The sequence below is a fragment of the Micromys minutus genome (assembly GCF_963924665.1).
Source record: "Micromys minutus genome assembly, chromosome: 1".
Lineage (NCBI taxonomy): Eukaryota > Metazoa > Chordata > Mammalia > Rodentia > Muridae > Micromys > Micromys minutus.
The window spans coordinates 8,890,632-9,025,169 of record NC_137969.1 but is presented as its reverse complement, the minus strand read 5'-3'; the positions used below and the strand labels follow the sequence as shown (position 1 = coordinate 9,025,169).

Below are 134,538 nucleotides of genomic sequence, written 5' to 3'. Positions count from 1 at the left end.
GAGTTAAAAGGTGTGACCTTGCTGGGGGAAGACCGTCAGTAAGGGAGGGTGGGCTTTGTGGTTTCAGAAGACTCATGTTGGGCTCAGTTTGCTCTTTCTGCTCCCCGAGTGAGGTTTGGGATTTAAGCCTTCACTGCTCAGGGGCTGTTCCAGCAGCCTGACACCTGCTGCCTCTCTACCGTCCTGGACTTTAATCTTCTGGAATCACAGACAAAGAAAAATAACTAACACAGACCTCAACATATCTTTTTTTTTTTTTTTTGAAACACAGTTTGACTCATAACATCTGGGCTTAGTGAGATGGGTCCCATTCAGATCTCTGAGGCAGCTGTTGTCAGATGCTGGCCTGGGCTGACGCTATCTCTTCTTTACTTGTATGTGATGCCGCTGTCAGATAGAATATTTCTTGAGTTCTCTTCACATGCCTGGGAATCTCAGAGCATCACTGTCAAAGAGAAGAAAACCAGACTCCATCTCTCGAGGACAGACTCATCAATGAATTTATAGATCATTTCAAAATCCCTCTTCTTCGTCCCCTAATCATTCGTACTGTTGTTAGCAAAGCCATTTTATAAAACTCTCACCATGATATTGTCCTGATTACAATTATTTTTGTGTGCATGTTATGTACATGCATGTTACCCATAAGTGCATTTGCATATATGTGCATGCATGTAAAAATCCTAGAGTTGACATAAGATGTCTTCCTCAATTGCTTTCTATATTATTTATTGAGGTAGGGTCTATCTGACAGCAGAGGTGTCCAGTACAGCCTAGATAGCCAACATTCTCTTGAAATTCCTTTTCTCGGTGGAGACAGACACCTGCCACATCTGCCTGGCTTTTTACGTGGGTTCTGAGCATCTGATTTTGCTCCTTACATTTGCACAGCAAAACTTTATCCACTCAGCACAATAGCATCTTTAATAGGATCTCACTGCTGGTGAGTGAGAAGCCAGACTGTTTCACTGTATAGATCAGGGTGGCTTTGAACTCACAGAAGTTCACCTGCCTCTGCCCCCAAAGTGCTGGGATTAAAGTGTGCCACCACATTTGTCTAGAAGGCAAACTCTTGAATGTGACCTCTGAAACTTGCATTTCTGCTGTCCCATCTACCCTAGACCATGTAGAATTCAGGGCTGTCAGTGTGACATCTCCTCAAAAGTAACAGAACTTGGCTTCCATTTTGAGGAACTTTCCAGAGCAACACAATGAAATCAAAGCAGCAGACCTACACAGACACCCAGAAGAGGACGACTCCCACCCAAAACACTTGGCTAGAAAGACAACAAAAGTCACTGCATCAGAGCTGACTCTGTGACTTGCGCTTGCCAAAAGCATGTGTGTATGGTGAACGAGGGAGGCCTTTCGCCACCAACCCCTCCAGGGGTATCAGGAAAGAGGAGATCTGGGCCAAGAGTCCATTCTGAAATTCCTACAGTGGCCATTTGGATCTGCTGATGGACTCCCAGGCTCTGTGTGGGAGAGGGACATACTCTAAGCACTGTTTTGTGAGGATTTGACCACGAACACACATCGATATCTCTCCACAGAGGGATAAACAGAATTTCTAGCATTGATCATCAGCCTCCTGGGGGTGGGGTAGATGAGAGCCAGTCTGCTTTTCGGTGTGCCTAAGGGGCAGATGCAGATTTCTGAGCCCAGGGCATCCGAGGGACTCCAAGGGAAAAACTGGAGAGAAGTTAGGGAGGCAACTTGGATGGCAGGTCTGAAGAAGTTCATCTCAGAACCTTGCAATCACTTCCTTTGGCTCTGAGCCCTTGATCAACTGCATCACCCTAATAATCTCAGCCTGGGACACTCATGAGGAGGTGCCATGATGTGGAGTCATCTTTACTCACAAACAGCCTTGCTTTATTGGGGAGGATAGCTTTGAGTTAAGATGAAGACCTACTCCAGTTGCCTCTAGTTGGAGAGGTCCTTTGAACAGAGAATCAGGATCCTGGTGTGACCAAAAAAAACCAAAAAAAACAGAAAAAAACAAAACAAACAAACAAAAAAAACAGGCAAACTTTCGTGTCTTTTAGATGCCCCATGCCTCCAAGGACAGAGCAAAGAGATCCAAAGGGTGACAAAGGTTTCCATTGTCTCAGCAAAAGAATGAGTATCAATGTTCTGAGTGCCCACACAATAGGACTCAGGGGTAGAAATCTGAGTCATTCAGGGGTAGAAATCTGCACCGAGTCCCATCAGGATGGCTAATAGGCATGTGTCCTCTAGTGTAAAAATAAACACAGGACCCTAGACCTTTTCTCACCTCCAGCTCAACCTCTGCTAGTAGAGAGTCTCTCCAGTTCAGTCATTGGTTAACCCTGTCCAAAAGTCACTATGAAGTGGTGTGGAATTTGGTGGAAGTCCTTTATGTTTTTCATGGCTTGATCAACCGTGGGTTGCTGATGACACAGAGAACTCTAGACACCACTGGGTAGGATCTCAGGGTTCTGGGGTGGATGGAGCTGTCATTCACAGAGGTAGGACAGGTGGACAACTCTGCTTGAACCCATTGCATCCAGTGTGAGCAAAACGATGGGTAAGGAGATGTAATTTGGAATGAGGTGAAGAGGGCAGTGGTGGTACAAGCACACTAAGTGCTATTAAACTTTCAGAATGAGTTCTGCAAGGGGCACAGGATAGGATAGAGAGATGGAAGTAGAGGACAGGGAGAGGTCTCAGACTTGCCACACATCTGTCCTGGCCAATGTCTTGGAACTCCTTTCAAATCAGTGAGGTAATGTGGCGAGGCAAGACCACACCAGGTTGTTCCCAGTTTGCTACTTGGGATTAATGTATCGTGAAAGGAACAAAGGGTGTAGATGGAACCAATTATAAAGTGAGCAGTGTTAGGAACACCAGCCAGCAGGCTCTTCCACCCTGGGGACTTGCCATTGGTCCCATGGTTTTTCTTTCTTTCTTCGCCTTTCATCGCAGCTCTATTCCAGTCAGCTTGCCCTAGAAAGAAAGCCATGGAGTGGAGCCTCTGGAGAAGAGACAGATGTGGCTTGTGAACAGAATTCTGGACTGCCACTGACCATAAGAGAGAGCGTGGGCAAGTTGTTTTATCCTCCTGAGTCTCTGTTTCTGCAGCTATGAAATGGAGGCTGAGCACCTGTCAAGAGGATGGAAGGTTCAATAGGCTTCTCTCTGAGATGTGTTTGGCAGGCAGCACATTCTCATTCCACGGGCGATAGTCACCTCCGAGTTTACTTAGTGTGTCTGGGTATTGTTTTTTCAAACGATGGTTGTTAGTTTCTATAATCTTGATAGGAATGGAGGAAGTGATTATCACACACCTTTTCTTGAGGAAGTTCTCCTTTCTCAAAACTTAGTGGTGATGATACTAGCTCTTTCCTATGTGTGGTGTCTTACGTGGTCTGCCTCGCAGGATCTAGGATCACCTTGGAGACACACTGGTGTGTCTGAGAGGAATCACCTTAACTGAGAGTGGCAATGTTTCCTGGGCTGGGGCCCCAAGCATGAGAGGAGGCAGCTCTTCAGTCACTCAGCATCTGACTCAGCACAGATCCCTGTGACCTGCAACCGCCTCCTGCTTCTGCTACCAAAGCTTCCCTGCCCCAAGGGACTGTGTCCCCTTCAGCTGTAAGTGGGAACCAAACTCTTCCTTCCTTTTGGTCAGGTATTTTTGTTACAGTTGTGAGAAAAGGGACCAATGGTCAGGGCATTTCTCACATCACAAGCCCGATTTGATACTTTGCACACACAACATACTGTTCCTCACCATCAGGGTCCATTGCAATTTGATTTTACACAAGAGGAGAAGCCCCCAATAACACTCAGAGAGCAGGCTTGAGTACACCAGGAGTGGTGGCTCACCCAAGAGTTTTACATGAGAAAACGTGATTAAATCTCTCCTGACTCAGACAGGGCACCTACAGCAAACCAAGGTACTGTTCCACCAAAGTCCTACTCGGGGCACCTGTGAATATATTAGGCTTATTTACAGAGTTTGTGTGACTCCCAACATAGCACCACTGAAAAGTACCCCAGCAGGGATGAGGGTAGCCCCATAGCTGTATAAAATCTCCTTTCGGTTAACTTTCTGTTTATGAACTCTAGCACTTCCCTAGACAATGAAGCCCAGACAATCAGGGCACAGTCAGAAGGCTGGCTGGGAGTCCACCCTGTCCTTCTGCACGAAGACCTGGGCAGTCAACATACATGAAGCACGTCACGCGGGGAATCACGGCTGCTCTCCTGAAGGGCAGTCGTTGTGCTTCTAGAATAGCACTTGGCGTGAGTGGTGCATGCCTCTGATCCAGCATAAGACGATCACGAGTTCAAGGTCAACCTTGGCTACTTAGTGAGTTTGAGGTAGTCTGGGCTCGAAAACAAACAAACAAGCAAACAAAACCCAATAAAATGAAACAAAAATAGAAAAGCAGGTTCAACTCTCAACTCTCTACCCCTGCTGGAACGTTTATTTGTTGGAGAACATCTTTGTCTCACTCATTTCCAAAAAAAAAAAAAAAAAAAAAAGTAGGTGTGTCTTAAATTTATTTTTAAAAATTTAAATTTAATCTTTAAATTGTTAATGGTACGAGTAAGGGTGGGGCACACATTGGATTTCTGGAAATGGAGTCACGGGCAGCTGTGAGTACCACATGGGTGCCAGGAATCAAACCTGGAGTCTCCTGGAAGAGCAGTCAGTGCTCTTAATTGATGTGTTTCCCACCCCAGCCCCCTGAGATGAAATCCTTCTACAATGAACTGCCATAAAGTGAAAATTCAACGTTTGCAGCATTTATTATAGTCACAGTGTTGAATAGCCACCCTTTTTGTCTAACTTACAAGCATTTACTTTACTCATTAAGTAGTTTCTTCCGTTCTAGACACTGTGACCCACAAATCTGTCTCTAGATTGATCTATTTAGGACACTGAATATAATGGATCATGTATGTAATTACCTATTACAGTTTCTTCCTATTAAAATCTACCCCAGACACTGGGAGCTACAGATCTGTGTTCTGTCTCTAGAGCTATCTGTTCAGGACATTGCATATAATATAATCTTATATGTCATTTCTTTTAGAGACATTTCTGTAGCTAAGCCTGGCTTAGAACCATTATGCAGTTCAATGTGGCCTCAGATTCATAGTAATTCCTCTCATTTTAACTTCCTGGATGCCAGGATTACAGGTAAGAGCCACCATGCCTAGCTCAGTGTGTTAATTTTCTGTTTGTTGTTTCCAGGTTGTTCTTTTTATTTCTTACTGTGGCGTTTTTCAGGTTTCTCCACATCATGAGTATTTTCATGCTGAAAGAGATCCTTTATTGTGTATGCAAAGCACAGCCTGTTTTGATGGACATTTGGGCCATTTCCACCTCTTATGTGTCACAGAGATGAGCATGCATGTACATGCACCTGTTTTCATTTCTGTTCTCAACTCTTTGTAGCTCACACCTAGGAAGAGGACTGTGGAGTTGTGTGTCAATTCTTCATAAAACATTTAAGAGGAATCACCGAACTGTTTTCCTCAGAAGTTGAGTCACCTTACAGTTCCACCAGTAGAGTTTCTCAACATGCTCAACAACATTTTTTTTTTCTGTGATGCTAGGGACTGACTCTACAGTCTTGTGCAGGTTAGGCGAATACTCAACTACCGAGCTACATCCCGAGTCCAAATACTTGCTTCTTCTTCTATTTCTTTTCCTTCTCCTTCTTCTCCCCACTTCTCCTTCTTTCTCCCCCTCCCCATCTCTCTTCCTCCTCCTCTTTCTTCTTCATGATCCAAATGGATTCAGAAAGTGCTATCTCACTGTGGTTAACTAATGATGTTGACATTTCCTGAATGTCCCTTTGTGTATTTTCTTTGGAGAAACATCTACTCAAGTGGCATATTTTTTTAATTGATCAATTTTGTTGCTACAACACAAAGCACAGACTGGGTAATTTATGAGTACATGTGGTTTATTTTGTTCATAGTTTTGAAAGCTAGGGGATCTAAAAGTTTAGCACCAGATCTTTGCTCTGTACATGACATGGTAGGAGGTGTCACAGAGAGGATGGAACTTCTCTTTAGCAGGAGCCTATTCCTGCAGTTACTAACCCACTCCACAACAGTAACACTAATTGGTTCATAAGAGTATGACAATGATATAATTACTTCTTAAGGGTGCCAACTTCTGATGTCTACAGTGCAATCCAATTTCAAAGTGAGTTTTGGTTCTTGTTGAGTTATGAGAGTCCTTTAGACAGAATTTCTGGACTTAGAATAAGGCTATGTCCCAATAAAGCCAACATAAATTGGAAATATCATAGATCAAAAATATACTGAAAACCCCCAATGTAGCAATAGCACAACAAAGCATTGGTTATCTTCTGAGTATTTATCTTCCTGCTTTGCTGGCAACTGGTCCCCAAACCTTAGCACAACTCACACCATGATGAAAATACTATTCAGGCCATAAAGCTCAACATGTTGACACCAGCCACACTGAAAATAAAGACCTAATCCATCAAAGTCTAAAGTTATGGAAAGTCTCTAACTGTACTGACCTTCCTGTTTGGCTTCTGTAATTCTGCTTCTTCCTGGTTTGTTAATATGTCTGTAGTATGTAGTTTCTACTACCCTGCTTTAAGCTCTGAGCAGACCACAGCTACCAGCCCCTGCCCAGCCAGGTTCCTGTGGGTCTGAGGGTGAAACACACACACACACACACACACACACACACACACACACTAGCTTATTTTTAATATACTTTAGCTCAATGGCTGGGCTCTTTTAAACCTCTCTCATCTAGTCGACCATTGCCTTCACTCCTAGCTCAACACCTCTGAATCTGCTATCAGCTCAGTTGTTCAGTTCCCTCTAGTCCTAGCTCAGCACCCTAACTCTGCCCTCAGCTTAGTTACATTGCTAATCTCCCTCCTGCTGCCCTAGGGGAAGTGACCAATGGCTACTCCACCTGAGATCTCACATGGCTGGTGGCTCTCTCCCCCTCTGAGGCATGGTGAATCCTCTTTACCCTCCTGCATCTCTTAGCCTGTCTGCAGGAACCTGGAAGTCCTGGCCCTTCTGCCCAGCATTGGCTGCTAGCATCTTTATCGGTCAATCAAGAACCAACTGAGAACAGGACCTTCAGTGTTCACAAGCAGACTCTTGATCCATCAGATCCACCCCTTACATATGTCAACCTGAGATATGGTTTTTGTGTTTAAAAACTCACCCTGAGAAAGGCTCAGGGATAAATTGGGATTCCTAACACTCAGCACGTAGTTACCAGCAGGATAATAAAGACTTTCTATTGGCATAAACCCAGTGGATACCCCACAGTACTGCTGGCATTGTGAGGATATAGTATATTATATTTAATGTTGCTTGCCCATAAAAAGATGACAATTCAAAACTTATGGTGCAATCCTTCTCAATATAAGCCCCAGTTCACCAGGTTTTGGGATACTAAACCCTGACTAGATATACAGATAGACAGTTACTTTTCTATTGCTATGATAAAACACAATGACCAAGGTGACTCACGGAAGAAAGAGTTCATTTGGGGCTTATGGTTCCCCTGGGATAATAGCCCATGGTGGTGGAGAAGCAATAGCAGGCAGCTGAAGCGGCAGCTGTAAGCCCACGTCTCCATCCACAAATATGAGAGAAGATAACTCAAAATGGTATGTCCTTTGAAACATTAAAACAGCCCCTTCCCCAAGTCATATGCTTCCTCCTACTCCTCCACCAACAGCCACCAAGTGGGCTCCAAAAATTCAAATGCCAGAGGCTCATTCAAACCACCACAGTTTGCAAACAGTTCCCCCATTTGTAGGTTGTTTTCTCACTTCATTAGTAATGCCTTTTTAGTTTTGTTTCAGTTTATTTTGAAAAAAGTTACTCAGAGAAGCCTGTCAGGGTGGGGTGGGGACATCCTCTTGAAGACAGGGGAGGAGGAATGAGATGATGAACTGTTGTAGGATGGACTGGGAGGGTGTAACAACAGTGAATAAAAAGTATTAAAGATAATAATAATAATAATAATAATAATAATAATAAAGAAAAGGTCTTGCTAGGTATCCCTAACTATTCTGGTACTTCCTGTGTTTTCTGTGATGACTTTGAACTCATGATAATCCTTCTGTCTCAGTCTTTCAAGTGCTGGGCTTATAGGTGCACACTACCACATCTAGTCTGATAGTGCCTTTTGATGCATAGAAGTTTTCATATCTGATCAAGTCCAGTTTAACCAATCTCTCTCTCTTTCCTGCACATGCTCTGATGTCACAGACCACAATCCATCCCCAGACCCAAAGTTGTAGCATTTTTATCCCAAGTTTTCATGAGATCTTCATGGCTTTAGCTGTGACATTCAGAATGTTGATCCACTTCGAGATCGTTTATTATAATTATTATTCTGTTATATGGAAAAACTCAGTTTCTCCAGCACCAATAATACAGAAACCCTCACTGAATGGAGTGGAGAAAAGCTCCCTCACTTGGTCTAGCCACAGGGAGATGCTGAGAAAGGCACCTCAGCTTGCCAGAGGACACTGGAGGGAGTTTCCAGAGTGGCGGGACTTACTGTAAGTGGGAAGGGCGTTTGCTGATGCCTTTATCAAAGTTCACTTGAGTGGCACACTTAGAATGATTTGAGCCATAAAATGAATAAGACAAATGATGCAAACCATTATGATAATATCTAAATTCAATAGTTGGAGCTCATGCATGTGACAGGAGAGGTGACATGATCTCCCATCACCTGGACAGTTTACTTCCTTTATTTGCTTTCCTAATACTTCTGAAGGCAAAACATTGTCCTAGCTGGTCATCACAGCTGGTATTTTATTGTATGCACCGTTCTGCCGTGGCCTGTGAGTATCCTTGTCTCTGCTTTACACAGGTAGAGACAGAGGCAAAGATAAGTGAATATTCTTGCGTGAGACAGATTTCTTTTGCTAATCTATGGAAACGGGTATATTCTAGGAAGCCTTGGTAGTAATATATTTACATACTTAAGGCAGATTTCTAAGAGGTAGACGATGCTGAGAGAGTGCTCCATGCCTGTGATCTAAAGTAGGTAGTGGAGCAAGATGGCCCAAAGTTTGAGGTCAGCCTGGGATACATAGTGAGTTCTGGGCTAACCTGGGCTATAGCAGGAAATCCTGTTTGAAAAAGTATTTAAACCTCAAGCAAAACAAACAAGCAAAATATAAGAACTGGGTCTGAGCTCTGAGTCCGCACGCCCTATTCTAGAGGGTGTCATCAGAAAGCCAAACAATTTTAATTAAAAAACAAAAATACAAACAAGACCCAAACAGACCCAACTAATTAAGTCTGGAGCCTCCCTTTCCTGTATATATTTCAGCCAATTAAACAGCAATAGTGTACAGGTCTCCAGTTAATTAGACCAGAGCCAATACAGATAAATCCTTTATCTATCTAGACTGGCTTAGGGCGCACGTGTGGGCATTTTTGTTAAGTTATGCTTATTTGCTTATTTTCATATTTTAAAGACTAAATCTAAACATGTAGTGTAGGCTGGCCTTGAACACTCTAGGCTGCTTTCAAAATTCGGATCCTGTGTCAGCCTCCTCAGAATTAGAGCTATAAGCCTGAGCCATTGTATACATATAATGCATTTGATACTTAAGTCCACATTGTAGTTATCACTATAGGTTAGCAAGTTAATGCATCTCTAATCTCCTATAATTACTTTGTATGGTGTGTGTGTGTGTGTGTGTGTGTGTGTGTGTGTGTGAGAGAGAGAGAGAGAGAGAGAGAGAGAGAGTGTGTGTGTGTGTGTATGTGTGTGAGAGAGTGTGTGTATGAGTGTATGTGTGTGTGTGTGAGAGAGTGTGTGTGTGAGAGAAAGAGTGTGTGTGTATGAGTGTGTGTGTGTGAGAGAGACAGAGAGAGTGTGTATGTGTGTATGTGTGTGAGTGTGTGTGTATGTGAGAGAGAGTGTGTGTGTGTGAGGGTGTGTGTGTATGAGTGTGTGTGTGTGAGAGAGGGGGGGAGAGGGGGGGAAGGAAGGAGAGGGAGGGAGGTAGGGAGAGGAGAGAGGGAAGAGAGGGAGAGAGAGAGAGAGAGAGAGAGAGAGAGAGAGAGAGAGAGAAAGAGAGAGAGAGAAAGAGAGAGAGAGTGTGTATGAGTGTGTGTGTGTGAGAGAGAGAGACAGAGAGAGTGTGTATGTGTGTATGTGTGTGAGTGTGTGTGTGTATGAGTGTGTGTGTGTGAGAGAGAGAGGGGGGATAGAGGGGGGAAGGAAGGAGAGGGAGGGAGGTAGGGAGAGAGAGAGGGAAGAGAGGGAGAGAGAGAGAGAGAGTGTGTGTGTGTGTATGTGTGTGAGAGAGTGTGTGTATGAGTGTATGTGTGTGTGAGAGAGAGTGTGTGTGTGTGTGAGAGAGAGAGGGGGGGAGAGAAGGGGAGAAGGAAGGAGAGGGAGGGAGGTAGAGAGAGAGAGAGAGAGAGAGAGAGAGAGAGAGAGAGAGAGAATACCCACAACCTGAACTCTTACCATATTTCAATGCACAACACCCCATGGATAATTCTTTGACTTCCATATTTAAGTCAGAGGGAGGTTTTGTTTTGTTTTGCTTCTTTCTCTTCTGACCCTGCCAAGCAGATGATCCTAAAAGCTTTTAAAAATTGGTCCTAATATGAAGCTGTCAGTTCTAGAGTTCAGAGATTCAGGGCAAGTCCTGCCCCTTCGCTCATGGCAGACTTAGTACAAGGGCATCAAACAGATGAGGAGCTGTCTGCTTGGGACGCTCTACGCCCAGTGGTCGGCAGAGACAAGTCAGGTGTCCTGTGTAGCATACTCCTTCACGGCTGGAGGCTGGGGTGGCTGCCAATCCAATAAGAAACATAAATGTCTTAAGCCAGAGGCCGCACCAGGCCCAGCTCGACCCAAGGCAGCAAACTGAGAAGACCATGGGCATTCTGTTTATCTGCCATCTCTAGTGCTGGAAATTTATTTCGTGGGAATTAATACGGAACATGCAAGTATTTTGGTACAAAGATTATTTTCACTTCATAATTAATTATATAATAATAACCAGATCTGAAGTGACACAAAATTCTTATGTAAAGGATTAAATAAATCAAATCAAATCAAATTTGAGCATTAAAAAGATGAAGTCATATTTTGAAATAGAAAGTTGTTCTGGGGCTGGAGAGATGACTTAGTGGTTAAGGGCACAAACTACTCTTGTAGAGGACGAGTTGGATTCCCCTCCTCTCCCACATTTGGTTGGGCAGATCACAACTACCTCTAACTCTGGCCCCAGGGGATCTGACCATCTTTTCTGCATTCTATAGGCACCTACAAACACACATATGTCCACATATGCATAGATTTAAAAATAAAATAAATATTAGAAAGAAAATTGTTGTAAGTGAAAAAGAAGAGTTAAATGAAAAGGTGTATAATATAGATTGCCTCTCCTTCCTCTTCTTTTTCCATCTATCACTGTGAAGACTAATCTTTACTTTTAACCTAATGGGATATTGAACTACCTAGGGGCACACTTCTGAGTGTATCTGTAGCCAGGGAGGTTAGCTAAGGTGGAAATACCTACCTTGACATTGTCCCAAGGGCTGTGGTCCTCGAATGAATTAAAGAAAAGTGAGCTAAGCACCAGCACTCTGTCTGTCTCCTTCTTCATAGGATGCGGTGTGACCTTATTCCCCTACCACCAAACCTTCCCATTACCACAGACTGCAGCCTCAACCTGTAAGCCAAAACAGACCCTTCCTCAGACTGCCCGTGCTGGATAGTTACATCATAGCAAAGAGAAAAGTAGCTGATGTAATCTCCAAAAGATGAAAACCATGGAGGGTCATGTAAAAGTTTGTGCTTTTCTAATCTTTGGGTTATCCTATAATTTGCATGTTATTTTTATATGACAAATTGTAAACATTTAATATATATGTTTATTTATGGGCAGATATAAATATACATGCACATGCAAAAAAAGATAAAGCCAGAGTTTCTTAACTGATTTTAGAAAAGAAAATTGGATCCTGGATCCTCAGTCAAGTGTACTTTCCTAAGAGGAAGCTTGTCATTTTAAACATAGGTGGAGGCCTGTGGGACCATGTTTAGTCCCACCACTGGAGTGTGGGCATGGCCCCTGGAAGGCAAACTGCAGGGAGATAGACTGAGCTTATCCCCTGCTGCTGTGCCTCTGGGAAGAGCCAGGCACTGCTCTGAGGGTGGGAAAATGTAGTCTAAGATGTGGGGTTCCCCGACTCCCAGGTGTCCAGCTGTCATTGTATGTCTAGTTGTACTTGTTTTTCCATACACTGAAGCTGTCTTCAGACACACCAGAAGAGGGCATCAGATCCCATTACAGATGGTTGTGAGCCACCATGTGGTTGATGGGATTTGAACTCAGGACCTCTGGAAGAGCCGTCAGTGCTCTTAACCGCTGAACCATCTCTCCCGCCCATCAAGTTGTATTTGTATGTCAAGTTGATCAGGGATCAATTTTGCTGGTTAACAAACTAGGGACATCTGAGAAGAGGGAATATCACCCGACACATTGTTTCCATCAGGGATATAAGCAAGCCTCTGGGGGCATTTTCTTTATTGATGATGAACGCGAAAACCACCCTTAGGCAGGTGGTCCTGGGCTGTATTAAATACCCTAGTAAGTCTTGAAGAACAAGCCAGTAAGCAGCCCTCCTCTGTGAGTCTGCCTTCGTTTCTGCCTTGAGTTCCTGCCCCGAATTTCCCTTTCGGGGATGGACTGGAAGTAGGCAGATAGAGTGTCACCTTTCCAAGTTGTGTTTTTTTTTTGTTTGTTTGTTTGTTTGTTTTGTTTTTGTTTTGTTTCTGTCAGTGTTTTTTTATTTTGATTTGCATCCGTAGAAAGAAAACTAGAATAAGGAGTGGTTTGAAAATCCCCTCGCCTTAATAGCCCGGCAATTGCATGCAGGAGACAAAGCAAATATCAGAGAACACGGAGGCCTGACTAAGGACAGAAGTATGTTCATACTCTTCTGTTATTCTGGGGATGTTTGCCAATTGAAGTAACAAGAGAACAACAGGCGGAAAGACAGTTTTCTTGACTATGTTGTATGAATAGGAACTTACCAAGAAAGAAGGGAGACCCAAGTAGCAGAAACAGAGTCCTGAGTATCATTGTAACCAAGGAAAGGGAGTTTATACCTCAGTGAAGGTCATGAGACGTACCTAGGAAACTGTGGGGCGTTAGTGAAGGATAAAGGTTTCAGAGAGTTTGTTTTGTTTTGTTTTTGCTGTGAATTAAACCCAAGGGCCTGGCTCAAGCCTTTGCTCTGGGCAGTGTCTCCAGGCCTTAAATGTGTTGAGCTGCCTTACGCAGGCTCAACTATGAACTGATTCTTACTGATCGAGAGTCTCTCTCCTCTGCTGATAGGAGAGGGTACCCTGAAAGGAAAGCATCTGCCTTGCTTTTAGGCAGAGAAACGGAAGGCAGAGATCTCTGCATCTACTGATTTGTACGGAAGTAGCATAGTTGGGTGCATATCCTGGTCTATTTAAGGGAAATAGGCTCCAGTTGCCCACTCGCCCCGAAGAAGGGGAGTCTGTAGAGCACACGTGGATCCCCACACGCACAGGCTGGAACCACATGTACAGAGTCCAGCCTGGATCTGTTGAACCACATGTGCCCCCAGGTGCCTGGCTTTGAGTCTAGAGTTTCTTTCTCAGAATTGCGGTGACGGTGACTGATTCATCTGCAAGGTGCAGGAAGTGTGTATCTTGATTTGCAATGGTATTATGGGAATCAGAGACATTTATCCAGAGTCTCAGATTTCGACACTCCGAGAATGCAGTGTGGTCACCTTTACACGGAAGGCTGGCTTACCATGGTTTCTCCACACCAGAGGAGAACACCATCCCAGAAGAGGGTCCTAAGGAGTGCTGCCTGAAATTCCCTCTGAGTTTGGTTCCGCTCTCTTGAATGGACCTTGGTGAAAATGCAGTAGAGTAAGCACGACTGACCAGAAGAGGGATTTAGTTTCACCATGCGGACAGCACGTCTGGCAGGCATTTGCAGAAAGTTACACACTGCACCCAATGCAGTGCCGTGCTGATGGCTTTAATATAGGAGACAAGGACAAAAATGCTGTCTGTTTCCTTTGTGCTCAGGAGTGAACTATGAAGTCTGCTCAGGCCTAGGGAGTCACGGTTTGGAGAAACAGCTCATTTGATTTTGAGAAGTTTCTAGATCCTCTGAGAGCAACAATAACACGCTCACCCCATCTCCTTCAGCCCTTAGGACTATGGCTGGGTCTGGGCCCCAGATCCCCAGTTCCTGCCCCACCCCTACTATTGGAGGCTTGGGACAGAAGAGCTAGACCAGCAAGTGGTCTGCATGCTGGCCCCTGGGTTGTGTGATGGAAAGGATGGGGTGGTCCTCAGATCTGTCGAGCCACTTGAGAGTATCTAGACTCTGGTCACCAGCAGAGGTCAGGCTGTTTTCCCACAGGACACTGTAGTCTCCAGGCTGCTCCGTCTGTATGTCCTTGTGGCATAACCAACCTCCTAATGCACTGGGTGTCACTGGGACCCCTGCTTACAGGTGTGACAAAGCAACTCGAGGGAAGGTGGACTTGTTTCATCTTACAGTACGAGAGGACACGGCTCATCGGGAAGGGGAGGGAGGCTGCAGGAGCTTGAGACCGCTGGGCAGATGGCGTCTGCAGTTGGGAGGCAAGGAGAGAGGGAATCAGGAGGTCCATCCAGAACCCCAGCCCGCGGGACGGTGCAGCTCATTTAGGATAGACCCTCTCACCTCGGTTGAACTAATCTAAAAACTGTGCAGAGGTTTTTCTTCTAGGTGATTCTAGACGGTGCCATTTTGACAGCGATAGGGAAAGCAGCTGGTTGGTGGGAGGGAGCATTCAAGCAAGGTCAGTGTCTCTGGCTCCCCGAGGAGAGGAAAGAGCTGCCCCCGGAGCATTTGGACTGGGTTTTGGAAGTGGCATCAGTGCTTCAAGGCTTGAGGGTCGCTTGGGGTCGAAGAGCTAGATAGACCCCAAGTGGCCTGGAAGTGATCTGGGTACCGGCCTCTGGGTTGTGTGGGAAGTAGGCTGGGTGCTGTCTTCTGCAGGGTGACTCAGCCTTCTTCTGGTGCTGAAATTCTGAGGCTTTCCAGAATCTCTTTAGACACCTCCTAAGTTCTAACGTGTACAATTTTTTTCTTACAACCACAGCTCTTTGTCTTCATCTGCAAAGCTGGCAATATCAAAGTGCCCAAGGCTGGGTGGCTTGAGCAACAGAAATTTATGGTTCCATGGAGCTGAAAACTCATCAAGGACTCGCTCCTCCAACCCCTTGATCTATTTCCCTCGAGGGTGGGACCCAGGCACCTCCCATTCTCCTTGGGGGGCCATGCAGAGAGCAGCCTTGGACATGGCTTCATACACCCTCCTTGCTTTAAAGGTCCACTGATTCAGTGAGTGGAGAGGGCCATGTGTGCGTGTGCGTGTGTGTGTGTGTCAGAGAAAGAAGGATAAGGGAGGAAAGGAAAGAGACAGGGAAGGACAGAAACAGAAAGGGGGTGTTGTCTGGTTTCAGAAAGGGGCTGTTGAGCAGAACCTAATGGAGCCTTGCGGGGTGGCTGCTCCCAGAGCTCAGCCTGCACCCCCCACACCATTCTCATCTGTGCTCTTCCAGAAAGACGCTCTGCCTGGCTGGGTGGCTCCGTCACCAGGGGTGATGTGGAACGTGAGTCCCGTTCTGGATAATCAATCTGACGCATCTTTGTGGAGTGAGGAGAAAGCAGAAAATACGAACTGTCGTGGCCGAGTCCGGGAGGGGAGTAATGTTCAGGGGTCTCTGTACCCCAGACCCGCCCCCGAGGCACAATCCTACTTTCTCTCAGTGACTCCTGGAAGCTGTCTGCCACTCTGAGAGATGTCAGAAGGACCACTCTCAGCTCCCTGAGCTGTGACGGGGACAGCTAACCCTGGGTAGCCACAAGTCCTGCAGCTTCCAAAAGGCAAGTCCGGGCCTATGGAGAGCCTGTCTGCTGAGCTCATGCATGACTGAGTTTCTGGGCCGTTCTGACCAACGGTAGTTGGCCTCCTAATCAATAGGAGCTTGACAATGTCCTCCCACCCCACCCCCAGTACTGTCTGCATGGTCCCAGCTCTAGGCCCATGGCCAGGTAATTCACCCCAGGTGACATCTCCTTCCACCTATCTTGTTGAAGTTCTGCCAACCTGCTAAGGCTCAGCCCCACCTCTCTAACAAATTTGCATTTAACGGCCACGGTCAGTGCAGAGTAACTTTGAAACATCTGTTGTGTTGTGATCATGGGGTTGAAATATATTTATATGCCTGCCGCTCAGATGTATGTGGAAACATCTTCTCTCTTACCTACAATCAAGCTTTCCTCCTGAGTCCCTGGACGTCGATAATGGTGGGTGGTTGCGTAGGTTGGAAACGCTATTTTGTCCGTGATGCAAACGAGCAGGTTCCTTTGGAAAATCCGTAGTCTCTTAAGGTCAAATGTCATCACTCTCAGAGTGTCACCGTTGCCCCCCACTCCTCTAGAAGCTGGTATAATGCTGGAGTGTGGTGGGAACGTAATAGAGACACTGCCCGGCCACTACAGCAGACCTGTCATGTCAAGCACCTTCTGTTAGACAATGTGAAATCTTGCTCGGGCCATTCTCAGGAGGTTCCTCTCACTGATGGTCCTGCTTCCAGCTTCCTGTGAACAGTTGAGAAAGCCAACACCTGTATCCATGCGCCCCACCCCCATGAGCATCTCCCTCCAGAGCACATGCGGATGCCCAGATACATTGAGACTGCAGAAGAGCTGAGCACATCTCAGAGAAGACAAACGTATGCTAGTTGGGATAGAAGCATGTTCTCTACGGACTCATGTATTCAAAGACTTGGTTCCCAGCTGGTGATGTCGTTTGGGAGAGTTGCGGAACCTTTAGAAGGCGGTGGTTCACTGGAGGAAGTATGTCATCAGAATGGGTTTTGAGAGTTTAAGTATGTCACTCAGGGTGGGTTTCAGGAGTTAATAATTGCCTTGACCCACTTCCGATTTATTCTGTTTCCTGTGTATGACTGGATGTGTTTCCTGTGTATGTTTCCCAGTTTTCTGCTCCTGCTACATGGTACGATACCCACCCTGCTGTTGTGGATTCTTACTCTAGAACCCCATAAGGCAAAGAACCATCTAGTCCAAACAGCAAAAGCCTCAGTGTGTTCCTAGACTTGGGTATTTTAATACTTAGTCTCCGGTTGGTGGCGCTGTTTGGTGATGTGGTACAGCATTGCTGAAGAAGGATGCCACTTCTGGCTCACTGTCCCTGGTTCATGTTTACACTGAAGCTGTGCTCTCCCTGCCTCCATCCCGATCACTTACTGTCTCACCTTTCTTCCATGACTGGGATTCTTAGCCCCTGGAGCTGTGAGCCCAAATTAACTCTTTCACGGTGCTCTAGCACAGAAACAGAAAAGTAACTAACTAATGAGGACAAGGCTGAGGAACTGCTGCTGTGCCCAAGAGCAAGGGGACATCGGCTATTCTTGCAAGGGTGTGACCCAATGGGTATTGTGAGTTGTCCACAGTCTCAGATGCCAGCACATAGGAGATGTCTGCCCTCGATGGATGTTCGAGGTAGAGCCCAGTGCTTTGTAGGGCTCCTCACATTTCTCATCCCAACAGCACTATAGACCTGAATTTCTTGTGGGACACACACACACACACACACACACACACACACACACATAATCTCACTTAAGCCTTGTGAGATGCCCAAGAAGAAGATTTTTATAAAAGATATATCCTCATTTTATAGCACAAGAATATGGAGCCCAAGGAGGGTTAATCCCGGCATTACTAAGTAAACTGCCGGACCAGGATCATTAGAGCCCGAAGTCTGGCTCTTGTACAAATGGCTCAGATAATTTTTGCTCAAATGAGAACAATACACATGGGAGAGAGAGGGAAAACTGGAAGGTTAATCTAAAATTCAAGGAAACACTGCAGCCCTGACAGAGTGTGAGGAAGGGAGCTTCCTGCCGCCCACACTCCCACACTTGTCAATGGTTAGCAGGACAATTGCTTTCCTGTAGGGTGCTGTTTTGTGTGTTGAGGGGTGGGGGCGGGGAGGGTCCTCGGGAGAACATTTGGACCTTAGCCCTTTGAATAATAACCCGCAGTGAGAGGACAAGGACAGAAGAGAAGAGAAGCCACTTCCTGGTAGTCAACTGTAGAAAAATAATTTTATTTACTACTGGAAATAAAGTAGTGCAAAGAGTGGTTTGAACCCACAGTATTGCGTCACTGATTTATTTACTACTGTAGCAGCATACAGCACACACTCTGTTCTTTTTTGCCCTCCTGCGCGCGCATACACACACACACACACACACACACACACACACACACACACACACACACACCTTTACAGACACTGGCAGACATAAGGAGCGGGAATGAACCTATGAGCTAAGGGCTTGCTTTTCCCTTGCTGCCAGTCTATGCTAATGGTGATTCCTGGGGGAGAGGGCTACACTTAAACTGAGAAGATTTCCTAGATGTTATTGCATGTATCGTGATAGAAACATAAACAATATTCAATAAAGCCATCAGATGATTTGGAAGCACTATGACCTCTAGAAAAACCCACGGGGGAAAATGTAAACCAATGTACAATGCCTTCCCTGTATATGGTGTTTCGTTTGTTTCAAGGCTCCTTCTAAATGCTGGGAATCAGAAAGCCATCTGCCAGTTGGGTTTTTGCGGAGCAGGATGTGGCAAACAGAGTTACTGAAGCATCATCCACATTGAAAAGAAGTCCCTGTGCCCTGGTAAAAGGGGATGAAGAAAGACTAAAACCTTTAAAAATGCCTCCCCGTGGGTGGGAATAGGTACTTTCCCCAAGGCAGACTGTGGGTCCCAAACAATCACCAGGAATGAAAGTCTGAGTCCTTAGCTCACCTCCTTCCATTCCTGTTTTTTAAGGTAACCCTTGAATTTGTTTGCTCTGGGTATGTTCTTGTTTAAACATAAACAAAAAGACACCAAGGGCAAAGCTGGCATCCAGTTCTCAAGACTTTTAAGGTATTTGTCAGTGTAACACCTGGCCCCAGCCTTCCCGAACCAACTGCTGGAAGATGGTCTCTCAGCCGGAAAGACCAGGGGTGCACAGTTCACCCACGAGGCTCGGGGTTGTTAGCCATCGTGGATGGGTCGTGGTCGGACGCATCTGCAGCTGGAGGCACAGCTGGACTGGCGGATGAGGCGGGGTCTGCCGAGACCCAGGCTGGTGCTGGAGAAGAACCACTGGCTGCAGACACACACAAACAGAGTTGGACATTTGCAAGAGGCCCATGCAGAATACCAAGCCCCACCCAGGATCCGGTCAGCAGAGGGGTGCTCCTTGGCGGGGTGCCCCAAGTCTAGGTAGAGAGATAACCTTGGACCCCTTATCTAGGTTCTTTGAACTTTGGTGTCCTCTTCTATAAAACACAAGGTTGGGATAGCGTTGTAAAGATGCCTGGTGGTTCTCATGGTCTACAGCATGTCCGAAAGGATTTTCGGGCAAAAAATTGCTGTAATCAGTTTCATGAGTTATGACCCTATCCTCCCCGTCCCCCATAATGCAACCATAAATGGTGTCAAACAGAGGACGGCTGGTGGCTAGTTTTATTTACATTCTTATTCCATTTAGATGGTGCGTCAAATTCAGCCCAAGTTATTTTATTTAAATAACTGCACAAAACAACTGAAAAAAAAAAAAAAAAAAAAAAAAAAAAAAAAAAAAAAAAAAACCACCACAGTTGCTGTATTCCCAAGAGCTTATTAGGTTTCAGTGGTTTTCAATATATCCTTAAAAAAGAGGATAATGACCCAGCGTTTAGAGTGGATCGAGTTTACGTCAGTAGCGGTGCTCTTTTCCCTCACTTGTATTCCATGAGTGTTTTGCCGCTGTGTGTGCTTTGCTTTGTCCGCCGGGGCCTAAAGAGGGCCCCGGATGATTCGCTGAGCCTGGAGTTACAGAGGGTTGTGGGTTTTAGGAACTGAACCCAGGTCTTCTGCAAGAGCAGCCAACGCTCTCAGAAACTAAGGCGACATGTCGGTAGTTCTCAAAGGTAGTGGTTTTTCCTTCCCAGGGACAGAGCCACTGTCTGGAGACCTTTCCATGTGTCACACCTGCCAAGGACTGGGGATAGGAAGTGAGGGACCAACACTGACCACCACCCATCCTGGAACCCACAAAGCCTGCTTTCTGACTGTGTGAGTTATCCGCACGCTCACACCTCCTAGAGACAGAGAAGACTGGGCGGCTCCGAGGCACCGGATCAGCCGCGGCTTGGATGAGAAAATGCACGAAAGAGGCTTAGAACGGTGTTTGGCAGGTGTAGGCGATTGGGAAGTGTTACTGGGGAAATGCGTTAGGATTTGTTCATTTCAGGTGTATGGTGTTGGGGGCTGATAGCAGCGTTAAAGCATTTGTTTTCTGGGTGCCTGCAGTCCCCTGTTTGAGGATCCAGGATACAAACAGATGAACTTCAAAGCCAGGGCAAGAGTTGAAGAGTGCTGGTGTTTACCAGCGGGGTAATCTCCAGCCGCCCTTCAACTACTCGGGGCCTTAGTTTCCTTAGCTATAAAAACGGGATAGCAACATCCAGGGCTGTGTGGTGAATGGTTAGCTCGGTGGCTAGGGCCTGCGCACGTACAGCTAGTTTACCTGTCAGGGGTGATCTTAACTAAACTCGGTGTTTAGCCTAACTTTGTAGAAGAGTGTGATGTCCATGTGTGTGTGTGTGTGTGTGTGTGTGTGTGTGTGTGTGTGTGTGTGTGTGCTTGAGTGAGTGCGCATGTGTGACTTTTATCTTACGTTTTATTCTTTTGCACTTATTCATTTATAATGCATGTGTGTAAGTGTGTGCATGTGGCAGACACACATGTGGAGGTCAGAAGACAGGTTGCAGGAACTGGTTCTCTTCTTCCGACACACAGGTCCAGGGATGGAATTCAGGCTGTTCAGGATTGACAGCGAGGATCTTTAGCCATCTTAATGGCTCAGCGGAGCCACTTTTAAAGACCATTCTGAAAGGTATGTGCTCTAGAAAGACGCCACCCTGCGCTGACAGCCCAACTCTTCTGTCTGTCTGTGTATGGCCTCCCCCAGGGGCCACTTTGGGAAATCGGGGCATGAGCTTCCTAGCGGGTCAGCTTTTCTGCGTATGGACAGGACGTCTCTTTAGGGCCTCTTTCAACACCCACAGGAGATGTGGAAACAGCGTAGATGAGAGGCCAGGTGTTGTGGGATGGTGGGACATTGCTAGAGCTATTAAAGGCTCAGAGGCAGGTGACCAGTGAGGAGGTTCAAAGACCACAGTGCCACAGTCAGGAGGCCAGTCTGGGTGTGTCTTCTTTACCGGCTGTTATCTGGGCTAGATACTGATTTGTGGATTCTTCCTTTCTAGCACTTTAGAATCCCTGGTTCCTCTGTTTCCTCTCCTGGGAATAGAAGGGCTTGGGGCAGCTGGTATCTGGACCCCCTTTTGCTGTAAGATTTGCCTTTCCGGTGACCTCTGTGGGAGTTAATACAACACTAAGGCATGGTCTTTCAAGCTTAGGGAATGTCTAAGTCACCATGGTAACAAGATAAATCAGCAATTGGTTTTCCGACTAAAACAAAAAGTGCCAATGTATAAATGTAGAAAGAATGGCTAATTAACACCCCTGCTACTTAACGCCCCTGGACAGGGACAAGGAGGAGTGCTGCTGTTTCCACAGCAAGCTTGTCATTATCTTTGTGAGGGTTCTCTCCCTTCTGTGGGGGCTGCAATCACTGCGTGAGCCCCCTCTGCCGCATGTCCTAATTTTAAAGTGGCCTCTTTGTCTCTGCTCACCTGGAATGCTTGCTAATGATGTTACTGGGCTAGAATCAAGGTAACCAGGAATATCATCCTGCTGCTTTAAAAAATTACCAAGTAATTCCAGAGCCAAAGAGGAATGATTTGTGGATTATTCGCTGGCCGGGGGATCATTTTCTGTACATTAGTGAGAACAACCAGGAGCCGGCACTCACAGGACCCCGGGGCCCATGGCAGCCCTTGCCTTTTCTTGGTACGGCTCATGATCTAAGAACATCTTTTTTTTTACACTTTTAAATGGGAGAACAAAAGAATCAAAACAAGAATAAGGTTTTGTGACGTGTGAAAGCGTTTGAAATTCATACATGTTTATAGTACGGTTTCATTAGAAGCCGAGCCACAGTAGAGTAGAAAAACCAAAGCCGTTGTTATCTGCCTCCTTAGACAGTGTGCGCTTGCCTAACGTGCTTGAAGCCCCTGATGCCATCTTTAGCACTAAACTGGACTGGACATGTTGGCCTATCAGCCCAGCATTTGGGAAGGAGAGGCAGGAGGCTAGCGGGGGCTATGTGAGACTTCGCCCACCCGGTGTAATCACTGCTTACATTCCGGCTGCTGGCTGTCAGCTGATCAGATGTGATTGATAGATATAGATATGGATAGATATAGATAGATAGATAGATAGATAGATAGATATAAATATAGATAAAAGGAGAGTGATTACTGAAATGGCAGGACGCTGGGAGGGACGAGGGACACAGAGGTAGCCCTGGAGATCTCACACCATGTGTGAGTTAGTCCTCAGGAGCCTGAGATTCCTATCCCTAGGTGGGTTCTAAGAGAAGGTACCTCAGGGGAATGGGGGGGGGGGGACTCCTTGCTGCAAAGCCTCTGACTTCAAGACCGTCCACTTTCTCCATGAGCACTCTGCGTGGGATTTCACTGTGCTTTTAGCGGAAACCTCATTAGAAATGTAGGGGCTAGGAACAGAGGAGAGAAAGGTTTAATTACTCTTCCTCCGATCATTTTACATCCTGTTAAAACAAAAATAAAAACAAAAACACCTAAGCTAACTACAGCCTGGAAGGATGAGTCGGCATGGGGGATACCTGGACAGACTGGCCCAGGCTCAGACCACACAGACATCCCTGGGAGCTGGAAACCCAATAGATCTCGTTTTACTCTGTTACGCGGTGTATTCTTTAGACATCAAGTTCAGAGTCACGCTGCAGATGGAGTTTGTTTGTTTGTTTGATTTTTGTCTGAGATGAACGAGACCGGCTGGGTTTCAGAGTTCAGATTTGGGGTTTAAGTTAATCTATAGCTAACGAAGGGTTTTATAACCTCAAGTCAAAAATGTTTCACAGATACTCTATGTGCATAGACTGAAAGGTAATGTCACATGATATTTTTAGTACCCCTGCTTTTTGACTGCAGCCTGTTACGTGAAGTCAGGCGTGGAATTTTCCTTTTGTGGCTTCATGCCGGCACTCAAGTTTTGGGTTTTTAAGAACTCGGGATTTAGTGTCTTTCTGATTCTGGGTTTTCAAATATCAATTTTTCAAAAGGAGGACTGTTTCTTCGAAGGGGCACCTTTGCTTCCTTCTCCTCCTTTCAGGCAGGCGGCCAGGCTCCAGGTTGCTTTTGTTTGAGGGATGTTTGCAAGCAGACTCTGTGGACCATGGCTCTGGACTTACTTTGCTTTGGGATATTTGGGGTTTCAAAATGGCTGCTGCTCCATTAAGGTAATTAGGCTTGGTGTCTTTGGTGCGGAGGGGGAGGTGACACTTTTGAAATACTCTCAAGCAATGAAATAAAAGCTCTTTCTGGAGTCTGAGAGGGGAAATGAACTGTCTGTGGATTGTTCTAGCAAAGTGACCCCCCCCCCTTCCCCAGAAGCAACCCACAACAAGGACGGCTCCAAGGAAAACGCTAATGGTTCTGTGGATAGATGAAGAGGCCCAGCAGGGTGACCTCTGTAGGCCTCCAACAGTGGGATTTCTGTTCTCAGACCTGTGGCAATCAAGTAACCCCAGAAACATTCTTCCTCTGAGAAGCATGAGTCTCCTAAAAGGTGTAGCTGCTCTGAGTAAGCAAGTAAGCACAAACAAGTTTCCTTAATGGTAGTAAGAGATGTACAGTGCTTGTCCCCTATCTTGCTACTTGTGATGGCTTGGTAACACATTTGTTTAAACCCTTATAAAGTAAAAGTCCCACAGCATAGCAAAAGGTTCTGGTTAACTCTTAACAGGCAAATCAGGCTTGTTATGTATGATCGCCTCCTGGTGGCAGAATACTCTAATTGCAGGCAAAATGCCCCACAGGACAGCTACCAGCTTATACACACCAAGACATCTCATTTGGTTCTCTCAGCTACAGAGAGAAGTGAGCCAAATAGTCTTTCTTCCATTTTATGGAACAGAGGTACATGCAAGTTTCTCCCTTGTTCAGCACTGTCTCACAAGTAGCAGCAGGGTCAGAATCTTAGCAGCTCTCTTCCCCACCACTGGTGCGGCTAACTCCTGTCCTGCACCACTGAACATGAGACCATTTCATGTGGCAAAGGCGGTGGCAGGTTGACTTTACATCAGAGATCATCATACAGACTTGGGAGGAAACTAAGGTCGGCTGGAGCTGAATACACAACAGATGTGAACTTGCTGATAAACCACTAAGACATAAAATCGACTGATTAAAATACAAGCAAACTCCTTAATCCTGAAATGAATAAGAACCCCAATTTCTTGGGACATTCCTCACCCCATGCTGTTTTGGGGAAGCTCCCAGCTTTCGGGTCCATGCCTTCTTTACTGACTACTAACCAGCACCCAGAGTGAATTACTATGTCCGTTTCATTCCCTCATCTGCCACAAGGATCAGTCATCCACACCTCCAATTCCTGTGATGCAAAGTGGGACACTCGGGCTCCATCAGATCCCCAAGGAAATGCCAGTGGCAGAAGCTTGAGCCTCCAGGAAGCTCTCTTCTGTACCCCTATCATCTGCCCACCACCTCTTTAGTCACCTGCTCTCTTGGGTTGACCAATCCTATTTCAAAATGGCTGGCATGCTTTTGACTCTGAACAAGGACTTTAGACATCAGTAAAAGGAGTGGAGGAGACGTGAGTTCATACAGGGCTGGCGGGCTGCTGTGGGCAGGAACATTCTGGAAGCATGTGGGCCTCTCCTTTTTATTCTTGCCATTCCTGGTCTAATCATATTATACAGAATGAGACAGTGTAGGCTTGACCCAGAGGCTTGCTGCAAATGCCTAACCTAGGCTCGCTCCATCAGAATCCTCATGGGGTCTGATTCCTGCACAATTCACGTGCCCAGTAAAACTAAGGCACAGTAGAACTCACATATAGAAACATGATATCGTAATAAGTTACTTTCTTTTAATTATCCATTATAGTGCGTTTAAGGAAATATGTGTGTGGGCAGGTTGATTATGAATTTTATTTCAAGATACTAAAACCAATTAGGAAAGATTCCTACTGTGAACGGGGTAATTAGTTTGTGGTAGTCAGTCTATAACATCTTAAAGTACTGGAGTTTTGAAAGCACGATTTTAGCTTACATCCCACATCCGTCTCAGCCTCACTTCCTCAGGTGAACAGGGTGTTTCACCCCCCTGCCCTCCGTTTCCTAGTCTGGATCACACTACAAGGAGAATTAAGTTCTTTGGAAAGACCTCATCCCAACTACAGCTTCAGGAAGAAAGGGGGAAGGCACTGGAGAAAGCAAAGGAAAAAGTTTGAAAAGTGAGGAAAAGAGAGGGGCAGAGCGGCCCGGGGAGACAGGACGGGGGAATATATGTGACCTATGCAGGGGCCGGAGGGACGGGGAGGCGGGGTGCAGAAGGTTGGCAGGGAAGAGGAAGGGAAGAAGCGGGGGTGTGGGAGAGGAGAGTTTTCATGGCCGCCAGCTGGTATACAGAACTGCATTCATAATAGTCACAGCAGCATTTGCACAGGGTAAAAATGACAATGAAAACTGGAAATGGGGAACACTGACAAGATGCGAGATAAATGTGCTCTACCTGGGATGAGACAGAATGCGCCCCGGGGAGATTTATGCCGGCGCAGAGGACAAGGCAACCAGAGGAAGACTTTGCATTGCAAGAGACAGAGGGGCCAGCCTGCTGCTCTCACTGATTATGTGTTGCACAAATACCGGCTTTGTGTTGCACAAATACCGGCTTTGCGGACAACTCCGCTGTCCCTCTGTAAGTGCTTCTCTTGTCTTCATGATCTATTTACTTTTCCTGTCGCCACAAAATCTGTCACTTTCCACCAAAGAGACATTTGTGGGTTCGAGGCTCTGCTAAGTGTGAGATACTGATGTGAATGGTAGGACCTGGGCTATCCTTTAACCCGAGAAAGGCAAAGTAAACAGCTCACATCCATGGAGAGGGGTTTATGTAAGTAAAAGCTCTCGGTTCACCACAGTCCCCATTAGGATAGGCATCTTATATGCATTTTTAAAAACATTCCCCCTCATTTTACATCCTTTGGAAGTTATGTTAGACTCTCTTTTGATGGATGACAAACTGGGAGATCAGAAAGGTTGAGTAACTGGCTCTAAGTCACACAGCTGCTGAGTAGCTAAGTCTGAACAGAAGTGATGAGAGTAACCATTCCGTTAACCATTTCCTACACCAATGAAGACGAACCATGTCGAGCAAGAACCAAAGCGGACTCTCTAAGTCTACCTAGCTGCTAGCACATTACAAGTATTAGATTATCCTCTCCTACTTCTGCCTGCAGGACTGGAATGATTGGGAATACTTCATACTGTAGCTGGGTTTAAAGTGAGGTTTGCAAACATATATAGGGAAAAAGAAAACACTTTCTTTTTTTCAAGCTCAAAAGATAAACCGATAAAACACCTTTTTTTTTTTTTTAAACTTTGAGATTTGTAATAATCTGAGGCTCCCTGACACTCGGGGAGTGGGAGACACTGTGAGGACCCCCGTCAGGTCCAAGAAGTGACATGTGACCAAGTGACACATGACTAAGATTATGAGGAGAGGGTGTGCCACTTGGGAGAGAAAAAGAAGTACCTCTCTCCTTCCCCCCTCCCCCTGCCTCCCCGCCGTGACTTTAATGGAAGCTTTACCTGAGACATACTGGAGATAGAGCACCATCCAGGCAATCAGCACAGACAGCAGGAAGGTTCCCAGGAAGTAGATCTGCAGACATTGTGCGCATGCGTCAGATGATATAGCTGAGCAGAGCCTCAGGCAGGGCTGGGGGGCGGATACTCACCAGGGTAGAGTGCAGAATGGTACCCCAGAGCAGCCGCAGGTGAAGATAAAGCCAGGCCAGGGAGCAGGGGCTAAGGGACTCCTCGTTACTGAGAGTCCAGCACCTGCAAAGCCCAGGGGGACCGTGGTAACACTAGCTTTGGTGGCGCCAGCTGTGGGGTCCCTCACACCTGCATGTATTTGCTTTGCAGACCCAGACTCCCTCAAGAGAACGAAGCTAACCAATTCCAAGCACTTTAGGCCTAACCTGGTGTTTGGAGATCCTAGCAGAAACTTCTGGAAAGGTCAGACCTCATTCTTAAGACCCTGAGCACAGGATTTACTGAAACAATATTTCATAGTGTTTATCCAAAGTCCAGGTGTAGGATGGCCTCTTTGCCTTCTAGAAAAGCTAATTAGGTGAGGATTTTTTTTTTTAATTTTTGTTTTAGTTTTTGTCCACTCTTATGGAAAATCTTGGTCAGCTCTTGAACTTCAGATCTAGAACACTCTATGACAAGCCTGAAACTCAATGGACAGAGAAGAGCAACTGGGCTCAGCCAAAAGCTATTTGAAGCAATTTGGGCAATATTTTCCACCATTTGACATCACAAAATTGGGGTGATGCTAGCTTGAACTAGAGCCAGAGCATCACCCAGTTGGGTCCTCCCCCCATTTCCACAGAACCAGAGCAGCTCAGAGCTCACCTTTCATATAGCTCCCGGAGAATGGAGTTGTTACTGGGATGGAGCGATGGGTCAATTTCCAAGAACTCCAGAATGTGGTGTGGGATGGCAGCACCTTCCTCTATCAGTGCAGCGAGGTTGAAAAATCCCTAAGGGGGGAAAATTGAGAAAGGCTGAACTCAGTAACTCCTGGAAAAAAAAAAAAAAAAAAAAAAAAAAAAAAACCAGATACACACCCTTCATCACAATATAAACTTTTACAACCTCTAATTTTTTTTCACAGACCCTAGAGCCAGATGGTTTTGTCATGTTCATTGACGAATTGTTCCCCTAAATATATGCATCTGAGGAATTTATTTGCATAAGAGTGGGGAGGTTTTCAAAGAATGCTGCAACCCATCTGCTCAAACGCCAGGGAAGCGAACCACCTTTCCCTTCTCCAGATCCCACGCAGAACTCGGGGAAATGAGCCCGTGCATCACCAACAAAGCGGTAATGCTGGTTAAGCCCATGGCTTAAGGACCATGCCTTTGACAACCATCAGCCTATGGGCACCTGATAAGACAGACAATATATGATTACATAGTTGCGGTGTTCTAGGTAAGTATGTGTTCTAGGTAAGTATGTGTTCTAGGTAAGTATGTGTTCTAGGTAAGTATGTGTTCTGGGTAAGTATGTGTTCTGGGTAAGTATGTGTTCTAGGTAAGTATGTGTTCTAGGTAAGTATGTGTTCTAGGTAAGTATGTGTTCTAGGTAAGTATGTGTTCTAGGTAAGTATGTGTTCTGGGTAAGTATGTGTTCTGGGTAAGTATGTGTTCTGGGTAAGTATGTGTTCTAGGTAAGTATGGAAGCACCCCCCCCCCATGATTCCTCTTGGTGCAAGTCTCAGCTACGGGAAATTTTCCCATCTCTTTCTTCTTTGTTTTGTCCTAACTCACGGAGCAGGACCTATCCTTTGGACTATGTAGTTCTAATAAAAGAGCCGGATGGTAGAGGTGTGTCTCAAACGTGGGTAGCAGAAAACTATCAGAAAGAAATAACCCCTTCTGTGTGGCCAGACTAGGATGTCCCCCAAAAGTAAAATGGCCTTTACTATTAGAGAGCCACAACGAAAAGCTGGTGTTGTCCTTCAAAGAAAGTCTGGCCACATTTTAATGGCCCCCCTTTGACACTGTATTTCAATGACCACTGGTAATAATTAATAGGCCATAAACATGCACCGTGTTGCACACCTCGGGACACACCGGCCCACACAGTCACGGCTGATACAATAGCAGCTAACTTGTGAGTACCTGCTGTGTGCGAGGTAGCTTTCTGCTTTATAAGCATTTGCTTAATCTCATAATGTGAACCAATACCATTCCCATCATCCTCCTTATTTTACAGATTAAGAAACTGCGGCACAGAGAAGTTAAAGGATGTGCTCAAGGCCACCCGGCTGGAAAATGGTAGATCTAGGATTCAAATGAGAGAGAACAGGCTTCAGAGACTCCACTCAACCTTCGGCCACACGGCCAAACAGCCTCTAAATAGAGTGTGATGTGTCTTTAAGATGCACTCACATAGTCAGCACAATGCACACCATTCTCCTTGCTTTGAAAGGAGCTCTTAAAACTTGAGGTATTAGAAGAAAAGAGAGAAAGCGGTTATAAAACTGTAAGGACTCTGATCAATGGGAAAATAAGATCAAAATAAGTGGCAAATGAGTACGCTAGGCGGAGGAGCGTTTGTATGCAGCGCGGTGGCTTAAGGTTCATTATCAAGTAGGCAAGTTTATAAAGAACTAATTATGACTTGAGTTTCTAAAAGTATCAAAGGACCAATAGATAAGGAACCAGGCAAAGAAGAAGAATAAAGAATTCACATGAAGAAGACATTTGGAGTGGTTCATCATCAGGAAGTGCAGATGAAACGACCCTTTTCAGTAATTATGTAAAAAGCAATTTGAGATGGGAGTCAAGTGTCAGCCTGTAGTTACTGGGTTAACAGAATTAAATTATCCATGTCAACAAGGTTTCTGACATTGTCCTCAGCTTATCTGCTCCTCCCTGAGATAAGGACTGGAAAATATGAACCAGCAATACCCTACCGTGCAGTCAGAAAGTGACACTCCATGACTCCATACCAGGGTTTCTCAGCACAGAACTGAAGTATTCAAATTCGGGGGAGAGGGGAGACTCTCCATCCCAAGAAAACAAGAGCAGTGCCCCTCACTCCCATCCTTTATCCTCCCCACTGACCTCTGTCTGTAACACAGAGGACTGGATACATACATGTTGAGTCAAGAAACAAGCTGCCACATGAAAGACTAAGCATTCTTGGTCAATGAGCACCAAAGAAAGAAACCATGTAATAAAAGGTTCGCATTGTATCAGCAGTAAGATTGCTTTGGAGCCACGTGCTAGAGATGATGTGACAGACACAGGAACTGGAGGTCGGACATGAAGATGGTGTGGAAAAGTGAAAAGCCATAGTCCAGAGAGATGACCCCGTGGGTAAAGGTTCTCACTACTAACCCTGATGGCCTGAGTTTGATCCCCAGGACCGACATGGGAAAGAAGAGGACCATGACCTGTGCACGCATGCTATGACATGCTGGCCCCTCTCCCTACAAATAAATAAGTGTTGAGAAATAAAAGGCCCTCTCAGGCAACTGCAGATACATTTCTTGTTCTCAGTTTGGGGTTTGTTTTCTTGTTTGTTTATTTTCTGCCTTTTGAGATTAAATTTTACTGGTTTTGAAACATGGTTTTTCTTAAAACAAATAAACAAACAAGAACAAGACTGAAAGTCGAGTTAGCGGCCTAATTTTAAACGATGGCTCATAGCCAAGGGAGATCGTTTCCTTAGCAGATCTGGGAGAAGTAATATTTGATAGATCATGCTCATTAAGCAGACTTGGCATCGGATCAGAGCTTTCTGACAAACATTCAGAACTCACTCCCTGTCGGGGAAGGGTGACAGCTAGTGACCGACCGCAGTTGGCAGATGTGAGAAGGGAGAGCTGAGGGTCTAGTGTCACGTAAGACTTTTAACCTGGGCCCCCAACTTCACTGATATAATGCCTCTACAAAACAACAACAATAATAATAATAGAGGCTGTGACAGAAATAAGCTGCCAACTTTGCTCTGCGACAACAAACCAGCCACCCACACAAGCAGGCAGCAACTTTCCATTCCTTCATTGTAGAAAAAGACCCGAGATCTTCCCAAAATTCCAATTAGGCAGCCAAAAGGGGGACGGGATGAGGGAGAGAAAGAAGTCTCATTAAGACACGGTGAGCAATGATGGCAGACAAAATCTAAAGTTCTCGGGCAAATTGGAGATATCAAGATCTTTGAATAGTTTTCAGCTATCTCTCCGAGATATTTATGAATTAGGAATATAATAATATTAACTTTAGAGAAATCGCCTGTTGTGGATTCAATGTGAAATGTCCCCCACAGGGTCACGTCCTTGAACACCATCTGGTAGAGCTGTTAGAGAAGGTTGTAGAACCTTTAGGGGTTGGAGCCTTACTGGAGGAAGTGGGCCAGGGGAACGGATCCTCATTCTCTACAGCGCAGTCTCCCTGTCTTCAGAGGTAATGAGCCAGACTCCTATTTCCCGACATGCCTTCCTTCCTTCTTGTCACATAGGACCAAAGCCAAAATCCTTTCTCCCTTAGATTGAATTTCATAAATTCAAGGTCATGAAGACACAGGACTGAGGAAGATAACCTCTCCATGTTATGTGGGATCTGGAACAGAGAAGGGACACAGTGGAAAACAGATGAAGACTTAGGTAGTGCCACCCCCTCTGCTCATGCCTTCATTCAGCAGGGGCTGTGTCTGTAAGACACAAACATTAAGGAAGCAGGACGCGTGGTGCCGGGAACTCTCTGGGCTCTCCGTATAAGCTTTCTTTACGTCTTGGCTCGGTGTATGTACAAGACACTTCCTCCTGTGAACTTCTGGGGTCCTGAGTTTCTACCCTATGAGTTAGGATTATGGAACATGGTAGAAATGCTTCAAGCTTCCAGCAGAGACTGGGCCTCGGCTATTGTACTTATGACCAGTTATTTGGCCTTGAGCAATGTATTACCTTGGTATAAGCCTGCGTGGAAAACAGTGTGAAAATTCCAGCCCTGCAGGACTGGAATGGGACTGGCATGGGGGAACACCGCCAATGCTGTCAAGAATCACCTCACAGAACTGTGGGAAGGGTGTGTGGCGAGGACGGATGGCATCTCGTCATGCTCCGGAGGCCACAGAGAAGGCTGGTAGGTCCAGGCCCCTGAGAGACAGTTACTGCTGCTTACCTGGGAGTCTCCATCTAGGGCTGCCTGGGCGTACATCTGCACGGACAGCTCCAGATCTTGGGACTGGTTCTGGTGGCCATAGTAGTAAAGGTCTCCCATTTTCAAATATGCTGCAAAACACAACCATGTATCTATCTGTCAGATGGCTTTATTTCCAGGGCTGTCTAATCTGTTCCTCTTAGGCTGGGAGAGCATATATGCCTATTTGGGGTGACATTGTGATATGGCATTATCATTTAAGATTTCAGAATCTAAAACCATGCAATCAAAATATTTTTAAAAATGCAAAAAACAAAATCCATGATTGATTGGTGTGGTGCTGCGCACCTTTAATTCCAGCACTTGGGAGGCAGAAGCAGGAAGATCTCCGGGAGTCTGAGGCCAGCCTGGTCTACACAGTGAATTCAAAAAATGGCCAGAATTACATAGTGAGACACTGTCACAAACAAACAAACAAAAACAAAACAAACAAACCCAAAAAGGTCATATAACTCTAAAAAAGTTTTTGATTATGATTTTTGGCTCTATACTATTTTGGGCCACATGTGGGACACCCCTATTTTAGACCCACGTATTAAATCACTGATATTTCTTGTTATAATATGTTTATACAGGCTTGTAAGACACTGTTCTAGCTTTACCTCTCAACCTCTAAGTGTAAATTTGACACAACCTAAAGTCATCTGAAAGGAAAATCTCAGCTGATAAACTGCCTAGGCCAGACGCCCATGGCGTGTCTGTGAAGAACTGTCTTAATCAATAATTATGTTAGGGAGTGTCTAGTCCACTGTGGGTGACGTCATCTGTAGGCAGGCGGTTCTGGGCTGTGTAAGAAAGTCAATAGAGGAAAGGTAAGCCTGCAAACCAGAGTACCAGAGAACAGGCCAGCACCTCATTGATACAATGTGACCCAGAAGTGTACGCCCAATAAATACTTCCTTCCCCAAGTTGCTTTCAACCAGGGTGTTTCTATCACAGCAATGAGGAAAGCAGAACAATTTTTTTTTTTTTTTTTAACGTTTTCCCTGGTGGAAGTCTTATGCCCAAATGCTTCCCTCTGAAGCATGTTGATTTTCCCTATTGCCTCCCGGAACAGATCTGCAGGGAGCATCTCCATCAGCAGACTCAAACCGTCCACTGAGGTTGTCTCTGACAGTGTCCCAGCTGCAGTGCTGTCCAGCGGCCTGTCCTTCCTGTGCTCTGCATCTCTGAAGGCTGCGCAGGGGACATTCACCGTGCGGAACCCCTGGGTGCCGGTGTCGGAAGAGCATAGGGGTGAATGGGAGATAGGAGAAGATTCAGCGGTGAGCATTTGGGAAGCAAATGTCATTTTTAGGGTACAAGAGGATGGTATCAGAAGATGGTTGTGATACTGTCAGGGCTTCACTGTTCTCTGTGAGCTGAGACCAAAGATAACAGAGATACACGGGGAGGGGGCAGAACACTGAAGGACTGTTGCCAGGAGCTAAGGGTAAAGGAAAAGATGGGGGTAAATCTGAGCTTCTCCCCTCCTCCCATGATGCAATCTTCCAACAGTGCCTCCGATTGGCAGTCGTTCACCAATAGAGTCTGGGCACAGTAGTTCCTGGGAGCTGCCCTCTACCCAGAGACCAGAGTGGAGGGTCCAGGAGCTCCTCTGTGGGCACAAAGACAGGCAGCTGGGGAACTGCATCAGAACAGCAGATGTCTTGGTTTGGAAGAAGTTGTCCTATGCAGGAAGTGCGCAGCAGGAGGCTGACGGCGGTTTAGCCGCGACGTTAATAGCAGACATTTTTCACTTTCTTCCCTAATTGTTTAGAAATATCACACTCCATATCAAATTGTTAGATGGCCCTTGTTACTCAAGCCTCCCCCAACACTCCAGTTTAGCACCTGTTTTTCTATACATACCAAATGAAGGAGCATCGATTTGAAAAACAGAGAAATTATAGTATCGCCAAACACAATTAATGCCCAAGTATCTCCCAGCCAGGTCCTGGGAGGAAAAGGGGAGAGGAAGTTAATTCACTAATACTTCGGCCCAAGTGACTAATTTTACCCCCTGTAAAAGTCAGTTCATATCTTTAACCTCGAAGCTTCTACCGAGAGAATACAATGTATTACTTACTGGCCGCTCCTCGCAGATGTGTGCTAAATTTGTCTGTGACACTTCAATTCCAGTTTCTGCTGCTAAAACATAATACAGCAAAGCCTCGTGCCTAAAAATAGATGATTAATAATAAATTTCATATAGTGGCTCTTACTAATACTCAAAGAGCTTTATATTCAAACATAAGAGGGCACAAAATAAGCAGTTTTTTAAAACCACAAAATCATGTGGTTTTTTTTTTTCCTTCTTCTTCCTTTAAATAAATACTGTTGTTAAAAAACGCTGCCTGCACTGATTTATTCCCTTAAAAGCAGAAGGGACAGATAAGGCCGGGAGCTGCTCGATGCAACAGCTACCTCTACTGGCTGAAAAGGCACGTGGCCATGCTGTCCTGGGACTCTCTTCAGGTCTTAGGTTCTTGAAGCCTTCATTTAGGATGAATGGTATTAAGGGAAATCCCAGTGTGTTATAGCTTTCTATTTCATGAAAGTCTTTCTAGGGCTTAGGGCTCTGAACAAGCTTAATTAAGCTGGGCTTTTGTCGTGCATTAGAAGTTTGACAAAAGTAGGGGGGTTTACAAGTACTTGATAGTAGTCAAAATACACAGGAAAATAAATGTTGAACACAGCAAGTAACGGTCTAGGATTTCTGCATGGAATTGTCACAAGGCCTGGGGTGACAGATCCTACATCCCACATCAATGGTCCTGTATCCACTGGGAGTGGGAGGCCCATGAACCCAATGGCTCTGGAGGATGAGGTAGTCATGCCAACCCAAAGAGCATCAGTAGTATGTGTCCTATACATCTCACATGTGGGATTTATTCTATAGGGAAAAAGCAGAGCTATGTACAGGGTTTCATAGTCAAGGAGTGCGTGGGAGGGCTGCTCATATAAACCATAAGAAAGAAAACAGGAAGAAAACATCTAACGTGTGTAGCTGCTTTCAGATGTGGCCATTCAGAATAATGTCACAAGATGGTGGCTGGTGCAGGCTCACGATCCCAGCACTTGCCTGGCAGGGGGTGGGGTGGAGGGGTTCAGAGTTCAAGGTCATTCTTGGCTACCTAGTGTATCGAAGGCCAGTCTGGGCTGTATGAGACCTTGCCTGAAAAACCAAACAAACCTGGGGTCTGGGCTTGAAGCTCAATTGTTAGAGTGCTTGACTACCAAACACAAAGGTCTGGGTTCCAAAGAGCAGCAATAACCAAAGAGCATGTGTATGCACACGTGCACACGTGCAGATGCACACACAGAAGACAAGACTCTTCTGCCCAACGCTAACTTATCTTTCCTTATCTAGCTCATTTGGCGAGAGTGCATGCAATTTTTACTTTTTTTTCCTCTTTAATTACCTGCTTCCTTAATTATGTATATGACCCAGTTTATGAGTTAAAAAATGAATCATAAGTAGTTGTTTCCAAAGCTTATTCTTCACCCAAAGCGGTTGGTATTGGTAATGCTCCCTTCATTTTAGTTCTACTGAAAAAGTGGCTGGGGAGGGGAGAGTGTGGGTGGGTGGGGGAGGAGAGAGAGAGGATGGGTGGTAGAGGGTTGAGAGTGGGTGGGGGAAGGGAGGGGAGGAAGAGAGGGGGAGGGGAGAGGGTGGGTGGTAGAGGGGAGAGGGCAGGTGGAGGAAGGGAGAGGGAGGGGGAAAGGGAGGGGGAGGGGAGGAGGGGAGAGGGTGGGAAGACAGCCAGGTAATCAGACTAAAGTCATCTCTTTATGAAGGCAGCTTTGAGTCACCATGTCCTGAGACAAAGAAGTATTAGGAGGTCAAACAAGGGTGGTTAGAACTTTAGTCAGACACGTGTGGGCCAGGGGACCTGTGGCTAAAGAAGGAGTTAATTCTTAGCCTCTAAGAGACCAAAAACAGCAGACCTACTAGCTGTGACTAATGGAGAGGCAAGGTCAGCTAAGCAGTGTCCCCTGCAAAGACAAGTAACAAGCCGGCAATTGGCTGGTAAATCCCACAAAGGCTGCGACACTGTTCTCTGGGATCAGATGCCTCGGAACAGAGCTGCCTCCAGAAAGCATGTCAGTGGAACTCAGCAGAAGTTACCTCCTTCTGTAAGACAGTTCTATTCAGACATATTGTCTGTCCAGTTGTCTATCTTCTTTTTAAGATAGGGTTTCATGTGTCTGTGCTCCAGGCTGGCCTGAACTTGTTCTGTAGCTGATGGTGACCTTGACTCTTTTTTAACTTCCCAAGTACTGAAGTTACCTGAGTATCACCAGCACCAGTGCTGGGGCTCAAGCCCAGGACTGTATGCCAGGCAAGTACTCTCCCGGCTGTTACAAACTTAGACCTCAATGTCTCAAACTGTTTCAGAGACACTTGGGTCATGCTCATGCCTTGGTTCCCACCCAAAAGGCACAAGAGCCTGGTGGGGTACCACACGCCTTTAGTCCCAGAATTCAGGAGGAGGCAGAGGCTGGAGGATCTCTGTGAGTTTGTAGTCAGTCTGGTCTACATGGGTAGCTCCAGGACAGCTAGGACTGCAGAATGAAGAGTAGGAGGAAGAGGAGGAGGAGGAAGAGGAAGAAGATAAAAAGCACAAGGAAAGAATATGATGTTGATTTTCAACTCAAGGTCAAGATCTAGGTCATGACTGATCAAGGTCAAGATCTAGGCCATGGCTGATCAAGGTCAAGATCTAGGCCATGGCTGATCAAGGTCAAGATCTAGGCCATGGCTGATCAAGGTCAAGATCTAGGCCATGGCTGATCAAGGTCAAGATCTAGGCTGCGAACTGTGGAGGGACAGGTGAGCATGAGACTGGTATTCTCCTTAAGAACAGTCACTAGGAGAAAGCTTATGACAGGGCCTCCTCTCCCAGGTTACCTTGGTGATAGGGGAGAAAGGACAGTGTTGTCCAATTATTATGCAAGCCAAGAGGAAAGTGTACAGGACTCTGAAACATCTACATCAAGGAAGAACTGGGATCCATCAAAATGAGATGTCTACAGGCAACCATGTGAGTAATCAAAAGAAATCCACCCCATCTCCCATCCGGCAGAACCAGTCACCTGATGCCTGTGTGGCTGATGTCATCACATCCCTACTGAATGTGTGACAGCATGTGTTTGTAACCCTGGAGCTGGAGAGGATTGGGGTAGGAAAGGACAGATACAGGCAGACCCCAGGAAAGACCTGCTGGAAGGTAGGAACAAGAGACCAACAGAGGAAGCAACCTCATGTCCACCTCTGGCCTCCATATAACATACACACACACACACACACACACATGCACACACACACCTGAGATGATACAGACCTTCCTACATGTAACCTCCCAGCACTCAACCGTAACCATGTGGGAGTATTAGTTACAGACATCTCTACTCTCGAGCTCTGGGACAAATGTTTGCTCAGTGTTTGCTCCTCTTTGAAAGCTGAAAGGCAGACTTCAAAGCTTTCCTGTTCTTCCATTGAAGTCCCTCAAGATTGAGAAGGGCAGCTAGAATACCCACGCATTGAAGCACAACTCTTCCAGGACAGTCGCCGTGACAGAGCGAGCGAGCGAGCACAGACAAGAAGGGAGGCACAGACAATGGACTGAGACAGTCCCTATCTTCTTGTCTCAGACTGGCATAAAATGTTCTTAGCATTTTCCCGATGATCCGTCTTCAAAACGGCTTGTTTGAATACCTGCTGCGAATGCATTTCTGAGTGGCTTCTCAAACAATTATACTATTTCCTCCCTTCCTCCCTGCTCTTTGGTGCTAATGCCTGAAGCAGCTCAGGCAAGATGGGGGGGTATAATAATAATAATAATAATAACAACAACAACAACAACAACAAGACAAAACCAAAAAAACCAACACTTAGAGTCTCCAGTGGAATTTATTACAAAAAGGTGCGTTTCTTTCATCTTCGGCTTGGCTTCTTTCCCTGGCTAACCTCTAGGGCTAAGTTTTTGGGGTACATTGATGACAAAGGGCAGTCAAACTCACAGATAAAACCACACAAATAGAGCGGACAGAGATGAAACATGACAGCTGGCCCTTCCTGGCTCACTCCCTCCAGTGTCCGAGGACGGCCTCGGGCATGACAACATTATCTTCCGAGTCACGCCAATTCAGCAGAGCCCCTTTCTCCATCACAGTCTTCTCCTAGAGAATCCCACATAAATCTTAGAACAACAGAAAAAGCCACCAGCACATCAGACTGACACAGGCAATTTGGAAATAACATCCAGAGGCTGGGGACAGTGATGGATGCCTTAGTTCCGTGACAGCAAAGTAGAAGGTACCTCACACCAGGGGTTGGGGGATGCACTGTCTAGTTCCTGTTTACCAGTGGGGGAGGGCTGGGAAGCTGGGAGAACAGGAACCTTAGAAGCACTTTGCTCCAAATATATTTTGACAGAGATTTTCCCACTGCGATAGAGATGGATGATATTTTTTCCTGTCAGGCCGAGGTCTCAAATTCAGACTGATTGCATCAGCCACACTTAGCATCAGTATTAAGACTGGCAAGGATGAGGAGAAGCAGAGACCATGTAGGTGACAGCAGGACAGCAAAGGGACACACCATTTGGGGAGATGACTATGTGAGGCTGATCAGGTAACAGATACGGCTGCAGAGATGCAGGGACGTGAGTTTAATTGTCAGCAGGCCCTCCAGCCCATCATGCCACACGGGGTTTCAAGACAACAGAGAGGAAACACAAACATGCGTTAACAAGAGAACCTTGGTGTGTGGGAGCTGTGGGCGCGCCATGGTGCTGTCTAGAGGCAGGAATCGAACTGTGGAGGCAGAAAGTAGCTTGAAGACTGAAGATATATAATGACCTTAATATGATTGAGGTCAGAAGTAAGCCAAAGTAAACCCCCTGCATGCAAACATCCATGGATAGAAGGATCTAAAATGCAAATTAAGAGGTGGGTGCATAAGATCCGGCTAATCTTACCAAAAGCAATCTACAGATTCAATGCAATCCCCATTGAAATTCCAACCCAGTTCTTCATTGAGTTGGATAGAGCAATGTGCAACTTCATCTGGAATAACAAAAGACCTAGAATAGCGAAATCCATTCTCAACAACAAGAAAACATGTGAAGAAATCACCATCCCTGACCTCAAGCTATATTACAAGGCAATTGTGCTGAAAACCGCATGGTACTGGTACAGAAATAGGCACCTGGATCAATGGAATAGAAGATCCAGAAATGAGCCCTCACACATATGGTCACTTGATTTTTGACAAAGGAGCTATAAACATTCAATGGAAAAAGGGCAGCCTCTTCAACAAATGGTGTTGGTTCAACTGGCACTCAGCCTGCAGAAGAATGAAAATAGACCCTTTCTTATCTCCTTGTACAAAGCTCAAGTGCAAGTGGATCAAAGATCTCCACGTTAAACCAGGTAAACTGAAATTATTAGAAGAGAAAGTAGGGAAAACCTTAGAAGACATAGGCACGAGGGAAATTTTTCCTGAACAGAGCACCAATGGCTCATGCTCTAAGGTCAAAGATTGACAAATGGGACTTAATGAGACTGCAAAGTTTCTGTAAGGCTAAGGACATTGTCAAGAAAACAAAACGGTAGCCAATAGATTAGGAAAAGATCTTTACCACTCCTACATCTGATAGAGGCCTAATATCCAAGGTATATAAAGAACTCAAGAAGTTAGACACCAGAGAATCAAACAATCCTATTAAAAAATGTGGTACAGAGCTAAACAAAAAGTTCTCAATTGAGGAATATCGAATGGCTGAGAAGCATCTGAGGAAGTGCTCGACATCATTAGCCATCAGGGAAATGCAAATCAAAACAACCCTGAGATTCCACCTCACACCAGTCAGAATAGTAAGATCAAAAATTCAGATGACAGCAGATGCTGGCGAGGATGCAGAGAAAGAGGAACACTTCTCCACTGTTGGTGGAGTTGTAAACTGGTACAACCACTCTGGAAATCAGTCTGGCAGTTCATCAGAAAATTGGACATAGTACTATCTGAAGATCCAGTTTTTCACTTCTAGGCATATACCCCAGAGACACTCCAATATACAAAAAAGATACATGCACCACAATGTTCATAGCAACCCTATTTATAATAGCCAGAAGCTTGAAAGAACTCAGATGTCCTTCAGTAGATAAATGGATACAAAAAATGTGGTATATTTACACAACGGAGTACTACTCAGCTATCAGAAACAATGAAATTCTTAAGAAAATGGATGCATCTAGAGAATATCATCCTGAGTGAGGTAACCAAGTCACAAAAGAACAGACATAATATGCAGTCACTGATAATTGGATACTAACCCCAGAAAGCTCTGAACACTCCAGAAACAAATCACAGGCTATATGTAGCTCAAGAAAAACAAAGGCCAAAAAAAAAAAAAAAAAAAAAAAAAAAAATGTATAGCACCCTCTCAGAGTATGGTACACCTGGACCTTAAATCATTAATTCAAGAGCTAAGAATGCAGCCTTGTGGCATTTTTTGTTATTTAAAAATCATGTTTAATCTTTACACACCAAGAAAACTTTGACTATTCCATGTTACATTTTGTTTTATATGTACTTTATGCTCATTGTAACTAGTATGATTTCAATGCATACTATCAAACCTTTAAGAAAATCAAGTACTGACAAAAATATATTCATATAGTTTATGCAACAATGCTTTTAAAATCTGTTTATTTGTTTTTTTTTAAACAAAGTTGTTAAATTTTAAAATGGAAAAAAAAAACTAAGAGGATCCGGCTAAGGAGTACTTCTGGGTGCTGGGGTGGTGCTGGTGCTATTCAGTCTGGGAGGGACTTGCATTGTAGGACCAGAGCACCGTTTACTGTCTCTGCTTCCTCACCTTCCCTTCCCATCCTGTCTTCCCTCCTTCTTTATGTAACCCTGGCTGGCCTGGCACTTACAGAGATCTGCCTGCCTCTACCTGCAGACCACTGGGATTACCATCACACTGAGCCGTCTCTCCCTTCCTCCCTCCTTCCTTTCTTTCCTTCCTTGATGAAAGAGTTCACTAAGTTGCCCAGGCTGTCCTTGAACTGACTACACAGCGTGGGCTGATCTCGAACCTGAGACCCTTCTGCCTCAGCCTCCTCGGTGCTGGGATCCTGGGCATGTACCCTGCCATGTTCACACACATTCTCTTAGATAGAGCAGACCTTGTTGATCTTTACTGTTAGCTTCTGGGCTCATGCCTGGTTTGTGTAGGTCTCCACTAAGTAGACAAAGGAGAACCAGTCAGTGAATTCAAGCCACATCTTCAGATCAAAAGCTTGGCTGCCTTGACTTGGATTCTGAAGCAGCCCCCTTTCCATTCTTGTCATCAATTAAGTACAAAGTGGACACGTTGTCACTGGTAATCCCATTAAACAGAGTGTCTCCGGCTTTACTATCTCTTAATCAAGAGTTGCTCTTGTTGCAAATGGAACGGCTTACATTTTCCAACCTTGCCCTTTTTTTCTTCTGCAGTTTTCTTTGCTAGAAAGTCTGCTCCATTCATAGCTAAAACGACCTTCTATCCATCCTTCAAGGCTCTGTTCTCCCTAACTCTGTCGTCAAGACTTCCCCAAGCCTTCCAATCAGGCAGCATCCAAATTTTCCTCCAAAATTTTCTCATCCGAATTTCCAGACGTGATGCCACAGTCCCTCATTCTCCATAGTTAACTCATCCAGCAGTTTCTGAACGCTTCCCAGGGCATTAGGGGACGGGCTGTGACAACTGAGAAGCTAGGGATGGGCGTGCCCCAGGAACAAGAGCAGAGAGGAGCTGGACAGGATTCCTGCCTGGGTAGAAGAAAGGGCAAGGGCAGAGGCTTGGAGTCAGATGAAGACAGGCCACGTGGGAAAACAGTGTGTAAAGAGGAAGGACGGTGAACAGTCCCCAAGATGACATTTGCCATCCTTGTGGCCATTGGCAAGGTGTCCTATATTTAGGTACTACGCTAAGCTTTTATTTATTTATTTTAAATAATGCCTTTTTATTCTTTGATTTTTTTATACAGTTGAGGTTTTAAATTTTTTATTTTTAATATTTTTGATTGTGTGTATATAGTAATGAATGTGCACAGGAGCGCAGGTGGCCGCCGGGGCCAGGGGCATGTATGATATTCCCCTGGAGTTGGTTGTGAGGTACTCGATGTGGGTGGCAGCAGGCAAGCCCAGGACCTCTGGAAGGGCAGTGTGTGCTCTTAAGCACTTAGCCAACCCTCTACCCCCTAGAGTGACTCTTAAGAGAATCAGAAATGTACTCAGGCAGTCGTCCGTCCCCTTCTCTTCCCCTGCCACCCATAGCGTGTAAAGACCCCGCACTATGGCTGGTTTTAAAGGAAGAAACCATGGACATCCCTATTCATCCAACCCTCTGCAGCAAGTTTTAAAATGTGTGAGCCGAAGTGTTCTGTGGAGTTTAATTCGAAAGCAGGGAAGAAACCCAAAGCCATCAGAATGGAAACACAGGCGTCAGCCATCTGCAGGTGCTGAAGACCTGGATGTGTTCACAGACACGTTCCTCTCTGAGGAAAACACCACAAAGGAACACTTCGATAACGGGGTGTCTCCTTCACCCTAAGAAGCTCGTGAGGAGAGCCGGGAAGGTTGGGAAAGAAGCTGACGTTAGATATGAGAGAAGCTTTGCTTGTTCGTTATGTAGTCAGAGTTTTGCCGTGTGGCCTCCACTGGTCTGGAACTCACTATATACATTCAGCTGGCTTTGAACTTGCCGTGATGTGTTTGCCTCGGCTCTCCAGAGCTCTGGGACTAAGGGTCTACACCACCACCCCCAGCCCCGGGGTTGAGATGCTTATGAGGTAAATTTCCCTCGGGGGGAACAAGATGTAACAAAACACAGACGTGGTGAGGCACGTTCACGGTTGGGGACAGTCCTTTCGTTTAAAGAAACTTCTTCCTGATGGAGAGAGGGGAAGCTATAGATAATAAACTGCTCCAAGACGACAAAACAAACATTTGTATTTGGTGCTTTTTTCCAGAGCCTCATTTCCCAGCATGCTTTGATTAAAGATCCTTGCTCACTGATCTGTCTGTTCAGCTATGGACCAAAAGGGAAAATGGCATCCTTTTGGGCCTATGCTTTTATTTTTAATTAAGGTTCGTATCGGAGTGTGATCTATTCTAGGTCTGGTCTAATGTCTTTGAGGCAGTGGACCGAGGGGATTTCTGATGATTTGCATATCTATTTTCGTTATTATGGAAATACCCAGATCATTTAGGCAATAAGCCAGCCAAGAAAATGTGGCCCGAGGGAGCCAAAATGGAGCGCTGGACTCCACAGAAGAAAGCAAACTGGGGGAGGGAGGCAGGTGGTTCCTCTCCAGTCACAGGTCTGCACAAGTCTTCAGGGCAGGATGGGCTGTCCATGCAAAGCTCAGAAAGGGGGCATCTGTTAGTGAGCGACATCCAACAATCCTGGGTTCCCAGGTACGGTCAACTGCTTGTGAAAGAGACACCCTGGTCTCTCTTCTTTCCACCAACCAAGTACAGGCTCCTAGGCTTTGAGTCACTTGGTAGGGGAAAGGGAGGTCTTACCAGGGACTGCCTGTGTAGTTTCTAACTCTACAGCCAAGCAAAAACAGGTTTGAGGGAAAGAGAAATTAGCGTCTGTGCGTCTCTCAACTTGATGAATGTGGACACTCCCCCCTAGAGAACTAATTTTTGTGTATAATTAAACATGGAAATGCAATGTTTTCCAATCAACAGCCAATCAGTCTGTGTGACTCTGAATGTCATTACTTGGGAGGCTGTGATTTCCCTGCAAGTTGCTTTTTGGGTTGCATTTTAAGGTTCCTTCTCCTAAAACTACGTTGACAGGTTGAACATGAAGGGGTGAGGAAGTTTACTCTGGTGTGGGTGTCCAGCTTACCACAGACCCTCCAGGTAGGCGTTGAGGCCTCTGCGAATGACATGTCCCAGGTATCCATTTTTCTCAGCCACGTGCTTTGCCCATCTGAGAAAGAAAAGAGAGAAGGTAAACCATGCAGATGGCAGCAGGTTAAATAATCGTCTTCCCTCATATGATCTTCGTAAATCCCACTTGGGGAATATTTTCTTGTTTGAATTTTTATCAAGCAACAAAGCAGAACAGAATATTAAGGAGGTAAAGAGAATACATTTTGAGAGCTCATTTATAAATGCTGAGGAGCAGTCTGCAATGGAAACAAAGACCTGCACCACACATATCACATCCCACTGACAGAGAGACATCTCCGACAAGGGTTCTACAACAACTCCTGTTGAAATAACTTTACTGGACCTACCAGTATAGCCCAGAGGTCCCACAGTGGCTTAGTGTGTGTCAGACCCTGGGTTCAATCCCTGGTACCACAAAAATAAAAAATAATAATAAAAAATTAATTTACTGATATATGGTACAGTGGTCAAGGTTCCTGTATTTTTTAATTTGCTCCCTAATGTAATATAGAAGGGTTACTAACACTTAATTACTACATTGTAATTTATAGACTTAAACTACTAAAAAAAAGTATAAAGTTTGTCCAGGTGTGGTGGTACACACCTTTAATGCCAGCACTTGGGAGGTAGAAGCATATTCACACATATGCACGCCTAGTACTCTCCAAAGGAGGTCGGGAGAAGGTGCTGGATTCTCTAAAACTGGAGTTATCGATGTCTATGAGTCCCCAGGAGTGTAGGCTGCAAGAGCAGTAAGTGCTCTTACCCACTATGCCCTCTCTCCAGCCCTAAAGTAGTAGATTTCAAAGCCAAGTATATTTACAATTGTATTAAATATAAATGGGCTAAATATGCCAGTTAAAAAGTAAAACATTAAAATACCTTTAAAGCTGTCAGATGGAATAATTTATATAAAACTCAGCTATAAGCTGCTTATAAGAATTATACATTAAAGAAAAAAGTGATATATCAAAGGACAGAGAAAGAATTAAAGGAAATGGAGAGACTAAGGCCATACCCACTAACAGATAAAAAAAACAAGGTAAAATTATATGAGAGTTCGGGCTGGAGAGGTGGCTCCGTGGTTAGAGCACTGACTGTTCTTCCAGAGGTCCTGAATTCAAATCCCAGCAACCACATGGTGGCTCACAACCACCTGTAATGGGATCTGATGCCCTCTTCTGGTGTGTCTGAGGACAGCTTCAGTATACTCTCCTACATGTACATAAAATAGGTAATTCTTTAAAAAAAAAAAAATACAAGAGTTCACCCCAAAAGCAAAAAAAGTCTATGTGATCCAATTATATAAATTCATGATATACAGTACAAAATTATCATAAATATAAGGAAACAAGTCAAGTCAAGCAGAGCAGGACAAACCAGAAGGAATACAGAAGTTCTGAACAATGAAATCAAATCTGACGTATGCAGACTTTGAACTCGGCGAGTTTTAAAGATAGTAGAAAGCATCTAACAAAGCTGTTCATATGCTGTTTGCTCACCAAGCTTCGTGAGGACAGAGGTCACTGGGATAGGCTCTCTGATCATTAGAGACAAAAGAGTACTAAGAAAATCTGCACAGCGTGAATGTCCACCCCAAACATCCTACATAACAATGAGAAAGGGCTTCAAATTAGCCGGAGTTTTATCACTAAGGCAAGGTCAGGATGGATTTGATCCCAGATGTCTTTAGGAAAACATCCATTTAGAGAGCCAGGCTACAGGTGAGATGTACCCAAAGGTATGTTTCCTTCTTCCAATAAAGGGTGAAGTGTAGGTCCCAGGTGGGCTTTCTTTGCTTTGTAGGCTGTTATAAATGCAAAAAGCTTGCTGCAGAGCAGGCACCAGCCGTACTCCATCCATGAACCACAGCAGGCCAGACTTTGAAAAGCATTGTGGGTGAGCTAGAGTTTAAAGTGGCCCTCCTTGGTGGTTGGAGGGAATGGGTCCGTCAAGAGCGCTTGTTGGTCTTGCGAAGGACCCTGACTGAGTGTGTCCTCACACAAAGCTCACAACTGTTTATAACTCTAGTTCCAGGGGATCTGATTGCCCTCTTTTAACCACCGTGGGCACTGCATTCACACGGCACACAGATATACATGCAGGCGAAATGCACATACACTCGAACTACAAATAAGTAAACCCCTTTTGAAAATGTGCCCTCGCCTATCTTCAGGAGATTATAGCAGGATATGTTCCAACAAAACACTGGGAGGAACAGGACTGAGTGGGCCCAGCCTGGGGAGCCAAAGCACTGACAAAAACAGATGTCCCACTATGGGACAACGTCAGTCGCAGGGTAACACCGTTCCCCAAAAGGACTCTAGGAAGGATAACACCAACGCAGATTGATAGAGCTCACTGTGTATCTGGGCCCACCTGCCGGGGATGTTGGTGACACAAGAATTTGATCAAGAATATGAAAAATGAGACTAGAAAGCTCGGCAGTGGAGAGCACAATTCTTCCAGGGGACCTGGGTTTGATTTCCAAACTCCACATCATGGCTTCCAACTTTCCGTAACTCCAGTTCCAGGGTGCTGACCCCTGTTCTGGTCTACTTGGGCACTAGGCATACTCTACAGAGACATATGTGCAGGAAAACATCCTTACACATAGAATAATAAAATGAGGTTAAAAACAAAGGCTCGTTTTTTAAAAAGTAATATAGAAAAGGATGCACACATACACATAGAGAGAGCAACAAGAGCACTTCCTCAAAAGACACTGACAAGAAAGGAAAGGCTAGGATCGTGGCTTTGTAATATTTCAACACTGATATCATTTTAACCAGGGCCAAAAGCAGGAAGGCAGCAGAGAAAGGAAACTGTCTCCATTCTCCCAGGAGGCACCCCCGGACACGGCCTGTGGTGAGGGTGTCCAGGAAGGAATTAGTAACAGTCGGACAGTGACTATGGACCAGGAACTGGAGTGGGGCGCAAGGTGGAGGCAGGGATTGCTTGCTTTCCTTGCTGAATTTTTTAAATTTAAAATACTTCCCCCGTCAATAACTTAGTGTTCTTTTACGCTCCAATCGTATGTTTTAATTTTATCGATGTTTCACCCGCACGTGTGTCTGTGTGACACACGTGTGCCTGGTGGCTGAGGATGACAAAGAGGGCTTACAAATGGTTATGAGCTGCTGTGTGGGTGTTAGGACTGCAAGGGCAGCCTGTGCTCTTACCCTCTGAGCCCTCTCTCCAGCCCGAGCTGGCGTTGCTTCTGTTAAATCTACACATGTGTAACTGCAAAAACTGAATTTTAAAAGATGCAAAGAGATAGGAAGAAATCAGCAGAAAGGGGAAGGAAGTGGGGCAAGGAGTGAAATGAGAAAGGGTGGGGGGATGGAGGGAGGAAGGGAGGGAGGGAAGGGAGAGGAAAAGGCAGACATCCCCTTTATTAGGCAAGGTGAACAGAGGACACAGTTTCTCAATGGAAGACAGAATCTTACACAACAGCTTTCTCCGGATCTCTAGGGAAGGTCTCCAGGTTGCCGGTGATATAGTAAAGAGAACACCACAGTGTCCCCTCCATGTGTCCGCCTTGTGCAGCTTTATGGAAGTATTCACCAGCCAGTGTCTGCAAAGAAAGGAAAACAAGAGCCCCTCGTCAGTGCAGAGTCCTGGCCACACTGGCTTCAGCAGAGCCAAGACCGGGAGGTACCCGAGGGCTAGCGCTATCCCAGGTTTGTGTCTTCTGATTCTTCAATGCAAATCAGGTCAAGAAATAGCTCCAAAAAGACAGCCCATGCCAGAGGCCCAGGATACATGACGTCTCTAAGAGCCATTCCGTTGATTAAGTTTACCCAATAAAGAAGACCCCATGTAACCAGGAGCGTGCTACGGCATTGTCAGGTCCTCACGAAAGTGCTGCACGCTCAATGGAGGGGTGATGAGGGGTGTGACAGGAGTCATACCTGGTGACAACTCAAGCATTTGCTTTTGTAACCTTGCTTAATACCTTTCTTTACACTCATGCACAAAAACTGTGCTTCTAGCGGCAAAGTGGGAATTAGAACATAATGGGGAATAAATCCACACTCACAGATGTGTAGGAGGGTTACGAGACATTGGCAATGCATAGAAATATCAGCTTTAGTGCAGTGGGGAGAGGTGGAGGGAAGAAAGACAACAAACCTTTGGAATGTGTGTGTGCACAGACGCATCTGTGTGTGTATATGTGTATGTGTTCATCTGTATATGCATGTGTGTATATCTGTGTATGTGTGTGTATGTCTGTATGCATCTGTGTGCATGTGTGTGCATCTGTGTGTATGTGTGTGCATCTGTGTGTGCATGTATATATGTTGTTATGTGTGTGCATCTGTGTGTGACTGTGCATGCATGTGTACATCTCTATGTGTGTATCCGTGTGTGCTTGTATAAGTGTGTGTCTGTATGTGCTTGTATATGTGTGTGTCTGCTTGTATATGTGGGAGTGTGTGTGTATCTGTGTGTGCATGTGTGTGCATCTCTAGGTGTGTCTGCATGTGCTTGTATGTGTATGAATGTGTGCATGTGTATATATATGTGTGTGTGTGTATGTGTGTGTGCATGTGTGCTGACTCCCACTGATCACCATTATTTTTCAGATGGTGGTGAACTATTGTTTTAAAAGCTCAGCTTTCCAGGCAGGAAGAACCTAGGATCAAATCCCAGCACACTTTCTGACAATCTCTGTGGCCTACTTCTCCCTGAACCTCTTTTGTTGCTTGTTTTCTACTGTAAAATGTGGCTTCTGAAGGCAAACATGGTGGTATATACTTGTAATCCTAGCCCTTGAGGGGCAGAGGAAGGAGGGTCAGGAAGTCTGATCAAGTAAGTTTGAAGTCAGCCTGGTTTACCTGAGAACTCCATTTTTTCCCCCATAGTATATCACTTCCCTTTCTGTCCTCCACAAGGTTTGTGGCTGCTCTGGTCTTCCACGGCTTTGTGCCTGGAAGTACTTAGATCATCTCCCACGTGGTAAACGCATGTTTCCTCAAGGCTCTGATGCCTTCCTCACTACGTGCCGGGACCCTTGAGGGCAGGCACACGCCACACGTCCTACTCTTACATCTCCAGCCCCATTCATGCCTAGTCCATTCTGCGCACTCAGCATACCGCCCGCAAGCATTCCCGACCAGCCAATTGGCCCACAAGAGTTCCCGACCAGCCATTGGCCAGCGAGCATTCCCGACCAGCCATTGGCCAGCGAGCATTCCCGACCAGCCATTGGCCAGCGAGCATTCCCAAACAGCCATTGGCCAGCGAGCACTCCCGACCAGCCATCGGCCAGCGAGCATTCCCGAACAGCCATCGGCCAGCAGTAGAGCTTTCTCGCTTCCACTCACCAGATTCCTTCCAGGAACTCCCGGGAATATGCCATCCAAGTACAGGACACCAAGATTGTAAGATGCATCTGGGTTCCCCATTTCTTCTGCTTTTAACCAGTACTTTGCTGCTTTGGCATAATTTTTCCGGAATTTGTGGTAATACCATCCCAGGCCATTGACAGCCTGATGCAATCCCTAAATTTTAGAATAAGAGGGGAATTATTATTATTATCATCGTCATCATCACCATCATTATTATTGTAACAAAATCTAAAGGCATCTGGAGGCGTTGCTGTGGCAGCATTCTTCCCAAACCTTCCCCTTTCTCTTTTTTTGAGGGGCAGATGGCACTAAAGAAAGCTAGCTGCTAGACAGCATGAGCCCGCCTAAGAGACTTCCCAGGTGGATTCTGCCCGGCTGCTGCTGGGTTGTCAGTAGTGATGCTGGTCCCCAAATCATCGCTCAGTGCCTATGGGCTCTTACGTAATATCCCTGCAGGTGCGACTCCTCACCCAGCAGGACCCGGCGTGCCCTTCACATTCATGAGAACTGGGTTGTAGCGGGATGTTTGATTTTGACTCCCAAGCTGGCTTGGGATGGTTTCTAGGTGATCCGCCTGCCCATCTGTTGATTTTTCTGCCCTGAACACCAAGTCTCCGAGGGCAGCAGCTGTGACAACCCACTTGTATCTCAGAGCAGCTTTGGTGTGAGATGAGTTGGCATCCCCAGCTCTGATGGGACTCAGGGTCTGATAGGGGCTGAAGCAGCAGGGAGGGATGAGAGGAAGGGTTTCAAAACCAAGCCGGTAATGTCGGCTCTAAGGAAGGAGCTGTTTGTGTCAGTCTGTGTTCTGACATCCTTGTTCTCACTGAGTGTGTTTAGATGCTTACATGTGAAAGCTTGGGTGTCTTACAGGACAAGAATAATCCAGAGAGAACCTCCTGCTCTGCCATAACATGTCTGGGTATATACTGAGCTCTTAGTTCTCCTTGCCTGACCAAAAGCGCAGGGGGTGGGGGGCGGGGGGGGGAGATTAACAGTGCCCTTGTGTCTGTGGACTTGAAAGGACGGAGTTTCACTGTGGATGCATATCAGTTTAGCCTCCCCTTTCATTAGAGAGGGACTGGCATCTTGGTTTTTATGCCCAGCACAGGGCAGACACTTAAGCAAGTGCCATGAATGGTATGAACGGAAGCTACACTGCATGCAGGAGCAAACCTGCACCCTTAAGGTGGAGGGTCATATCTGCAGGCTACCGAGTATCAGCTGTGCATAGTCAGCACCGTGACATCCACAGGAGCATCCTTTAAGCCTGGGACTGTGTAAACTCCCTGCGGTAAGCACTGCAGACTCTGTCTAAAGAAGGAATAGACAAAGCCATGCTACAGAAATGGTAGTAAACTTTGGGTGGGGGGTATGTGCACAGTAAGGAGGCATCTGAATGGCTTCTCAGGGCTTGCTTTGGAGAGGACACAGCCTGATTTCGATGTACCTGCCAAGAGCCAGCAGAAAGCTAGGTCTTCTCTGGGAATTGCACCGGGTTCTGTTCAGGAGCCTACGAGAAATCCTGTCATGTTGCTCAGTACTCAACCCTTGTTCTGAATTTTTCTGTCGCTGGATCAACAGATTTGCCTCCACTGTGTGCCTTGTAATTCCAAACGGTTGTAGGCAACCTTCACTCCCAGTTTCTGTGAAATGTTGGGCTCTTAGCGAATCCTTGCTGAATGGAAGGGAGAGAGCCACATGGCTCTTAGGGACACGGAGACTCTGTAGTCTGTTTGCAAGCTGAAGTAAAGGCGGGCTGAAGGGGAATTCACCACTGGGCGGGGGAGGGGGACTAAAGAGACACATTTCACATCGGCCCCAACAAGCCTCACACAACCTCACCTGAGGATGCCCTGGAAACATGCAGTGGCCACCACTGAACTGCTTATGTGTTCCCGTGTGCCCCGGGTTAGGTCAGTAGCAGGTACACATGTAACAAGCCGGACCATGTGCACTGCCAGCGCCTGGGCAGAAAAGCCTCCTGAATCACGTACTCCCTGCTTCAAGCTAGTGTGGTTAGTTTCAGAAGCCTTGAGAACAAAGGACTAGCCAGGGACCAAAGAGAGCCCCAGATTCCCCTTGACAAGTGCACTATCAGAGTGGCTTCTGTGGGTTTACTCACTTACATATTTGTACAGAGGTGCCTGTGTGTGCGGGCAAGCGTGCATGCACTTGGACTTGAAGCCTGTGCGTGTGCGCGCATGTACATGCATGTTCGAGTCTTTGATCCAGTGCTGTTATGTGTGACATCCCTCAGGGTTCTATTGAAACCAGTGGACTGAAAGAGAAGCCGTGACAAAGCACATAAACCTCTGACGTGGGTAAGCAGCCCATAGGAGCACAAGAAGCAAGTGGGAACTGTCAGCAGAGGGTTAACTTGCCAGGAGATCAGGCATCGCTTTTCCTAATTCAATGGCCTTTCTCCCTGTTCAGTTCCACGAAGCTGCACTGCTGGTGAGCCGGGCCGCCCGCGATTATAATTTTAGCCTTCCAACAAAATCAGCCCAGATTCTGTCGGTGGCAAGGTACATTCGGCCTTTGAATGATGCTGTCCACATTGTGGCAAGATTAAAGTGTGTGTTATAACTTAAAAATGACTAGTCGCTGCACTGGGGGGACCCCCTCCTCACCGTGCTTCCACCTCAGCTTTGTGGAAGAAAGCTGGCCATTTGCTCACACAGCTTTCTGAGAGCGTGGGTGTGTGAGGAGCTGTCTCCTCCTGACAATACGCATGGGTTACCTTGGAAGCAGCTTTCTTCATGAGCTCTAAGGCAAGCCGTCTGTTCTTTTTAACTCCTTGACCCTAAACATTGATAAACAGCAATGATTATGAGAAAAAAAAATAAGCCCCAAATCCTTGCAAGCATCAAACAGAGACCCCAGCATTCAATATACAACGCTTGCAGATAAACCCTGAACCTTAAAAAAAAAAGAAAAGAAAGAAAGAAAGAAACGAAACGAAACAAAAACAAAACCCACACAATCTTAAGTGGTTCTAGGCTCAGCAGTATTTCAAGATCCCATTGTTATCTTCATCATCAACAAGCCTCAGCTTCCTGCTTCATTGGCCGTCAATCACCTCCATTGATTGTGGTGAGAACTGTGTCCCCATTGCTCACATATGCCGAGGGAGAAGCTATGAAGCAGGCTGGATGGATTTGGTCATCATCCCGGGGGACTTTCCTCTGAGGTCATCTAATTTGACACCCAGATAAAACATGTTATCGGTGTTGAACAGTCAGGAGTTATTGGCTCCGGCTCTCCAGGGATGGCGCTGTGGCTTCTGACTCAGTTTGAGAGTGTGCTGAAAAAGAGCTAGGACCCTGGGACAGCAGGTGCCTGAATCTGAGTCTGTGAGGCAGACGCTAACAAGTTTCCTTCTAGCAAAAGTGAGGTTTCCAGAAGAGGTGGCTTGTCCTCCATGTATAGAAACGGGCTTTGGAGTTCTTGTTGCCAAAAGCACCTAGGTCGGGTGTCAAAAAAGGACTGTGCGAGGAAAATAGTGGGTCCATGAGTGGGGAGGGAGGGAAAGGGTCCCTGAGGGGAGCCAACTGAAGATTTCTGTTGCTCCAAATTTATCCATAAATATGGGTCCTTTCCACCCTCCCAATGCCCTATCAGATCCTCCTCAGCTTAGATAAGACTAATGGGTCACATGATGTGACCATGGAGAGGGCTTTCTTTGCATGAATATAAGAGCTGGAGGTGGTGGTCAGCACATTGTGACCATGGGCCAGCACCCACATCACCACACCCAACCCTACAGGAGAACCTCAGGCATTCCCAACCACATCAGACTTCCGAGAACTGTATGGTATGTGAGAATGGGAGGCAGGATTCGAACCCATGCAAGCGGACTGAGCCTCTGGGCACTGCATTATACTTTCTACTGTGTCTTTTGGTTCTATTCTGAGGAAGTCAAATGACTCCTAACTTCCTGCATGGTATGGGAGAGACACCGTGTTTGCTTGCCTCTATAGTTTTTAGGCTCTCCAACAAAAGTAGAAATCCAACTAAAAGCTGAATTCTACCCACGTTTCTACTGGACATTAATTTACTCACTTAATAAAACCAAAGCAAAAGGTAGGATGAAAATATTTTTCACAAGTATGCCTGTGCTGGATAGTTTATGTCAACTTGACACAAGCTGAAGTCATCTAAGAGGAAGGAACCTCAGCTAAGAAAATGCCTCTGGCCTGGTGGTGGTGGCACACACCTTTAATCCCAGCATTCAAGAGGCTGAGGCAGGTAGACTTGTGAGTTTGAGGTCAGCCTGGTCTACAAAGCCGGTTCTGGGAGAGTCAGGGCTACACAGGGAAACTCTGTCTCTACCCACTCCCCACAAAACAAAACCAACAAACGCAAAAGAAAACACCTTCATAAGATCCAGGCATGGGGCATTTTCTTAATTTGTGATCAATAGGGAAGGGCCCAGCCCATTTTGGGCAATTCCAACCCTGCGCTGGTGGTCTTGGGTTCTATAAGAAAGCAAGCTGAGCAAGCCATAAGGAACAAGTCAGTAAGCAGCACCCCTCCATGGCTTTTTCATCAGTTCCTGCCTACAGGTTCCTGCCCTGCTTGAGTTCCTGTCCTGCTTCTCTTGATGATGAACAGCAATATGGAAGTGTAAGTCAAATAAGCCTTTTCTCCCCAACTTGCTTTTAGCCATGGGGTCTCATCACAGCAATAGTGACCATAACTAAGACAATGCCATTACACCATTTAGTTGGTGAGGAAGAGTAAGGAGAACCCAGAAGGACACTTGGAAGGATTAGATCAGGAAGAATCAGAAACAGTGGGATAATGGAACCCAGGTTCACCTTCCTCAGCTCTTTGTTTTGAAGGAGTTAACCAGCCCCAGAGTTGATTTACACAAAGGCTCACTGAACTGCAGCACATTCCTGAACCCAGATATCCGAGTTTCCAGGATAGAAATGTTTCCAGTATCCCTGCTAGCTAATCCAGTGCTCTCGTCAGCTTCATAACACAACTTCTTGCACAAAGACTGCACCATATGCTAATCTGTGCAGTACCGAAAGTTCTTACATGAGACCAGTGCCACACAGTGGCAGAGTATGGTGACAGAGGGCAAACACCGAGTCCAAGTCAAGGCTTTCCCGTCAGAGAATGCCCGATGAGATGCATGTGGCCACCTCGGAGCCATAACCCTTGCTTGGGCACCATCTTTACACATGGTACGTTGGGTGCCCCACCCATCCAGTGCACATCATCACCTTTTTACCCAGAATGCTCATTTCCAGAGGTGACACTTTTCCCTGACATGGTGATAGAGGTTCCCTGCATAGTACCCAGAGATAGCTTAGCTAGAATTCAGCAACCCTGAGGAAAACAAAAGCAGCGTTGCCGATCTGGGAAACATGTCACCCACAGTCACAGATGCGCATGCGCACATGGGTGGAATGCATCCTGTTCCACCCTGCCAGCTCCTGGTGGGCAGAAACAATGCCTGACTCGCACCTCCTTCCCTCGACTTTACACAGGGTCCAGCCCCAGCTCTGGTGGACAGGCGTCTCTCCTCTACCCCATTTCTGTCCTCTGTCTTCTCCTCCAGTGTATGAGCCCTCTGAGGCCAGGATGTGACTCATGGTTCCATATGTCCCTTTACGGAGCACACAGGCTGGCATGGATATGTATTAGATAAACACACTGGCATATGGAGGAGATTCAAATAATTTCTGTTGGTTTGGTGCCTGGAAAGAGAAGGTCTAGGCCTCAATTTGGAAACCATAACAACCGAGAGACTTTCGGGCTCCGATTAGGCTAGAGGATAGGGTCGTGGTAGCATCGTGGTTGTCAGTGAGTCAGTGGCCACAGCTGTGGGTCTGGAGACAGGCCTGGCCAGGCGCACAGGTGACATTCGGTTATTTGCTGACATTCATTTGGGGCATAGGCATAAGTAAGGTCCGTGGATTTCCTTACTAAAGCCAAACCGTCTCCCTCTTCCAAGCTTAGGTCTGCGGCCCTGCCACCGCGTGCACCTGTTCTAGTCTGATCACAGACGCTGAGGGTCAGGTCTGCTGTATACTCGGACGGGAGATGTTTCTGTGCTTAGTGATTTTATACATCTGCATTTGGACATGCAGACCACAGATTTTAAAGCCAGCCTGCCTGGATCCCTGTGCAAAATGCACCAGCTGGGTGCTTGTGTTGCTTTATATGCATATGAGACACCAACAGGACATATGACATCTCCCAGGCCACGAGAACTCAATGTTCTAGTTTATGTGACACAGGGTCCTCCATCCATCAGTGGGAACAATGACTTTCTTGTGAAAGACATACTTGTGTTACAGCTTTCAAAGCCAGCTGGTCATATTGTTTCATTTAGTCTGTGATTCTGAGCATCACCCCAGAGTATATAAGGTTCTTCAGAGGTATCCACAAGGGTGTAGAGGTGGGACTCTAATACCTGTCCTCTGTCTCCTGAACTCTTCCCTGACCTTCCTTAGCTTGCAACCAGGATCCTTTCTTCCCCATCACTAGGACTGTTGAGATCTGTCCCAAACACGCTCTGTTGAACCGGTAACAAACGTGCAGCACCGTAGGGCTGGCAGCCAGGAACCAAACTATGAAATATGGGTGTCACCTTCAGAATGTCACAGAAGTATACAGAAGCCAGGTGTCAACTGTAAGATTGTCAATTAAAAATGCGCCCAGGGAAGTGTTTCCGACTTTTCCCTTTCAGCAGTCTCCTTCTCCATCACTGGTGACAGCCTCTTGTTCTAAGACTCTCTGTTTGCCTGCACGCCCACAGGAAATGTCTCAGGATATCTATTATGAGAATCGAACAATTTTAGTTCAAATTAAGTGATTCTTACCTTGAATAGAACAATGGCGTAGTCATATATCAGCGCAGGATCCTCAGTCTCCAGGGCCCCCTTAGCATACCACTCGATAGCAGCCTCAGGGTTCTTGGCTACCCCTTGCTGTCCCCAGAAGAGCATCTGAGCCAGTCGTTGCTTAAAGACAATAGCAACTTGGAACAGTGAGTTTCCTGGGTAATGTTTCCCACAACTCTTGAGGGAATGGGAGATGATGCCTAGCATAAACTGCTCTAGGCTGAATGACCAGCGGCAAATGGGACATCTGTACCAACCCCCAAAGGCTCAGGGAATGTCTTAGAAGTGGTGGTGGGGGCAGCGTTCCAGGCATGGCATGGGTGTCACACTCATGAGTGTGTGTGCGTTAGTGCGTGCGCGCATGCGTGCTAGTATACGTCTGAGAACAACTTCCGGGAGTTGGTTCTACCAGTGCGTCCCAGAGATCAAATTCAGATAACCTAGGTATCAAACTTGGTGGCAAGTAACCTTACCCACTGAGCCGTGTACACTTTTAAAAAGAGCTTATTCACTATCTTTATGGGTATGTGTGCGTGCCTAAGATAGTTTGGGTGCAGTACATGGATGCAGGAGCCCCCGGTGACCAGAAGAGGGCACCGGGTCCTCTGGAGTTGGAGTTACAGGCAGTTGTGAGGCACCACGTGGGTCTGGGAACTGAGCCTGGGCTCTGTGCAAGAACAGTAACTATTCTGAAGGGCCGAGCTGTTGCTCCAGTCCTTCCGCTGCACCCGTCACACTCTTGAATCCACTGCAGGTGTGATTACCTGCACGTGACATCTATTAAGAGACCTACAGTGGAAGGGGGCGGAGTTTACAGCCAATAAGGGTTAGGGAGACATCGTCTCCAATGTGCGCATGCTCCTGTAAACAACCCTAATGGAACTCAGTGGATTTGCCCCTTCCGCCTTCTCCCCTCTTTCTCTCTCCCTCTCCTTTCCCTCTCGCACGGAAGTAGAAGGTAGCTAGTAGGGAAGAGGAGAGGGAAGAGTGGGAAGAGTGAATGAAATAGAAATACATTACGTACATATATGAAAAAATCATAATGAAACCCATGTCACATAACAACTAGTATGTGCTAATGATGACATTTAACATATCTTAGGTAGAGAATAAAGACGAAGTTCGTGGAGAAGCCTCATCCACCTGGCTCTAAGGAGGCCAGACCTCCATGAGACATGGTTGATTGCAGGCAGAAGATAACAGCAGCCTCGCTGTAAGCCACTGGGCACGGGGAGGCTTTGTCACTGAAGCGGAACCTCATCTGAAGTGACTGACAGATGCTCCAAGACGGGCTTATGCGCACCTGTGCTGCTGCGTTACCCCGGGTGGCTTCGTGCTTCAGCCACATAAACACGTCGCCATCTTCTTTGGTTTGGACTTTGAGTATTTCATCATCTTTGAGTCTAATAGTTTCAACATATGCCTAAAAGGAAAGAGAAGGAAAAGGGGCAGAGGGAAAGGGAGGAAGTAAACACCCAAATGCCAGGAGCATCCACGGGACATAACATCTTCAAGCCAGCAATTGTTCGCGACAAACCCATATGAATAACTTAAATCTTAGGCGTGACGACACCGTCACGGGAATGAATTTCTTTTGAACGGCTGTACCACGTCCTGCATGTCTGCGCTAATGTTTGCGCCTATCAAAGTGTTTTGGGAACTCAGGATCTTTTTTCATTCCCACTTCATTATTCAAGCTTGTTCAAAAGTCGGCCCTGTCTCATGATTCTCAGAGCCAGCTCTCATTTCCAACAGCCCCCAAAAGGGTAAACTGATATTTTCCATGAACTTAATCTTTACTGAAACATCATTATCTGACATAACTGAACACGTTTATTTCACAGGCTCAGCCTCAGTTCTGTTATATCCCCCAACCTAGAAATGTACCTTGAAAGAGAAGCAAGCATGCTAAATTCTTAAGAGTTTGAGAGGGGGATGGTCCCTATGCTCTGGTGATGAACCCAAACGGATTGGAATTTGCACACAGCCCGTCAGATAGCTGACTTCTTTGAAGAAAATAAGACCCATCTCAGTGTCTACATTTGGGCTGGGTATGAGAAACCAGCTCCCACTGCATTGTTGGACTGTTCTTACACATGCCACAAGGGGACACCGGAGCAAGCCATCCACGCTCTGCCATGCCACGGGCAGGTGTGAGACAATGGGAAAGAAGCCTTACTTAGAGAAAGAGGAACTAGGCCTGATTTCCCTTCTGACTGCCTTTGTTCACTGAGAAAATTATTCAATCACAGATTCTGGTGTGTAGCTCCATTCCTTAGGAAGTCTCTCAGCTGCTTCCTGTGCTGGGACTGTGTGGGTCCCAGGTGCCCTTTCAGGATCGTTAAAGGGACTGGGACTGAGGAGTCCTGTAGGGCTCAGGACCCAGCGAAATTTTCCCTGCCGAGTTCAACTCTGTAGGTTGATGTCAAGGTGGTACATGTTTGGACAGTAGAGAGTAGGCGGAGACAGAGTTCTGGTAAGGAGGGAGGAAGTGGAAGAAAAGTGGGAGATTGAAGAGGAGGCAACACGGAGGCAGGTGTGAATGTTTCTCTTGGCACATCTCTACATAGATGAGGTTGTCATAATTATTTCTAAGGGTTTCTATGGGTCAATTTATCTTATCTAGGTGGGCAGTTTATATCTTTGTCAACTGGTTGTAAGCTTATTTCGTAGAGGGATTGTGGATTGAAAATTTAACATATAAGCCTGTTTGATAAGTTGATGATTGTAGAGTCATGTTTTTACCAGGTGGTGGAAGAAAGTGTGAAAACAACACACAGGGGTGGGTGGAGTGAACCACCCCTGAGTTTTCAGAGGCGGCATGGAGCCGCTAAGATAGAGATACCCCACAGTGCCACGTGGCCCTACAGGAGCTGGCACTAATTCAGGAAAAAAGATCCACCATCTACCTATATTTACTGATACAATCCTCAGTCTCAGCTGTGGGAGAGCAAATCTGCCCAAGGGATGGACTTCATGTGGCTAAGCTGGCACTCCAAGAACACTTTTGTTTTCTGTGAGGAACCTGGGTTGGGCAGAAGCTTGACCTGGCTTGGTAAAGAATTCTCTGTTTTGTTTGTTTTTTATTTCCTTCCTATCCTGAGAAAGAAAGAGTAGACACATAGAGGCATCTCTTTCTGGGAGCTTCATGCTCTTGGGTCTCTGGGACTCTGGCCCTGATGACCTACCAGTGACCCTCATGAGAAGTATGCCAGGCACTACCCCACTCCTTACCCCAGTGGACACCCACGCTAGGTAATCTGAAAAGACCGTCATGATCCACGCTCCCTCTAATTGCACACACGGGGATGACAAAGCCCACGGAGGATAACTAAACTGCCCGGACCATTTGCTATTTGAATGGCTTGGGAGTGAATGCTATTGTACGTTTAGGAGTGGGGTCCAGGCAGGCTCACACTCATACTTGGTCCTTAGTCTCCCTCGAAGGAGCAGTGCACCTGAAAAAGAGGCGTGGCGGACTGTTTGTGTTCCCTGACCTCCCAAACATGATGGACATTCTGTAGGCACTGTCAGCTAGGCCTTAGCTAAGTCCACATTTCTGGGGATGGGCCTGAGAAACCACACACAGCTGTAAGAAAATGACACATTTGTTTCCGACTCCATGGCCCTTACACTGCTGTGTGGGCTGCCACTGAGCTTTGAAGCAAGAGAAAACTGTCAGGACCATGTTCTTCCCTGTTTGACACGGGGGACTTCACTGAATGTGAGCTCTGGACCTTTACTTTATTTAGGTGGTACTGCGACCAGGTAAAGTAGCTTAGTATGTGGTACCTCCCACCTCCAAAACATGTGACCCATCATTTTGTGCTGAACAAAGATCCAGGCTGAAATCTAGACTCTGCTACTCATGTGTTGGGTGACTGTAAGTAACTAGTTCCTCAAACATATATATATATATAATGTGTGTGTGTGTACATATGCATATCTATAATCCCTGTGCTGGTGAGATAGGAGGAGAGGGAGGATCAGACATTCAAGGTCATCCTACATAGTGAGCTTCAGGCTAGCATGGGCTACAGGAAAAAGAAAAAAGAAGGAATAGAGTTTTGAGAGAATGTATTAAGGCCAGAGCGGTTCTTTTTGAGAGCTCATACCCTGTGCTGAGCTCTGTTCAGCACATAGATGAACCATTGTGTGCCCTAACAACTGTGTGAGAGGCAGACAGTCATGATGCCCAGGTAGGAGAGAGAAATGGAGACAAGAACAGCCCCAGGGCATCACCCTGAGTGTAGACAGACTGAGAGTGAGGCAGTCAAATCTGACCAACCACCCTGTGAGCTGCACCCGGGCAGGGAAGGGATCCCTAAGGTGGCACCACATCAGCTGCCGTGAAGAGATGGCCTGTGAAAAAACCCAGGGTCAGAATGACCTCAAGAGGCAGCTCAGTGTTGACCATCCATTCAAATAGCATGCTGTGGCGGGGGGTGGGGGGTGGGAGGGGGTGGCGGATAGAGAGAAGTAGCCATAGTTGGCAGGTATTCAGAGCCAGGATGTCATACAGGGCTGTTCTGAGAAATGCCAAGGTTTCTGGAACACTCTTTAGCTGCCTTTTTTTTCATAAATCAGTGTCAGCAGGATGAGCAGCCCTAAAGTTCATGTCTTATATCACAGGGCTAGAGCCTGGTGCCAAGTCCCAGGAGGACCAGTGTCTGGAAACTGCCAGTCTCAGACCCCTGGACCAAGCATCAGAGAGAGGCGCCACATTGTCCAGGAGAAGCTGTACTTCCTTCCCTCAGTCCAGCCTGCAGGCTGCCAAGGGTGCTGTTCCTGTTAAAAGCTGTTGTCACTGGTTTCAGGAAAGGCAGAGAGGGGAGGGCTAAGAAGTGGGGTGGGGGGTGGAGAGAGAGAGAGAGAGAGAGAGAGAGAGAGAGAGAGAGAGAGGCAGAATGAGGGGGAGGGGAGTAGAGAAAATGAAGCAGGGGTAGAAAGAACAGAAGAGATGGTAGGAGAGCGGAAAGGAAGGTGGATTATAGGGAGTGGGGAAGATAGAGGAAGAGTAAACAGAACAAGGGAGGAAAGCAGACAGAAGGGGAGAGACAGACCCCGGAATGGGACAGCTGGCTGAGTGGCTCCACATTCTCCACAAGCACAGGTTTCTGAGGACTTGTGGGCTGAAGCCCAGGCAGCCCCAGAGAGCCAAAGAGAAGCTGGCAAGAGGCAGGGCCAGTGTCCTGGCCAACGCTCACACCTGCTAACCATTGCCAGTTCTAGTCGGTTGAACTGCCGGCTCCCCGTGTAAAAAGGGGTCGGTTCTTAGGTGAAATTTAACGTGTTTTGTGAAGGCAGGGAAAGTATTGCCACCGCCGGTAGAGAGGGAAGCAAAAGTCCATAGATGCTCATGGCATAGATGCCAAGGCCCGCCGTCCGCCCTGGAAGCTGTGTGTTGAAGGACTGACTGTAAGCCCTAACTGCACATTGTAAGAGAAACTGTGAACTGGGAATAGACATGTTCTCTACAGGCATGGCTGAGCCATGACAGAGATGGGACCAGGCTGTCATGTGGGAGCTCCGGCCAGGCCGCAGAGGATGCTGTGACTGAGCATGACGTACAGTAGCAAGGTTCCAACAGAAATGGCAGGGGAGGAGAGAGAAAGCCAGGCAAGAAGACTAGACAGGGCCAGGACTGTGAATAGTGTGCTGTGGCCAAGGCTGGGTAGCCAGAGTGAGGACGGGTAGAGGGAGAACATGCCAGAAAGAAATGACTTACAGGCTGGTCTCGTACATTCCATCCCCACCACACTTCCCCTCCCCCTTCCCCCAGCCCCTCCCCCCAGCCCTTCCCCCCTTCCCCTCAGAAAGGAGCAGGGTTCCCAGGGACATCAACCAAAGATGTAACAAGCTATAATAAGTCGAGTCACACGTGTCCCATCAAGGCTGCATGTCCAGTAAGAGGAAAAGTGTCCCACAGTAGGTAAGAGGGTCGGAGACAGCTCCACTCCCACTTGCCATAGAGAAAATGAGGATCTAATGCTCTGTCATACTGTAGGTGAACAATGGCTGTCAATATTTAAGGAGGAGTAGCAGAGAGGATTTTAAACAACGTCAACGCCCAGCAGTGATAAGTCTTTGAGATGATGCTATGCCAGTTCCCCCGCTGTCACCATTACATCATATGTGTTGATGTATCACACCACGCCCAACAGATACATTCAATTATGTGTCTACATAAATAAAGAACTCACACACACACACAAATGCCTTACATGCTCTGTAGTAGATTGGGTACGATGGGGTCAGTTCTTAACCCCAACTACACATTATAAGCATAAGAGGAGTTTCTAATACGCAGATGCGTGCATGTGCACACACACACACATACACATATATGCATGCACACACATATGTGTGCATGCACACTCATGCATCCGTGCAGACATAAATGCACACATACCATATCACAAACACATATGTGCATTGTTCACAAATGAACACATACTTGCATACACACACACACACACACACACACACACACACACACACACTCTCTCGAACCTCAGTATCCCACAGGGAATAGTTCCAGAACCCCAACTAGCAACGAATCTTTGATTCTTGTTTCTTACCTAATGTGATATGGTAATTGTAAACCCAGAGCTTCAAGCTTACCTTAAATGTACTTGACCTCAGTCCCACAGCCCCACCCCCTCCTCCATGTTCTAAATCACTGCTAGATTACTTACAATACTTAACATACCGTGAATAAGATATAGATGGTTATTACGCTGTGTCTCCTGGGGAGCAGTGAAAAGAGACACAATCAATACATTCTGAGGGCCGACACCTTGTCCTTCTGGAATGTTTTCAATCTCTGCTTGGTTGCATCTGAGAGTGTGGCCTCTCAGAAAGAAAATAAACAGCACTATACATGCAAATATTATGTTTTATCTGTGTGCAATCATATTCAGGGACACTGGGGGGTTGGGACATCAACATGTGAATTAGGAGAAAATACTGCCCCTGAGATGTGTCATGGCAGCTCGGGGGATAGACAATGAAGGACGATGAAGGACTCGAGGCAGTGGTGGTAGAGGTAGAGATAGGGAAGAGAGAAAACTGGTGTGGTTATCAGGTGGGCTGAGGGGTCAAGGCCATCCCCAAGTCTTCCTGTGACCATTGGTGTCCTCTGGGGAGGTATCTGTAGTAAAGGAAGGAAGATGCTGATGGCAAGCTTCCTTTGAGATGTAAAGTTGTTAGGTGGAAATAAAGATGGTACTGTCAGTATGCAGACAGCTGTGGCTAGGGGTGTGACTGGGGCCCTTCACACCTCCCAAAAGCCCCCAGAGAGAAAGGGGGAGGGGAAAAGGGTGAGGGAGAAAGATGGGAAGGGGAGAGATCTAAGAACTGGGCTGAAGGAAAAGAGCTCACCTGGAATTTAAGCCACAGAATAAAAGGAGCCCTTCCAGTTTTACCTAAAGCCAAGTCTCGATGGGTCACAAGCAGGGATCAGAGTGAGAATCCCAATAAAGACGAAGCGACATGAACCACAGACACGGTGATGACAAGAATGAAGAAAGGCACTATTGATAGACCCTTTGTTTGTTAATTAGAGGTCTGGCTTTCGAGAGCCCCCTGTTTGCTACATTATGCCGGCGAATTAATAGATACCTCGACAAAAGGACATTTAAATAAGTGTGTGACACCTGCTTCAATCTTCAAGAAGCCATTAATTATGAATTCTTAAGAAAATGAGCAATGACACATCTCTAAGTGTATAATTCCTACCCACGGTGCCTAATCACACGGCCTTTCAGCGGCAAGACACATCTTTTCTGTTCATCTCCTCCGGTTCTGACCAATTAAACATTTTCGTTCATAATCATAACATTTCACATGCCAGATCTTCAAAAGAAAAGGAGCTCGTCAGCAACGCACTGCTTCCTGCTGCTAATTGATGCGAATTCAAATTCTTAAACGTTCAGGATCTATACGTGCTGGGTGTGATGAACACATTTGGGCTTTGTGGGAGCCTTTACCTTACAACCTGATTTCATTTAAAAAAAAAAAAAAAGGTTTTTTTGCAGGGCAATGTTTTTTGACAAAAAGATGTTAATTGATTAATTGTTGTCAGGTTGAGGTCAAAGTCTGCAAATTATTTATGTACAAGGAGAGAATAGCCAGCTTGTGTACAAGCTTATTTGATTTAAAAAAAAAACTGATATTATCTAAAGAAGTTAGACTATCTCACTAGAGACATATTTTTTTATGACTTCTGTTCTTTTTCTTACTCCTCCTCCACACTCCGCTCCTTCTTGGGACAGGGTCTCACAAATCCCAAGCTGGTGTTGAATTGGCTGTGTCTCCAAGAATGACTCTGAATTCCTGCTCCTCTGTCCCCTCCTCTGGGGTTCTGACTGTGCCTGGTTTCAGGTGGCACTGGGGCTGAACTGTGTCCATGTTAGAAAAGTGACGACCAGCTGAGCTCCAGCCTTAGCCCAGTCTGCCCCGGCTGACATTCCCTGAAAGGCTCATCTCTCTGAGTGGTTAATTTCACAACAGTCGAGTGACCACTGTAGATGGTTTTCTTGTTTGTTTGTTTCATTTTTTTTTTTAACCATCTATTTCCAAGTATCAAACAGCATTTTTCTGCACGGTGGGTTTCTGACTCAATCCTAGGGCGGTCTGGTTCCCAGTTCGTCACTAAGCTTGAGATTCAACAACTCTGACCTCATCAGCTCTGTCCGTCAGACAGGCCTGCCCAGCAGGCAGGGAAAGGCGAAGTTTGCGGAATAGATCACAGACAAATCCTGCCGCGGGGCTTCATCCTATCTGTGGCTACACAGACGCAGATGCTCCATTTGTTTCCACGTTTCTCTGGCAGAGATCAGCAGGTGCAAAAAACAAAACAAAAAAACCCCTCCACCATCCAGTCAAAGCTTGAGATACGCATCAGCTGGCCCTTTATAGAGGGGGAGATCCTCTCAACCTCCACAGCAAACTAGCTGCATTATCAACACGAATCATCTTACACACCTCTGCGTCCCTAAGGCGAGCAGCCCACTGTCCCCTCTCCCGGGCCTGTGGCATCCAGGGGGCTCCCTGCTATTCCTACACAGACCCCTTCGCTGGCGTCCCTTTATTCTCCATCCGGGAACAAGCCATAGTGAGTCTAACCTAACACATTATGCTTTGGGGGGCAGATGTGAGCCACTGATGTCTTTGTCCAGTGAGTCAGCCCCCTGGGGACAGTGAGTAGCAGGATTCACGTGGAGGAGCCCTTTTCCAGACACCCAGCACTGGGAACAGAGATGGGCATAACTACAGCTGGCTTCTGTGTGTGGCCACACCGTGCTTGTATGTCACCTACAGATTAGAGGTGCTGGGGGTGGGGGGGGTGCCAATGCCTCCTCTCAGTTTGATTCCTTCCCTCCTGACATCTCCAGACCTCAGCATCTTATATGGATAAAAATGCTCATGTTTCTGGTATGTTTTCTTTTTTTCCAAGATGAAAACCTGCCTCAGGAGCCCACCTCTACCTTCACACCCGAGCCTGCCCACCCATGGACGGCTGGCTCACAGACCGAGGCTCCTTGCCTGCTGTCAGCCTGCAAACCTGCACAGATGCAGGAAATGGGAGCAGCGGAAGACAAGGCACTAAAGCTTTTCTCTCCGTCAGACAGTGTACATCCTCAGAGAGCCAACCCATAAACCAGATGCAGGTGCAGACACTATCACGTTGCTCAGGGTTATAGCCCTGGTAACCAGGCTGTAAGGGCTCCCAAACATCCCTGTAGTACCTGGTCTCCCTGCAGTGTGTGCTGGTCAAGGGGCGTCTTCGTAGCAATGTTGCTATAGTAGGCATATGACAGTTCCCAGTCCAGTGGGTAGCTGTCAACACCCTGGTAGTGCTTGTATCCAAGATTCATTGATGACAGCCTGTCACTGCCCTGGCCTCCAACCAGACTGTATAGCATGCCCTGTTAGGAAGAAATCGATAACTGATAAAGTGTTCACAAGACTGTATAGATAACATTACAAAATCCCCTAAAGCCCCGCTCCATCTCTACAATCCCAGCCATCCTAGGTGGGATTGCAAGGTTAATGTACCTAAAAACAAAACAAAACAAAACACACACACACACACACACACACACACACAAAGACAAGCAACCATTCGCAGAGATCAGAAATTAAAAGAGATCAGAGAACATAGTGTTTTCCTCTGATAGTGTTATCTGTCAACGTGACTATGCTGGCGGGGGCCCAGAGACGTTTCTCAGGGAGTCTGGTAGGCTGTTTCCACTGAGGCTTGGAAATGGGCGTCTGAGTAAAGCAGATGGTCCTCCCCAGGGTTGGGGAGCAGCATCCCATTGAGAGCCTGAAAAGAACCAAAGGCAGAGGAAGGAGGAACTCATCCCTTTGGGCTTCCTGCCTGCCTTCCTGTGCTGGGACTCTGATCTTTTTCCTGCCTAAGAGATAGAATTTCCACTACCTGCTCCCCTGGTCAGCGGGCCCTTCTGGCTTTGACTGGAAACCCTAGAGCAACAGCTTTCCTGGCCTCCCACTTGCAGATGGCTGAGCAGAGAACTCAGACTCCATAATTACATGAGCTGATTCTTCAGAATAAATCTCTTCCTATGTGTATATATATAAAGTCATTGGCTCTTTTTTTTTTTTTCTGGAGAACCCTGACTAATATACTTAGAAAAATGTGACTCTAAATGTTAAGCACATTGTGTAATCAATTCGGATTCAAGACCCAAAGTAAAACTGTCTACTGTGGCGTTTATTTTGATAGTAGCCTTGGCGACAATGAGATCAAAAGACTTTTATTAGCTAAGAAGTAAACTGGGGTGGGGCCTCGACCTGAAGACCATTGCGTTTATCAGGGAAGGCGTTCCTGAGTTTGACGGACAGGATTCCAGCCCCCTTTGCTCAAACTGTCCCTTGGATGGTTGACCAAACCAGGAAAGCCATGTGCAGAAACCGAGAAGTGATATTTTCCCCTCTCTGAAAACAGGTTATTGTGTAGTTCTGCGGCCCAAGGACATTTTTTTCCCTGGGTGAAGAGATGTTTAGGGGACTCCAAGGAGCTACAACACATCGGTGCTAGCAGGGGCATCTCTCTGCACACATAACCCAGGTGACAGGTGCTCCCGGAGTCATGAAATACTCCACCTGCAGCTGGTCCCGAGGTCCATTTAATCCCGTTTCATAGAAGACGGTGAGGTAGTATGATGCTTTATGGTATCCGCAGCAGCTGGAATCCATCAGAAAGGGGATGGCGGAGCTAACTCGGTGAAGGCCATCAACACCGGAGAGCCTCTCTATAGCCTTCTCAAATATCCTCGCACCGATTTCTAACACGGAGTCATTTTGGTTCCACGGCACTGTAAATAATACAATTCGCAGCACACAGAATTAATTACCGAGGGGCCGATGTGGCCGGAGAGGAAGGAAGGATAGCCAATTAAATACCTTTGTTATTGACAAGGTGGGTCCTGCAGTATCTTGAAATATACCACCCTCTGGGGAAGTAAATTAAACCCTCTGGGGGAAGCTATGGTGTCACTCTGTAAAAAGCTTTCCCTCTGGCGCTAAATGACAGCCTAGTATCCCAGGGAAAAGGATGTGCCTCACATAGCTGAGAAGATGCCTCAAGAGAGTAATTCACTCAGTGTAATTCACCGCCCAATCAGGGCTGCTGAAACTTCCAGAGAGACTCTTCTCAGACTGGAAGAAGAATGTGTTTTATCCCTAAAATAGTTCCTTGGTACCGCTCCCGAAATCTGAGCAGGAGTGTTTTATTTTGAGATGCTTCCTCATCATCTTTCGATTCCAGTTTTGCTTGCGGGTCTCTCGATATAATGAAAAGAATGAGTCAACTCCTGTAGAAGGCTTACAAGCCGCCAAGCACGGGGTCAAGCCTCCCTCCCTACGCAAATGAGGCCATCGGATCGCACAAGCTTAGATGGTTGATGCTATTATTAACTTCCTCCTTCACCACAGGGGATTAAGGCCCTGAAGAAGCAAAATAACTTGTCTACAGTTACAAAGGCTGGCAAAGGGCCGCCCGACCTTTGACCCCTGCTAGGCAGGTCACCCAAGCCAGAGCTCACACTCAGCCCCTTGGGGACAGGAGAGCAGCTGATTTCACCAGACCTCCTGGCACGGAGGAAGATGTGTTAGGTCTGCCTGGTTGGTGCTTTCTTCTACGAAGCCTCTCATAAATCTTTGTGCTGATCAGTGTCCAAGCCCAGAGACAGTGAGACAGTGCCATGGTGTGACTCTCAGAATCCTCTAAATTTGTTAATTTATTAATTAATGCAGCCAAGAAATGCTTCTAGGACAGGCCAGGCACTTAGGCACCATGCTACAAAAGACCATACAGGATGGAAAGACGTTATTTACAGGAAACACAGGACTGAAATTACGTGTAAACAGCATCAGCTTGAATGTTAAGTTAAATGTCAACTTGGAGTAAAGTTTTACCTGCCTAGAAACTGGTACTTCCAACATTTTTATTTTCTTCATCCTACTAAAACAAAGTTATTTTTATTAAAAAAAAAAAAAAAAAGTGTTCAGGGAGCCGATGGATAAATCAAGTTTCTCAGCACACTGGTAAGGAATGGGCTGAGAAGTTTTGTGGAGAATGAGAGGTTAGGATTAACTTTACTGAAGATCCTCGCACCGATTTCTAACACAGAGTCATTTTGGTTCCACGGCAAAATGTGATCCATTTTAAAAACAGGGGTCAGAAGGGTTGGGGAGATGGCTTGGTTGGTAAAGTACCTGCCCAAAAAGTATGGATACCCGAGTTTGATCCCTAGCAGTCACATAGTGAGCCAGGAAGGTATGGAGGCATTTGTTCGTAACTCCAGTACGGGACAGGCAGAGCTGAGAGATGGTCAAGGCTTGCTGGGTAGACAGTCAAGTGGGATTGGTGACCCCAGGCCAACAAGAAAGCCTGTCTCAGCAAAAAGGGACATGATGTCTGAGCAACAATATTAGAGGTCCACACAGACAAATACATGGCACAGTACATCTGCACATAGAGGTGCAGAGAGAGAGAGAGAGAGAGAGAGAGAGAGAGAGAGAGAGAGAGAGAGACAGAGAGAGACAGAGAGAGAGACGGAGAGGGAGAGGGAGGGAGAGGGAGAGGGAGGGAGAGGAAGAGGGAGAGGGAGGAGAGGGAGAGAGAGAGGGAGGAGAGGGAGAGGGAGGGAGAGAAAGAGGGAGAGGGAGGAGAGGGAGAGGGAGGAGAGGGAGAGGGAGAGGGAGGAGAGGGAGAGGGAGGAGAGGGAGAGGGAGGAGATGGAGAGGGAGGAGAGGGAGAGGGAGGAGAGGGAGAGGGAGGAGAGGGAGAGGGAGGAGAGGGAGAGGGAGAGGGAGAGGGAGGAGAGGGAGAGGGAGGAGAGGGAGAGGGAGGAGAGGGAGAGGGAGGAGAGGGAGGGGGAGGAGAGGGAGAGGGAGGGGGAGGGGAAGAGGGAGGAGAGGGAGAGGGAGAGGGAGGGGGAGAGGGAGAGAGAGGAGAGGGAGGAGAGGGAGAGGGAGAGAGAGGAGAGGGAGAGGGAGAGAGAGGAGAGGGAGAGGGAGGAGAGGGAGAGGGAGAGAGAGGAGAGGGAGAGGGAGAGAGAGGAGAGGGAGGGGGAGAGGGATAGAGAGGAGAGGGAGAGAGAGGAGAGGGAGGGGGAGAGGGAGAGGGAGATATCAGAAAGACCCAGGGCTGGAATCACAAAAGCCGAGACACTCATTATGAGTTGCTTCTGGACACTGTGAGCCCCCGAAAGGCAGATAGGTCTGGACCCAAAGATCCCTGAAAGGTAGACATATCCCCAGCTCTAGCGGCATCTACTTTGGCTCTACAGATAGACCCCAAAAGCCCAGACCTACAGTGGCTGAAAAAGCCATCTTCTTGCCTGAACAGCAGCACCTTTTCCGTATCCTCTGCATTTGGGTATTTGCTTGTTTGCTTTACTCTCAGAAGATGTTAACTGTTTGCTATGTAAGAAACATAACTATTTGTTTTTGTAAGGCAAATCAAACAATGCAAATGGTATTAAATAAAACAGAAGTTTCTGCTCCCCCACTCTGTCTTTAGAAACAATAAAAGCTGGTAAAAAAATCTTGGTACCTATTTTGGGAGACTTTTCCATTGTATGCATAGTAATTCATGTATGCATGTATTCACAAGATATACGTTTTCTTTACCCCAGTGGCATATTATGCCACTATAAACTCTGACTTCATATGTTTTTATATGTTTTAAGTTTTGATCAAGATTTACATGTGTGTGTGTGTGTGTATGTATGTGTGTGTGTGTGTGTGTGTGTGTGTGAACGTGTATGTGTACTGCATGTATATGTGGAGGTCAGAGGACAACTTTCAGGAGTCAGTATGTCCCTTCCCCCATCTGGATCCCAGGGGTCAAACTCAGGTTTCAGGTTCTGTCTCTGATAAGCCTCTTATCCCGTTAACCCCTCTCACCGGCCCAAATTTCTCTTTTAAATTGGTTATGTATTATTAACATCTCTCCATGACAGTCACAAGTCCACTCTGTTTAGTGTGGCAGTGATGCTGAGGAGGAGTAAGGAGGTAGCAATGTGATCTGTGCGAGCTTGAGGTCTTGAACTCAGGTCCCCAGCACACACACAACAACCTGCACACTGTGATACAAGCCCGTAACCCAGCCTTAGGGCGGGTGAGACAGATCGATCCCGGAGCTCACTGGCCAGCTAGCATGAGCTAATCCAGAAGCTTTAGGGTCACTGAGAGACCTGCCTAAAAACAAATAAAGGTGGGACGTGATTGAGGAAAAACACCAACGATGAGCTCAGACCTTCACACACACTGGCACGTACAGGCGCACATCCTCCCAGTGTGTCTACATACATACATACATACATACACACACATATACATACATACATACATACATACACACACACATATATACATACATACATACATACACACACACATACATACATACATGGTAGTAATTGGGACGACACATCTAGGATTCCCTTCAGTTCCCTACATTCTCAGTAATCCAACTGGCATGTAAAACATGGCAGAGTATGTTCCAGTGTGCATACTCTATCATACATCTACCCATGCATACTCTATCATACATATATCCGTGCATACTCTATCATAGATCTTCCTGTGCATACTCTATCATACATCTTCCTGTTCATACTCTATCATACATTCTCCTGTGCATACTCTATCATCTATTCTCCTGTGCATACTCTATCATACATTCTCCTGTGCATACTCTATCATACATTCTCCTGTGCAGACTCTATCATACATCTTCCTGTTCATACTCTATCATACATTCTCCTGTGCATACTCTATCATACATTCTCCTGTGCAGACTCTATCATCTATTCTCCTGTGCATACTCTATCATACATTCTCCTGTGCATACTCTATCATCTATTCTCCTGTGCATACTCTATCATACATTCTCCTGTGCATACTCTATCATACATTCTCCTGTGCATACTCTATCATACATTCTCCTGTGCATACTCTATCATACATTCTCCTGTGCATACTCTATCATCTATTCTCCTGTGCATACTCTATCATACATTCTCCTGTGCATACTCTATCATCTATTCTCCTGTGCATACTCTATCATCTATTCTCCTGTGCATACTCTATCATACATCTTCCTGTTCATACTCTGTCATACATTCTCCTGTGCATACTCTATCATACATTCTCCTGTGCAGACTCTATAAGGTATGTCCCACCAGCAGCTTGTGGCCACAAGTGGACAAGAGCAGTGTGAACTCAGCCCAACACAAAATCTAAACTTACATTATGAGATATTTGTTCGTGATTATTATTATTAGTTTTCAACTCAATTGTGTGGTTCTCGAGCGTGAATGTTGTGAATGACAATGTCCTGTAACTGGTCACACCCTTGAACCTAAATCATTGTTAAGTTCCTTGTGTCCAATACACTGAAAATGCTAAGGAAATGGGTGTTACCCTGAACTCTGAGGATTAATAACGAGAAAAATATGTTTGTAACATGTTGTACCTGCTGGTTTTGTGTCAACTTGACACAAGCTGGAGTTATCACAGAGAAAGGCGCCTCTGTTGAGAAAATGCTTCCATGAGATCCAGCTGTAAGGCATTTTCTCAACTAGTGATCAAGGAGGGAGGGCCCAGCCCATTGTGGGTGGAGACATTCCTGGGCTGGTAGACCTGGGTTCTGTAAGAAAGCAGGCTGAGCAAGCCAGGGGAGGCAAGCCAGTAAGTGACATCCCTCCATGGCCTCTGCATCAGCTCCTGCTTCCTGACCTGCTTGGGTTCCAGTCCTGACTTCCTTTGGTGATAAACAGCGATGTGGAAGTGTAAGCTGAATAAACACTTTCCTCCCCAACTTGTTTCTTGATCATGATGTTTGTGCAGGAATAGAAACCCTGACTAAGACAAATTGGTACCAGCATGGTAGGGTATTCCTATGACAACCTGCCCATGTTTGGGGGAGAATTGTGAAAGGACTTTGGAACTTTGAGCTAGAAGAGCCATTGGCATATTAAGAGCTCTGTGGGATGTTCTCTATGAGCTTGGAAGACAATGAGAACAGTGCAGAAGATGGAGGCCTGGCTTGTGAAATTTCAGAGGGAAGATTAAAGACTCTTGTCAGAACTGTTGCTGTTTTGATCATGAAGATTCTGTGGTTTTGGTTAACTGGGGCTCATGAATCAGCTGTGATTAACAAGATACCAGAACTACTAAAGCAAAAACCTTTGTATTACTGTGACTATTGATGCTGGTCAGCTGGAGCTAAGGAATTAGTAATGATTAAGAAGAGACCAGCATCACTGAGGTGAAATCTTCTGGGAACTGTTTTCTGAGAGCACAAAGAGACTGTGTTCCAGAGATAGCCAAGGTTGTACCTTGTGCTGTGGCTGGACTTGGTGATGTGTAAGAGTCACCCAGGTGGTACTGGTTTGGAAGGAATGAAGGTGCCATGGATAGCAGCTGAGACTCCGCACTGTGTGAGGCCATGGAAGGCCATTGCAATTAATGCCCCAGGTCGTCAGTGTTTTGGAGATGCCAGTGCCATGAGATGACCCGAGGAAAAGCAGTGGCAGTAGAAAACAGGCAGCTGGAGCCTAGAAGACAAGGTGTGTGCTACAAAGGGCAGAGTTGGAGAAGTGACCCAAGCCCTCGGAGGAGCCCAGAAGTTCGTAAGTGGATTCCCAGATATTGGATGGTTAGAGATTGATTTTGTTTTTGATTGTGACTATGCCCTAATATTTTTCCCTCTTGAAGAAGTGGATACCACAGTTAAGACTTTGAATTGTAAAAATACCTTGATTTTTAAAAGAGACTGGATATTTTAAAGGTATTACAATTTTAATATTTAAGAATTTGTAAAGATGGTGGGACTCTTAAGGTTATTTAGATCTTGGTGATAAACAAGAAATTAAGGTTTGAGGCTTTATAGTGATGTGTTTGTGTGTCAAGTTGACAAGGGGTCAATTGTACTGGCTGGTTTTGTGTCAACTTGACACAGCTGGAGTTATCACAAAGAAAGAAGCCTCAGTTGAGGGAATGCCTCCATGAGATCCAGCTGTAAGGCATTTTCTCAACTAGATCAAGTGCAAGGGTCCAGCCCATTGTGGGTGGTGCCATCCCTGGGCTGGTAGACCTGGGTTCTGTAAGAAAGCAGGCTGAGCAAGCCAGCAGAAGCAAGTCAGTAAGTAACATTACTCCATAGCTTCTGCATCAGCTCCTGCTTCCTGACCTGCTAGGGTTTCAGTCCTGACTTCCTCTGGTGATGAACAGTAGTGTGGAAGTGTAAGCTGAATAAACCCTTTCCTCCCCAACTTGCTTCTTGGTCATGATGTTTGTGCAGGAATAGAAACCCTGACTAAGACACATGTCCACTACTGATTATTGTAGGATATTTTTCAGTGCTGCATATTGATCTGAAGACCCTCACACACACCAAGTGTTGGAGATTACAGCTCCATCCCCACACTGTTACTCTAACACCCTTGGTCCCTGGTCTGTAGTGTACTGACACTGAGTCCACAGGAACAGAGGGCCAGCCACACTGCTATCAAGGCTGAAGCAAGTTCTCTATTTTTAGACTCTTGGGTTGCTTCGTGTGATTTTGCTACAGCCAACCACACACTGATGGGCAGCCCTGGATACTTCTGTTTTTCTGTTGGGTTATGCCTGCATAATAACCAGGTTATTTCCACCAGGACTCTGGTCGTCTTATTTTGTTGGGTTCCCCCTTGTCTGCTGAGGGAAGCACTCCATTCTCCAGGACCATTCCCCTGGTAAGAATGTTTTCCATGGAACACAATAGTACAGACAGACCTGCCCACTCTTTATTTACATATTCAGTTTTAGATGTGTCCGTTTCAGATGCCCCTGTGTGCACATTCCTGGCAAAGTGGCACCCGGATTATCGTTAGCGATTCATCTTGGCCTCACCTCCCTGCCAAATTCCTACCTAGGATGATGAGTTTTGCCTGAGCCACGGGGATGCCAGCTTTGTGGGCTTAGAGGGGGGGGAACCTCCAGAAGAAATGAAACTCTAAATGAAACACCTGCCCCTCTGACCCCTGGCACAGAACCACAGAAATCATTATCAGGAGCACCCAGGTAGCTGAGACTGCTGGGAAAGTTGGAACAAACATGGAATTCTCCAGGCTCGATTCTGGGCTCAAAAACCTCTGCCTGCTGAAGAAGCTTGCTTGCTTCTTTCTTACATTAAAATTCTCAACTCCCTCCCAGAAAAAATATCACCAGTTGGTATTTTCTCTGCCCAAGATTTTAAACAAATTTCTGCACTGGTGAATTTAATAAAAAATAATAATGCTCAGGTAAAATTACCCTTTTCACACAATAGTTGAAGTTCGGATTGTAACTCTTGTCCAAAATCAAAGCCACGGTTCTGGTGATATTAAAGCTGGTTTAATGAAACTGTTAATTTCATCCATCTGCTTTAGCATATGCATTTTTTTTTCTAGCTGATCTGTAACTAAAAACATGTCTCGTTTGAGGAGATTAATGGTATAATGAAGATACTAACAAGCAGAATGGGAGATTCCCATTTCTCCATTTCCTTTTTCCTTCTGTACCAGGCGCTAAGGACTGAAGGCCATAGCTGCGGCAGCACAGGATGGCTTATTTTACTCTTCCTTCGTATCAGACCGTGTGTGCTGATTGTTAGAAGAGGCAAATGGGAGCCTCTGAGAAGATAACTGCCCACTTAAAGCCCGCGAGCTGGAGCTGGTTTCTGATTGAGAATTCAGAAGGAGAGGCAGCCTTGCTCCTTGGGCGAGGGATGGAGACATCAATAGGAAAGTCATTTTGAGCGTCTGGCTTCTGAATGGGCAACATGCATCCAGAGTAGAAGTTTGAAAGAAGAGAGCAGAATAAAGAACTATCACGCCACTGTCAGAGGAGCCCTCTTCATCAACTTTACTGACTTAAAAAACGCTCATCGAGCTCCTCATTTGCATTCTGCTCTGAGGTCCTGATGGGCTCCAAGAAGCTTCAAGAGTGGCTGATGTGGCGCTCAAGCACAGCGCTGTGCCTTTCGGCACCGTGAACACCAGTTCCACCTCCGTCTCCTGCCTTCTAATACACTGGAAATGCTCTGGAAATGGGTGTTACTCTGTGTTTCTAATACACTGGAAATGCTCTGGAAATGGGTGTTTCTCTGTGTTTCTTAGGAATAAATAAGAAGGAGAAAAATGTTTGGACATGTTCTTGACAGACGTGATTTCTTCCCTTGTTAGCTTTGTTTTTGGGTAATGCTGGAGACCAAAGGCCTCACATCTACCCCAGAGCTCGGTCCATCCTCGTTTTGGAAAAAAAAGCTTGGACAGAACTTCCTTCCTTCCTTCCTTCCTTCCTTCCTTCCTTCCTTCCTTTCTACCTTCCTTCCTTTCTCCTTCCATCCTTCCTTCTTTCCTCCTTCCTTCCTCCTTCCTTCCTTCCTCCTTCCTTCTTTCCCTCTCTCGCTTCTCTTCCCCCCTCCCTCATCTTCCTTCCTCCATCTCTCCTTTCAGGATTGTTTTTTTTTTTGGGGTGTGTGTAAGGAGTGAAAAACTGTAGCCCATTTCTCTGTTTTCTTCTCCATAACCTCTGTATAATGTATTTTAAAACCTAACAATACAAGCTTTCAACTCTCAATAATAAAGGCAATGTCTCTCCCACAGCCAAGCATAGATAGCTCTTAAGAGGAGGGATGCCCTGCTGTTACTGGGTCCCATAACTGAATTTCCATGGTGTTCATCCTCTGTATTGTAGTGTCTTCAAGCAAACAGTGGAACTGTTGGCAAAATCTAAGTCAATGTAGCATTCTGGGGCAGCTGCCTTCCCCTCGGCAGGTTGTATGGAGACACTTCCCTAAACTGTGCTCCAAAGCCTGGGGCAAGAGGCCCTATAGAAACCAGGCAGATGGTGTCAGCCCTGGGAGAGAAGCCCAGGCTTGGACCTGGCCTCATCCCGGAGCACCATTTACTGGCAGCTTCTAGACTTCCTCGAGGCACTGGCACCAGCAGTATGAACTTAGTGGCATCCCTGCTGAACAGAGGGAGAGAAGTCCATCATCGTTCTGGTCCGGGGTAGACACCCTCCGTGGATACATAGCCATCACACCAGCCCACTCACACATCCCTGACTTCTTGGCACCTGCTTGTAACCATGGCACCCTTGCCTAACTGGATGTGAGCCTTTGAGGTCTCCTTCACTGTCCCCAGCCCTCAAGCCTGTGTAGCCCAGCCCCCAGTGCCACCTGGCACCTCACAGTACTAAAGCATTCTTCAGAGGGCTTGTGATTTCAAACTACTCTGTTTTGACAAGGCCGGCGTGACAGGAGAATGCAAGAACGAAATGGACAGAACTCTTCAATAATGAAAACCACACAGGCTAAATTCTACTGTTGCAGCATCAGGAAAAAAAAAAAAAAAAAAAAAAAAAAAAAAAAAGCCCAAATGTTAACAGTGTTATCTCCATGCACCAGCAACTGCCGCCAATGCTCAGGAGACAGTGTTAAGGCCGACCTCTCCAAATGCCCCGCTGACATCTCAACAATGCAGAGGCTCTTGTATTCGATGCCACCCCAGCACCCTGCACAGTAGAAACTTAGGGACAGAGCAGAGATAGATTTCCCAGATCAAGCAACGGAATCAGGATGCCGAGCTCATCTCTGGGATGCTGGGGAAGGGGGGATCTTGAGAGCATCTATATGCACTGCAGGGTACCCCGGGAGTGCTGCCATCTTTAATTCAAAGGCTTGCAGCCTCTGTGAGGTGAAGAACAAGCCCTGTTACACATTGAGACTGAAGACACCACTGGGAGCAGCTGAGTTTTACAGCATGTTAGCACATCAGCTGTCAACGTTTAGCAAGCCTCCCCCACAGCGCCCCCAGGCACTTGGCCTAGAGCTGTGTGTGGGCTGGTCCCATTCTCCGTGTGGTTGCCCCAGGGCCTAGCACAGTGCCAGGAGGAACTCAGTCTATGGGTTCCAAACTGGCCGTGTGCAACGTACCTCAAGGATTATTTTACATCTGGATGACTGTACACCTCACCATCAGATTATAGCCAAAACGCCCTTTGAGGAGTGCTTTGGTACCAGGACCAGGATGAGAACCACATTTCCACAATTCACTGCTATTCGCAGACCCAGAAACGATTACAATCTACTTTCACGAACTTTAGAGAGGGTCCATAGCTCCATGGACCAGAGCAGTGTTTGGCAGTGGCAAGATGGTAGCTCCCAAGATGGAACAAAAGCTTCTCCACCCCTTCAAAGTTCCATCTCCCCTTTGAAGCACTGGCTTCAACAGGGAGCGGATGTACCATCTGAAAGCTCAAGTCTGAAAGGTGTATGTGCAGCACACTGTTGGCCACAAACATGAGGGGATGTTTCCGAGGAAAAAGGGTTCCTCACAAGGAACCCGAAGTGCCATTGTCTTGTCTCATCTTCTCTGTTTTAAAATAGTGGGTTGGAGAGATGGCTCAGTGGTTAGAGCACTTCCAGAGGACCTGGATTTGATTCCCAGCACCCACATGGTGGCTCACAGATGTCACAAATGTCTTCAGTTCCAGGGGATCCAATGCCCTCCTCTGACCCTCAGGGTACCAGGCATGACTGTGATACACACACACACACACACACACACACACACACACACACACACACGTATATATATGGCCAACACACACATATACACACACTCTAATACAATAAAAGCAGGAATACTAATTGCACAAATTAATTTTTCTGAGGACATTAAGGAACCTATGGTTTATCTTTTAGCCAGACTAACTCATGTCATAGCACAGTCTTGCTGGGAATGTGACTCAGTGGTGGCATGTTTGCTCAGCACACATGGGCCCTGGGGTCAATCACCAGTGTAAGAATATGAAAACATCTTGTCTAATCAAACCTTGGGCAGGCTAGATGGCTCAGAGGGTAAGGTGATCAGAGTCAGATCCCTGGAGTCCGTGTAAAGGTGGAAGGGAACAAATTAATAGTTTTCTCTTACTCTGTTCTGTTCTGGCTCATGGAGGGCATTCAGCCAATACCTGTTTCATGAATAAAGGGATAAATGATTGGAAATGAGTTTAGAATACACTCCGCAAAAACCTTATCTTTTGTGCCTATTCCAGTCCAAAAACAAGAGAGCCAAGCTTGGAGCATCTGTCACTCGAGGCCATTTTCATAGCTTATCTCAGATGTGGGAAATGGCAAAATATGCATGCATTCATGTGCTTTGTATTACTATGAGTGAAGTTCTTGGGGTGTGGTACTTTTTTTCTTTGGAAAAGAAGTTTGGTTCAAGGCACAGCTCTGGAAGTTCAAAGGGGTGTTGCTCTAGCACCAGCTTGGTCCTGGGGATCCCCTCACAGTGGGAGCTTGTGCAAATGAGAGGTGATTCCATGTGGTCAAACAGGAGTCTTGGGAGAGACTGACCTTACCCTTACAATAATTTGACCTCTTCAAAGGTCAGAGGTCCCACGATAACAGCCAAAATTCCCCTTGAGAGCCATGCCTGCTGTGTCTGAGAGACACAGCAACCCGTATTGTATTTCCTTCTTACATGTGTGCCACACATACCGGTTTGCACGTGGGTAGAAACCAAAGGCTCTTCAATCCCTCTCTGCCTCAAGTCTGAGAGTGTGACCTGGACCTCGCCAATTCAGCAAGAGTGCATGGCCAGCCAGCCTCCTAGATCCTCCTGTCTCTGCCTCTCCAGCACCTGGATGATAGCTGTGTGCGGCTGCATCTGGGAGCTAGGAATTTAAACTCAAGTGCTCATGACTCTACAACTTCTTCCCCAGGCCGACTCCCCACTCCTAAACCTTCCCCTTCCTCCCACAATGCCGCACCAGTGACATCCAAACCATGGTGAAGGGAGGTCTAATCTAGTCTACTGGTCATCACAGCAAGTCACGTCAGGACGACGGAACAGAGAAAACAGAGAGAGCTCATTTGTTCTACAAATGAGCTGTGAGGAGCCTGCTGGGGTCAGCCAGACACTAGCAGAAGGATGACCTTGTCAGAAACGGAATTCTAGAAACCAGGTACAGGGCATAGCAGCTTTACTGCTGTTCCTTGGGTAAGGGACCACAGCAGAGGTCCATTAAATATGTAAACTGATTTTCTACCTTCAATTTTCAAAAATCAAGTTTTCTGCACCTTCCTCAACCTTGGTTAGGAAGCTGAGTATGAGATTTGACACCAGTTTCTCTCTCTTGGGCTAGCCAGATGATGCTATTCCAGACCCAAGCGAGGGCACCGTACCAGCAGAGAAGAATTTGATGCTATGTGTATCCCGCCTCCGCTGGAGGCTTCTGGGCCCTTCTAACACAACCTAAAAAAGTAGATGCCCATGGAAGATAGAGAGGGAGAGAGAGAGAGAGAGAGAGAGGGAGAGAGAGAGAGAGAGAGAGAGAGAGAGAGAGAGAGAGAGAGAGAGACAGACAGACAGAGAGAGACAGACAGAGAGAGAGACAGAGAGAGACAGAGAGAGAGACAGAGACAGAGAGAGACACAGAGACACAGAGAGAGACGGGGGGGGCACAGAGCTTAGGGTCATTATTTCTTGGTGATCTCATTTAGCCTGAAATCTGCATTTGACTGGCAAGTTTAGCATGGGGGGGCAAGTGTGGAACATGTGGTTTTGGGGGTAGTGGGACTCTGATTTACTGCAGTCCCACTGTGGGGCTTGCTAGAGCTAGCTTGTCCTGCAAGCTCACAAGTTGAGTTTTTCATTTGATTCTATTTCCAGGCCTCCACAGAGAATAAAATAGTCCTAGATTCAAACAAACAAAACCTTGAGCTGTAAAAATAACATGAAAACATTTGTATTGAGAGTATTTTCTTTAAAAAGAATGTATTGTGAAAATGACTTGATCCTCCTCTCCAACCGTGAAACTATATTTAACTGTGATTAGAAATCACAGACACGAGTTTTGGTAGATGTGGTGGGAGTTCAGTTTAAACTCCTCAATGTTCTGCATACACTCCTTCTCTTCGGGTCTTCTGAGGTACAGCACAACCCCACCACCTCATCGGGCTGAGGGGAAACCTGGGCTACCTCTTCTCAGTCATTGTAGCAGTTGGGGTGACTGGGTTTCCTGGGGACACAGGGATTGGTCAGTGTCTGGTGGTGTCTTGGAGGAGAGGAGTGGGCATGGTTAGTATTAATGGATAGGAAAATACAGCAAATGTGTTCAGGAAAACCCTGGAACAAAGACTCTTCCAGCCAAAGAGTTCAGGAGTACAGCACTGAAGAGGAAAGATGTTTCTCCAAAGGGCTGAGTCCTGAGTAATTTTTTTTCAGTCTTCAGACAAAGCCATGCACACTCTAGGCAAGTGCTCCACCTCTTAGGTACATTCCCACCTACAGTGTCTCATATACATGTCAGCTCACTGAACCAGGAGGAAAGATTGCCACGGGAGTCTCCTGCTACTTCCTCTCCCTCCTCTCCCACCACCAACACCATCTCCACTGTCACTAACTACCACTGTCACCACCACCGTGACCACCATCACTGCCACCACCAACACTCCCAACAGTATCACCACCACCACCATCATCACCACCACCATCACCACCACCACCACCATCATCACCACCACCATCAACACCATCACCACCACCATCACCACCATCACCATCACTACCACCACCATTACCATCACCACCATCACTACTACCACCACCATCACCACCACCACCATCACTATCACCACCACCATCCCACTCAATTGTGCAGACGAGGAAGCCAGGGCTCGGTGAAAACAAGCACTTGGTTAAGCGCACACCGTGAATGAGTGTTACATGAAGTGGAAGCAGGTGACCCAGCTCCAGAGACCACGCTGTCATGGGACATGCTCTTCAGATCACAGCCGTGGGTGCTGCAATGCCACCTTTGTCATATATCTCTGTCTCCATCACCCTGTCATACTCAGACCTCCAGCCTTTCTTCCAGGACTTTGCAATTCCTTCCCAGCTCCACACTCTCCTAGCCCACCTCCCTGTCCCCAACTGCTGTTGGCGTAACATCAGAAAAACCCCTCTGGTTACATTCTGACTACAGCCTGCCTAGGGTTTCAAGCACCTAAAAAGGGAAGCCACACAGATTCCGGCTGGCCACTGAGCTTTGGCTGAGCCCCTTGGTCCTCTCTGGCTTCCCATCCCTACACACAGCGCTGTCCCTCCTCCTGCCTCTCTGATCTGGCAAATACCTCAAGAAGCAATCACAATGTCACCTCCTCCCAGAAGCCCTTCTGAGACACCTATTCTAGCAGCAGCTGGTCCTCTCCTTGAGCCTTCACTTCCGTGGCTTTTTATTAAAACGACTGAATGGTTCATCTTTGTCCCCAAGCCTGTCACTCCAGAGTAGGGAACATTCTACCATCTCCCTTAGCCAAGTGATGGAGCATTCCCTTAGCCAATATCAAAGAACAGAAGAGCAAATATCCTGGACAGCTTCCAGGATGGGCAGGGTCAGCCTCTAAAGAAAGCTCATGTCTTGAGACACTGCCATTTGCATAAGGTCTTCCTCCCATTCCCTTCACTAAAGGGCTGATTCCTGAACCAGGAGCCCATGGGTCTTCTTATCCCTTGGCACACGTCCCTGCTCGGTGTGCGTGTGACCGGGTCCTCTTTCTAACAGGCTTCAAGATCTCCTGGGGCCCTACAGTGTTTACATAACTAAGCGAATACAAGTTGCGGTGGGCCTGAGGGGAAGCCTTCAGCATCCGGGAAGAACCTTCAAATCCGAGATGACACGGAAATGTGCTTCAGATCAGGAAGCTCAAGTTTTAACGCCTAAGGGGTGGATGACATCTGACTGTCCACGGCAGTACATGATGGGAGGAGAAAACTCAGAAAGACTGTGTAGACAGAAAATGACCCGGGCCTTCCCTCTGGCGTCGCTGGCTATAGGAGCAGAGGGTTCAAAGCAGTTACATCTTTGATTCCCACCCGCCCCTGAGTAAAGCTAGAAATTTGCATCTTTCCGAAAGTTTTCAGAGACCGATAATGAGATTCTTTTCAAATACGCAGAAAGGTATTTTGCAAACTAACTCCATTTGGAGGCCAATTCTGGCGGCGGCCTGTCCGTCTCGGCAGCCCTTGGCTTTAGATAAAGCCTCGCTTGAGTGATCCCTAAATTTAAGTTTTTGGAAATGTGCGCAGATCTATTCAGCACTGTGGACACACACAAGGCCAGAATTTAAATCTGAAATTAAACTAGAACACTAGGGTTAAAAATAACATTAAGGCATAAATCACGGAGAGAGAGGGAGATGGAATAGACAGGAAAACAGAGCCTTTCTAGCTGGCTCCAAAGCCCAGGCAGAGGCTCGGTTACCGGTCAGCAGGTCCATTTGCAGCAGGGTCTGGAACAAGCTGGGGTGTCTGTGTCTCAGCTCTTCCCAGGGCAAGGTTCTGCACACCCCGGGTCTCCCAAACTTGTGCTTGAGGTCCAGGTAGGGGTTACGCAAGTCACCTACACAGAAGCAGAAGACATCACCCCTCAGGAGCGGCAATGACCTTACCCCTCTAAAAGCTGTTCTTCCTAAGGGGAGCTTGGGATGGGAGGGCAGGCTTTACATTTGATTTGGCTTGGGTCTTTCAGGGATTTGAAACTGGCCATGACACCTCTGCCTCGGGGGTCAGCATTTGGAACCAAGTCCAGGAGGGACGTGCCAAGGATGCTGATGGCTGTCGACTAATTCCGCAGAATGAGCAGCTGGTCTCTGACTTGTCCCCAGGAGGCCAATAATCTAGGCCATTTTGCTGGCATGTGTGTTGAAGAATGAGGCCCCAGGGCCCCCAGGGAAGTGAGGCAGTTGAAGACTTTAGGAGAATCTCCCTGATGCTATCAAACAGGTCAGCATATAGGGCTGGCTTTTCAACTCAAGGTCTCACTCCTGGTGCCTCGTAAATGATCCAAATGAGTTTCCCCTTTGGGACATTACTATTCCTGTGTGTCTGCCCTCTCTCTGGGCAGCGTCTTTGTTTCTGTATGACTCGCCAACTGATAATCGCAGCAGCTGGGGATTAGGACAGGGCATTCCTTTTAATTTTTTATACCTGCATGTATATGGCAAGGAGGCACAGGTGTGGGGGTACGCATGTATATGTATGTGCACATGCACATAGAGGCCAGGGGACAACCTTTAGTGTGTGTCCTTCCCAGAAACATCATTTAGCCTTTGGGATGTGGTTCTTCATTGTACCGAAGCTAGCCCGGCTAGCTGTCAGTTAGGCTAGCCTGGCTGGCCAGCAAGCCTGTCTCCGCCTCCCCAGCACTGGGATTCTAGGTGAGTGACATCATATCCAGCATTTTTATATGTGTTCTTGTCATGGAATTCAGGTTCTCATGATTGCGAATACTGCTGAGCCATCTCCTTAGCCCAAGATCGTCTATTTTTTAAAATCAGATCTTTGTTTAGGGTGTGTGTTCTACATGGCTCAAGTGGAGATCAAAGGCAACTCTGAGAAGTCAGCTCTTTTTTTCCACCATGTCGGTCCCAGGGATTGAATGCAGACTGTCAGCAGTGGTAGCCTTTACCTGGTTAGCCACCTCTCCGGCCTGATAGTCTGATTTTGAAAAGAACTGCAGGGGTGTTGACCCACTGGAATTTATCTTCCAGAAGGAACATGTGTGACTAAATGTAGTGTCACTGCATCGGACATGGAGAACTAAAGCACAGAAAAATTTACAAGTGCTAAATCCATGTAGGGACCCAAGGAGGCAAGACAGGACTAAACTCCGACCACACCCTGTGGGAAAGAACATCCTGGAAACTGTGAGCCCTGTGAAAGCGGGCTGTTTGAGGCCCAGTCCTTCTGCTGAGTTTGTTGGTGCCTTCCTGAGCTGATCTGAGGATTTCAGAATAAAACAGGGCCCCAGACAGCAAAGTCACTGTTCAGATAGTAATGGTCCAAGACAAAAAGTACATGAATTCCTGGTGATTAATTTATAGTTTCCAATGCATTTTCTTTCTTTCTTTCTTCCTTCCTTCCTTCCTTCCTTCCTTCCTTCCTTCCTTTCTTTTTCTTTCTTTTTTGAGATATGTCTTCTAGGCAGAAAGAATGCCAGACAAGGTTCATTTGTATTCTTAAACAAGATCAGGTATGGCAGGAGCTTCTAACAGCTTTCGTTCAAGGCAGTTGCTGGTGCTTTGGGGGTTGGGGTAAGGATTAAAGAAGAATTGCCCACTTTGGTTCCCATCTGTCTTTGGAAGCCTCAAGGTACACCTGATCCTGCGGCTGAGTGGTACATGGGGTACGTTTCTATTTTAGTTCACCCCAGAGCAAAGCTAAACACACCAGTGCAAATGCAGAGCTTAACATGCCCTCCAGAGCTCCGTACTTACATGTCTCTCGACTCTCATCGCCAGCCTGGACTGTTGCGGCATACAAGGATATTATGTCCTGGACCTCAGCACACCGCTCATAATATAACTTGATCTGTTCAGCCAGTTCCTTCTCAAGGAAGGGATTGAGAACCTGCAGGAGGTTAAGAAATTACATGAACTACAGTTGTCCTCGGACATCCTCTGCTGGTGCCTATGGGGGGTGCTTGGCTTGTCAGAGGTCTCTCTGACATCTGACATCTCTCCTGGATGAGCAAACCAGCACCATTGGGATCAATTTGAGGGACGACAGTCCAGCTTCTCCAGTGTGCCACCTTCTCATCTGCAAAGCTTCTTATACATCAGAAGAGACCCGCAACCCTCCACGTGGAGTCCCTAGAAAACTGCATTCATTTTCGTTTCCAAATGCTAATCCTACCCACGCTGCGCCGGCCACCCCAGGCCCTCCTCCTGCTTCTTCCTGCTTTGCCGCAGCCTTGGTCTGCAAGAGCCGAGGAAGGGCTGCTGCTCTAAAGCACAATTCCCTACAGCCTTAACATGTGGCCAGATGCACACATGCACCCCAGTGAGCCCAAGCACGTGGGAATTAACTCACATCATGTGACTTGTTAAGAGAAATGGGTCAAAGTCCCAAAGAGCAAGCCCAGGGGACTGGAGGACTTACTCTTAACTCTCTGTTTTCAAATGCCATGGCTAGACCAAAGAGAGCAATGGGCTCACTGGGTTGTAACCAGCAGTGGTTTCTTTTTTCTTTTTTTTTCTTTTTTTTGTTTAGTTTTGTTTTATACAGAAGGATCCCAAACTTTAGAGCACATTAAAGGAGATGAAGGAGGAGATATTCTTTGTAAAGTTATTTTTAGTTTCATATATGACTACATAAATATCTATGTGTGGTTCATTATATTAATTAATCAAAACGTCTTTTAAAGCTGGGTCTGTTGACACCCCTCTGTAATCACATCTAGTCAGTAGCATGAGGCAAGAGGATTAAAAGTTCAAAGCGTGCTTGAACTCCAGAGTGAGTTCAAGGCTAACCTGGACAACTTAGTGAAAACCGGTCTCAAAAATAAATAAATAAATAGATAAATAAATAAATAAATAAATAGATAAATAAATAAATATTTTTAAGAAAGGAAAGAGTCTAAAGCTACGAGAAAGCTCAGCGGTGTTCAAGCCTCAGGACCAAAAAAGATTCTTTTTGTTTTGTTTTGGTGAGACAGGGTCTTCTGTGTCCCAGGCTGGCATCGAACTTGATCTTGAGCTCTTGATCTGTTTGCCTCGACCTGCTAACCAGTGTGCACCACCATTACACGCCACAACAGCGAAATGCTTCAAGCTCAGCTCATCTCAGCCAGAGGTCTGACGTTTACTGCACAAGTGAATACACCATTTCCCTTTTCCTAGCTATCTCAGAGGGACGGAGGGAGTTAGGCTTCCTATTCGTTCTTGTGTCTTTTGCCTGGACTCCACAGGGTCAAGGAAAAGAGAGGACAACTCCCTCTCAGGCATCTGGTGGGGTCCTCTGTCTCCTTAGCAGGGATGAAAAGCCACTGTCCCCAGGCTGCATAGGAGGGAGCGTGAGTCCTCTACTAGGACAGAGATGTCTGGAGTAGTCCTCTGTGGGCGGGCATGTTAGGACGTGTGTCCTGGGTACAGTATATTACCTCGGGGTCCAAAGCTCTGAGTCTCTCTCTATGGTCCAGCCATCCCAGCATGAGGGAGTCAGGGCTTCTGCAAGGATGAGTGAAGGATTGGCTGGCACAGGGCTTTAACTGCTCAGGTAGAGCTTCTTCCGATACTTTAAATAATAGTGAGGCAAAGAGGCTCTACCGAATAACTAAGATTCTCTCCTCTCATTAGCTTAATCACTGGATAGGCAAAGCCTGATAAAAATCTACTCTATAATTAAGCTAGTAGTTATTAAAACGGAGGAAGTAAATGCCTCCCATTCTATGAGCACTAAATGAACCGCACGGTAACAGAAATCTATTATTGGGCTGGCTCAGGGGAAGCCTCAATATTAATTATGTTTGGTGGCTGAGCCCACGCATGGTTCAGTCCGCTTGGGTAAATCTTTTGTTTACACTGTGTTTCCTGCTCTCAGTGGCCCACTGTCACACACACTCCTTGCAAACTTCTCCATCCCCCAAGGCTCACCTGTGCGGGGTGCAGGCTGCGGAGACGATAGTACTTCACTGGTCCAAAAAACCCTTCGATGCCTGCCACGTACCTGCTCCCTCCGATAATGAAGTAGCCATCTGTGTCGTTGTAATAGAAATCTTCATGGAAGCTAGACAGAAGCACAGGGGGTTGAGGCAGCCTGGGGACCGGGACCTGGTTATCTTAGAAGAGACTCTGCCATAGACATCCCCAAACTCCTTGATCTAACTCGAGTTGCCATAGGTCTCTCAGTCTCCTTTGCAGATGAACCCACTGCAGGGTCAGGTGGACCTGGGCTAGATCCTGGCTCTGCTGGTCAGCAGCTGTGTGAACTTGTCCCAACCATCTACGCCCTAAAGACTATTGTCCCTTGTAAAATGGTAGTTCCTACTTAATGGACTGTTAGGGTTTGATACACAGTGGTCCTGCGTAAACACCTAGTACCCTATTACCGTCTGTGATACTGGTTAGAATCGGAAGAAATGTTGGGAATTATCTTCCCTTTAATATTTTGTTCTAAAAGGAAAAAAATTTATTGAAAACAGATTAAGGAGAAACTTAAAATTTAGACTGTTAGATGAGGATGAGAAATTAAATTCGTGGAGGAGGCAAGGCCAAAGGTCATGGCCAGATACAAGAGGCTAGCAACAGCTACGTGCCACCTGTCCAGATTGCTGGGAAGGGCTGCAAGCGTCGGGAAGGAGACAGGGACAAAACAGGTGGCAGGTGCTGTACATAAGGCTACAAAGGTGCTTTCACGGTGTTCACAGGGGTCAACCCATGATGGCCAGCCAGGCTCAGGCCCAACCTTATCTACTGTGTAAACTGAAAGGGGGGCAAACCTGGAGAAAAAATGTGCTGCTGAACTTAAAAATGAAGATATGGAGGCTAGGGAGGTGGCTCAGTTGGTACATACACAAAGCCCTGGATTTTCACCCCAGCACCACATAAACTAGTTATCGTCTATAATCCCATCACTCAAGAGGAGGAGGAAGAGGAAGGAGGGTGAGAAACTCAAGGTCACCCTCAGCTACAGTGAGTCTAAGGCCAGTGTAAGCCACATGAAACATTGTGTGTGTGTGTGTGTGTGTGTGTGTGAGAGAGAGAGAGAGAGAGAGAGAGAGAGAGAGAGAGAGAGAGAGAGAGGCAGACAGACAGACAAACAGAGAGACAGACAGATGGACAGATAGACACATAGATACATACACACATACACACACAGAGAGAGAAACACAAAGAGAGAGAGAGTGAGAGAGACAGAGGATAGTTTCTATTTCTGTAGAGACAGTAAGCAGACATTTTTGTATTTGCACAAACTCTGAAATATATTCAATAAACTAATGAAACTATTTCCCCTTAGGGTGTGAGGAAGAGGCAGGAAGCAAGGCTTGACTGTATCTTTGTTTTTATTGTCTTCTCTTCCTTGGTGTTGACTTGACAAACCACGAGCACTCATTACCTATTTAGAAGCCAAACTAGGACTAGGTGACTGTGTGACCAGAGCATGTGTGAACAGCAGGGTAGGTAAGACTTGAGAGAAGTCAAGTGAGAAGCCAGGCAAAGAGAGGGAGCCATGGGCAGAGAGGGCAGATGGAAAGCCAAGAAGAGAGAACAAAACGACAGGTAAGTTGCCAGAAGCCAGGGGACAGCAAGCTCCTGACAGGTGGCTCAGGGAAGCCAGGCAGCCCGGGGTTATCCCAGGACAGAGATGGACTGACAGCCTCTGAGCAAGACAGTGTTCCCCAGCAGGTATACCTGGTCTGGTCGAGGAGGAGGCTAGAGAGGGTAGGAATTGGATGTGTGTGTGTGTGTGTGTGTGTGTGTGTGTGTGTGTGTGTGTGTGTGTGTGTGTCTGTATGTCTGTGTGTCTGTGTGTGTGTATGTCTGTGTGTCTGTGTGTCTCTGTGTGTGTCTGTGTGTGTGTGTCTGTGTGTGTGTGTCTGTGTGTCTGTGTGTGTGTGTGTCTGTGTGTGTGTCTGTGTGTGTCTGTGTGTCTGTGTGTGTGTCTGTGTGTGTGTCTGTGTGTGTGTGTGTGTCTGTGTGTGTCTGTGTGTGTGTCTGTGTGTGTGTCTGTGTGTGTGTGTGTGTGTGTCTGTGTGTATCTGTGTGTGTGTCTGTGTGTGTCTGTGTGTGTCTGTGTGTCTGTGTGTGTGTCTGTGTGTGTGTGTGTGTATCTGTGTGTGTGTCTGTGTGTGTCTGTGTGTGTCTGTGTGTGTTTGTGTGTGTGTGTCTGTGTGTGTGTGTCTGTGTGTATCTGTGTGTGTGTCTGTGTGTGTCTGTGTGTGTGTGTGTGTGTGTCTGTGTGTGTCTGTGTTGCATGTACCTAAGCAAATTCATTCTCAAGAAATGAATTCGCTTAGGTACACGCAATACAACACTGTCGGAAGAGAAGGTCTTCCTTCCACTCCTGTGTTTATCTTTTCAGAATCTCAGCCTCGGTAAGCTAGGGAAAGTAATGTACACTCTCTCTCCCTCCCTGTCTCTCCACCTCTCTGTGTCTGTCTATCTCTCTCCATCCTTCTCTTCTTCCATCCACCTTTCCTCCCACCCCACTCCCCTTCTCTCCTACCTTTTGATCAAGACAGACCACAAAGCTAGTAACTCTGGCTACAGAACAGACCCTGTTTTAAAGGTCCTTAAAGACTGGAGTGTTCTAACTCTCATGAATTGAGAAGCTTTACTCTGAATCCGCTCGCTCGGGGTCCTCAGTCATCTGCAGCTCTATTGGTGCTCACAGTACGCTGGGGGTGCTCCCTAGTAGAGGCTCTCTGGAACCCTCATCCCTCCCCCCTCCTTTTAAACATGAGAATAACTGTGTCTGATTATAGCGTTGTTGTGAGGGTTGACTGGACTACTGATTGAATGGCCAAAATGCATCAAAATATTGCAGATCTCGGAGGGCTTGGAACAAGTCCAGTGTCGGCACAGACAGAATTGTTTGAACACCTGGAATCAGTAAACTTAGAACTCCCCAGTTCTCTGACGTCAGAAATGTCTTGCCCATCTAAAAGACTCTAAAATCTGGTGTGACACACAGACATTGCCAGATTTGGGGCATTTAGGTTTTAGATTTGTGGATCCTCAACAGTTAATAGTGAAGTACCTAGGACAGTCAAGCACATAGCTGGTGTCTACAGGTGTGAATACTCGTCCCGATGTGGGTCTCTGCTCCCAGCATCTGAGGCACACACTTACTACAATGTATTCATTTCGCAGACAAAACACTGCCAATCCTACGTTCATTGTGATCCTAGCCTGGACCTCCATATGCAATCTATTAAAATAGAGCTGGGGCGGGGGGCTGGGGGGGGCAGCTCCTTCTAGTACAGAGCAAGTTAGGCTGGGTCTGTCATTCCAGCTTCTCAGAGAGTCAGAAGGACCAAAGTTCAAAGTTGTCCTAGACAACATTGTGAGACTCTGCCTCAAAATAGAACAACAAAGTGGTAGATATTCAATCTCTAGTAACACACACACACACACACCAAACAAACAAATAAAAAACCCCAAACCCACACTCATATGCAAGTTCATTACTACTTTGAGTGGATTCAATAAAAGAAAGTTATTTTAGTGGTGGAATTATAGGAAACAACTATGAAAGACTGAAAGAAATCTAGAGGAGCTTAGGGCTCAAACTGTTTCCCAAATATCTTCTTTCTTTCCTCCCATTTGGGAAGGCAGAAAACAAGTTGTGTATGTTTTCTGAAAAAAAAAGAAAGGAAGAAAGAAAGAAAGAAAGAAAGAAAGAAAGAAAACAGCAAATTCCAATTTTCAGAGCAAAGGGAAGATCCTGTCTTAAAAACTTGGTGCAAATGTATACAGCAGTCTCGACTCGATGTCCTCAATCACTCGGGGGTCCAGCCCCCAAGCCCCCATGGATGACTGGTACCTTGTATTGCTCCAATGTCTACCTATGCTGGCTTCCTGCCCCTGTACCTTCACACCTATCGTAAGCTTTTGTCAGTAACAGTCGACAAAGCAGAGCATCATGGGCCGCATCACCATGAGGAGCACGTGCAAATGTGGTCTCCCCTTGAAGTATCTTTCAGTGCTGTGCTCCCTTTCTGTGTGAGCGAGATGATACGTCGGAGAAGCATCTAAGAGCTCCTCCGGGAGTCTAAATTTCCAGCATCACTACTATTGGGCACTGGGAAACGTTTAAGTGGAGAGAGCACGGCATGAATGCTGAAGACCCAGCTACGTAACGGGCAGGTAACACCCAAGGACATACACAACCAAGGACAAGGCACAGGTCAAAAGATGCCATCCTGCTACTCAGAACAACACGTGCTTTAAAACGGACATGGCATTTACTTCGGCAAATTTCTATTTAATAGTTTTGGGCCTCTACTGATTGTGCACAAGAAAAAACCATGGAAAGTGAACTGGATAACATGGAACTATGGTATCTTTTTTTAGTTAGCATATGGTGCTTAAGGTAAGGATCCTTGCTTTGCCTGGTTCTTTTTCTTTCCCCTCCTAATGACAAATTACTTGGTCTCTATGTCACGGCCCAGTAATTTTTTAACTGTCATCATTACCAGCCTTCAGTAGATATATCTATCTTGGTCTCCATCTGCATCTCTGCGCATGTTTCCACATTTGTCTCCTCTGAAATCCTCAGCGTTTGCACAAGATTGTAAGACAACCCTTGTGCTGTGCAGGGTGTGACGGTCATCAATTTCCCTGACATGAAAGCTGAGATAGATCCTTCCAGAGCTCCAACTAGTCTCTTTGGAAAACCTCAGACACTCTGGCAAACCGTCTTTCCTCTTATCTGGACACAAAAGGCCCTGGTTTATTGCCAAGAGCACCGGAGCCCAGAAGATTGACGGACGCTGTGAAACGGGCCCACTGAGACCCAGGAGATAACCAGACTCGCAGTTTTCCCTAGAAGTCACTCGAGGACCCTTCACCTCTGGCCATAGATTTTTCTGGGGTCAATTCCTCAGGACCTAATCTAACTTGAGTCCCTCAAGCCACGTTTTTTATTTCTTCCTAGCATTTCTGATAGCCTGTAACTTTAAATTTATTTGTAAATTTAGTCTCCTTTATCATTTTCCCCCAGCTTCCTAGAAGTAGAGACTGCATTCCCTCTTTTTATCTTGTCCCACCCCCAGAATCAAACCCGGTGTCTGCCACGTGAAACATGCTCAATAAATTTGAGATGGACAGACACACGGATGCATGGACAGATAGATGGATATAACTTAAAGGTATTGCTGTCTCCAGAAGTCACTCATAGGTACTTTGCCAGCACAAGTTGCTTAACACTTACTTTCTGTTCCTGTGGCACTGTCCTCACGCCCATAAGATAAAACCGGTACTACATTTACATTTCAAGAACAGACAATAGAGCCAGCAGGGAGTCCTTACAATATTCACAACCAAGAAGCCCGCAACAGGATGCTGTTCACTTCCCTGGTTCGAATCACTGGAAAAGTTGGGCTCTGGTTTAGATTCCAGAGGTGGCAATGAAGAATACTGGCTGGGGCTAATATGACTAGGCATGACTCGTTGGATGCTCTACCAGGGATGCTGAACTGGTCCAAACCTCCAGATCAGTCCTGGTCCATGTTCATATTGGTTCTGTCTTTATAAAAGTCTGGGACATTGTATAGAGGCAGCCACACAGGGACCTAGAGGGATGTCCTGGCCACGTCTCCTAGCATGTGGCCTTGCTATCACAGCAGATGCTGGAGGATGGAGAAGATGAAATTCTGTTGTCACAGCCACTCTTGCTTTGGGTACTGGGCTTTGGCCACCCCAACATTGAGCTGCTGTCACTCCTATGATGTCACATTTTTGAAATGCCACCCCTCATTCCCTCACACTGTGACCTGTCTACATTCACTTGTGTTGGCCTCTGGGATTTGGGGTTTTGTAGAAAAGGAAGCCCTCCCGTGAGAAATAGAAGGGCACCTCTGAGATCCAATCAGTTGTTAAAAGTGCCCTGGGTCTGGGAACGGGTGAGGACAAGAGAGGGGGAGTACTACTTTTAACTTCCATCTTGAGACAGCCCTTAATATGTACGCCTTACTGCATAAGAACGGGTTTCCAAAGGAGCCTCAGATGCCGTCGGGCTTCTCTGTCCCTTGATTTAGTCACAGTAGCAACGTCCATAAAGAAAACCTGCCTGTGTTGGATGCTACCAGTCTGGGCACACTTTAAGACTTCCGCTTCATTCTCTACGCTCCCATACAGCTATGGACCCACTCTTGACCTTGTGGCAGCTAAGTGACAATACATCCCTAAGAATGTATTATAGAAAACCATAAACCTTTAGTACACACATACATACATACACACACACACACACATACACACACACACAAAACAAACAAAAACCAAGAATTGCTCTAAACTCCTGGAGCCTGTGGAGACCCTTGGGATTCACATGTGAATAAGAGGGTGGAAAAACTGTGTGACTTCTCTTCCCACCACACTCCCTCTCTGTTCTGGTTTCCTCTGTAGCGTTTCTGATGGGAGCCAATTAGAAATCAACAAAGCACAAGGCAAGGGCCCCGGTTCTCAGCTTCTGCAAAAGCTACGGTGTCGGCTGCACAGGGATGAAGAACTGGTATCAATAGCTGTGCACATTTCAAATCTAGATTATGAACATAAATATGGAGACTGTCTCCCTTTATGCTCTACACTACACCAATGTTTCCAGCCATTCTCAACGAGCAGCATTAATACTTTGATTTATTTTCTTTAGAATCCTTCATAGAAGATAATTCCCGGAGAAAATGAATTACGAAGTGCCACGAAGGAAGAATGTATGGTGAGATTCGGAAAAAGGATTGACTACTTTCCCTTGCTTAGTACCAAACATGTATACATACATATTTGCAGGGAAGATGGATGCTTGTTAAAAGATAAGAAATCAAAGCCTAGCTTGGGCCCAGAGATTGTTCGGTGGGTTCTGGCACTGGCTACCAAGCTTGACAACATGAGTTTGATCCCTGGAACCTACATGGTGGAAGGGGAGAACCAACTCCTGCAGGTTAACCTCTGACCTCCACGTGTATTTGGTGGCTGACCTCTGCATGTACAACATGGCCGACCTTGACATATACACCATGGCATCTGTGCACATGCATGTGCGGTGCACACACACACACACACACACACACACACACACACACACACACACACACACGTGAGGGGGTAGGTAGGAAAGAAAATGTAAAACCAAGAACAAAATAAATAAAACAACAAAGTCTGGCTTGGAAAAGCTGAATGCAGTGTGCAGAATAAATCTTAGGGTTGAAAGCTACGGCATGAAGACACCTTAGCCCTACAACAGGCTACTTGTGGATGAAAATAACACTTACCTAATGCTCTGATTATGGTAGCTTTTCAAGTCCCATCCAATGCTGGCAGTGACCACTATCTACATTGGGAGAGAAATATAAAGGTCAGGTGAGGCCGCACACCCCACGCTACAAATGCTTACGATCCCTGGTATAAATTACTCATGAAACACGCTTGTCCTTCTGATTAATTTCTACAAAAATAAAATTAACAGTTTACTAGCCTTGTGTATATTTTGAGCCTTAATAAATTTAGCTCTCCCCAAATGACTGGATGCTGTGCCTAAAAATATCTACAATGCAGTTTCTGCCAGTGGGTTTTATGCTTCCAGACTTCAAGCCGGAGGGTGACTGGATGTGTCTGTCTGCTCCCATGGCGGGGTGGGGGAGGGGGAGGACTGGCGCTCTGCCTTCTTCAGTCCTTGTCCATCCCACCGCCCTTCTTAGATCTAGGACTACTGTGTGAGTCCCTGGGACCAATGGGGACGGTTTTCCCCAGACATTTCCACAGGAAGTGTTCATCAAATGTATCCTGACCTTTCTAGAATCTCAAAGACGTAGAAATCATCCTTCAAATAAAACCACTAGAAACCAACCCTACCGGTCACAGGGCATGTGAGAAGAGTTCCCAGTTGTCCTTCTTAGCAACTACTTTAAGTGACTGACCTACCCGGGCAGAGCTGTAAGTACGGCAATCCCACCAGAGGTTCACACCTATTCTCGTGAAGGAGTCCAGAGGAGGCGGCGAGAAAGACAAGTCTGGAAGTATCTGAAACCCACTGGCAAAAGAGTACACACACACACACACACACACACACACACACACACACACACACCACACATGCTCTCGAATGCTGTGCGCGCACACACACACATACTCAGAGGCCTGATTTTTTGTTTTCTCACCTTTTGCTCTTCTTACTTCTCTGTGGCTTCACCGCACCACACATTACACCAGGCAGCTCTTCTGTCTACCTAAGGGACTGACTGTATCCTTTGGTTGTTCGAAACTATGGTTCTCTACTGCCTTGCAAGCTAAAGTCCAGATTGAAGCGGCTGCCCGTTCTAACTCCAAAGACGTAACTTTATTTTTATTAGTTCTCTATGCTTCTCGAGTTTCATATGTTAGAAAATTAATTCCTAAACGTCATGTTTATGGGAATTAGGGGTGAAATCTCTGGGATTCATATATAGCCACGAGATGGGAGTCTTTGATGGGATTAGCTGCTACCTAAGACGAGAAGACCCAAAAGCTGGCCCAGTGGGTAAGGGTGGATCTACCAAGGCTGAAGACCTGAGCTTTATTGCCCTTGGCAGAGGGAAGACTTGACTCCCGTAGGTCGCCTTCTGACCCCCATAGAAGTGCCATAAGAACTCCTGCACTTACATATACATCTCATACATCACACTAAGCCAAGCATATGTGTATCGATGTCATAAAAAATTAAGAAGAGAAAAAGAGAGATCTCGGGTGGAATATTCTCTCTGGCTGTCATCAGTGATGCCCACACCAGGCTTTACACAGCAAGTGGGGCTCCCACTAGGTGCCGGCAAGAGCTTTCAAAACCATGAGGAATTAACTTTTTTTTTTTTTCTGTGTCTGGATGGTCTATAGCAACAGACTAACACCAGTCAACTTGGCTTATTGGTGAACTTCCCAATCATAGCAGAAATCCCTGCTCCTTTCTTTTCCACTTAAATTCTGCCCAAACATAAAAGCCTTGGATGTGAATGCTTCCTAGAGCTTCCCAGCATGGAACGCTGTCTTCCTGCTAGAAATCAATATGAATCATTTGGCAATTAAGCTTGCCTTATGACTTCTCTTCACGTGCTTAATGTTACTTCCACAAATAGTCTATAAGTAACTGGAGCCTGGTGCTGGAGCTTTGCATGCAGCAGGTGCAGAATCAGACCTATGCATTTGCTCTGATGATTTGATGCCTGTCTTGGTGGCACGGGGTATGCTTCATACACACAGGGACATGAGTGACACGGGCCTCAGCTATGTCACTAAGGAAAAGGTAACATACAAAAACTTCTCAGCTAGCATCTTATGCGAGTCCTCTCAGGAAGGTGGCAAGAGCTGGCCTGATTAATTCTTTTTCTTCTCTTCAGAACACAGAATGGTGGAACCTTAAGGGAAGACCGTGTGTTATCTGATACACAAGACAAACAAAACGCCTCCTCCAGTTTTGTTCCAGGAAAAAAAAAAATCACAAATCAATAAGAAAAGCTGATGAGAAAATAAAGTAACCAGAAAAAGCTAGCATACTGGCACTGCATCGATGGAGAAATGGAATCGTCTTCAATTACAACAACACATTTCCCACAATCCATAAAATCCTCTGTTATGGAGGGTTTGAAAGAGTTATGAGCAATGTTTTATGTACAAAATAGAATAAGACCCTCCCTCTTACCACCATCACCACTTAGAGGCACTGGTTTATTATGAGTGTATTTAGTGCCAAACATAAGCAATTGTTTCAACTGCCAAAAGCAGTCTAATCATATCTAAGCTGAACTAACCGATAAATTCCCTTTAAAAAAAAAAGAGTTTTAGATATAGTAAGGCCATGTAAACATGGCCGATGTGATTTTGACACTTAAAAGCATGAAGCCTGCCTCCCCAGGGAAGGGGGACTAAATAACCCAGATAATTGTGGCTACAGAGCAGGCTATATTATTTACTCATTCACCACAGAGAGGGAAGAAGCACTTTAAAAGTTAATTAAATGGGATGAGAGTCTTATGATTTAAACTTCCATCTACAAAGTGCAGTTTAGCAACTGTGTAATTATAGAGGGCACACTGGCTGCCAAATTCCCTCCCAGGTTTTGTGGCTCTTTGCCTTTGAAACAGTGTTTAGCTCAGAAGAGATGCCCCCAGGACTCCAGGCAGAGTAAATGCAGGTACCTGGGCTCCGTGGAAAGAGATATCCAGTCTGCACCACTCTTTCAGAGGGAGGGTGAATTTTGTTTTTACAGCCAGATCTTCTCCTCTGATGAGATGCATTTGAATATGCAAACTGCCTACAATGGGGGAAAAAAGAGGGGTCATGAAATTAAGGAACGCTCATGATGTATGAAGAGGCAATCCTTTCTCAATAACCCTAAGAACACTAAACCACACCCCTTTTTCCTTTAAACAGAAGCCAAGCCAAGTCAGGTGCCCTGGGGTAAACACTTGTAATCCCAGCACCAAAGATGGAGGCAAGAGGATTGAGAGTTCCAGTCCAGGCCAGTCTGCCTTACACAGTAAATTCCCCTCTTCCTACACAGGGAGTCCTTTGTTGAGAGAGACAGAGACAGAGAGAGAGAGAGAGAGAGACAGAGACAGAGACAGAGACAGAGACAGAGACAGAGAGAGACAGAGAGAGACAGAGAGACAGAGAGAGGGGGATGGATGGATGGAGGGAGGGAGAGAGAGAGAGAGAGAGAGAGAGAGAGAGAGAGAGAGAGAGAGCAGGGAAAAATAAAACAAAACAAAATGGGCAACACCCAAAAATGCATTTGTACATACATTCTTTTGTAAATGTGGTATTTATTCTGAGCCCTTAAGGGGGGAAAAGACTGCATAAACAACACCCAGTTCCTAGTTTCAATTTCCATTTCCAAATGGAAAGAAAACAAAGATACCTTTGTCTAACAACCTGAACCCAAAATTCATCTGTATCTCTCCAATTTATTTTTTCCAACTTTGTACAGTTGTCATAATTCCAGAATCATTTTTAGTAAGGTTGCTTGATGAGTCTACCCAAAAATAATCAACTGCATATGTGTGTGTGTGTGTGTGTGCATGAGTGTGTGTGTGTGTGTGTGTGTGAAACTGTGTTTGAGTGTGAAAGAGAGTGTGTGTGACTGTGTCTGTGTGTGTGTTTCTGTGTGTCTGTGTGTGTGAGTATGTTCAAGAGAGAGAATGTGTGTGTGAAAGTGTGTGGGTGTGTGTGTGTGTGTGTGAAAGTGTGCGTGTGAGAGTGTGTGTGTGAAAGAGAGTATGTGAATGTGTGTGTCTGAAAGAGAGTGTGTATGTGTGTGTGTGTGTGAGTATGTGTGTTTAATGGAAGGAACAAGCCTCTCTTTCCCACTCCTATTTTATTGGATTACACATTTAAGTGGCATAATTACAATACCCATACAATCACATAGGCTGCTTGCAAAATAAAGCACATTTAACCTAGAGCCGTGGCACTGGCAGTAGCTTCCTTATCCCGCACAGATGCTTCTGCCAGGAGAAAGAGGGAGAAACCCATAAGATCCTTCCCCGGCTCTGTTTCTACTCACCGTCTTCCGTAAGAAACACAGAAGGCGTGCCGTACATCTCATTAGAATCAACAAAGTACAGAATTCCACAGAGGCTGGCCTCGCAGTGATGGAGTAAATAAAGCCACAGTGAAACAGTGACCCTGAAGGAGGGAGGCAGAAGAAAGTTCTGCAGATTGATATCATCCAAGAACAGGTAATTACAGTTAACAATGACCAAGTAAATTGCTTTCTTTCTAACGAACGGGTGGATTTGCCTTAGTGTTCATCATGGGAGATCAGCTTGCAAAGCCTGCGATTTTGAGACAAAAGAGGTAGTTACAGGAGCTGCAGAGATAGGACTTTAGCTGCACATGCAGCTCGCTGACATTCTACCTGCCGAAACGTTTGGAGGACTCTCTGAGATGCTCACATACCAGCAACCCGAATTCCTGATTGAGGCTGATAAAGCAAGACAGGGAATAAAAATATGGATTTTTAATAAGAGGTGATGTGATAAGGAGCTATTCTAAAATCTGTGATTAGAAGGGGGAAAACATAATTAGGGCTTTTTGAGCAATTTGGTTTCTTTCAAAGATAAAAGCCCCAAATGCAGTGCTTTGCAAATGGCTTCCCTACATAACACGTGGACACAAAGGCACTATGCTAACTCTCATGTTTGGGTGCTTCAGTAGCCCAGTTCTAGCCAACTAAGATGATACAATTCGTCTAAGCATCCCATTCCTGCACAGGGCTATTTCAGTTGGGGGAGGGAGAAAAGAAGACACTATGGAAGAGTAGATGGCTCAGTGGGTAAGGTGCTTGCCTAAAACTGTGGCGGCTTGATAACCCAACAACCCAAGAGTAGCAGAGCTTGCTTGTAATCCCAGCACTGGGGAAGCAGAGACAGGAGGCTCACTGGCCAGCCTAGCCTGGTTGGCAAGTTCCAGGCAAGTGAGAAACCCTGTCTCAAAAGCAAGTTGGGTGACTCAACTTGGGCAGCTGAAGGTTGACCTCTGGCCTCCAGATGCATGCACACTTATGTGTGCCTGCACACAAACAAAATGCACACACACACACACACACACACACACACACACACACACATACACACAGGAAAATTTGTACATCTGTGACTTAAGGAACGAGGATAAAATAACAGCAGCCAACTCAGCTGGGACTGTTTTAGATGCATCGGTAACTCAGGAGTACTTGCTGAACACTAGTAGGCTACAGGCTGTGTTAGAGAGCAGTCGTTCAGAGAGAAGGAGCAGGGAATCAGTGTTTGGTGTCTGACACATGCCTCGACATTCAACAAATGCATCCTGCTTTTCCCGTTTAACCCGGGAGCTAATCTGAAGCCTCGGTTAAAGGTGGCAATGGAGGATACAGCCAGAGAACTCTTTCAGAATATTCTAGGCTTTCTAAGCTGGCCTTCAAGTCAGTGTCACATTATGCAAACAGATGGTGTCACAGACTTCCCTCCTGACCCACCCAGCTGAGCAAGCTCATGAAGATAAGTTATTACAAGGAAGCTTAGCGAGAACATACGCTCAGCGAGTGAGTCAAGATCTTTCTACCGCCAGCAGCACAGGAAGAATTAAATCACTCGGCTAAATCCATCTGATCTGAAGTGAGCAAGAAGCCATTTCCAGCGTCTTCGGCTCAGAGGAAGGAAAAATAGATGTGGATTCTGCTGAAATCAATGGAGATCAGAGGCCCCGAGTGTCTTAGCAGCTCATCCAAGCTTCCAGGACTGAACGGGCCAAGGCCATGACTACAATCTATGCTGGCTGTGGATGACTGCACTTGAAGCCTCAGCAGACCTAGGCTTCAATACCTTATTGCCCATAAAGACAGAGGGAAATAGAAGACTCCTATGTGTAGAAATAATTTCCACCTAACATTAAAGTTTCCTGGCTCTCCGATTCTCTTTAAGCCCGTGTGCAAAGAATTTCGGAAGGGATTCTTCCACTAGCCTGCCCATCCCACTTGAGCAGCCCACCCTTACATGGGGTAGTCCACACGCTGGCTTCGGGTGGCCTCTAGTTCTCGGTTCTGGAACTTTGGGAGCTTCTTCACGATGCCGGTGTTTTCTCCGCTGGAAGCATAGAGGAAGCTGAGGAGGGTAACCACATCTGCAAACATCACAGAAGTCACCTTGAGTTCTCTCCAGAGAAGCGCCCCTTACCAACTCACACCCTCCTTGGTGCCCTCAGTTCCAGCCAAATGGTTAAAGCAACAGCCTAAAATTATGAACAAGCATTTGTGGGATACAGAATCTGATCCAGGAACCACAAGGCTATGCTCATCAGCAAGACTACCCCGTTTGTTCTCATTACAGTCTTAGAAGAAAGTGGTTTTGTTATCAGTCTCATTCTGTGGAGGGGAAGTCCAAAGTTAAGTTCACAAAGTTCAGAAGCTATAAGGATAGATGTTTAGGTTTAAATTCTGTCATTCATTCACCCATCCATGCATCCATCCATCCTCCCACCCATCCATTCACCCATCCATCCATCCATTCATCCATCCACCTTCCCATCTATTCATCCATCCATCCACCCATCCATCCATCCATCCATCCATCCACCTTCCCATCTATCCATTCATCCATCCATCCATCCATTCATCCATCCATCCATCCTCCCACCCACCCACCCATCTATCTATCCATCCATCCATCCATTTACCCATTTTCCAGATGGCCTCAGGCCTTGCACAAGGTGGTCAAACACACTGTGCCATTAGTTTCATCTCCATCTCTTGTGTTCTTAACCACATTGCATGCAGCTCTCTAATGCTAGAGAAAGTATTTTCAATTTGTGCTACAAGGATGTTATCACTTAGACAGAACTCCTGATAGTACAGTCACTGCTGTAAGTGTCACACATGTGTTACCTTGTTGAATCCTCATTATTATGAGTGTACAGACTGGGAAACAGAGGCACCCGCTTTGCCAACATGGTCTCTAACATTCGGTGTATGTCAGGCAGCGTGATATGCATATTTCAAAGGTCGTATCAGTAATCTTTATGACAAATGATCAAGTCGGACATCAGCACTTTCACCTCTACATTTGTTCACAGACATGGGACTCTAGAGCACCGACATGTCCTTGACAAATCATACATGGAAATCAGACTCTCAGTTCTTTATCTGACAACCACTGCTTTAATGAAGGCTAAGTGTACATTTCTACCCTCCATAGTCACTTGGCCTAGGAATAGCCGCCATGCCTTTCTCGTTCCTAAAATTCTCCTGGATTTGGATATCCATAATTCAATGATAGAAACAGCCTACTCTTCCAGGGACTCTCGGGGAGAAGAGTTGGTTTCTGTAAGAGTCATCAGATGCAGAGTATCGGTACATGTTACGGACATTCTCAGCCTGGGATGCTAATCAGCTCAGCTCACTTCCAAGGAGAAACAGGAAACTGTAGTAAGCGTAGAAGTACCTTGAGTTTAATATGATCTGAAAATCCCAAAAGCAGTTTTTAGAATCTCTAGCTCTTGTGTGTCTGTGTACATATACATACACATACATCACATACATATATTAATGGGATTAAGCAAACCAGCTCCTTCAAAGCATCTGAGTTATGAAATGAATTTCAGCTCCACCTGGGAACAGAGGACTTGCTGGTGTGTGGTACATGTGGAGATGGAAATTGTCGATGAAAATACTACAAAGAGGTCATTAGAATCTGGATAGCTCATCTGAAACGATTGATTCGAGCTCAACTTTTGCTTGGCTTCTACGTGCTGAGAGGCAGAAAAGGCCAGACAGCCACATTTGTGCCAGGAAGCCTGAAACACATAAGGAAGCAAGACACCAGGAAAACAGCTTCAAGAAAGAGGTTTGCTCACCCTAGAGTCAAAGTGCCCCACAGCCAAGGACTGTGGAGAGAGAACTCTCAACAAAACATCTAAAATAACTTTGCAAATGCACATGGTTTTGGTGTCCAACAAAATCAAAGGCACGGATATGTTCTTATCAACTCTAGCTTTAATGGTTCTGTTGTGTCTTTCCCTCTGTATCATCTTTACAGGTAAAACTAATTAGCAAGAGTGACCATTTAGAATCCATCTAACAGGAGAGCACATAGGCTTGTCCATTAGCTGACAGTGGCTGTTGAAAATATTAGACCAATGTCCCTTGACTTATGATGGGATTATATCCCAAACAATTTCAACAGCAAAAAAATTAAATACAAAAAAGGAACATAATACCCTAATCTACAGATCATTATTGCTTAGCCTATCTACCTTAAATGTGCTTAAATATGCAAATTAGCCTAACATTGAAAAAAATATCATTCACAAAACGTACTTTACAATGAAGTGTTGGCTCATACCAATACTGTACTAAAAAGGTGGGGAATTACAACAGTTGTGTAGGTAGGATTCTGCACTGTCAAAAGTTTAAAACTCCCAAGGCTGGAGGGATAGTTTAGTGGTTAGGAGTCTATGCTAGCCCACCAGGAGGACCTAGAGTCACATTGAGGTAACCGTGTAACATGCCAGCCATGATCTTGTGCATGCCTATAAATCCCAGCATTGATTTGCATTGGACCTTTTGGCCACCAGCCTAACCCCAAAATTCAAACTCTGGGTTCAGAGAGAGACCCAATCTCAGAGGAATAGGGAAGAAAGCAATAAAAGAGGATACTCTGTACCCTCTTTGGCTTCCATGTACACACACATGACTGTACCTGCATCCACAGGTACACACACACCACACACATACAGAGAGAAGCTGAAAACTCCTAAATCAATTCGTCATGTGTCAAGGATGGTTTGTCACTGATGAATGATGTCTACCACAGGACTAGACTAGAAAGTGATAGTGTCCTCTGCCATCAAAACCTTTGCAGGTCAGTTAGATCCCAAGACACATTTAGTGACATATCCAATGGTCTCTGTCTGCATGGTCCATGAAAGTAGGGACCTACCTTCCTTCCTTCCTTCCTTCCTTCCTTCCTTCCTTCCTTCCTTCCTTCCCTCCTTCCTTCCTTCCTTCCCTCCTTCCTTCCTTCCTTTTAATTCTCAGAGCCTAGACAAGTGTCCACTGCTTAATAGGAGCACCATATATAAAAGTGAATAAATGAGCACATATACCTATATCCAAGGTAGAAATCAAGTCCTTCCTTCTGCTTCCCAACACTCTTTTATAATTCTAGAATGTGAGCCAAACTACCTAAGACAAATAATCCTTTCAAATCCTTTCCTTAATTCTAATCTTTGCTTCTTCTTGTATGAGATGGGGTTGAAGAATGAGGGAGCAACATTTATATGCATGTGCACACACACACACACACACACACACACACACTGCTATAAAGGCAATGCTTAAATTTTTGTTTTGTTTTGTTTGTTCAAATTTTAGAGGAGCAAGAGGCCCTGGATATTAAATGGTGCAAATCCCTTCATTTAGAGAGAAGAAAAATGTCAGTGTCCTGATAAAAATTGTGTAGCTAATAAGAGGCCCAGCTCTGACTCAGACTGGAGCTCCCCACAACACGCCAGTGGGGTTTTCACTAATCAAACTACATCTTACAAGCACTCTGAGAGAACAGTGGCTGCTGTTCAGCTGCCATGCCTACTGGCTGCCGAGACACTGACACATTTCCGTACTGAGTAGTTCATTAATGCTGCCTTGAACCCCCTCTGCCTCACTCTCTGCCGAGAGCCTGGCTCAGCACAGCTGGGATGAGTGGAAGGAGTCACCCAACAGCACCCTGCTCCAGCAGGAAGCTAACATCCTACCCATGAGGTAGACCTGGACCCCTACCCCTCCTGGTGTGTGTGTGTGTGTGTGTGTGTGTGTGTGTGTGTGTGTGTGTGTGAGTATGCATGGTGTGTGAGTGTGTATGTGTGTGTGTGTGAGTGTGCATGGTGTGTGTGTGTGAGTGTGTGTGAGTGTGTGTGTGTGAGTGTGCATGGTGTGTGAGTGTGTGTGTGTGAGTGTGCATGGTGTGTGTGTGTGTGTGTGTGTGTGAGTGTGCATGGTGTGTCAGTGTGTGTGTAGATCAGTATCAGTAGTCTTCCTTTATTCCTTTCTATTGTTTTGTTTTGAAGACAGTTTCTCTGTGTAGCCCTGGCTGTCCTGGAACTCACTCTGTAGACCAGGCCGGCCTTAAACTTACAGAGATCTGCCTGCCTCTGCTTGGTATGTAAGGTATGCACCACCATGCCTGGCTCCTCTCCCTGCCCCCACAACCCCCCCTTTTTTCTTTTGAGACAGGGTCTCTCACTGAGCTCACCAATTCAACCAGACTGACTAGCCAGTAATATCAGGGGTCCTACACACACACACTCACACACACTCACACACACACACACACACACACACACACACACTTCCCTGGTTACAGGTGTGGTGCCACAATACCCAGCATTTTACATGGGTTCTGAGGATTAAACCCAGGTCATCATGCCCTAGTGACACCTTCTTCCCAGTCCCTGTTGCATATCTTAGTCTTATCTGTGGATGGGTAGGGGCTAGAGGAATCTAGTCCTGGGATCCTAACTCTAGGGAGGGTCCTGTCACCAAGCATCGAGGTCCTTCTCAGGATGAGCCTCAGACACAGCAGAACACACCACTGAGAAAGCTCCCCAGCACGTACATGGAACAATTGGGTGTCTCCCTGCCAGGAATCTCCATGGCTAGCAGAAGCTAGGGAGGAAGAATGTTTCAATCCTGAGAAGAAATACTTTCCACACAGAGGTCCCTAAAAGGCAGGGGATATTGGGTGCACTGTTCCCAAGAGTGAAAATGAAATCAGTATGTTCTAATAGGGATGGTTTAAGTCATAAATGCCTTCGAAGGTGTCTGTCTGGGTGGTGAAGCAGGTTCCTTTGGACATCTGTGGAATCTCCATTCTCAGGAGTCCTGAGAGTGTAGCCCTGGTCCTTGGAATTCATCCTTCCAAACACACAAAGATTCCCTGAGGATGTTCAGAGAAAGAACATTGTTAGAAGCAAAAGAAAGAAAAGCCCTTCGTGGAGACCAGGGATGCTCGGTGTGCAAGCTGCTTCCTACAGCAGCATGAGTTCAGATCCCCAGCACCTGTGCCAGAAAAGCTAGACGACCATTGTTCACCATAGTCCCAGGGCAGGCAGATGAAGACAGAAGGAATCGGGAGATTGCTGGGCCAGCATATCTAGTCAAATCAATAAGCTCGTGAGAGGAATGGGAACCTGCCTCTGACCTCTGACCTCCGACCTCTGGACACCACATGTGCACACTGGTATATGCACCGCCACATACATGAGCACAGGCACACTCCCTTGACCTGCCTCCCGTCCAAGAAGACAGGTTAAATAGCCGATAGACCACCAGGCAATGGGCTGCTAAGGATCTGTCAAAAAGAATGAGGCCGATGATCTGATAGAGAAAACTCCACTGTGTCACTAGTTAGCGTGAGGAAGAGTTGCTCCTAGGCTAGCATCTGTGTGTGGAAGACGAGGAGCTAAACTTAATGCTTCTATGTGCAGAGGATTATTCTGGAAGGAGAAACAAGAAATGCTTTTACCTCGTTTGCTTCTGGGAAAAGGACCAGAAGACTGGGCTGGATGGAACTTCTCCTTCCCGCTAAACCTCTTTACACGGTTTGAATTTTTCACCAGGTACGTGCATTACCTTTTCAGCTGAGGAAGGCAGGAACAAAGGCTCTGCATATTTCTACACAGGCAGAGAGAAGCCAGCTGCCTTCCGCTGGCCTCCCTACCCCGGGCTTCTGAGGCTGCTCAGCTCAGCCCAATCGCTTCAAAGAGACAAAGTCCAGTGGGTGAAGAAAACATGATTCACATCGATAAAAATTCAACTTTAAAAAAAGTCTTCCTTCTAATTTAGGACCTGGGTTAGGGCTGCATTAGCATATCTCAGAGAGGCGGCATAGCAAAGCCGAAAGAAGGAAGGTTTGGACTCCAGTTAAATAATCTCCCTGAGCCTCCGTTTTCTCCTTCATTAGGAAGAGGATGAGGGTAATGCTGTCTTTCCCTTGAGATTGTTGTAAGGATTAAATGAGACAATATGCCTGGAAAAAGTGTTTTGTTCATTGTAAAGGGCAATGCAGATTGGAGCCACACTAATTAGTGTTATTACTGGAAGCCTCAGACTACTGTGATTAACTGGGGATAGGGGGACTGAGTCGGTGGGTTTTTTTTTTAAGTCCAAATATATAGCTTATAATTAGAAATGGATCATCACGTCATTGGCCTGAATAATCCTGAGACACACACATGCAGTTTGCTTAGGAGTTGGTTTTATTTTTTTTTCCATGAAGCCAAGCCAAGCCTGGATCCAAACTCTGACTTAAATCTCAGTTATTTTATCGGGATGGAATTTTGTTATTAAGAAACCATACTTCGAAGTGGTAAGATGGCTCAGGAAGTAAAGGCGCTTGCAGCCAAGAGTTTGAACCCTGGAACCCATGTGGTAAAAGAGGGGGTGGATCTCCACTTCAGGTTTTTCTCTGACCTCCAGACACACACAACTTGGCATGTACATGTCCCCCACCCCCCACACCAGATAAATAAATAAATAACCACCTACGACGCCCCAGAGCTTCTTAGCAGGTATGCAGACCAGGCACTACTGTTAGTGTGGTCCTTGAAAATCTTCGAGGCGTGATCCTGAATAACCTTGCTCACACCTGACCTTCAGCCTTCAAGTGCAAGCAAGAACTTCAAACACATACCAACCATGCCGCTGGTCTGCGTCTTCATCCCATGGTGGAAGCCGGCAGTCAGTTAACATGCCTCTTCTCATCAGCGCAGACTGGGCCTTGGAAGCCTCTTAACTTCCTGCTGCAGGAAGGTGGCACGCAGCCTGCCAGCCATCCTGCACACGGAGGGATGCCAGAGTGTCGCACAACCCTCCTCCCCCACCCAGCGCTATAGCTCCCTCTGTCCTTTCTGATATCTTGATCTCCATTCTTCTGACTGTGAAAGCCTTGCTTAGCCATCAAGTCTCTGTCCAAATGTCACCTCCTCTGTGACAAACCCCAGTGAGGCGCCTGATATACACATAGTAGCTTAGTCCTAGGTAAATGGCATGGAATAAATAAATAATAAACAGTCACCTTTATAACCCCAGGCAACTGTCTAACCCAATAGTTAACTATGATGTTGAGGAGGCAAACGACTCAGCCCTAAATACCAGTTCCGTGGTTAGTAGTTGTGTGACCTGAGATGGATCATTCTACTTCCCCAAGTCTACTTCCCCATCGGCAAGTTTAGAAGGCACAGTTGAGTAGAGCAGCTAGATTCTTCCCACAGTGTCTGGCACATGACTTGAAAATAGAGGGTGACTGTGACTGTTTGTCTCCCACACAACCACCTTCAAGAGAGGGACTAGGTCTCCAACCGTGAGTTGCCAGATTTGGGGAAGAAACCGGTCAGCACAGGCTCGGTTAATCTTGGCTTCGTTTAGCTGAGCACAATACGCATCCCAGGAGAGGGACTCGTGGAAGGCTTAGGAAGCTAGAGGTGAGACAGGCAACTTCCGATTGTGGAAATAAAACACGCTCATGGACACACACGTCTTTGTGGTTGGGACAGGAGAGGATGGCCATCTGGACTGACAAAGTGTAGGGAGGACTTCAGCAGGGACCCAAGAAAGGTGGCAGGAGGTAAGGCAGCCCCTACTGACAGAAGCTGGTGGCACTGGCTGAGACAGTGTAGGACAATAAGCATTCTAGGTCAAAGAACCTAAACCAGGAAGACCTGAGGTGGGAGGGTCAGACTCGACCTACTAAGGCAGAGCTGAGTAAGCTGTGCTTGCAAGAGAAGTCACTGGGACTCTGAAGCCCCAGACCAAATGACAGGCCATCTGGGAAGCTATGGCCAGTGGGCCACTGTGCAGAGGGCCAAGGGCATACTCCGGGCCAGCTCTACACTTCCCTGTCCTCCACCCCATGTGGCAGCAGGGGTGAGGGCACAGTGTGTTGTTATAGCAGGATCACCACCGGAGCACAGGTCTACAGGGAATCAGAAAATAGAGCTATGTAATTACAGCATCCAGTGGTTACAGCCTATGGAGGAGACCAAAAAGATAATGCCAGGCAAGGTCACGATCTCAGCCCCGGCGGTCATGGAAGCAGGCATTTGAGCAAGGGGATGGAGGAGGTAGAGATGAAAACCAAACAGAGATGGGGGGGTGAACATTTTAGGTGGCAACTGTTACTCAAATGTCCAAAGTGGGGCTGAATACGGTCTGTTCAGGTAGGAGCAAGCAAAGTCATGTGACTAGGAGATCGAGCCAGCAAGAGCTACATGACAGCGTGGCTTGATCCCAGGCAGCAGAAGGAGGGGGTTCAAAGGGGAATGAGGTCACCAGCCTGCACCACACAGGCTTCCAGGAGAGAGAAAGAGGAGGCAAGGGTGAAGCTGAAAAGCCACTACCAAGCTGTAGTCAAAGTCCAGGAGGGTGGTCACTTAGACAAGCGTGCCCGCAGTACACGTGGCGAGGAGAGATTGAACACATGACATTTACAGCTTCAGCTGTAGCCAACAGCTCTGGCAGGCTCTCTCCTGAGGGTGTGACAAGGAAGAGGTTCTGAGGGTGGCCCAGGTTGAATGTTAACTTCAGCCCCGCCCACTCCGGGTTTTTAGTGAGTTCAGGAATGAGTCAGACACATTCTAGACTTAAGGGATAAGGCCCATCCCCTCCCCCAAGGAAACAGATGATTGGTGGAGCCACAGGCATTACTTTCCCAATGATCTATGGCCCCAGCCAGAACACAACAGAGAATGTGTCAGAGTCTTGGTACAATGTATCTGAAAGCTGTTGACTTTGGATATGGATTGGGCTTGCTAAGCAGGGATAGATGAAAATTTGCCAGTTGTCCTCCAAAAGTCAGACCACCAGTGGTCAAGCCTGGGCCTTTCTTAAGGTACTCAGCCCTACATGAGCTAAGCTGGTGGCAGAGAGGATGTCGACCATTCTCCTGGAAAACCCAGGCACAGGGGGGTTTGAGCCTTTTCATAAACAACAAAAAAGATGAAGCCAGATAAGGGTAGGAGGCAGGACCATATAGGATGTGAGTGAGATGCTTGACTCAAAAAAGCATTTCCCAAGCCCTCCCTGTCTCAATGTGGTTGCAATTTATAAAGGGGTGCAGACCTAACTGGAACCCCTGAAGCTCAGGTGGGATCGTGTGATACCCTCAACTGGCTGCTGCCTGGAGGCAGTCGTAAGAAGGGCTCTGTTAAGAACCAGGCTTCCCTCAAAGAGAAGGAAGGCCAGAAGGTGGATGCCTCAGTCCTTTTTAGAAGGGAGAACAAAATGCTCATGGGAGGAAATAAAGGGACAAATAAAGGAGCAGGGATTGGAGAAATGATCATCCAGAGACTATCTCACCTGGGAACCATCCCATATGCAGCCACTAAACCCACACACTATTGCTGATGCCAAGTGGTCCTTACTGGCAGGAATCTGATATGGATGCCTCCTCAGAGGCTCTGCCAGAGCCACATTGATACAGAGGAGGATGCTTGTAGCTAACCATCACACTAAACATGGGGACCCCAGTGAAGGAGCTAGAGAACGGACTGAAGGAGGTGAAAGGGTCTGCAATCCCATGGGAAAAACAAAATTATCAACTAACCAAACCACCACAGCTCCCAGAGACTAAAACACCCATGACTGAGCACACATGGAGAGACCCACAGCCCCAGGTGCACATGCAACAGGGGATACCATTGTCTGCATCAATGGGAGGAGAGGCCTTTGGTCCAGTGAAGGTTCCTTTCCCAGTGTACAGGAATGCCAAGGTGCTGAAGTGGGAGAGGGTGGTTGGGAGAGGGAGCACCTTCATGGAGGCAATGGGAGAGGAAGGGGGAATGGGATTAGGGGAAGGGGAATAACATCTGAAATGTAAATACAGAGAATATCCAAAAATAAATAAAAAATAAAGAACCAGGCTTCCATGTAGCCCCTGCCAGCCCACAGCCCCATCCAGAACAGAAGTCCCAGCATGCCCCACGGCTGGCTACCCTCACTCAGGTGACTTCTTCTTTAAAGGGTGAGGGGGAAATGGTCTCATTTCGATAAACAAATCATAGTTACAGGTGCAGGGCCGGTTTGTGAGTGCCAAAAGCTCCCACCTCCATTTTTGGTGATTTTTAAGTCCTAAGAAAGGGTTTCCTGTGTGCTACGATTTGATTAGATGGGTTCTCACACCAAAAGCAATGTTCTCAAGAAGGCAGGTAGAAAATTCCCACTGTGCCATTCCTGGGCCTTGCAAAACAGGGCAAGGAACAGCAGGAGAAAGAGAAGACAGCTCCTACTCTCAGGACAAGAGAATGAGCCAGTTTACAAATGATTTCATTCCCAGACATCCCTCCTGCAATCTGGTCACTGTTTCAATGAGAAAGATATACGTTTTTCCGAACATGAAATGAAATCATTAAGCCTGATGAAGTCAGAGGCGAAATAAAACTGTGGCTGTGCCCGGCCTGCACTGTGCCCCTCTGCTGGTCAGTCAGGGATCCCTGAGGAAGCACTCAGAGAGGAGTCGGCATGGCCACTCTGCCTGAGGAGGGTGGTACGCCTGTGAGTGCACAGTTGCCGTACTCCAGACAGCTAGGTACCCAGCTCTTCCAACAATCCGAGAGCACACACACACACACACACACACCCACACCCACACACCCCACAATCACATGCAAATCCCATGAAACCCGAATCTAGTCTACACATGACAGTATGCAGTGGCATTGCTTCCCTGGATTTAATTCTGTGCTGTGATTACACAATGCAGGACCAGTGGGGAAAGCTGGGCCACGGCACACAGGGCTTTCTCTACCATTTTTATAATTTCTAGTGGCTCTGCAATTAGAGTCAAATAAAGAGCTTTCAAAATGCCAGCTGTTTAATGTATGTAGTAAGAACTATGGACCTATATGGCTACACACACACACACATACACACACACACACACGCACATATACAACGCACACATATACACATACATACACACACATACACACATATACAACACACACATACATACACACACATATACATATGCACACACATACACATACATACAGACAAACGCACATACATACATACATACACATATGCACACACTACATATACACACACACACACAAAGCCACTTACTAAGAAATTACCACACCCATTGTTTCCCTAGAAATTCTATCCCAGTGGTGAGAAAAAGCATGTCACTAGAGGCAGAGCATGAGACCATGTCCTTAAGTCACCTCCCAAACAGGATCTGGAAGGACTAGGTCTGAGAAACTGCCTGTGGAAAGGTCCATTGTCACGGGCTGTGGAATTCCTGCACCTGCCAAGCCAGCCTGGGATGTGGGCCCTAGTCAAAACAAGATCAAAGTCCCATCCACTGTCCCTCCCCCTAGCCCAGGGACTGAAATTTTTGGGTGCATCAGAATCCATTTCAAACGCTGAGTCCATTCCATCTCCAATCCTAGGTAGATGATGAATATAATGTTTAAAGCAGAAACACTAGGTAATTTTGTTGCAAGTGTTCGTGGGTGAAAATAATACTTGAGGGGGGGGGGCGTCCGAGAACAGACCATGTCGACTCCCCATGCCAGGTGAGTAGAACTGGCCGGTTCTCGGCAGCCCCAGAGCTGGTGCCTCCTCCCATGGGAGAACTTCGGACCCACTTCACAGGTCTCCAGCACTGAAGTGAGGGGAGGCTGTGGAACGGCCCAGGAGCCTTGGTATGGATCTTCTGAGGCCATTACCACATTTGGGAGAAAATGCAGAATTTAGACTCTCCCGTGTGGCAGCTTGGTGCTGAGGGCTGGTGGCCGGTGAAGCAACTGCAGCTCCTTTGGTGCTCATCACTTGGTTCTGAGACAAGGATCCGTTTGCCTGCTTTATGGATTAGGGAGACAGAGGCTAGGCAAGTTCTGGCTCCACACTCAAAAGTGACCAGGCGGGTGTGGCCCAGCCACAAGTTACTACCACAACCTCCCTTTCCGACACAAAGATGGCTTTGGGGTCTCTCTCATCTCCTCCGGATAAAACGTTCTCCTTCTAAATAACAGATGCCTTGGCTGGCTGGGGAGCCAGTCCCCCTTTCAGAGACTTTTTTGTTTCTAGGTTGCTCAAGCTCTCGCAGGTTCCCTCCACGGCCCCTTGATTCCTTTCTGCCTTTCATCTCTCTCGCTATTCTCCCTTAATCTTCCTCTTTTCTTTCTTTTATTTCTCTCCTTTTTGTTTCCAAATCTAAAGTGAGAGCCACAATAGACCTCTCCATTTCCCTTGTCTGATGCTAACTTAAGAATTTGCTCCTGGGCCCAGCATGGCAGCTCGGTGGGTAAAGGTGCTGGCTGTGAAGCCTAATGAGTTCTGTTCCTCAGACTGACACAGAAGGAAGAGAGAAATGATTCATTCAAATTGTGCTCTGATGTCAGTGGGACACACCACACACACACACACACACACACACACACACACACACACACAATTTACACAATTTGCACCTGCCATCAATCAATGATGCTGGCAATCTCAAAATGCAAAAATGCTCTGCCGAGAGGCAAGCAACCTACCACTTTCCAGGGGACACTGTGGGATCCTGTTGGCCCAGAGACTCCAGAGGTAGTCCATGTTCCACTCCAGGCACACCTGATGATCTTTGAAAGGCCGTTTGAAAGGCGGGACCGTCTGCAGCAGGGTGTAATTCTTTGCTACTGCATGTAGCAGATTCTCCTCCCCTCGGACATTCAAGCCACCACCGCTATGCCAGTGAGTGATCCAGGCTCGGAGAATCACCGGGGACACCGAGATGGGGTGTCTGATCAAGTAGTCATCCCTATAAACCATGATGCTTGGGAACTTGACGTGTACTATCTGTGTCCTGCTAGTGTGAAGATGCTTCTCATTCCTCCACCTCTTTTTGTACACGGGGATGCTACTTCTGAACTCGGATGAGACAACCGCTTCCAAATTGACAACACAAGGCTGGGAGCATAAATACTCCACGGAGACTTCAGAGACATTGCGCACGCTCCCTTCAAAGGCAGTAAAATAAATGAAGTCCGTGTACTTTGTGCTCTGTTCTGTTCTGGGCAGCACCGATGTCGTCAGGGAAGTCTGCCTGCCCAAAGATGGCACAAAATTCTGCAAAGGAGTGAAAGGGTAATACAGAATGTTTTAAAACATCATCCTATTAACACATGCATAAATTGATATTTTTCTTGGCATCCGAAACTACAGATCTATGTAAAAGCAATGAATGCAGACGGTAAGAGAGATGTCAGAAGCACGACCATTAGACTGGAGAAAAACCAACACACACAACTGAAGATTGGGGCCATGCTGAAGTCTCTCCCTAGGCTCAGGAACATCTGCTGATCAAAATGTGGCGTTCAAAGCTATGTGCCAATCATTCCTGAGCTGGCTTCCAAAAGATGAGGCTGGTCCCTGGCAAAAATAACAAGGAAAGAAACCTGCCTTAAAATGAAAGAGGCAAGCCAGCTTCAGACATGTACAAACTACTTCAAATGGTGGCCAGACACTGCCAATCAAAGGGCTGGAGAGAAGTTGAAAGGGTATCACCGGGGAACATAAAAAGAAGGCCAGCCTGGCATATTTATCTCCCGTAAGTGTGGAGCCAGGGCAAGCCTGCAAGCTCAATGACCCAGCAGGAGGTCTCTTCTGCTCCACACAGGCAAGCTTGGACCAGAGCTGCAGGGGCTTGTTCTTTCACCATATATGATGTGAACCATGCCAAGAAAGATTTTAGCAGTGTGTCCCGTTGGTTGTTTCTTCAAGTCCTCTCACTGCGTGCATTTCTTCCAGACACCTGAGGGGCTAGATAACAAAATTTAGGCAATGTTGTTAGCCCGGGGTAGTGAACTATGACTAGCTGAGCCCTTCTTGACATGACTTTGTGATTCAGGTGACCAAAGCAAACAAGATCACTGTGACCACTTCACACCCATTTTGATGGCTATGAGCAAAAGAAATGAAAGGTTAAAAAATAAAAATCTGGAAGGCGAGCATGGGTGAGCATGCTGAGAAATTGTAACCCCTGTGCACTGAAGGTGGCTGGGTAAAAATGATACAGTCTTTATGGTAAAGACTAAAGCCTTTTTTCTGTTTTTAAAATTTAAATGTAAGGGCCATGCGTTCTGATCCCATGACTCCTCTTCCAATCATACAACAAAAGGTTGAAAGTCAGAACGCGAGGATATAGTTATATGCTGATATTTAGCCACACTCTCCAAAAAAGCTCTAAGTAGCTCTTGAGTTCATCAGTGAGGAGAAGAACAGTGGTCTATGCACAGCGGCATGGGATTCTGCTCTCCTGTAAAGCAGATGGACCTTAAAGATGTGCTAAATGAAAGAAGCCAAGCACAAAGCAGGAAGTGCTGTATGAGAAGGTAGAGGAGCCAGACTTGTGGAGACAAAACAGAGGAGGAACTGCCAAAGCGTGTGTGTAGAGGCGGGGTGGGGGATGAGTAGCTGACTTTAGAGTTTCATCTAAGAGATGAAAAGTAGCAGTTGTGCACAAAGTGAGTTTATGTAACCACTGAACCCCACCCTTCAAAACAGTCATCTGTATGAATACTGTATCACACTCTTATAGGAGAGGTCTTTTCACCTGCCAGCTTTCGTTACAAATATCTCTAATCCCACCACTTGGGAGGCAGAAACAGAAAGATCCTGCAAACTTCAAGACCTGCTTGGTCTACATAATGAACTCTGTACTGGATACAGAGTGAGACCTTGTTTTCAAAGTGATGGGAGGGGTGGCAAGATTGCTCACTGGGTAGAGGCAATTTCTGCCAAGCCTGATGACTGGAGTTTGATCCTAGAACCCACCTGCACACACACAAGCAAAACAAATAAACATTTTCTTAAAAATTTAAAGCTACTCTAGTCTTACAAAGAAAGAGAAGGGGCCTCATTTTTTTGTTCTTCATTGTAGTTTAGAATCAGGGAGGAGCAAAAGTGGATGAGAATTCAAGTCTTGTTATCAGGGAAACAAACCTGTCAATAGTTGTTTTCAAGAGAAGAAGAAGAAGAAAAAGAAGAAGAAGAAGAAGAAGAAGAAGAAGAAGAAGAAGAAGGAGGAGGAGGAGGAGGAGGAGGAGGAGGAGGAGGAGGAGGAGGAGGAGGAGGAAAGAAAGAAAGAAAGAAAGAAAGAAAGAAAGAAAGAAAGAAAGAAAGAAAGCAAACATGTCTAGTGTGCCAATCAAATGGTAATCAAGCCCAATCCAGATCACCAACAGAAGCGAAGTGGGTCATCTAGATCAGGCTTAAGGGAGAAATGGGATTCCATTTGGGCTTGTAGGATGAAAGAAATTCCTCAGGAGACAATGCAAGGAAGAGGCTGAAAGTAGCAGGAACAGCAAAATCAAATCTGGGCAAGAAGCAAAGAACCCAAACGTTCAGGAGAAAGCATGATGGCTTGGCCAGAAACCAGAACAAAGGCAGATGCAAGCAGGCATGAGAACCTGGGACGATGAGAAAGAGAGCATCTGGCTCTGGGAAACAGTGAGTGCCAGTCCAGAGCAGAAGCTCTCCCCTATGCATGCCAGTTTCCGTCCGTGAAAAGGGAGGTGTTTTCTTTTGGACTCAGTGCCCCAGGGTTAGGGTAACTGTTCAGCAGAAACATGAGCTACTCATAACTCAGTCATGAGGATGGCTCCTCATGGGAAGAGAAAAGCAAACTAAAGCCATATAGAGATGGCATTTTTAACTTACTAGACTCTCAAGATGAAGGTTAGATTTCAAGTTCTGCTGACTGCAGTGTGGGGAGGCACATGTGTGGCTGCTGGTGGTTGTTTCTACAGGGCAATCAGGCAACACCTATCCAAAGTGTAAATGCAGTCATCTTCTGGCCCAACAATCCCACTTGTAGGTCCTTATCCTACAAACACATGAAATCTGTGGGAAAGGGTCTAAGTACAGGCTTTTCATGTCGGCACTGTCTGTCACTGTGGAAGACAATATGTGTACATGTCCACAAGTACTTCCAGTCCTAGAGTACTCCACAGCCACAAAAAGACTCCACATCTTTATATACAGATAATGGGACCATCTTTGAAGGGATTTGTAATTTTTGTTACTCTTGCCATTTTTAATTGGGTTCATAAATACCACACTGGGTTGCAAAGTGTGCATGCACACACACACACACACACACACACACACACATGCACTAATGCATGCATGCACATGCATGCACAAATATACACATGCATGCACATACACTCAAACACTCAACAGTTTAAAACAAAATCACATGAATACACGAAAAATCAGTTGCCATGGAACATGGAAAGATGAAGTGGCCAGAAGGCAGAGGAAGGGGGCAGGCATGTGGCTACATCATTACATTTTGCATTCTAGACCACATGAATATTCAGAGTGAAGAGTAACCATCTTAAGAGAGGAAAGTGTCAGTTTTCAGCAATGTCAGAAAGGGAATGGAAGGGTGAGCTGTTCCTTTACATGTATCATGAGCAACCAGGGGGATGAAATCTGTAAGAAGTGAGAACAGCTTCAACTGTCCACCCCTCTGGAAGAGGATTAATTTCTGCTCTCATTCACACACTAAATCACAGGGAGAAAACACACATTAAAAATAATGTTATAGTTGGAAGTGGAGCAGAAGCCATTGGTGATGGCTGGCCCTCTTCTTCTCTTTGCACCCATCAGCACCTGTCACGTCTCCCCACTGGCGGGCTAGCAGAGCTGATCCAGGAACCCTTTTCTTTCACCTTCACACACCTACCACCACACAATGCCCACCCCAAGGCACATCACGGCAAGACAGACTCGTGGCTGGGAAATGCTGGGCTGCATTCTCCTTTTGCACAGATAGATGAACCCAGTGTTGGTCCATAGGAAGAATGCATTCACTTAGCAGTCTCTGGTGAACAGCAGACAGGTGGCCAGCGCATCTTACGCTTGGGTGATGCCCAGATGCCTTTCTGTAGAAATCCATGCAAGGAACCTCTCACTTCTTGAGGTCAGACAAAGCCCAGAGTCCAGAGCCTTCTTTGGCACAGTGCACACCACAGCACGTTCTCTTCCGAAGAATGGCTCTGGATCACATTCTTTCCACACCTTCCGAAAAACTCACCCTGTTCCCTCCATTTTTTTTCCCTCTAGCACATTTTCAATGCTAAAAGGAGAGAGCTCCCTTTTGAACAGAAATGCAGGGGGAAAGCCATTTGATTCCCCTGCGAAGTGTGGTTCCTAATAAGCCTGTTCATTATTTTACATCTGATTGCTTGAAAATGCGCCCCGTCACACTTTTCTACATTAATAAGGGCAGAGTGCCACAGTTTGCCCAGCGCGTTACACTCCTCACACTGTGGCTGACGGAGGTGGAGTCACACCTCACCCCGCACCTCTCCAGTGCCTTTCTTCCAAATTCTGTTTCAAAGAAAATGTCTGGATACTCGCAGGAAGATCATTGTCTGTTTTTGCTGAAGCAAAAGGGAATGAAAAGAATGCAGATCCAACACATATGTCCTCCAGTGTGACCATCAGGAGGCAGAGCACACACTTATGACATGCTGGAAGTATAAAATACACCCCGAATTTCAAAGCCTTGGTATTTAGCAAAGGGTTGCAAAGTGCCTTATTAATGGTTTGTACGTTGACTGCATGTTGAAATGATGATATTCGAATCCGTCAAATTAAATAAGATGTATTAAAATGAATCATACCTCTTCTTGTTTTACTTTTTCAATGTGGAAACTACCAACTATAAAATTACAGATGTGGCTTGAGCTGTGTCTGGATCGTGCTGTTGGAGATTTGAGGCCATTGATTTTTTTTAAAAGGCTAAATGGTAAAGAAGCAGTCATCCCACAGTCCCTGAAAGGCATTAGTTCCCAGACCCCAAACAACACCAATGTCTGTGGATGCTCAGGTGCCTTACATAGTACAGGGTAACTGTGTGGAACAGGTTCCCCTTTGTGTGTAACGTGAGCACATGTGTGTGCCCGCAGATGTGATGGTTAAAGTGGTGGTTAAAGGATGTTTCACAGGTACCATCCACCTCAAGCTTCTTTGTTTAGGTGTTTTGTTGTTGTTTTGGGACCGGGTCTTTCACTCGTTTGAAACATGTCAAATACGTTCAAGTAACTAGTCAGTCAGTCCCAGGGATTCCCCTGCCTCCACTTCCCCAGGACTGGAGATAAAAAATAAACACCACCACATTCATTTGGTTTTATTTGGTTATTTGTTTCTTGAAATAAGGTCTAACTACATCGCTCTGGCTAGCTTCAAATGCGAGATGTAGACCAGGCTGGTCTTGAACTCACAGAGGCCTACCTACCTCTGCCTCCTGAGTGCTGGGATTAAAGGTGTGTGCCACTGTGCCTGATCAGTGCTCGACTTTTCTATTCATGTGTTCTGGAGGTTGAACTCAGGTCCTTACGTTTACAAGGCAAACATTTTAATTGTCAAGTCATCTTCCTGTACACCGCCAATGATTTCTAGGTGACTTATATCACGTAAATGGTTTGTGTATGGTTGTTACATGAGGCTGTCTTGGAAAAATAATGAAGAAGCACCTAAACATGTCCAGTACAGATGCAATCATTTCTTCAGTATTTTTGATCCTTGATTGGTTGAACTACAGGAATTTGGAAGCCATGGGATGTAAAGACTGACTCATCTTGGGAATCTCTGGCCACTTGCACTCCATGGTGGTGGGAAAACAGCCGACAGGTTTGCATATGACCGAAGGAGGTTGTCCCACACAACTTCTGTTCACACACGGGCACACTGGCTGGGCTGGCCCATAGTTTGCCAACCACTGTTCAACAACATCAACCTCCCCCTCCCCGCCCCCTGCCCCAGGTGGAGTTCTGAAATGCAGAGTGATAGAAGCTAAGCCCATGAAGTTGCTATGGGAGAGAAGGGACAGAAGACTCAGGGACAGTGACCTGATGAGGCTCAGCTGTGCTCTTCCTCTAATGCTCCCGGGTGGTAGGTGTCGACATTGTGCTATTGTTTCTTCTTTCAGTAAAGATTCAAACTGGATGAGAACCTAATGTGAGGCTGGACAGCAAGGCAGCTCATTTGAGAAGTAGAATACTGTAGTTGGAGCGTAAACTGCAGGGAGAAGGCAGCATTTCCGTACTACAACAGGGATAGGCTGGTCCTACCCCGCTCCATGTGTCATGGGAAGAACATTGGCCTAAGGCCTTTGAGCAGCCCTTAGGATCTCTAGTCTTTGGAACACCCACACAATGAAGCAAGCTGGCTTCTCCCAGGCTGGAGCAGGCCCAGAGGGCAGCTGCTACGCCATGAGCCGCGGCTACCTCTGCTATGTACAAAACCAACACCGATTAGTAACACATCACACTCTAAATATTGATTAAGCCAAAGCTGATTTCCTGGCTCAGGCCACGTGTATGGTTGTCAGCTGTTTCCTGCCAGGAAAATAAGGCAATTAACTTGAAGAGTTCCAGCTTCAGGCATGACATGTGACCAAACTTCATAGGTATTTTCTTATGCCAGGTTGCATTAACATAAACTAGAAGACCTGCCCCCACTTTCCTAGGTCTAGAAACTCCCAGGCCAGAGCCTATATCCTTGTCACATCTCCAAACTCTGAAAGAGACCTTGGTACATAGTGGAAATTAGTATGTTCCTTGAAAAAAAAAAATTAAAGCAGTAGATAAGAGGACCTGCCAGGTGTTTGGGTGGTCAATCTCCTGCCTCACAGCCCTTGAAGGAACCTAGAAGCCAAAACAGCTGATCCAACCTTGAGCATCCAGTGTCCTTCCTTTCTGTCCCAACTTCTCCCATAACGGGTGACCCCTCCCCCAGCCTACTCCCCACTAACCCTCCCTGGCTCCCTCTTACCATCAGCATTGTCAGTCCAAGGAACAAACTTTGAGCTCGACCCGAGATGTTCCAGAAGGTGGCACCAATGGGATCAGTAGGAGTGGACTTCTCCCAGATCCGTCCTCCCTTCCCATCCTTCAGTCAGCCTGCATCCTGGAATTTTTCCATGCCTCCAGAAAAATTCAAAACCTATTTTTTTTTTAATTTAAAAATTTATCATTCGAGAACCCCACCCCTCTGGAGTCTGGCCCATCTGACAAGTTCATTCTTGTTCCCTTGAAAATGGCAGCGGCAGATCTCTGAACCTGTATTCTAGGCTTGTGAGATAATGCAGGGCGGGTGGGGAAGACTGCCACCAATACAAACAGACCTCAGATGCACTGCAGCTCTGAGCTAGCCCTTCAGGGTGGGAGGGACTTCCGGCCCCTTCATATCATGCTGTTTTAAGCGACTATACCGATGTTCCACTCCATAAACTAAAGAATCACTCTGTTCACTCGGGCCCCAGAAAAGACTCCAGAGCCCTCAGATAACTGGTTCCGGCAGAAGGAAGCCCCAATCAAAGTCAGATTCAAGACTGTCACGCGCAGTCACAAAACATAAACTGTTTTGCCTTTGTAATTGTGCACTGTAATATTTTTAGAAAGTGGAATGGATCGGTTAATGTGTGTTCATAACAGAAGAACCAAAGTTAGAAACCTTAACTCATTGATTCAGCCTGGGCATCAAGGACAGATGAGCCCATATATCTTCCAGATTAAAAAAAAAAATTATCCACATGGCCTAAACTTCTTTTAGGATGAGTGCATTTGATTCCTTTAAACAAATCAATAAAGAGTGACTGTTCGAATAGCTCACAGAGCTGGGAGACCGGCTTTCTTCTCTACATGGTTCACTAGGTATTGGAGGAATGAACAGGGATTGGAGAGTCTAAAATCATTCGCTCTCACCACAGGAAGTTCATTTACACTTAGCAGTGTGTGGGAGCAGGTCAGATACGTAAGCAATAACTGCATCTGTTTTGCTTGCTCCTGACGGCCACTCCATCCATCACCTAAGAAGACTTTGGCTCCGGAGCACACTCTCTCCAAACTGGCTGGATCAAACTTCCCATGGTCAAAAAGCAAGTGTATTGGCTCGAAAGTCCTACTTTGTCCAATTTCTGCTGAGTAAATCAGCCAAACTCCCCTTGACGTCCACAAAGTGTGCAATTATGCAAACCAGGCAATGATGTCAAGGTACGTCTGGGGAGACATTTCCCATCAAGCACGGCCTTTTCCCAGACAAAGCTGACCGGAGATGCACCATCCCAACGATGGTCAATATTTCTACTTGAGTCAGAGACCCTCAATAGTACCTACCCTTTCTAATTTAGGCCCTATAAGGACGAATAAGGTTGGTTCGGTTTATAAATAAAGTAGGTAGGAGGCCTATTATGTACTAGGCACTGTGGCAGGTGCAGTCAACCCCCCCCCACACACACACTTTCTAGCACTGTCTCTTTTGTCTTCCAGAAGCACCCCCAAATGATACTCTCAGCTCACTTTCCTGTCTCTTCTCTCTGTCTTAAGGTGAGGAGACCTGGAAACTTTGGCCTCTCATCTTTTAGCAGGAAGGACCAAGGGCTCCCTCTGGTCAATCTGTCTCACATTTTATGGGGAAGAGGCAGTATGTCACACAGAGACACATGGGCCTGCGTGTACACTCCAGCATGAATAAGCCATTCTCTGGGTGAAGACAGAAAGCAGGCACTGCCAAGACACAACCCTGTCAGCAATTCCTCAACCTCTTCCCTCAGATCCTCCCTCTGAGGGGCAGGACAAGCCAATAGAAAGAGTAACCAAACTCACTTTGGACTATTTATGGTTTGCTCCAGCCTATCCGTCATCTTCTCCTACTGCATTTCCTATTGCTCCTGCTCTCTTGACAGGCAGCAAAAGCAGGAGGCAAAAGGCAGGGAGCACTGCCTCGGGGAGTCCAGAGCAACGGTCAGGGCGAACAGGACATTTGGAGATTTCCTCTGAATTCCGAATATCCACAATCTCATTTCCACAAGCTGAGTAACTGAGGGTTCTTAACATTAAAAAAAAAAAAAACAAAACAAAACAAAAAAAACTTTTTACATCCTGTGTTGCATGTTGTGAAAGGATAATGAATAATCCTGGATCATAATGGATGAGTCGTACACACTTAGCAGAGGTTCTGGAACGAGAACTTTATCACAGTCGCTGTCTGCTAACGATCTCCATGGACATCTAAGTTGCTAATGTCCTCTTATTTCTTTGTCCTTGGTTGTCTAACTAGCTCAAGTGTCCACTCTGGACACTTCAGCTATACAGCTGACATCCATGCTGCCTACAGTGAGATTTATTTTCTCACTTAAAGGAAAAAAATCATTCATTGGAGACTAGAGTTCAGTTGGCAGAATTGCCTTCTAGAAGCTCCGGTGTCAAGGGCAGGACTAGGAGCTGTTCTAGCAAGGCAAAGAGAGGAAGGGGAGATCAGAGGTGTCAGAATACAGCAGGAGGATCTATGGGGCAGGGTGAGCCCTCTGTGAAGAGACTTCTCAGCAGGGATGACTTCAGCCCTCGCTCTCTCTGGAGGCCCTTCCTCTTGACCTTTGGTGACCTCAGGAATTTCTGGCAGCCACTGGAACCAGGAATCATCTTTACAGCAATCTGCCTGCCATGGCTTCTCAGTCGATCTCTCAGGCCTCATCGCGATTATTCATGCTTTGGCAGTATCCTAGCTGCCGGCACAGGACTCCCGTGGGCTGATACTGAAGGTTACTTTGTCCCAGCCGATGGAGAAGGGAGGGTAAGTACCCTTCCTCAGAACCCCTGACTCCAGAGGACAGACTCCCCCAGAAGGGCATGCTCAGAAAACTACTTGTGAGCAGGCTGGTGGGAAACAGGAATGAACCATCAAGTCACAAGTGAGTTGGCATTGTGGCACCCAGTGCTCGGCCACTATCTGCTTGGGGACACAATGCAGCTCAAAGGCCTCAGCTGAGGTTTTACCTCACCCTTACCAATGGTAAACAGTTTCTGGATTTACTTTCCTTTCTTTCTTCCTCTTTAACATCCCGCTTCTATTCCGTGGCCCGCCCTTCCTGATCTGTGCACCTTAGGTCACTTTAGACATGACCTCACATCCTGGACAGTTGCACGGCAGCTGGTAATTGCTGGAGCCCTGCTAATGCACTATGCATGTGTGCAAGAGGGGAAATGGTCTATCAGGAGCAAACTTCAGAAGGCGATTGAGCTAGCACGGGTCTCTGGGAAGGAGGTGGATGTGGGCTTCATCTCAGGCTGTCTGTGTAGCCTGCAGCAGCTTGCTTAACCTCTCTGAGACGCCTCTCTCATCAGAGTGGAGGTCACAACAGCCACTCTCTCACATTAGGTATTACTCAGATTAATACAGGGCAGTGGCCACACGTGACTTAGCACAACGGATGCTGTTATTATAGTTTTCACCAGGAGCTCCTGTCTAGACATTCTGCTCCACCTGCCTGCCTCTGTCTCCCTGCCAACCAGTCAGTTCCTCCAGGAAGCACTCCTTGATCAAGGAGAACCACAGAGTAACACATCACACCCTTCTCCCTCTCCCTCCCTCCCTCCCTCCCTCCCTCCCTCCCTCTCTTCTCTCTCTCTCTCTCTCTCTCTCTCTCTCTCTCTCTCTCTGTGTGTGTGTGTTTGTGACAGACTTACACATTTTCCCCAGTTCACACCTCAAACATCTCCGAGAACTAGAAGCCCCACCTTCCACAAGTATCTCAGGTAGAACATACCAGAGGAGCACAGTCACCAGCACACGGCCAACCAGTCCGAACAAATGTGGAAGCCGCCTCTGGAATCCAGCTATAGCTTAGGTTGGCAAACCCCTCTAAGTCACTTGCTCATTCAAGTGTCTGATACCCTGCTATGAGATGCCGCTCCACCCCCCAGAAGGAAGCAGTCAAGCATGGACCCTGACAGGTGCCTCCCTCATCTTCTTGTATCCAAGTTGTGCTCTCCACATTACGGGCCTACCTCCTCGCTTCCCTCCGTTGCTCCTGTTGACTTTTGGATCATTTCCCCTTTTGGATCAGTCCCTACAACCCCCCACCGGCGAGCATGGAGCTTCTGTCTCTGCCACGTTAGCCTTTAGGGTTTTACACTTGTTACTCTGATTTTGTCAGCTGTCAAGAAGTGCCCCTCCCCCCAGCCTGGCCTTGAGAGTCTCCATGGAACTTTCTATATCATCTGAATGGAACTCAGCTACATAAATTCTGTCTGTGCACTAACCAGCAGTATCCTGTTCACAGGATCATCTGTTTAAACAAACCCCCTGTCATCTGTCATGGCCGCTATTTATGAGGCTGTGTACTGTAACTCTGTGGCATAAATATTAAATAATAACATCCCTTGGGCACAAAAAAAATTATTCCTGTTACCTGACATCTTCTTATGAAACTATAAAGTAAACCCAACCACACACACACACACACACACACACACACACACACACACACTCAAATGGTATTGGTTAACTCTAAAATGCAAGTATTAGCCAAGATTGTTCAACAGGTAGAGAGAGGGGCACAGTTAATATTTGCATCTTTACTCTGTCTTGCTTCAAGAAAGGAAAAGAGCCACCAAGTAAAGAGTGTTGGGGAAAAAACCCAGCAAACTTGCACAGGTGACAGATTTCTTCAAGCCCGAAACCTAAGTCCTGTGAGCATCTCCTGGGCAGATGGGCTTTGAGGAAGATTAGAATGCAAACACTGGCAGCACCACATGAATGGGGTTCTGGACAAGGACATTGCTCGTTTTTTAAACATTCTGTGAATTTCCTATTACATCAGTTTCATGATTCAGCATTTTCCTTTTCATTTTATTTACAGTAATATTCGGCGAGATCACCTAAGCTTTCCGCAGGACCCTGGAACATAAAAGGTAGGCTGGGGCAGCAAGGGTGTAGCCTTCTGTAAATTTACTATTGCTCGGAACTCAGGAACAAATGGGAAAAAGCAAGTCATCCAAAGAACAGGGAAATACCTCCTCGCCTTACTCTGGGGGTCTCAGTGTCTCCGGTATTTAAAATGGATCACTGCTATCTAGTTCATAAGTCTAACAGAAGGCAAGAAGTGTGCAAGTTGCAGACTGATGTGCATAAGCCAAACGCAGCTCTGAAACGACAACGTTCAAGACGCGACTAAAGTCACCACTCTGGCGGTAAGCGTGGTACAAAGAAGTAGATTTCATTCTGGCACCCGCAACTTGGCTGGAGTGACCAAGGAGTTGAAGAGCCTCTGGAAAACGCGAGGTGCTGTGGCACCGAACCGCCTGGGCCGGAAGGACCCGACGCAAACTCAAAGGAGGGTCGGGATGGGGGCAGGAGAAAAGGAGAAGTTAGGTACAAGAAGGAAAGGAGCTTCAAGAAGGTGAATGAAAAGCCCAGGACAGGTGGGGACAGGGCTGGAGAGCCACGCTCCAAGGGGCGGGAAGCGAATACGGGGTAGGGAGGGTCTGGCATTGCTGGGGACAAGAAGGGTACTTTAGGGGAACCTAGCCCTGCTCTCCAGCGAGGCGGTGAGGGAGAGGAAGACTCCAGGGAGAGTAGCCGGCAAGTCCGGTCCACGCACCGGGGTACTCATCCCAAGGGCTGGGAGCGCCCGGGGCGCAGTGGCAAGGAAAAGAGACAAACTCGCGGCGACCTCCCCACCTCCCGTGGTTGGGGTACCAGTCCACCCCCACCCTGTCCCCAGGGCCCGCGCAGAAGGAAGGACCCTAATAGGGTCCGGCGCTCACCAGGTAGCAGAGAAAGAGCAGCGCGCTGGCAGGGCGGCCGCCGAGGCCCGGGGGGACACCGCCGCTCCGGGGGACCATGGCTGCGGCCGGGGGACCGAATGCGGGCGCCGGGGGCTGCTGCTGCTGCTCCTGCTGTCGCCGCCGTGGCCACCAAAGCCCCGCGCCGCGCCACTGCATGGCGAGGCCGCCCGGATCCGGGCTGGAACAGGTCACCTGGTGCAGGGACCGGCCCCCGCCCGAGGCGCCACCTTCCCTCCCGCCCCCGGCCGGCGGCCCGCCGCGCGCGGGGCCACCTGCCGCTGACACCGGACCCGCCGCTGCCGCCGCCGCCACCACGGCTCCCGCCCCCGCCCCCGCAGCCCCAACCGAGCGCCGGCTCCTCCCCGCTCGCAGTCCGGTCCCCTCCCTCCCTCGGCCTCCCTGCCCAGCCCGCCTCCCTGGTCGCTCCCTTCTAACCTACAGCGTCCACCCCTCCGGGCCGTGGGCGCCCACACAGGTGGAGACCGCGTGGTCCCTCCCCCCGGCCGCTGCTCGCCCCCGGGTCCGCGGGGCTCTCGGCCGCCCCCATCCCTTTCTCCCGTTTCCTCCTCCGCCCCTTCCGCGCCCTTGCAGTCTGCGATCCCACCCCCCCACCCCTTCTACTCCCCACTTTCTCTGTTTCTTCCACGTCCTTTCTCCCTAACTCCCTCCCTTCTCCATCTCTCCCTCCCGCATCTCTAGCTGATACCCACCCTGCCGCTTGCTGCTCATTCCCACTTCGCGCCCGGGCACTAGGCAGCAGGGTTTATTTGGTGGCTTGGGGGCGGAGGGGTAGTGGTGGCTCCAGCACCATTCCGGCAGGGCGGGGGCCAAGGGTGCTTTCTTGGAGTTGAGCCAGGCAGCAGCTTGGCTTCTAATCCTTAGGGGTGGATTTTGACCCCTGCCAACCTCCACCTGTCCACCTGCAGGGCTTGGGGCCCCTTTCCTACTTGCACATTAGAGCCCGGGCTGTGCCCCACCCTGCCTCTTGATTGGCGACGCGTTCTGGATGTTTCCCCAGGGTTTTGTGCGGTGTGGCCGCTGCTGCCTCTGCGCTCTTTGTTTTAATTGTCCGGAGTATTGGCGCCCAGAGCGGGTTTGTATTTGATTTGCATCCCTGAGCTCTGGCTTCTACTCGGACGAGAAGAAAACGAATTAATTAGGCCAGTACAATCGTACTCAAGTTCCGAATGAAAGGAGGTGAGGCCCTTGAAGTGCACAAACAGCTTTTTTGAAAATCAGGACACATCCTAGGCTTTGGGGAAGCAGGATGGGACTGATGCCAGTGGACATGGGCTCTGTAACCAGTTGCAGGTGAGGTGGGCCTCGTGGACAGGGCAAGCAATTCGGGGCTTACCCTGTACTTCAGGGAAGTGCTTGGCTGTTTTGCTGCTGAGAAAACTACTTGGAGTCCAAGGGCTAGTGCTATGAGACAGTTAGCCCATCTTGAAAAGTTGGTCCCTTTGGCACTGGTGTGGATTTGTGTGGATGGGAACTGTTAATAGATTGGAAGTCACGGAATATAATCTTTTCCCTGAGGATGCCAGGGGGAGGGGCAGGAGTGAGGGTAAGTTCAGACTTGGTTTCTGGACCTGGCTGTGGGTGGTGGTGGTGGGAGGGGGTATCAGCAGAGAGCTGGGAAACACCCGTGCTCATCTTTGGTTTCTTAGGTTGCTTATGAGTTGTGGGCCAATCACAGCTAGAAGGCTCTCAGACCCTAGTTTGGTCAGAGGCGCCTGGAGAGCAGAGCAAATAGATGGCTAAGTGCCCCTGAGTCCTTCTCCATCGTCCCTGGTGAGTGAGCGTCCAGGGGACAGTGCAGAATCAGGGAGGTCACACTTTCTGAACCATAGGCTTACAGGAGGGATGCTGCCTGCCTGGCCAGCTGTGGGCACAATAAACCACTTGGGGAGTTTGACAGCTGTTGCCAGGATGCCTGTCCCACTTCCACAGAGACAGAGCACTTAAAATTCTCCTCTGTGATGCAGGGAACTATTTATTCCATTTAGTGTCCAAGGGAACAAAAGATGGGGTGGCTTTGTCCCAGATCCCATCTGTATTTTTCCCATCAAAAGAAATACGCCACAGATTTTTCTCCCCCTGAATTTTCTTTTTTTCTGTTTTTGATACAGGGTCATGGTTCTATATACCGAAACTGGCCTGAAGCATGAGATCTTCCAGCATCAGCCTCCTGAATGCTGGGACTCTCGGCAAGGACTGCCACACCATGTTGTTAATATATGTGTATGGGGAAAATGTTGGCTTGTTTAAGAGAAGAGGGTGTCAGAGGCGAGACAGAATTTGTGGATGTCCACCTGCCTTCCTGGGCCTTTCTCCAGAGTTTCTGTCCTTTCTTGTGGGTCCAGATTATTTCTATTCTCAGGGAACTGAATGGGGTCCCCTGTGACTTGCAATCGAAGATACAGTTTTCAAAGCTTTGTCAGATGAAAGCAGCTGCATTGCCCCAAGTGTAGTCCATGCAGAGGTGTCCCATCGGAGCTGGGCCATTCTTAATGTAGTGTTTTGTTCCAGGTGTATATTCATTTGTCTTTGGCAGCGCTGGGTGCTATCCCACTCTTTGGGAATTCAGAAGTGGGCAGAAACATCCATCTTTCATCTGGAGCAATGGGGCACACTTCAGAAAACTGATCCAAATCCAAACACGGTTTGGTCCTCTAAAATGACCACAGAATAAACTTGGTTTCTCAGGGAATGAGAAAGGGCTTCCTGGGGACCTCTATATTGGAAAGGGGCAGAGAGAAGTCAGGAATTCTTCACATGGCAATCTTCCTAGAAGACACTACCACTTATTACCCAAGGCTCTGCTCTACTAGACTGCTTGAAGGGTGGTGTGGCTTGGTTCAGAAGAAAACCTCTTATTTGGAAACAACTCCATTTTCCCCACTGCCTAGTGGAAGGACTCGAAACTCCAGCATCACAATTCATTGGTTTGAATTAAGCTTTTATACTCCACTAAAATCCAAAGGCCCCCAGGAGGAGGCTGTTGGAGTGTGGCCTCCCTTGTGCCTACCTTAGTGTAAGATAGTTTATCATCTCCCCATTAAGAAGACAGGAAGAGAGGAACAAACCCATACCCAACCCTGCTCAATACCAAGGCAATCAAGGGAGTTCAGGTGGCCCAGTGGAAGAAGCCAAGAACCACAGGGAGTGGGGAGTTGCCCTGTGTTTGAACAGCCTGCTCACCTCTGCAAAAACCGTCCGTCAGCCAGTTCTTCTCAGACCCTGAGGTGGTTCAAGATCAGCAAAATCATAGCAAATATAACAGACCAGCAAGAAACCTGAAAAGCAAAAAAAAAAAAAGTTTAGAAGGAAGGAATATAAAATGTATTCTGTCAACGTCATTTAATCAAAAGGACAAGGCTTTTTATTATTATTATTATTAATTGAAGAGTGAGGAGGGCAGAGAGGTGAGGCATGACTGACAAACCAGAGCTTGTGAGACTGAGGCCAGAGGAGCAAGAACACAAGGCCGGTCTAAAGCATTCAGGACACGGGCTCAGCAGCTTAGCTGACGGCCATCGCCTCTACATGATGGAGGAAGAGAACCGAGTCCCAGGGTGGGGAGCTGGCTTGACGAACACGTGAACAGCAAGTGTGAGGTCTGGAGCCCTAGCGCTCACAGGAAAGCCAGACATGCTGGGTCCGGCCTGAGACCTCACTACTGGGGAACAGAGACGGGGTGTCCTTGGAGTTTGCTGGCCATCCAGTCTAGTCAAAGCAGGGAGCTCCAGATTCACTGATACGCTGACCGTGCCTCAAAAGAATTAGGATGGAGAAATGACAAAAGATGCCCTGTGTTGGCCTCTGCCTTCCATGTCTGCACAAATGAGTGAACATATATGCACATCTCTCTCTCTCTTCTCTCTCTCTCTCTCTCTCTCTCTCTCTCTCTCTCTCTCTCTCTCTCTCTCACACACACACACACACACACACACACCATAAATAGATGAGGATAGACAGATGGTAGATCAATGATGGTAGATAGATAACCATTTAGATATAATTCATTTTCTTGTGAAGAACTCGCAGCTTGTCTTTGTGTCCTGCTCAGGGTCAGTAGGATCTCACCTCTGACCCAGTACGGTCCATATGGACACTTGGAAACTATGCCCCAGGCAAAGAGCATACCCAGCCAAAAGAGATCTATTCCCACACAGGCACATGACCCCTGGGCATTAAGCGGTGGAAAGGCACTCTGGTATGTCCCTTCTCTGGTTTCCTCCCATATAAATCTCCAGGGCCCAGGGAAAGGCCACTGGCTCTAGGAAGCTTTCTGTTCTAATTAGGGTGACTATGCTGTGAAACACCATGACCAAAGTAACTTGGGGAGAAAAGGGTTTGTTTGGCTTATGTTTCCACATCACTGTTCATCACACAGGAAGTCAGGACAGGAACTCAGACTGGCAGGAACCTGGAGGCAGGAGCTGATGCAGAGGCCATGGAGGCTTGCTCCTGCTGGCTTGCTCCTCATAGCTTGCTCAGCTTGCTTCTTAGACGCCATTACCAACAGCCCAGGAGTGGCTTCACCCCAGATGAGCTGTGCCCTCCCACATCACTCCTTAAGAAGATGCCCTATGAGCTTACCTGTAGCCGGACCGGATGGAAGCGTTTTTCTCAGCTGAGGCTGCCTCCTCTCCAATGACTCCAGTGTGTGTCGAGCTGACACAGAACTGGGCAGTGCAATTCTCTCCCCCTCTCCGAAGCAGTCGGTTCTCTAGTAGCCACTGGTCACTTCTACCTCAGATTCTGCTTGGTCGCTGGCTCATTCCCCTCAAATGAAGCAGTGTCTCGGAGGGCAGAGCATCCTTCCTGAGCGTTGCTGTCTGCCTGCCGCATGCCGCATGAGCAGTCCGTTCACTGAATCCTCATGTTAGCTGGCTTTCCCCCGTTCTCCTTCCCCCTCCCGTGGCATCTCCCAATCTGTTTCCACACATAGACTTCCTTCTCTTCTCTGAGATTTCAGTTATTCAGAGGGTGGAAGATGAACTTCAACGTTTGTCTTTCCCACCAAAATGGAGAATAAAGCCAAAGCAGAAGGGAAAGTTAGCCATTATTCACACTGCCTTCCCAGGGGGGAACCGTGGCCTTTCCTCTCTGCCATAGATGGATGACCTCTGGGACCTAGCTGTATCCTGAAGGCGACTTTACATGTTTGGTATTTCTCTCCTCTAGTGATCCCTGGAGTGTTTCACCCTCACTCTTTGTTTCGGATCCCCCCACTTGCTGCTTCCCTCTTGTTCCTTCCTTAGTTAGACCACCCCCACCAGATCTCATCCTCAACTTCTCATGAACCTTGTGCCATGAGCAGCCAGTACTTCCTGAGACCCAGAGCCTGGCTCTAAGAAGCCCAGAGGCAGGCCTGGGATCCTGGTGTTTTGAGGAAGGTGTGGGGGGTGTAGATGTTGAAGGTCTCAGACTCACTCTGGCTGGAGCCCTGGTTTGCTCCGGAATGAGCTCTATTTCTGGTCCTGTCAAATGAAATGTCGTCGCTCCTAGTTATTTTTGGCTCTTTGCCCTTCTGCATAGGTGCATGTTCAGCTCAATTCTTCCCTCACCCTGAGCTGGGGAAACAGGCAGCTTCCCTCTGCCAAGCCTTTCTTGGGTCAGGAGCACCTGTGCCACCCACAGCAGAGATCTGCCCTGCACATGGGTTATTTGGGCAGAGTACTGGTTGGCTAAAGGCAGAAACTTTCTCTGGCCTTCTTGGACCACTGGAGAGTTTTGTGGGCTGAACATCTTGGGTCAGGTAGATGCAGATGTCCACGGCCTCATCTTGCTTCCTGTCCTGACAAGTATGCTTCCAGATTCTTCATCCATCATCATGGGGACTTAGGATGAGCTTGAGGAACACTGCAGGCTCAGAGAGCACAGAAACGCCAGAGCATCTGGACAAGGTACCCGGGATGCAGAAAGCCAAGGGCCTGAGCTGTAAGGGTAAGGGTATCTTTGTTTGAGTGAGCTGTGAACACGTGTGTGGGAAAGGGGTGCAGTGGATAGAAGTTGAGGGTGAACCTAGATGTTTTAGGGGATCGAATGAAAGGGGAAACCGATCTGTAACCAGGAGAGGAAGCATCAGACAAATCAGCAAAAAGAGATCGGCCGTACGTAAGAGCTCCCGGGAAAGCCTGGGTAAGGATGTGCCTACGTCACGACTGTTTCGTAACTGACCCTGCGGTCTCCAGCAGCAGCCATTAGCATGGATTTGGGGCTTCTGGCTTCTTGGGAATGTTTTCTATCAAGCCAAAGAAAACAGCAGTAGCAAGGCAGATACTGGTTAACCTGCTCCACTCCAAACCCGGAAAGGCAGAGAAGGTTCAACTAGATCTGCGTCCTCTCGGCAGCAGATCTCTCTCCTTCTTCCCACTGGGGCACGTCTTCCTCGTCTTAGAGTATCCCTTTGATATACCTACTCGGTGAGTCCATAGGACGAGCCTCTGAAGCAGGCACCCCCACGGTCATCCATCTTATTTTACAGATGAGGAAATTAAGGTAGTTGAAAGTCCCAGGCCCATGGCCGGAAGGTGGCACAGCCAGTTTAAATCCAGGCCCTTATCTATTTATTTATTATTTAGTAGTTATCAGCATCACTGTAAGCCTGGGGGTTGAGCTGAGGGTGCCCAGCAAGCATACCACAGATGCTCCACAGTTTTATTCAAGGCAGCTTCATCCAAGGCTTGGTGCTCCCCCATCAATATATCAACTCGTGCTGTGAGGGACTAATCAGGGAGCCAGGCTCTGCCCAGAATGTGAGGTCCCACCTGGATTTCAGACTTGGGTCTCTGCCACTTCTTTGCTAGTTGCAGGGGAACGCCATGGCAGACATACCTTTCCAAAGCCAGTCTGGCCACTGCCTAGTTAGTTACCTTAGTCAGGCACTAATAACTATTGGACTTCTGTCCTCACGTCTGTAAGACTCGGAACAAAGTGGCTGCTCTGCCCACTGAGGCCCACATGGCGTTTGTCACATTGGCAGGCCCCGAATAAGAGGAAAGCATTGCCTGTGTTTGGATGTGTTCACCAACTTCACTTAAAGGCTCATAGAGAAAGATGCACAATTTCCAAGGAAGCCCTGGGAAATAGACAAAGGTGAATACACAACGCCACTGGTCTCTAAGGATGACAGCACCCATGAGACACAGCCCCCACAGATAGTACTGTGGGAAGTCTATCCTCTTGGAGGTGCCTGCTATGGTGTAAGGGAGGCTTTGCTTGGCATCACTCCGTGAGAAAGCCCCAGCATAGAGGGAGAGAGTGATGTGCGGCTGGTCTCCAGCAGTGAGCCTAGCTATGCCAGCCCAGGTGCCGGTGGATGACTGAGCACACCACCTCCAATATCCAGAAGTCCTCGGCAAATGACTTAACACAGTCTTGTCAATCTGCTGACCCACGAAAGATAAAAACAAATTGTTTTTTGAGACACTCATCTTGTAGGCAGCTTGTTCAAAGCAGTAGGTAAACAAAACAGAACCCTGGGCAACGTGGGGGTGATTTTTGAGATCTATTTTAATTTTATATGCATTTGGTGTTTGGCCTGCATGTATGCCTGTGTGAGGGTGTTGGTTTTCAGAGTTACAGAGAGTTATGAGCTGCTATGTGGTTGCTGGGACTTGAACCCAGGTCTTTGGAGAAGCAGTCAGAGCTCAACTGTGGAGCCATATCTCCAGCTCCCAACTTCTTGATATTTGTAACGGAAATGTATTGTTAGCCCAGAGCTCCCTGCCACACAAAGCAAACGGGGGACCAGGACGGACTGGCTGCATCTATTGTCTTCTAGTGATATGGAGTCGACCCACTTTAATGTTGATAAATCAAAATGAAATTGAAACCACTCAGGAGCCTCTGCTATGTTTACCAGAATTAAGGACAGCCCAGACCCGCAGATTCCATAACCTGCCTTGTATGACAGACCTAAGGAATCACAGTTCTCACAAAGAAGGAAGTGTCCCTGTTGGTCACTCTATCAGATCAGCTCAAGCATCCCCCCCCCTTTGCTTTTCACCATTTCTTGTGCCTACTGCTTCAGACTCAACCCAAATTAAGTCACAAACAG

The 134,538-nt window shown here is 46.8% G+C and overlaps 1 protein-coding gene across 1 annotated transcript; it reads right to left on the bottom strand.

Moving 5' to 3' along the window:
- Nucleotides 1–18,201: 18,201 nt before the first annotated feature.
- On the bottom strand, nt 18,202–126,689 carry SEL1L3 (SEL1L family member 3). Its single transcript, XM_080936079.1, has 24 exons — nt 126,450–126,689; nt 113,385–113,955; nt 100,844–100,970; nt 98,875–98,996; nt 97,508–97,623; nt 94,616–94,674; nt 87,276–87,408; nt 85,119–85,251; nt 83,105–83,242; nt 67,394–67,605; nt 66,013–66,192; nt 57,564–57,683; nt 56,240–56,380; nt 52,141–52,203; nt 49,374–49,550; nt 47,493–47,620; nt 43,997–44,080; nt 34,168–34,258; nt 33,951–34,035; nt 32,061–32,170; nt 27,781–27,908; nt 27,096–27,198; nt 26,947–27,019; nt 18,202–19,287 (listed from the first exon to the last, which is right to left on the bottom strand). Exons 1-24 carry the CDS (start codon nt 126,624–126,626, stop codon nt 19,151–19,153), a joined length of 3,408 nt encoding a protein of 1,135 aa, XP_080792205.1. The 5' UTR covers nt 126,627–126,689; the 3' UTR covers nt 18,202–19,150.
- Between the last annotated feature and the right edge of the window lie 7,849 nt (nt 126,690–134,538).

Bases quoted from the DNA above. Each gene is read 5' to 3' on its own strand.
- SEL1L3 (XM_080936079.1), bottom strand. From the start codon at position 126,626: ATGCAGTGGCGCGGCGCGGGGCTTTGGTGGCCACGGCGGCGACAGCAG. The intron at 83,243-85,118 runs GTAAGTACGGAG...GCTTCTGTGTAG, and splicing joins CGATGAGAGTCGAGAGACAT to GTGACTTGCGTAACCCCTAC. The intron at 57,684-66,012 runs GTACTACAGGGA...CTTTCCTTTTAG, and splicing joins ACACACTGCAGGGAGACCAG to GCATATGTTGAAACTATTAG.